The sequence below is a fragment of the Salmo salar genome, chromosome 24 (assembly GCF_965601325.2).
Source record: "Salmo salar chromosome 24, fSalSal1, whole genome shotgun sequence".
Lineage (NCBI taxonomy): Eukaryota > Metazoa > Chordata > Actinopteri > Salmoniformes > Salmonidae > Salmo > Salmo salar.
Window position 1 is genome coordinate 23,012,551 of NC_138314.1, and position 144,179 is coordinate 23,156,729.

General features: G+C 43.3%; 6 protein-coding genes and 1 pseudogene across 9 annotated transcripts; 3 read left to right on the plus strand and 4 right to left on the minus strand.

Annotated features, from left to right (window-relative positions):
• The first annotated feature begins 13,168 nt into the window (after positions 1-13,168).
• Positions 13,169-15,307, plus strand: LOC106585554 (transmembrane protein 230). Its single transcript, XM_014171905.3, has 3 exons — positions 13,169-13,597; positions 13,880-14,002; positions 14,138-15,307. The coding sequence occupies exons 1-3, from the start codon at positions 13,502-13,504 to the stop codon at positions 14,276-14,278; spliced, it is 360 nt and encodes a 119-aa protein (XP_014027380.1). The 5' UTR covers positions 13,169-13,501; the 3' UTR covers positions 14,279-15,307.
• Positions 15,308-15,681: 374 nt separating this feature from the next.
• Positions 15,682-84,550, plus strand: LOC106585552 (uncharacterized). 2 transcript variants are annotated; one of them, XM_014171895.3, is made up of 22 exons: positions 15,684-16,627; positions 31,418-31,513; positions 32,940-33,146; positions 55,372-55,518; positions 56,208-56,359; positions 56,458-56,575; positions 63,033-63,174; positions 69,000-69,145; positions 69,264-69,406; positions 69,512-69,652; positions 69,746-69,862; positions 69,966-70,116; positions 70,232-70,343; positions 70,440-70,615; positions 70,725-70,963; positions 73,296-73,380; positions 74,025-74,195; positions 78,351-78,387; positions 78,666-82,211; positions 82,366-82,535; positions 82,683-82,886; positions 83,190-84,550. In XM_014171895.3, the coding sequence occupies exons 2-21, from the start codon at positions 31,453-31,455 to the stop codon at positions 82,868-82,870; spliced, it is 6,249 nt and encodes a 2,082-aa protein (XP_014027370.2). In that variant the 5' UTR covers positions 15,684-16,627; positions 31,418-31,452; the 3' UTR covers positions 82,871-82,886; positions 83,190-84,550. The 2 variants fall into 2 exon arrangements, 1 of the variants encoding a protein (XP_014027370.2); XR_001323973.3 differs by lacking the exons at positions 82,683-82,886; positions 83,190-84,550 and having other exon boundaries at positions 15,682-16,627; positions 78,666-82,268; positions 82,366-82,473.
• Positions 84,551-84,634: 84 nt separating this feature from the next.
• Positions 84,635-86,824, minus strand: LOC106585553 (coiled-coil domain-containing protein 74A). Of its 2 annotated transcripts, XM_014171904.3 has the most exons (8): positions 86,786-86,824; positions 86,031-86,270; positions 85,894-85,935; positions 85,655-85,751; positions 85,347-85,403; positions 85,120-85,223; positions 84,981-85,037; positions 84,635-84,895 (listed from the first exon to the last, which is right to left on the minus strand). In XM_014171904.3, the coding sequence occupies exons 4-8, from the start codon at positions 85,739-85,741 to the stop codon at positions 84,760-84,762; spliced, it is 441 nt and encodes a 146-aa protein (XP_014027379.1). In that variant the 5' UTR covers positions 85,742-85,751; positions 85,894-85,935; positions 86,031-86,270; positions 86,786-86,824; the 3' UTR covers positions 84,635-84,759. The 2 variants fall into 2 exon arrangements, with proteins under 2 accessions (XP_014027379.1, XP_014027375.1); XM_014171900.3 differs by lacking the exon at positions 86,786-86,824 and having other exon boundaries at positions 85,347-85,539; positions 86,031-86,777.
• Positions 86,825-89,552: 2,728 nt separating this feature from the next.
• Positions 89,553-92,784, minus strand: LOC106585551 (transmembrane protein 127). The gene is made up of 3 exons (XM_014171894.3): positions 91,992-92,784; positions 91,746-91,910; positions 89,553-91,327 (listed from the first exon to the last, which is right to left on the minus strand). The coding sequence occupies exons 1-3, from the start codon at positions 92,233-92,235 to the stop codon at positions 91,017-91,019; spliced, it is 720 nt and encodes a 239-aa protein (XP_014027369.1). The 5' UTR covers positions 92,236-92,784; the 3' UTR covers positions 89,553-91,016.
• Positions 92,785-92,924: 140 nt separating this feature from the next.
• LOC106585549 (putative cytosolic iron-sulfur protein assembly protein ciao1-B) lies at positions 92,925-99,183 on the plus strand. Of its 2 annotated transcripts, none has more exons than XM_014171892.3 (7): positions 92,925-93,322; positions 95,740-95,888; positions 95,998-96,109; positions 96,236-96,324; positions 96,494-96,695; positions 96,800-96,875; positions 98,510-99,183. In XM_014171892.3, the coding sequence occupies exons 1-7, from the start codon at positions 93,184-93,186 to the stop codon at positions 98,742-98,744; spliced, it is 1,002 nt and encodes a 333-aa protein (XP_014027367.3). In that variant the 5' UTR covers positions 92,925-93,183; the 3' UTR covers positions 98,745-99,183. The 2 variants fall into 2 exon arrangements, with proteins under 2 accessions (XP_014027367.3, XP_014027368.3); XM_014171893.3 differs by having other exon boundaries at positions 96,494-96,686.
• LOC106585548 (U5 small nuclear ribonucleoprotein 200 kDa helicase) lies at positions 99,106-115,309 on the minus strand. Its single transcript, XM_014171891.3, has 44 exons — positions 114,914-115,309; positions 114,380-114,543; positions 114,099-114,270; positions 113,733-113,925; positions 113,462-113,616; positions 113,215-113,367; positions 113,020-113,119; positions 112,762-112,898; positions 112,510-112,590; positions 112,158-112,331; positions 111,893-112,030; positions 111,579-111,734; positions 111,269-111,439; positions 110,893-111,086; positions 110,636-110,759; positions 110,320-110,469; positions 109,719-109,829; positions 109,492-109,623; positions 109,156-109,344; positions 108,781-108,978; positions 108,478-108,630; positions 107,316-107,396; positions 107,106-107,189; positions 106,912-107,018; positions 105,850-105,968; positions 105,574-105,728; positions 105,257-105,446; positions 104,951-105,124; positions 104,611-104,771; positions 104,257-104,484; positions 103,930-104,121; positions 103,585-103,763; positions 103,298-103,449; positions 103,085-103,193; positions 102,849-102,957; positions 102,553-102,742; positions 102,252-102,416; positions 101,968-102,089; positions 101,648-101,791; positions 101,306-101,482; positions 101,032-101,192; positions 100,752-100,833; positions 100,553-100,645; positions 99,106-100,365 (listed from the first exon to the last, which is right to left on the minus strand). The coding sequence occupies exons 1-44, from the start codon at positions 114,956-114,958 to the stop codon at positions 100,216-100,218; spliced, it is 6,414 nt and encodes a 2,137-aa protein (XP_014027366.1). The 5' UTR covers positions 114,959-115,309; the 3' UTR covers positions 99,106-100,215.
• Positions 115,310-119,382: 4,073 nt separating this feature from the next.
• Positions 119,383-120,454, minus strand: LOC106585316 (sodium-dependent phosphate transporter 1-A-like; annotated as a pseudogene).
• Positions 120,455-144,179: the final 23,725 nt, after the last annotated feature.

Sequence of the window (144,179 nt, forward strand, 5' to 3'; positions counted from 1 at the left end):
TCAAATCTTATCTGTTTCCCAGATGGCTCCAGATATAAGGGGTTAATGGGCGCTGGGAAATGTATGATATCTAAGTTTTACAGTGAGAGATGACTGTAGTAGGACCCTAAATTACTTTATCAGGGATAGATGTCACTGTCCCTGAAAAGACCATCTGACCATCTCTGGCTTGTCCTATCCTCTATCTCTCTGTCTCTCTGTCTCTCTCGCTCTCTCTCTCTCTCTCTCAATTCAATTCAATTCAATATAAGGGCTTTATTGTCATGGGAAACAAATGTTAACATTGCCAAAGCAAGTTAACTAGATAATAAACAAAAGTGAAATAAACAACACAAATGTACAGTAAACATTACACTCACAAAAGTTCCAAAATAATAAAGACATTACAAATGTCATATTATGTGCAATAGTTAAAGTACAAAAGGGAAAATAAATAAACATAAATATGGGTTGTATTTACAATAGTGTTTGTTCTTCAATGGTTGCCCTTTTCTTGTGGCAACAGATCACAAATCTTGCTGCTGTGATGGCACACTGTCGTATTTCACCCAATAGATATGGGAGTTTATCAAAATTTGGTTTGTTTTCGAATTCTTTGTGTATCTGTGTAATCTGAGGGAAATATGTGTCTTTAATATGGTCATACATTTGTCAGTTTCCACCTCATTTTGTGGGCAGTGGGCACATAGCCTGTCTTCTCTTGAGAGCCTACGGCGGCCTTTCTCAATAGCAAGGCTATGCTCACTGAGTAGGTACATAGTCAAGTTTGGGTCAGTCACAGTGGTCAGGTATTCTGCCACTGTGTACTCTCTGTTTAGGGCCAAATAGCATCCTAGTTTGCTCAGTTTTTTTGGTTAATTCTTTCCAATGTGTCAGGTAATAATCTTTTTTTTCCTTCATGATTTGGTTGGGTCTAATTGTGTTGCTGTCCTGGGGCTCTGTGGGGTCTGTTTGTGTTTGTGAACACAGCCCCAGGACCAGTTTTCTTACGGGACTTTTCTCCAGGTTCACCTCTCTGTAGGTGATGGCTTTGTTATGGAAGGTTTGGGAATCGCTTCCTTTTAGGTGGCTTTAGAATTGAACAGCTCTTTACTGGATTTTGATAATTAGCAGATATCGTCCTAATTCTGCTCTGCATGCATTATTTGGTGTTTTACGTTGTACACTGAGGATATTTTTGCAGAATTCTGCATGCAGAGTCTCAATTTGGTGTTTGTCACATTTTGTGAATTATTGGTTGGTGAGTGGATCCCAGACCTCACAACCATAAAGGGCAATGTGTTCTATATCTGATTCAAGTATTTTTGCCAGATCCTAATTGGTATGTCAAATTTTATAGTCCTTTTGATGGCATAGAAGTCCCTTCTTGCCCTGTCTCTCAGCTCTTTCATAGCTTTCTGGAAGTTACCTGTGGCGCTGATGTTTAGGCCGAGGTATGTATAGTTGTTTGTGTGCTCTAGGACAATGGTGTCTAGATGGAATTAGTATTTGTGGTCCTGCCAACTGGACCTTTTTTGGAACACCATTATTTTTGTCTTACTGAGATTTACTGTCAGGGCCCAGGGCTGACAGAATCTGTGCAGAAGATCTAGGTTCTGCTGTAGGCCCTCCTTGGTTAGGGACAGAAGCACCAGATCATCAGCAAACAGTAGACATTTGACTTCAGATTCTAGTAGGATGAGGCCGGGTGCTGCATACTGTTTGAGTGCCCTCGCCAATTCGTTGATATATATGTTGAAGAGGGTGGGGCTTAAGCTGCATCCCTGTCTCACCCCACAGCCCTGTGGCAAGACATTTGTGTTTTTTTGCCAATTTTAACCGCACACTTTGTGTTCATGGATTTTATAATGTTGTATGTTTTCCCCCCAACACCACTTTCCATCAATTTCTATAGCAGACTCTCATGCCAAATTGAGTTGAAAACTTTTTTTAAATCAACAAAGCATGAGAAGACTTTCCCTTTGGTTTGGTTTGTTTGTTTGTCAATTGTGGTGTGCAGGGTGAATACGTGGTCTGTCGTACGGTAATTTGGTAAAAAGCCAATTTGACATTTGCTCATTACATTGTTTTTACTGAGGAACTGTACGAGTCTGCTGCTTATGATAATGCAGAGGATTTTCCCAAGGTTGCTGTTGACGCATATCCCACGGTAGTTATTGGGGTCAAATCTGTCTCCATTTTTGTGGATTGAGGTGATCAGTCCTTTGCTCCAAATATTGGGGAAGAGGCTAGAGCCAAGGATGATGTTAAAGAGTTTAAGTATAGCCAATCAGAATTTGTAGTCTGTATATTTAATAATTTAATAGAGGATACCATCAACACTCTCTCTCATTCTCATCCATTGTAAACTGTTCATAGCTTGTTTGTTTTCAAACTCATAAAGATTCAACACCAACCCAAGCCTTTAGGACGCTATCATAGCAAAGCTTTGGGAATCCTCTTTCTCCTGGCAGATGAGCAATGAACCGCCTCTCAGTACCTGCTGCTACTGCTTTGGGAAGATTCACTTTCCCCTCCTAACACTTACATAACCATGACAACTCCTAGTTGTTAATCACCACTCAAAATTACTAGCAATGGTAGTTATCTACAGTAAACATATTTCACAATGACAACATTTGGGTTGCACATTTGGGATCATCCAGAGTAAATCTGGTCTGACCCTTCCTTCCTGCACATCTGCCATTTAATTTCACTGATGTGATATTATCATGTGATATTATTGAATGATGGAATACGAACACATGTCAAAAAAAGAGAGATTTATTTGGTTAGAGATGAGAGATTTCTCTAAATGTTAGAACAATAGCGGACTATTACTAATACAGATTGTATCTCTTTCCCTCCCTTTCCACCACCTCTCTCTGTCTGTCTGTGTGTGCATCTTGTCAAGATCCATCTGTAAAAGACCTGTCAGAATGGCAATTATCAGTCTGAGCCTTTCAGACACCAGGGCAGACTGCTGAGTTTTGACAATTCTAAAATCAATTAAATTAGACAGGTAGAGCACGTTACACTTAAAATTTAGGGGCATATCTTGTCTAAACATTCCTACAAATATTGCCATTTACGCTGACACTCACCTTAATGACTTCCCTTAGAGACCCAGCTAGAACATTTGGTTCATTGGAAGTTGTGGGTACAGATGTTTTTGGTTTCACAACGGTTGTGGGAATGAAGTCATACATTTCCTGACCAGTAAAACTGAAATTTTGCCTCTTCTGGGAATGTTTATTTTTAGGTTGCAGGGAGGTTCTGAGAATGTTTTACTCTGGTTCCTTGAACGTTTTCCTGTATTTTCTACTTGTTTTATTTAACCTTTATTTAACTAGGCAAGTCAGTTAAGAACAAATTCTTATTTACAATGACAGCCTTTATTAATTCTCTGAGAATGGAAATTATAGGTTATTTGGAGGTTTTTGAATAACTTCCTTAAATCTTTCCCTGACTGTTTCAATAAGATTTTTAATAACACTGCTAGCTTATTTTGGGTTAACTTTTTGAACTCCAAGCACAGATAGGACACCTGGAAATTAATTTCCTAGGCATTAAACACATTTATTTTAATTGTAACAGCCTCAGTATGATTCAAACCTACAACCTATATGTTTTCTATCAATGGAATTAGTCCACTGTGCCACCAGGATGGAGCTAGCATGCCATATTTTTTTAAAGCATACAAAGCTGTTCATTTTAGCCTATTCAAACAGACTCATTTCAAAGGAGACAAGAACTCATTAAGATCAGGTGTGGCTGATTAGTGGGCATGGGCAACACACCTGAACACACTTAACAAGATAGAACATAGAGAAGGGTGGGATTAAAAGCTCGTGATCTAAAGTTATGACTGAAAACACTATATATAATGTATACCGAATATATTTAAGTACTATCCATCCAGATGTAATGTAAATCAAATAAGTAGATTTTTGCTATGTAACTATTGTGTAAATAAGTACCATGTATGTAAAATGTGTGTAGAATGTGCATGTAACAACAACAACAAAGTTCTAAAAGCAAAGTTCTTTGTGTCTTCCAAAGATGGGGGTGGTGGATTGGCCAATAACATTTTTTATATACAGTAACAGTCAAAAGTTTTGACACACCTACTCATGAATTTTCCTTTATTTTTACTATTTTCTACATTGTAGAATGATAGTGAAGACATCAAAACTATGAAATAACACATATGTAGTAACCAAAAAAGTGTTAAACAAATCAAAATATATGTTATATTTAAGATTCTTCAAAGTAGCCACCCTTTGCCATGATGACAGTTTATAAAATATCCCTAACTTCAGATGAGACCACATAAAAATACTTAACTAATGATTAGTAAATGGTTTATGAGGACCTATTTTAAACATCTTATAAATGATCTTATGAATCATTATTTTGTACTTCAAAAGTTGTTTATGTGTGAATAACTAGATTATGAATAAATGATTTACTATTCTATTATAAATGCTTTATTACAAGGGGTTATTATATACAAAAATATATACAAAAGGATAGAAGATAGTGTTTTGTTAATGCTGTGAACGGCATGTATATGTTTTTAAATAGCTTTCTCAGAATGTTCTGTGAACATTACTAAAGTTTTCTTTTGGTTTTTATGGAAAGTTTTATTAACGTTCTCGGAACAATTTAAGAACATGACTTAGAACCATGAGGAAACGTTATGCTGATGTACTGAAATTCCCACAGAATAACATTATTTATTAACATTCTCTCAACTTTTTGAAAACATTCCCAATGTCAAACCAGTTGGAGAACATTCCTTGAACATTGCCAAAACGGAAACGTTCTGCGGAAACGTTCTGTTTAAGTAATGAAATACCAACAATTTTTGTTTTGTCAAGTTCCTTAAATGTGCTGAGAATGTTCCAAAGCCAAGCTACTATCCTGCACCATTCACATAAAGTTGTGGGAAGTTTGTGTGCAAAATAAACATATGACAACTACGCTCTCACCAAGCTCTAAAAAACATATGGCTGTTAGAACATTATGTGTTAGCTGGGGATGTTGTTATTTTAGATGAAATATATTGCAAGTTCCTTGATGACAACTACTCAAATTTCACATAGAGTTGAAGTCGGAAGTTTACATACACCTTAGCCAAACACATTTAAACTCAGTTTTTCACAATTCCTGACATTTGATCCTAGTAAAAATTCCCTGTTTTAGGTCAGTTAGGATCACCACTTTATTTTAAGAATGTGAAATGTCAGAATAATAGTAGAGAGAATGATTTATTTCAGCTTTTATTTCTTTCATCACATTCCCAGTGGGTCAAAAGTTTACATACACTCAATTAGTATTTGGTAGCATTGCCTTTAAATTGTTTAACTTGGGTCAAACGTTCTTCCACAAGCTTCCCACAATAAGTTGGGTACATTTTGGCCCATTCCTCCTGACAGAGCCTCCTGACATGTTTTTTCAGTTCTGCCCACAACTTTTCTATAGGATTGATATCAAGGCTTTGTGATGGCCACTCCAACACCTTGACTTTGTTGTCCTTAAGCCATTTTGCCACAACTTTGGAAGTATGCTTGGGGTCATTGTTCATTTGGAAGACCCATTTGTGACCAACCTTTAACTTCCTGACTGATGTCTTGAGATGTTGCTTCAATATATCCACATCATTTTCCTACCTCATGATGCCATCTATTTTGTGAAGTGCACCCGCACTCCTGCAGCACAGCACCCCCACAACATGATGCTGCCACCCCCGTGCTTCACGGTTGGGATGGTGTTCTTCGGCTTGCAAGCCTCCCCCTTTCTCCTCCAAACATAACGATGGTCATTATGGCCAAACAGTTCTATTTTTGTTTCATCAGACCAGAGGACATTTCTCCAAAAAGTACGATCTTCGTCACCATGTGCAGTTGCAAACCATAGTCTGGCTTTTTTATGGCGGTTTTGGAGCAGTGGCTTCTTCCTTGCTGAGCGGCCTTTCAGGTTATGCCAATATAGGACTCGTTTTACTGTGGATATACATACTTTTGTACCTGTTTCCTCCAGCATCTTCTCAAGGTCCTTTGCTGCTGTTCTGGGATTGATTTGCACTTTTCTCACCAAAGTACGTTCATCTCTAGGAGACAGAAGGTGACTCCTCCCTGAGCGGTATGACGGCTGCGTGGTCGCATGGTGTTTATACTTGCGTACTATTGTTTTTACAGATGAACATGGTACCTTCAGGCATTTTGGAAATTGCTCCCAAGGATGAACCAGACTTGTGGAGGTCTACAATTTTTTTTCTGAGGTCTTGGCTGATTTCTTTTGATTTTCCCATGATGTCAAGCAAAGAGGCACTGAGTTTGAAGGTAGGCCTTGAAATATATCCACAGGTACACCTCCAATTGACTCAAATTATGTCAATTAGCCTAACAGAAGCTTCTAAAGCCATGACATCATTTTCTGGAATTTTCCAAGCTGTTTAAAGGCACAGTCAACTTAGTGTATGTTAACTTCTGACCCACTGGAAATGTGATACAGGGTGAAAGTGAAATAATCTGTCTGTAAACAATTGTTGGAAAAATTACTTGTGTCATGCACAAAGTAGATGTCCTAACTGATGTGCCAAAACTATAGTTTGTTAACAAGAAATTTGTGGAGTGGTTGAAAAACGAGTTTTAATGACTCCAACCTAAGTGTATGTAAACTTCCGACTTTAACTGTACGTATTTCAAACACAATTATTAATGGGTTGGAGCACACAACCATCTATGGATTTACTGACAAAAAATTATGCCATCCAGTTCCAATAGCAAGAGCCTTTTACAGTGAACCAATCACTTTCGGTAAGATCACCTTTTCTATCCCTTTAAGAGGAATTTAAAAATCATCATGTTCCATGTAGCCTATGTAATGACATCTATGGGGAAGGAAAGGGTCATTATTGTTGTCATACTGTTCTATACCCACCTAAACTTAGCATACGTGTCAGACACACAGAATGCCACATCGATTGTTGTCTGGGGCCCAGCAGTGAATGTAAAGTGACAGCAGACCGGCACAGGGCAATAGTATGACGCTGAAGTGGTCTAATGGTCAAGCCAGCGGTCAAGCCTCTCTCGGAATTGCTGTAATGAAGTCGGCTTTAATTTTTTTAGCTGATGGAACTCTGCCCCCAAACAGGACTCTAATGATGGCCCTGCTGCAGCTCCCTGACTGCTGTGCTATGTCACGCCCTGGGATACGGAGGGATGATACCACACACACACACACACACACACACACACACACACACACACACACACACACACACACACACACACACACACACACACACACACACACACACACACACACACACACACACACACACACACACACACACACACACATCCCCAGGGCTATGTTCATCTGGTATTATGCTATAACTGACAGTTGGGGAATTATGCTCTAGTGGTTATCATCTAAAATGACAACACTCCATGTCTCCTTCGGACAAACTATTTTAGATGTTGACAAACTAACTCTTGAGCAATTTAGAGCTTGGTTTCACACATCTTTATCAAGTTTTATCATGTAACCATATTGATGTGTTTCAGTGTCTTTAGTGTCTCACTAAACACCAGGAGCAATATTTTTCCAATTGAAATTCCCTTGTTCAAATGTTCAAAGTAACATTTTCATCACATCCTTATCAATGAAGTATTCCCAAGGTTACGCTGAACTCTAGCCATATGTTGTGTTATCACAGAGTAATTAGCTAAGCATCTTCAAGATTCAAATACCTTTTCAGACAAGATATTAATGTATTTCATATAAAGCAACACTGATGAGTATAACAGCAGAGCTGGAACAGGTTTCCTCAGATATTGAAATAATATCTCCCCTGTTTTGCTAAAGCACATTTATCCGTAAGATTATTCATAATCTACTGAGCATTTACTCCATGAATGCTGTGCGTGACCCTGACAAAGTGCTCATATCACTGTTTCCCAGCTACCTTGCTGGAGGGCTGTATGGTGAGGTTGCTATCAGACACTCCTGCCTACAGGGGGCTCTCTATTTTGTCTATGCGATGGTCCAATTTTCCCAGGACCAGAGGGGAAATGTGAATAACCCAGCTAGCACATTTGGTTCCTTGGAAGTTGTGGGAATGTCTGTTTTTGCTTTCCCATTGGTTCGGGGAATGAAGCTATAAGTGTCCTGAGCAGTAAAATGTGAAGTTTTTTAAACGTTCTGAGAACGGAAGTGAACATTTTGCCTGTTCTGGGAACGTATATTTTTAGGTTGCAGGGAGGTTCTGAGAACATTTTACTACGGTTTCCTGAAAGTTGTCCTGTGAGGTTTTATTAACATTCTGAGATGGGAAATTACAGGTTATTTTAAGGTAATTAAATAATGTTCTGAGAACATATTTCAATAAGACTTAATAACACTGCTAGCTTAGGTTAACTGTTTAAAACTCCAAGCACAGAGAGGACACATGGTAGGCTTTAATTATGCAAACATTTATTTTTTATTTTGGTACGTCGTCAGTGAGATTTAAACCATGATCTTCTGTTGTCTATCCATGGAATTAGTCCACTGCGCCACCAGGATGGAGCTAGCATGATATTTTTTTTACTCATACAAAGCTGTTCATTTTAGTCTATTCAAACAGACCCCATTTCAAAGGAAACAAGCACTCATTAAGATCAGGTGTGGCCAATTAGTGGGTGCAGCCAACACACCTGAACACACTTAACAAGATAGAGGATAGACAGAGTTTTGGTGACACAGAACAGAATGTATATGTTTTTAATTAAAATTCGTACAACATTATTTAAACACTACTAATGATTTATTGTGGTTTTTATGGAAGGTTTTCTTAATGTTCTAAGAACATGAGGAAACCTTCAGAAAATGTTATGCTGAAATACTGAAATTCCCACAGAAGAACATTGTTTCTTAACGTTCTGAGAACAATTTGAGAACATTTTTTAAAATAGAACTATGAGGAAACCCATAGGAAACGTTATGCTGAAATACTGAAATTCCCACCTCACAATGTTATGTGCTAGCTGGGTATCCTGCACCATTCCCAGAACGTTGTGGGAAGGTTGTGTGCAAAATAACCATAGGACAACCACGCTCTCACCAAGCATTAAAAAACATATGATTCTCAGAACAGTATTTACTAGCTGGGAATAAAGCAATTTTCAGGGAAGGAAGACAATTACCCTCGATCAACTGCAACTACATTAATTATTAATCAGAGGGAAAAAGGTGTGCAGTACTGCTTTATGTGCCATCCAGGTCATTGCTGTGCGTGACCAGAGAGATGACAATCCATTGCAGGGAGAATCAGTCAGACAACCATAGTCACAACCAGATGAACCTTCATACACAATGTCATCACAGCTTTTGTACAAGTTACCTGGTGTGCTTCTGTTTCTAATCTCCCTGAACACACCACACTGTAGAGGGTAAAAATAACATTGATGTCATTCTGCTACCTGATAAGAATCATCAGATAACCTGAATAGACTGTCTGCCTCTGACCTTCTCTGCTTTCTCTTCTCAGACCGCGTATCCACTTTATTGACCTGTGCAGAGTCATCAGGCACAGCTCTTATTGCACGGACACTGGATGGATAATCAAATGGTTTGTAGTCTGTTAAACACTCTCTGAGACAGAGCCATGGTAAACACGAGCAACATCTTCTAAGAAGTGGATGGCCTTTAATTGTTTTTTTGACCCAATATCACCATTAATTGAAAAAGTCAACTTCTTGTATCACAATTCATGAATGTTCTAAAGGGCTATTGATCTAGGGCGATATGTCATTTTATAGACCACAGTGTTCTGGACAAGATTGACCCTGCAGAGTTTTGTTTATTCTGAGGCAATTTGATGAAAACAGACATACAGCATGGGAGTGGATGGTGCAAATGTAATGCACCTCAGTAAGTACGTACACTGAGTGGACAAAACATTAGGAACACCGGCTCTTTCCATGACATAGACTGACCAGGTGAAAGCTATGATCCCTTATTGATGTCACCTGTTAAAACCACTTCAATCAGTGTAGGTGAAGGGGAAGAGACAGGTTAAAGGATTTTTAAGCCTTGAGACATGAATTGTGTGTGTGCCATTCAGAGGGTGAACGGGGTATAGTAGTAGGTTTCCAGGCGCAATGGTTTGAGTGTGTCAAGAACTGCAATGCTGCTGGGTTATTCAGGCTCAACAGTTTCCTGTGTGTATCAAGAATGGTCCACCACCCAAAGGACATCCATCCAACTTGACACAACTGTGAAAAGAATTGGAGTCAACATGGACCAGCATCCCTGTGGAACGTTTACCACACATTGTAGAGTCCATGCCCCGGCGAATTGAGGCTGTTCTGAAGGCAAAAGAGGTTGCAACTCAATATTAGGAAGGTATTCCTAATGTTTGGTACACTCAATGTATGTCTATTAGGACACAGAGATGGAAACAAAGCAGTGAAACACTGTGAAGTATATAAAACAATAAAGACCTTTTTACATCAGCAGATGTCACAAAGTGCTTATACAGAAACCCAGCCTAAAACCCCAAACAGCAAGCAATGTAGATGTAGAAGCACGGCGGCTAGGACAAACTCCCTAGAAAGGCAGGAACCTAAGAAGAAACCTAGAGAGGAACCAGGCTCTGAGGGGTGACCAGTCCTCTTCTGGCTGTGCCGGTGGAGATAAGAATACATGGCAATCAAGGCTAGATTGTTCTTGAAGATGTTCAAATGTTCATAGATGACCAACAGGGACAAATAATAATCACAGTGGTTATAGAGGGTGCAACAGGTCAGCACCTCAGGAGTAAATGTCAGTTTGCCCTCCATAGCCGAGAATTCAGAGGTCGAGACAGCAGGAGAGAGAGAGAGAGAGAGAGAGAGAGGAGAGAGAGAGAGAGAGAGAGAGAGAGAGAGAGAGAGAGAGAGAGAGAGAGAGAGAGAGAGAGAGAGAGAGAGAGAGAGAGAGAGAGAGAGAGTCTAAACAGCAGGTCCGGGATAAGGTAGCAGGTCTGGTGAACAGGTCAGGGTTCCATAGCCGCAGGCAGAACAGCAGAAACTGGATCAGGACCAAGTGGACTTGGGACGGAGACAGCCAGGAGTCGTTAGACTAGGTAGTCCTGATGGGATGGTCCTGAAGGCTATATTTATGCACAGAAATCTATATTTGAGTACAAGCCTCAAGGCAAAGGATGATATATGAGATAACCATATTAGATAATAATTTCAGATAACAATGATTGCCAATTCAATGTGATGTGCTGTCATCCCTGTGGCTCAGTTGGTAGAACATGGTGTTTGCAATGGTGTTTGCAACGCCAGGGTTGTGGGTTCGATTCCCATGGGGGGGCAGTATGGGGGGAAAAAAATAAAATGATGAATTGAAATGTATGCATTCACTACTGTAAGTCGCTCTGGATAAGAGCGTCTGCTAAATGACTAAAATGAAAATTTATGTCTAACATGGATTTTATACCATTTTGTGTTTAGTTACAAAGACTTCTGTGCAACTGTGTAGGGGTGGGAGGTGATCCCTGGATAGTTTTGATTGTTATTTCAACAGACCTTCTTAATCGTATTCGCACAAACAACAGGAAGTGACAGATGCAGTAGCTGGAGGTCTGGAAGCATATCAAGAGTCATGTTAGGTGAACTGTTGCAAAAGCCCTCCCAGTTACCATCTGTTGGTTTGGTTTCTTTTCATATGCTCACAAAAGACACGAGTCAAGACTACGCACTATGCTGTGAACATGCACAGTATAATCATGTACAATCTGACAACTACCTCAAGGTGTAGCCAGGGTATAAGTAGCATAGCTCTAGAAAACCCTTCTCTCTGTATGGTTTTCAGAAGTTAGCTTCGCCCATGGCTGGCTCTGTGTGAACTACAATTCAGACACTGTGTTTTAACATTTAGAAATGTCAATAATCATCACTTGCAAAATGTTTTTTGAAACATATGGCCTTTATCTTTCATATCAGAGAGAAATACATTTTCAAATAAACAAGATACACTTACTGTAGCAGATTTTCACAGAACCATACACGGTGTGTGCCTCCAGTTGACGAACTACACTTACTCCCCAGTTACGCTTACACACAGGTGTTCGGAGCACACTTCTGTCTTCTGTCAGTTTTCCGTAAACAAGCACTGTAACATGGAGATATGGCCATGTGGGAACACTAACCCTAACCCTATAAAAGGTGTGTGTAGTAATTTAACCTTTTCTTTTTATTATTATTTCTCGCTGATATGAAAAATACACTGAGTGTACCAAGAATTAGGAACACCTTCCTAGCATTGAGTTGCACCCCCTTTTGCTGTGGTGGACCATTCTTGATACACAGGAAACTGTTGATCACATCTGCATTGCTTGCTCTCTGGGGTTTTAGCCTCAGTTGTCAGTTTGACAACTGCAGTTGTAAAAAGGGCTCAATAAATACATCATTGATTGATTGAACGGAAAAACCAAGCAGTGTTGCAGTTCTTGACACAAACCAGGCCACCTGACACTTACTACCATACTTTCTTCAAAGACACTTAAATCTTTTGTCTTACCCTCTGAATGGCACACATACACAATCCATTGTCTCAAGGCTTAAAATTCCTTATTTAACCTATCTCCTCCCCTTCCTATTCTACACTGATTGAAGTGGCTTTAACAAGTGACATTAATACCAGATCATAGCTTTCACCTGGATTCACCTGTTCAGTCTGTCATAAGGTGTTCCTTATGTTTTGTACACTCAGTGTACGTTCCTTATGTTTCAAAAAGCATTCTGCAAGCGATGATTGTTTTGAGCAGGTGTCGGGGCTCTTAGCAAAAGTCCCCGGGAAGAAGATACCTTCATCAATAGGCGCTGAAGGTAGCTTCTATGAATGGGCTAAAGTAAACAATGCATGGGAAGAGGATGCAGAAAAAGCTACACTAAATCACTACAAAATCACAAAATACAGAATATAAGAGCGCTAACTATCTAACATCAGTGTCACTATTACAATATGTGGACTAACACGTGATAGATCTATTGATTTTATGAAAAGACAGATACTTTCATGACCGTCTCCTAGCCTACATGTTTTGTGGTCCACTTGAGCTGTACCAACTTGTTTTTCAGATGTGATACGGCATCGCCCCTTAGTGGTAGACTAGCCCACTTCCATTCCAGTTCAGGGACGGTTCAGAGCATTGCGCAGGCGCTGTACAGACTAAACAAGGAAGAGGGCATGAGTGCGGACGTTTTTATTGCAACAAAATGTTATGTTTATGTTCTAACTCCTGATCTGAAAAGGCGGTATCCCTCTTTCTATTTTCATTTGGTTGCAACATAGGCTAATTATAGGGAGTCGAGAGGAGCTGACATACTGATTAACACGTTCGTTACAAGTTGACAACAGTGTATCTGAATAGGCAAGTGTCATCATTGTAGCATTTCTCAATATGAAATGATACAATGTACCGGCTGCCAATGTAACAGAACAATGCAACAGTTTTAGCAAGTAATTTAAAGTAAAGATGAACGCTCGCAGCAGTTTAAGACAAGGAATACTTAACACAAAGGCCAGGTACTCCAAATTAGCCAATGATGATGACGGCTACATTGACCTGCAGGTAAGGGCTTTAGTGTGCTAGAATGGGCCTGGTAGGGTTGGAATAGAATCTATATAGGCTTAGTTTTATTTGAAATGAACTGCCAAGGTAATTATGGGATTATGTAGCCTATAGACATTGTCCAATGTTGTTATTGCACCAAACAACCCTGTATATAGAATCATGTTTTCATATCAGTATTGAAAAAAAGCTTTTGGGATGGTTTGGTGATACAAAAATGTACCATTACATTTATTGAGCTTCTGTGGTATGTTGTTATGAAGTCATGTTTGTCCCCCCCAGTTCCAAAAGAGCCCACCAAAGGTCCCATACAAAGCCATTGCACTGGCCACTGTCCTCTTCTTGATTGGCTCTCTTTTGATCACCATTGGAGCCCTCCTATTGGCAGGATACTTTGAAGTCACAGTGAGTATGAACTTTGAGTCCAGCTGTACATTCTTGTCATGTTTTACAACAGCACAACAAATAGATTTCACATAATTAGCTTTGACACATTCCAATGTGTTCCTTAGGTATATTTTTTTTGTTCATTAGTTTCAGCATGCTGACCGGACTGTGCCTGTTCTCATCATTGGAATCCTGGTTTTCCTTCCTGGATTCTATCACCTGCGGATAGCTTACTATGCATCGAAGGGCTACCGTGGTTACTCCTACGATGATATCCCAGACTTTGATGACTGAGCCACTCCTAACTGAGGCAACTCCTTTGTTATTTTCATATAACACTGTTGAATACAGTAAACAGACTAGGATCAAGGGTAGTCCTAAAGCAGATGTCCTTTTGATGTTTATGTTCATCATGTAATGTCCGTTCACTTTTAGTTTTTGGACTGGATTACCACCATACTTCATTATGAATGACTACTATATTTAGATTGGTTTGTGTTATTGTTTCTAACAAAAAACATGCACATTTGTATTTATTTCATGACATTTTTTGCTTTTTTGCTACATATGCATACATTTTACATATACATTTTACATACATGGCACTTTTATATACAGCAATCACATAACAATAATACATAACCGAACATGAGCTATTTAATCCCACCTCTCAGCCACTCTCATCCCAGCTATCACTGTAGACCACCCTTGATTTTTAGTTGACTGATCAATTGGAAATGTGATTGTAGGAGGCATTTTTTTACCCACATGATTTGCAGTTTGAGGTATAGAGCAAATTTGGTTTATTTATTCCCATAGTTTTGGCCTCGTGTAGGTATACCCACACATATCTATAAAAGGGAAGGACATCATTTCTGATAAAATACATAGCTGTGCTGTAAGGGAGGCATGAGTTTAATGGTATTGTCCAACTGAAAGACCTGATCAGTGTAACCATAAATACATTTACTCTCACTCTGGTTGGTACCCCAACAGAACCATGAGTTTGAGATATTATGGCTGAACTTGAAAGTTGACTCTTTGTTTTTCTGTTGAAATTTCACTTATGCTTTGCTGGAGAGTTCCTGGTAGGAGTATTTTATGTGATTAATGCCAATCCTTTGATCTCCATATGGTGTGCTGCTAGGCCTGTGAGAGTCAAGAAGGAAAAATAGTCGCGCAACAATATAGTGTTTGGTGCAGTTTTCCACTGGCTGAGTTTGAAAGGCATTGTCACTTGCAATGAAGTCCGTAGTGTATCCATATATTGAATGTAAAGGCATTTATGGTTGAGCACCAGCTCCAATAAAGATGTATCATGAACTACTCTCCACTTTTGTGTCAACTCACACCCCTCTGTGGTGTGCCAAAGTTTACTTTGTGGGTAAAAAAAAATAATTATATATATATATATATATTCTACAGACAACCATTGATGTTGTCTGAACAAAAAGTGTAATATCTGTGAGTGTGAGAGCTGTTATTATTGGATATTTTCTGGGTCAATGGTGCTACTGGTAGTGTAGCAAGTCTTCAGAAGTTTTTCCTAAATCAACTGAGTAGGGGGTTGCTACTTGGGCAGGTCTAGGATCAGTTTACCACAACCACTGCAGACCCCAAACAAAGCAAAGCTCACAGACATTACATGTAGTTCTTTGAGGGACAACACTGTTGCATTTGTTCAAAGGAAAACTATCCCACTCCCATATTGATTGGCAAATGTATGGTGAAGGAAATTTATTGTAACTTTTGTGACAAAGTAGCCTATTTTCTCCCAGTAATAACGGCTTTATTAATAATTTAATATACATGGAAAGACACATGGAGGAGAACAAAAGCTTAATGCAAGGACTTTTGGATAACATTTTGATCATTTAAAAAAATGTATAACTGGTGGATATGCAACATTACATTGCCTTTGTCTACGGACGTGTTCCGTTGCATAACATTTGTCTTTTGTAAGGGACCCCGACACGTCCTCTATGAGTTGGACTTTCCCACGAAAAGGCGCTTTTGTCTGAAGCGCTCAAACTGAGTGCATGTGGTAGGGAGGAGAAGAAAGATACGACGAAGGGACGAAACCGCGAGAAACGTAGTAGATGAATAGACGACTGTATTCTGTCTACACACTCCGTCATTGCAGTGGGGAATTTTTGAGCAACGTATAATTTAAATGCGCTTTATGGATTCGGATAGTATTTTTCTACTGCTCCTTTTTACAACACTTTGGGTAACTTTGGACAAAGCAACACGAAGAAGAGCAATATAAAATAATGCTCGGAAACTTTTGAAGGATTCTAAACCAATCTAGGTACTTCTTAGGTTTTTCTCTATCTTTATATGGGATTTAAAAGCTGAGAATTGAATGAGATAGTGCTACAGCTAAATCTACTAGGAGCTTTTCCTACAAGTTCCCTGGTTGTGTTTAACAACGATCATGTGGCGCGCGTGACACAGTCTGCCACGCTTTTATAAACTATGCGACCACCTGCCTTTTTCGAACACCTGCATTTTTAAGGCATCCTTTTAAAACTTTAGAGTAACTAATGAAAGCCCAAATACGTCAACCTGCATGCTGAAAAAAGCAAAGGACCTGATGGACTGATTTGATTCTGGTCAAGTCAGAGAAGTGCCTCAAGCAAGGTAAAGGTACTTTTAAATCGGGCGCAACCTACATGTGAATAACAGCCTCTGTGAGTTTCACACGGGGTCCACTTTTAATGCAAATGTAACTTACAATATACTATTATATTAAATGTTATTATTTCAAAAACACACAATTCCTCATTCTAGTTTTAGTCTAGACAAAAATTATGCCGTTGTAGGCTATACTTTTGTCTCGAATATTCAACCGACCATGGAAACAGTCTGACAAGCAGAATATCTCCTGTAGTGCATTGTGTTGACGTCTGTTCTTATTGATTATTTAGCTCGTGACATGTTTCTTTATCCACTGGAAATTACAGATGGATGATTTCTTAAGCGTGCGTTAGCATTTACTGTAAGTGAACGTTTAGAACCAGGCAGATTATTCATAGCCTTCAACAAATTAAGATTAATTAATGCATTACGTTAATGCATACAGAGAACAATGGTCAATCAATCACAGCAGAATGGTAATTTCTTATAGAGGTTGGGTCCTATCAGTCCACGTGACTGCACATCAGACAATAGAGGCACCTGTTTTTGCCTGATATGGAGACTATGACATAGACACCCATGTAAACAAACCATCTAGTTACTTAATTGAGCTCTAAAGTAACCATTTCAGAAATGTTTTTTTGATATTTGATTTCATTCTTATTCTTTACTTATGTATTGGATGCAAATATAAGCCTGACTGCTACACATGATCTTTTTCTTTATGTTTGAAAACTGATAAATCAGAACAGCATCTGCTACTATTGCAACTGGGGGTCCCATCCCCCAACGTGGATGAAGGCAAAAAAACAACAAAATATGATGTATAATTTCTTACTTCATACTCTGAATGAGTCACCAGTTCAGTCCACACATGGTTATTGAGACTGGTTTCATTCTGAAAGACCATGCATTGTGTCTTTCATTTCTTCTGCTTGACATGGGTATGAGTTTGATACTGGAGATCCTCACTTGGAGCACTGTTGGCACAGTGGTGCTTCATCATGACACAAGGGCATCATTGATGCTAAAAAGTTTAGTTCTCTAACATGGCACTTATGATTTAGTAAAAGTTTCCATTATAACAGAGTGATGAGGGATTGTTATTGCTAATTTTGTAGATTTAAATATTCAGGGATTTGACCTTTGTGACTGAAGTACAACTGTAACGCTCAGTTCATCCATGGGCCTTAGTGATTTACCAGACTGTGTGGTTCAATGTTCTGCATACTTGTTTAGAGAAGGTCTAACTTTCTACACTGTTTTAAAAATGTTGGGTAATGACTTATTTAGCATTGAGGTGTACTAAAGTATATATAATTGACGTTTTTGTTTCTTGCATGGATTTGATACAAAACCGCTTATAGTTTTATTGGGAAAACCTAAAGGAGATTAAAGAGAGGGAGCAAAGAAAGACATTTTCTGCTGAATATGGCATCAATAGCACCATAGTATAGACATATCTATTTCAATCTGCAGTGTTGTTGGCAACTCTGAATATGTTCCTCAGTCTTAGACGGTAAGAGTTGACCTGGTTAGGTACAAATGAACCTCCAGAATCAAATGGGTTCTTTAGCCCTAGCAGACTGACAGTCTTTGATCCAGCTGACAGATGCACTATACCAAACCGCTCCCCTTCCATCCATCACCTGTGAGAGAGCCATCATACATAAAATCCATAATCTATCAATACTGTTGTGTCTACTCCTCAGTAAAGTGTTGTAACCATGTCAGCAAATACTGTACCCTAACCCTCTAGAACATTCTGTTTACAGGAATGCTTGCCATTTTGATCGCATTATAAATAACATGGACGGTTTATCCCATTCAAATGTGTCACGCACTTGCAGTAGAGCTAAGGGAGCAGACAACGAACAGGGCCAAGCCGGATGACATACCAGCAGGTAGGCTGCAGCACAGTTTGAAGAGCCCTACATTAAGAGGTGAAAAGGTGGAAATGTATAGGGAAATAATCCCCCCCAGGCCAGGCCAGTAGTAAGCCCACTGAAAGCAGACCTGAAAAAATAAGGTGAAGTTCAGATCAAAAGGATTTCCATTGAGATCACAGCTTTGCAGCTAGAATCACACCCAGACAATATTGTGCATTTGTACCTCATACTCATGAAAAATCTACCTGACACTATGCATCTGTTTTACTCTCTACTTCCACTCATCTGGCAATACATAACCCTAACCCTAAGGAAATCCTATCGGCATAGCAGCCAAGGCCCATCAGTGATGGTGGTGACAGAGATGGAACTGATAAGCAGCTATATTACTTTCTTAGTAATCCTGGGTAATCCTGCTTGGGCCATGGCCTCAGAACAGGCCAGCTGGGTTTGAGGGGGTAACTTGACAAACTGAGGACCATATCTCAGGTGCAAAGAAAGAACACACCTACTAGTAAATCATAAACAAAGGAAACAATTCATCCACTCCACATCCCACGAGACTAATTCTTAAAAGCAAAAGGTTTAGGCCAACAATCTAAACTTTACTGACCCAATGAGGGAGTACTGAGACCAAACTCTTATTTCAAGATGTAACGGAAAAAGAGACATTGGAGGAAGCATTTCCTACTTCTTAAAAGGTCTGAAGGTTCCACCATTTCCACTCTGATATCAAGTTCGAGTTGAAGTTATTAAACACAACCAGGGAAGTTGTAGGAAAAGCTCCTAGTAGATTTAGCTGTAGTACTAACGCATTGTGTGGAGTGTGTAGACTTTTATTTTGCGCTTCTTCGTGTTGCTGTGTCCAAAGTTACCCAAAGTGCTGTAAAAAGGAACAGTAGAAAAATACTCTCCAAATCCATAAAGCGCATTTAAGTTATACATTGCTCAAAATACCCCAAAATGATGTGTACCCCTCAGTTCCCCACTGCAATGATGGAGTGTGTAGACAGAGTATAGTCATCTATTCATCTACTACGTTCCTCGCGGTTTCGTCCTTTTGTCGTATCTTTCTCCTCCCTACCACATGCACTCAGTTTGAGCGCTCCAGACAAAAGTGCCTTTTCGTGGGAAAGTCCAACTTATAGAGGACGTGTCGGGGTCCCTGACAAAAGACAAATGTTGTGCAACAGAACACGTCCGCTGTTCAAGTTGAAGTTTTATTGTCACATGCACAAGTACAGTGAAATGCTTAATTTAGAATGTGCTATTTTGCCTCTCCAGAAGTGTGTTTCTTATCAAGTCTATAAAACCCTCAGTGGAGAAGTGGATCAGCCTGGCATCAGTTGAGACCCATTAGGTCTATATGTTGTGTACCGACATCCTCCTTTAATTTGACCAGCCCTTTAGAGTGGTTTATCCCACCCTATGACCTCTGGTGGCCAGGCAAAGCCTAATTCAGGCCAAACCATGGGGACATAAAGCTGCTTACAGACACTGAACTGAGGTGAACAGAAAGTGTCTCAAGGCATAGATAGCTGACTGCTGCACCTGAGCTAGAATACTTCACACAAATGACCACGTCGGCTTTGTTAGAAGGTGAGAGACAAAATCAAGGTTCTACCCCAATGTCTTGGTTGAGCCAAAGAAAGCTAAAATAACACTAAAGAACAGGCTAGCAGGGCCAAATAAGAAATGCACCAAGTGTTTGTGCAAGCATATCCAGGACAGTGTGCTGCTGACAGATGCCCTTTAACTTTGAATTCTAATTTGATTACACTATTAAGGTTGGGAGCAGCAGTACTGGATTAGACTAGGTGTTCACAAGGGTGCAGTCTTAGGTAATTTGTCTCATTGAAGACCAGTAAGAGATGCAAATAGTCTTAACAAGGTTACAAATCCTTACACTGTCATTACAAAGTAAAATGTAAGTGTGTATTAGTCTACTGCATTGATTGCCAGACTTATGGGAGCAAAAGCCCAGACTATATTAGTGTCTATGGTTGTGTATCAATTGTGTATCAGCTTACTCAGTTTGGCAGAAAGGCCCAGATCACCCTCAATGGCTTCTTACACATTATTATGTCATTTCTGTGTTCCCCTCAGATACCCCCAGGTTCCCCTCTCCTCAGTTCCCCAGATCCCTGGTTCATCTGCTCCCTGTATTGGCAGAGCTGCAATTGTCTGCTGTTCAGGACTGTGTAAAATGGGCTTAGCTTCCACTCATTCCCAACCCTCTAAACTAAAGCCAGTTTTTAGTGATAGGACCTTAAGTTACTGTTGGGCAATATGGACATAATTCAAAAGTAGACATCTAATCTGATAATTCATAATCATTTACTAGGTGTATTTGTATGAAACCAGCTACTCAAAAAACTAAAAGAAAAACTCTTGTTGAGCAGGTCCCATAATTGCAATGATGTCTGAATATATGCTTTCAGAAAGAACACTGAATCCTCTGTTAGTTACAAATAGAGAGATAATCATTGTAAATGCACCCAATTTTATTTTCCATTGTGAGAGGAAAGGCACTTTGACAGTATGGAAGATGGTGTACTGTGCATCAGCAGATGACTAGCACTGTCATTTTACATACATACTATCAGTGACCTACAGTATGTAACCCCTCATTACTACATACAATGTAGGCAGCGTCTTGAGCTAAACTTGTATGCCTCATTTGTTTGCATTTAAAGGACTTTGTGCCTTGTTCTGTTGCCATGGGAAACAGGTTGTACCTGAAGCCACAGAATAGTGGTGGGGGCTGTCCTATGTCTCTCCTGTCTACACTTGTAGACTTTGACCCCTACAAGCTCTCTCTGCAGGGTCTGTAGTCTGGACACTCCCCTGTCAACGGCTCTCTCACAAGACATGTCAAATGTTGTCAATAAGCAACATTAAATTCAGTAGGCCTAAAAAGTCGGTATTATGAAACAACAACTTGTTTTAAATAGGCTATGTCTAAATACAGTTACAGGCACAATAATTGCTCCCTGTGGGTGTATAATACAGACAAGGCATCTTAGACTATGGAGGGTTTTACACACATCCAAACTTTTCACAGGAGCTGGATAAAGCTCCAATATATGTCCACTCACAGTTATACTGCTCTCAAATGTAATGTTTTATAAACATCATGGGACTGTCTCACAGATCATATTTGCACTTTTCCGGAAATAGCAGACTAAATTGCATTGCATTTGAGCCATGTACTGTACATTCTCACCATAAACCCATGGACAGTACATTTTTATAATATATATATATTTTTTTATCAAGTTAAACGAAAAATAATCAATCAAACAATATTGCTAAATATGATCGGGTCAGAAACATGATATCATGAATTGCTTCTCTCATTCTATGGCACTGTGTGCAGACTGCACACGTACTGTAGGCCTAAATGTCTTTTTGCATAACATGTGCACATCTATACAAAACACTAGGCTCCTGTCAATTGTAGTGCTGTGACGATATCAATATCGTAATATTCTTTCCATGGCAAAAATGTAAACATGAAGTAGACCCACACTCTTTGGTCCTTTAAAAACCTGCTATATATAGATGGGTTCGCTGACAATGTCACAAAAACGATGCGCGTGCTTCAAGAGGCAGAAGGCCGTGTGTTGTGATTCTGGACGGTCAGATAGCTAGCAATGATGACTACCATGTGGGAAATCGTAAGTGGCTCATTTCAGCAAGTTTGATCTTGTTCTTGATACCATGTCTTGAGTTGAGGTGTTTTGACTAACGTCATGTCTTTGCTAATATGGCTCAAATTCACTGTAACGGTGTAACAATGTATTTTAGAGACAACAAGTGCTCATTGTGCAAATTTATTTATGTTATCAATAAACATCGTAGACTAAATATAGTTTACATGTTGTCAACAATCTAAGCCGAGCCTGTCTGTTTTGCACCATTGTTGTACACACGTCAGTTTTGTTGCTAATCAACCAACCCGTCTATAGCATGGAAAATAAATAAATGTGACTCTGGATGACAACATAATGATGTTTGTTTCCAACAAGACAGGCTGTTTTTCTAAAGAAGTTAAATCTGCCCCCCAAGTGGCGCACCGGTCTAAGGCACTGCATCGCAGTGGGGTTCTCGGGTTCGATCCCGGCCTGTGTTGCAGCCGGCCGCGACCGATAGACCCATGAAGCGGCGCACAATTGGCCGAGCATCGTCTGGGTTAGGGGAGGGTTTGGCCGGCTGGGATGTCCTTGTTCCATTGCGCTCTAGCGACTCCTGGGGCAGGCCGGGTGCATGCACACTGACACGGTTGCCAGTTGGACAGTGTTTACTCCAACACAGCAGTGCGGCTTGGCAGGGTCGTGTTTTGGAAGACACATGGTTCTCGACCTTCACCTCTCCCGAGTCCGTACGGGAGTTACAGCGATGACACAAGACTGTAACTACCAATTGGATAACACGAAATTTAAAAAATATATATATAATAATGTGAACAGAAAAAAAATTACAAAATAAGTTAAATCCACGTTGTATTTTTGTTTCCTTGCCACGATACTAACGACTATCGTGATACTGGTATCATCCTGGCCCTAGTCAATTGTATCTATTCCTATGTGCGAGGAAGATTCTCAAAAACATCAGACATTGATACGGCATAATAGGAAGACTGAATAGTTTGTAGTGTGTCTTTGGTAATCGGACGAGGGGCGCTCTTTGAAAATGAGGATGGATAGCCTACTTCAAGGTTAGGCAGCTAGATTCAGCCGCAGGCCAATTTTTGTCCAAGTGGATGGACGGGGGGGGCGAAACATGATTTAAATGATTTGTACACTGCCAATTGACCACAACTAATCCCAAAAAGAGATTATATTTGAAAATTACAATCATTTCATAAGTTGATTACATTGAGACACAATCACCTATGTCTCTTTTTTTATTTGTGAGAATACCTTTTAGCTGAATTCCTGGTGATTTTACAGTATGTTTTGACCAAAAAACGAAAATCCTAAAGACTTTACTCGGCCCAAAAAAATCACTTTAGGGACAGTTTTGGCCCGCGGGCCACCTTTTGCCAACCCCTTGCCGACTTGAACAAGCGAAATTCAGATATGTGAATTGTGAGGGAAAAAACCTCAAAGCAGTCTCAGTAGACCATTTAAAACCCCTTTATTCATAGGGTACTTTTGGCTAATGGTCAGGATAAAAAGACACACCTATGCGATGCTGCTAAACCAGCCTTGATTAAGGGGAGGGTAGGCTATGCTTAGTTTTTAATCAAATTAAACAAAATGGGGGGAAACCTATATATTGTTTATGTTTCTAAAAACAAGATTCACCGGCACAAAAGGCACATCTCTCTTTCCATGGAAACTGTGGGCCATGGCTAGATAGGTCAAGGACACACCTCAAATATTGCCACTCCTCCCATCTCAGCACAGGTAAATTGCCGAACCTGGAGTTAGGGCTGGAGAATACTAGTGCGGCAGTTTTTACGTGATGAAATGGCAAACTAACGTGCGACACTAGAACACCAAATGTGTCACGTGAGTTGAGTTGGCATAGTATGCTGTTGTTAGCTTTCCAAAAATAGCCTCCTTATATTAGTGTAATTAACTTACACTAGTGATAAGCTGGTATTAGTGGCTCTGAATAAAGTGTGTGGGAGAATACAGTGTGTATGTGGGGATGGGGTGGTCATTCCATTATTTTCTAAGAAAGGGAAGGGGATAACTTAAATTGTAGATGATTTTAAGATGTAGGTTGCAACCTTAACACATCACTGGCCAGACAGTGCAGCACAGATTCAGTTTTCCCAGCTTTATTGACCCATTTTATTGTCAGGCTCTAAACATTTTTCTTTCTAGGAAATTGATTATTGAGCAGTCTGGTTACAGTAATATCTGGTTCTTATTCAGTGGGTCGGAGCAATACTGCACAATGTCAGAGATATAAATTAAATTCATGGCACACACATATCCAAGATGGCGTAGCAGTCAGACGTCTTTGTCTTGTCTCGTCGCATGTATATATCTTTTTATATCTTTTTCTTCGCATTCTTTTTAATATTTTTCCTAAACCTCAACTTCAAAATACTCTCCTGCAACTCGCCTCACCCAATGTGGTGTGGATCTGTTTTTTTTCTAAAGTATTTCTATTTACCTCCGAACTGGATTACCTCAACTGAAGCTAACTAGCTACCAGCTATCAGCTATCAGTCGGCTAACCTTTAGCTCGGAAAGCTCTCGCCAGTTCATACAACGCGTTTCAAACCAGAGCATACCGGACCTATTTTTCTCTCCATATCCCCAGATTCCTACTGCAAACTCTGAACCCTTTCATCTGGATCATGGCAGCTAGCTAACCACAACCCGGGTTGACTACTCCTGACTAACGTTCCCATCCCGGAGCAAGCACCAACTAGCCTGGGGCTAGCCCATGCTAGACCCATCTCCCAGCTAGGGCTCCTGGGCTACTCCTGAAGCCCACTCCTCGGCTACAATATCCAGACCCCTTCTACTGACTTTACGGGGCATGGAACCCCGCCGATCCTTCACGACTGGAATACCGGCATAATCTGCCCGAGGATCCCAACAGGCCCCTCAGGCACGACGTCCCCTGAAGGCCCATTCTGCTAACTGCGGCCTGCTAGCTATCTATAGCATATTGGACTGTTAGCTGATCCACCGGCCAGTTTCTTGGACCACTATACCCATTTTGCCAATTGGACTTGGACACCTCTGCTACTTGGAACCCTACTAATTCCACGACTGGTCTATCGATGTCACTGCACGAGGAGGCAAAAAAAAAAGAAGAGACTTTTCCCCCATCACGACGTCCCTCTAAGGCCCTTATGCTAGCTTGCTAGCACCGGCCTGCTAACTGTCTGATTCGCCGTGTCCCAAGCCAGCCCAACCACTCACTGGACCCATACGATCACTTGGCTACGCATGCTTCTCCCTAATATCAATATGCCTTGTCCATTACTGTCCTGGTTAGTGATTACTGTCTTATTTCACGGTAGTGCCTATAGCCCTGCTCAATATGCCCTAACCAACCTAGTTGTTCCACCTCCCACATATGCGATGACATCTCCTGGTTTAAACGTCTCTAGAGACTATATCTCTCTCTTCATTACTCAATGCCTAGGTTTACCTTCAATGTACTCTCTTCCTACCATACCTTTGTCTGTACATTATGCCTTGAATCTATGCTATCGTGCCCAGAAACCTGCTCCCTTTACTCTCTGTTCCCGAACGTGCTAGACGGCCAGTTCTTATAGCCTTTAGCCATACCCTTACCCTACTTCTCCTCTGTTCCTTTGGTGATGTAGAGGTTAATCCAGGACCTGCAGTGCCTAGCTCCACTCCTACTCCCCAGGTGCTCTCATTTGTTGACTTCTGTAACCGTAAAAGCCTTGGTTTCATGCATGTTAACATTAGAAGCCTACTCCCTAAATTTGTTTTATTCACTGCTTTAGCACATTCTGCCAACCAGGATGTCTTAGCCGTGTCTGAATCCTGGCTTAGGAAAACCACCTAAAACCCTGAAACTTCCATCCCTAACTATAACATTTTCCGCCAAGATAGAACTGCCAAAGGGGGCGGTGTTGCAATCTACTGCAGAGATAGCCTGCAGAGTTCTATCTTACTATCCAGGTCTGTACCAAAACAATTCGAGCTTCTACTTCTAAAAATTCACCTTTCCAGAAACAAGTCTCACCGTTGCCGCTTGCTATAGACCACCCTCTGCCCCCAGCTGTGCCCTGGACACCATATGTGAATTGATTGCTCCCCATCTATCTTCAGAGCTCGTGCTGCTAGGTGACCTAAACTGGGACATGCTTAACACCCCGGCCATCCTACAATCTGACGACACAAACGCGTGCTCTACAAATCACATACAACTTGTAAAGTATTTTTCACTGTGTTTTGTATCTTTATGAAGTTTGGAGGCTGAATGAGAGAAAAGGCCATTTCATTATGTAATAACAGAAGTGTTGGTACTGGATGCTCCCTGTATAGTACCTCGGATCATTGAAGCAAAATGAAAGGGCGACACATTGTTCAGGTTTTTCCAGGATGACACTGGATAGGCCTGATCACCGACAACGACGAGACAGCCTATAGGGAGGAGGTCAGAGACCTGGCCAGGTGGTGCCAGAATAACAACCTATCCCTCAACGTAACCAAGACTAAGGAGATGATTGTGGACTACAGGAAAAGGAGCACCGAGCACGCCCCATTCTCATCGACGGGGCTGTAGTGGAGCAGGTTGAGAGCTTCAAATTCCTTGGTGTCGACATCAACAACAAATTAGAATGGTCCAAACACACCAAGACAGTCGTGAAGAGGGCACGAGAAAGCATATTCCTCCTCAGGAAACTAAAAAGATTTGGCATGGGTTCTGAGATCCTCAAAAGGTTCTACAGCTGCAACATCGAGAGCATTCTGACCGGTTGCATCACTGCCTGGTACGGCAATTGCTTGGCCTCCGACCGCAAGGCACTTCAGAGGGTAATGCGTACGGCCCAGTACATCACTGGGGCAAAGCTGCCTGCCATCCAGGACCTCTACACCAGGCGGTGTCAGAGGAAGGCCCTGAAAATTGTCAAAGACCCCAGCCACCCCAGTCATATACTGTTTTCTCTACTACTGCATGGCAAGTGGTACCGGAGTGCCAAGTTTAGGCTTCTCAACAGTTTTTACCCCCAAGCCATAAGACTCCTGAACAGGTAACCAAATGGTTACCCGGACTATTTGCATTGTGTGCCCTCCCTCTGCCCCCCCCCCCCCTCCCACACTACTCTCTGTTTATCTTATATGCATAGTCACTTTAACTATACATTCATGTACCTCAATTGGCCTGACCAACCAGTGCTCCCGCACATTGGCTAGCCGGGCAGTCTGCATTGTGTCCCACCACCCGCCAACACGTCTTTTTACGCTACTGCAACTCTCTGTTCATCATATATGCATAGTCACTTTAACCATACCCACATGTACATACTACCTCAATAAGCCTGACTAACCGGTGTATGTATATAGCCTTGCGACTCTTATTTTCAAATGTCTTTTAACTGTTGTTTTATTTCTTTACTTACCTCACACACACACACACACACACACACACACACACACACACACACACACACACACACACACACACACACATGCCTTTTTTTCGCACTATTGGTTACAGCCTGTAAGTAAGCATTTCACTGTAAGGTCTACACCTGTTGTATTCGGCGCACGTGACAAATAAACTTTGATTTGATTTGAATCTAAGCTTGATGCCCTCAATCTCACACAAATGATCAAAGAACCTACCAGGTACAAATCCGTAAACACGGGCACCCTCATAGATATCATCCTAACTAACTCGCCCTCCAAATACACCTCTGCTGTTTTCAACCAAGATCTCAGCGATCACTGCCTCATTGCCTGCATCCGTAATGGGTCTGCGGTCAAACGACCACCCCTCATCACTGTCAAACGCTCCCTAAAACACTTCTGCAAACAGGCCTTTCTAATTGACTTGGCCGGGGTATCCTGGAATGACATTGACCTCATCCCGTCAGTAGAGGATGCCTGGTTATTCTTTAAAAGTGCCTTCCTGACCATCTTAAATAAGTGTGCTCCATTCAAAATATTTACAACTAGGAATAGATATAGCCCTTGGTTCACCCCAGACCTGTCTGCCCTTGACCAGCACAAAAACATCCTGTGGCGTTCTGCATTAGCATCGAATAGCCCCCGTGATATGCAACTTTTTAGGGAAGTTAGGAACCAATATACACAGGCAGTTAGGAAAGCTAAGGCTAGCTTTTTCAAACAGAAATTTGCATCCTGTAGTACAAACTCAAAAAAGTTCTGGGACACTGTAAAGTCCATGGAGAATAAGAGCACCTCCTCCCAGCTGCCCACTGCACTGAGGCTAGAAAACACTGTCACTACCGATAAATCCACGATAATTGAGAATTTCAATAAGCATTTTTCTACGGCTGGCCATGCTTCCCGCCTGGCTACCCCTACCCCGGTCAACAGCTCTGCGCTCCCCACAGCAACTCGCCCAAACCTCCCCCACTTCTCCTTCATCAAAATCCAGATAGCTGATGTTCTGAAAGAGATGCAAAATCTGGACCCCTACAAATCAGCCGGGCTAGACAATCTGGACCCTCTCTTTCTAAAATTATCTGCCGGAATTATTGCAACCCCTATTACTAACCTGTTCAACCTCTCTTTTGTATCGTCTGAGATTCCCATAGATTGGAAAGCTGCCACGGTCATCCCCTCTTCAAAGGGGGAGACACTCATGACCCAAACTGCTACAGACCTATATCTATTCTACCCGGCCTTTCTAAGGTGTTTGAAAGCCAAGTTAACAAACAGATTACCGACCATTTCGAATCTCACCGTACCTCCTCCACTATGCAATCTGGTTTCCGGGCTGGTCATGGGTGCACCTCAGCCACGCTCAAGGTCCTAAACGATTCCGTAACCGCCATCGATAAGAGACATTACTGTGCAGCCGTATTCATCGACCTGGCTAAGGCTTTCGACTCTGTCAATCACAACATTCTTATTGGCAGACTCAACAGCCTTGGTTTCTCAAATGATTGCCTCGCTTGGTTCACCAACTACTTCTCCGATAGAGTTCAGTATGTCAAATCAGAGGGCCTGTTGTCCGGACCTCTGGCAGTCTCTATGGGGGTGCCACAGGGTTCAATTCTCAGGCCGACTCTCTTCTCTGTATACATCAGTGATGTCGCTCTCGCTGCTGGTGATTCTTTGATCCAACTCTACGCAGACGACACCATTCTGTATACCCCTGGCCCTTCGTTGGACACTGTGTTAACTAACCTCCAGATGAGCTTCAATGCCATACAACACTCCTTCCGTGGCCTACAACTGCTCTTAAATGCAAGTAAAACTAAATGCATGCTCTTCAACCGATCGCTGCCCGCACATGCCCGCCCGTCCAGCATCACTACTCTGGACGGTTCTGACTTAGAATATGTGGACAACTACAAATACCTAGGTGTCTGGTTAGACTGTAAACTCTCCTTCCAGACTCACATTAAGCATCTCCAATCCAAAATTAAATCTAGAATCGGCTTCCTATTTCGCAACGAAGCCTCCTTCACTCATGCTGCCAAACATACCCTCGTAAAACTGACCATCCTACCGATCCTCGACTTCGGCGATGTCATTTACAAAATAGCCTCCAACATTCTACTCAACAAATTGGATGCAGTCTATCACAGTGCCATCTGTTTTGTCTCCAAAGCCCCATATACTACCCACAACTGCAACCTGTATGATCTCGTTGGCTGGCCCTCGCTTCATAATCGCCACCAAACCCACAGGCTCCAGGTCATCTACAAGTCTCTGCTAGGTAAAGCCCCACCTTATCTCAGCTCACTGGTCACCATAGCAGCACCCACCCGTAGCACGCGCTCTAGCAGGTATATCTCACTGGTCACCCCTAAAGCCAATTCTTCCTTTGGCCGCCTCTCCTTCCAGTTCTCTGCTGCCAATGACTGGAATGAACTGCAAAAATCTCTGAAGCTGGAGACTCTTTCCTCCCTCACTAGCTTTAAGCACCAGCTGTCAGAGCAGCTCACAGATCACTGCACCTGTACATAGCTCATCTGTAAATAGCCCATCCAATCTACCTCATCCCCATACTGTATTTTTTTATTTTTTTATTTATCTTGCTCTTTTGCACCCCAGTATCTCAACTTGCACATTCATCTTCTGCACATCCTACCATTCCAGTGTTTAATTGCTATATTGTAATTACTTTTCCACCATGGCCTATTTTTAGCCTTACCTCTCTTATCCTACCTCATTTGCACATGCTGTATATAGATTTTTCTACTGTATTATTGATTGTATGTTTGTTTATTCCATGTGTAACTCTGTGTTGTTGTATGTGTCGAACTGCTTTGCTTTATCTTGGCCAGGTCACAGTTGCAAATGAGAACATGTTCTCAACTAGCCTACCTGGTTAAATAAAGGTGAAATAAATAAATAAAACAGGGTTCTCTTCTCAAAAACTCTGGATGATACCATTTTTTACGTTGAAACTCAAGAGGAGAGATTAATTGAAAGTGCATTGAAGACTGGGGTTGGGATGAAGACTAGACTGGGGTTGGGATGATGACTAGCCCGGGGTTTGATAAGAAGACTAGACTGGGGTTGGGATGATGACTAGACTGGGTTTGGGATGATGAGATCTCTTCTATACCATGTTTCTTGTAGGATGACAATGTCTTTATTTCCAATTTCTTTGATGAAGTCTGGGTTCCTTTTCTTTAGGCCAAAGGCAGATGACATCAGACCTTGTATATTCCAGGATGAGATAGCCAGTAAACAGAGATGTCGCTGGTGTTTTCCTCTTGCACGTGTCACGTGTCTATAGCTTTAAGCCCAGTTAGCATGATACGAGACCTACGGTATGAGCTGAACTAATCAGAGGCAGAAGATAAATCTCTTTGACCGTATCAGTGACAGACACACACACACACACACACACACACACACACACACACACACACACACACACACACACACACACACACACACACACACACACACACACACACACACACACACACACACACACACACACCACAAACAGGGCATGATGTCCACTCAGAGGAAATATTTCCCCTCCCAATGCTAGTTTGAATAAGCATGTTTGCCAAATCCCAACCACAGATCAGACATCACATTTTGCAGTGTGCAAAGATTATTTACGGAATACAGTCAGTTATCAAGAGATCAACAGACTGGAATGCAGTTTAAAGTAGGGATTATGAAATACTTTAGGGTTGATGTTAACTTGGACTATTACCTTGGTCTTGTCTGATGCCAGATGCAGTGGGAAGGTCCTTGTTTGAATGTGTGTGTTTCTGTGTTTTCAGGTTGGGAGATGTGTGAAGGTGTGTGAGGGACGGCCATGGGATTGGAGAGACTGTGGCTTCTGGGTGTCACCACTGTTGTTGCCCTCTGTCTGCTGCGTAAGTATCATACTGTACATCTGGGAAGATTTGCTATGCTCATCACATTTTTCTTGGTTTCTCTCCTTACACCTGCCTTGCTCTCCTAGCTACCCAAGTAATTCACTTCATACATTTGTATTACAATGGTGCAACACTGTAGTTAAGTTATACACCGTAAAAACGTATCATGTAAAATGTACCTCTAGAGAAAACCTCTCATCCAATTCACTATCTTCCTCTCACCGTTTCTGTCTCTCTGCATCCTTTTCTACCCTTAACTACCAATGTATTTTCCTCTGTAGTTTATACCACTCTCTTTAGATTCATTGTTCATATTGTTCACATAGCCCTTGACTTTCATGTACTGGCCAGTGGAATTTTCTGAATGTATTCCCTAGAACATATGATTCACAGCATCATACTGATAAATGACTGACATCTGCCACTATATACACATGGCCTGGATTGGGGAAAGTGATGAGGAGGGGGTCTGGGGGTCTAGACACAAGTGTGTACAAGGGAATGGGGTGAAATCCTACTAAAATATATCTACGGATGCGGATTTAGATCAATCTGGGATTTATACTGGCCCCATCCCAAAGGCACGCTTCTCGGGGGAGGGGAGTTTTGTGGAGTGCAGGCCATGTGTGGACCCCAGGGGGTGGCGGAGTGGGAGGGAGCAGTGAGGGGCCTGCTGCCCTGCCCTCTATCAGGGAGTGTCCCCCTTTGAGATTAGTGCTTAATCACTAGGCCAGACGAGGTACAGAGACAACACAACACTGCCAGGCACCCAGCTGCAGGCACAGGCTCTCAGGCTCTGGCCCAGGTGTCGTTAATGGAATTGAAACATGTTTAAAGAGTTGCAGTCCAGCGGTCTTGTCACCAAATGGAGTGTCATTGTTTTACATGGCCTCTGTATGTCTGTTTTAAACTAAGCATACTCTGGAGATTAACACAGTCATTGGAAATATGCAGGCTGACATCCAATATTTATTGACATTTAAATGTGTTTATGCTATCTACTCTAATCTCTTATCCTTTACTGCTTGTTAGTTTCTCAATGTCCTTCCAGTTTTTTCCATCCTTGCCTTTTGGGTTTAGCCTTGTTTCTCCTGTCTTTGTCCTCCCCTTCCCTCTCATAAAGGAGCCAAGCTGATGCTGGTTGCTAAACAATTTTATCATCGGTTCTCGGCCCTGCAAAAAATAAAGTGAATATTTACTCAATATCTTCCTGGAATGTGTAACCAGAAATTCCACAGAATGCATTTTGGAGAAAACTCAGCATGTATCTGGCTCTGCATGAGACTCAAACTTATGTGGAACAGATCCACATGTGGATGTTGAATGTTGACTATTCAAGCATCAACATGTTTTACTGCCGATTCACCAGTCATGCTCAGCCTACCACCATGGTATTATTGCAACCTGTGTGCTTTCTCCTCAGGTACATCCCAGGGTGTGGAGGCGGTGGTCCGAGCCAGGGTTGGGGGGACTGCAGAGCTAGGTTGCAGTCTTACCCCCCTTTCTACAGGAGTAACCACCCCAAACTTGTTCCCACTGCACGTGGTGGAGTGGGTTCGTCTGGGTTACAATGTTCCCATCCTCATCAAATTCGGAGTGTACGCACCACGTGTGCATCCCAACTACAAGGGTGAGTCCTCTTGTCCCAGATCTATGTCTTATCACTGCTTCTTTCAAATTACACAATGCATAGCAAATACCCTGTGGCAATTGCAGTTACACAACATGGCTGAACATTTGAACCTTTTGGGTCTCACTTTGAGTCCTGGTGCAATTTAATCTTTTGTCCTGTTGGTTTATTGGGAGCCATTTGCCTGCATTCAACACCCCAGTGCAGTCTCTACATTCCTCAGTGTATCGTATGGGAGAAGGACAAAGGAGAGTTTAACCTCAAGACAAGGACCTGAAAAAGATGCATTTCTCTGATTATATCTGAAGAGATTCTGTGCAATAAGGTCACATTGTCTTAAAACAACTTTCAATTACCTTCCTTTGAGCCTTTCTTTCCTCTCACTAGTAGCTGGCTGGGAATGTGCTTTAAGTACAGCTGTTTTGTTTTGAGTGGGGGTGGGGAAGGGGCTACAATGGTATTTATGAATGCTGGGGGGTTTCAGTGGTGAGAATACCCCAAATAGGTAATCCACCCAAACAAGAGCCCTGTAATTACACTGTGTGTCTGGGTGTGTGGTAGGGCCTCCATAGTACCGGGGCAGGGGACTGGGGCAGGGCCTGGGTGAGGACGGAAATATGTTAATGGATCAGTCAGGGGGGTGGGATGACAGACAGGGCTGTGTGTGGGTGTGTGCATATGTATGTGTGTATGTTTGTGTGTTTTTATGTGTGCATGCGTATGTGTGTGAGTGCAAGGGGGGGGGGGTAAAAAAAAAAGTATTGTTGAATTGAGGCAGGCTTGGGTGGGGTGGGGGCTGGTGGTCTGATGACAGTTTTTTATTGGTATTCAGAGGGGTGACCCAGTGAAGAGGTTGCTTTGCTGTAAGGAGAATGAAGGAAGTATATGGAATAATAGAGTTTTCTTGCCTAGAGTACCATAATCCAGTCATTGTCTCTCAGAGAACAAAAGACAAAGGTCTATATCACATCCACCCCTTCCTCTGACGGAGCCCACGCCAGTACTTGTGCCTCCAAAATCCCATATTCTCTCATCTAGGTCACTGAACCTGGCAGGAAGCCTTTCAAGTCCACCTACAGTTGGTTTTCACTTTAAAACAATCAGTAGATGATTTCAGCTATCACACTAAAGATCAAATGGACCCTGGCATGCACTGGACACCGACCAGGCTCTGACAATTCAGGAATGGCCGGAAGAGCACTAACCAACAGATGTCTGGCCGTCTTTCTGACCCACCCATAAACCCCAGTGTTATTGTTTTAAGGCAATCATGTGATGCAGCATAACCCATAATTCATCACTGAGGCTATGGGGGTAAAAACAACAGAAAAGTAACAACAACAATCTAACGGTTTGTTAGAAATCAAAAAGGACTTGGTTTTGATGAGGGATATTCTCCCTCTCTGTGTGTCTGGGGTGTGCTTAACCCCTGTCTGCCTCATATCCTCTCAGCTCTCCTTCTTGAGGCAGATGGCAACATGTGAAGCGTATCAGCACTGCAGATCTAATGTATTCTACCATCAAATTAAAATGTATGGGGGATTTCAGATTGAACCACAGCCCCACCTCACTAGACAGTATGAAACACAACCACTTCCTGATCTTTGTCTCAAGCTGTCTATACTCAGGGACAAACAAGCGCAACACAACTTTTTAGTAATAGGAAGAAATGCCTAACTTTTTTTCATCCTTATTAAGAGCTTATAAGACTGCTCTATCTCTCATGTACAATCTTGCACTGACGCCATCCGCCAGTCTAATAGTGTCTCATGAAAGAATGAGAGGAAGCGTTATCTTGGATGGGGGTATAATAAAGTAATACGTTTAATCTCTAATTGTTCAGATAGGATATCAAGTGTATTTCAGATTACAGTGAGTGCTTGAGGAGTGCTTGCTGTGTCTGTGTCTGTGCCACAGAGTAATGTCCTTCTGTTGACCCCATTAGAAGCCATTCGTTCTGAAACAGACAGATTACTTGTGCAGGCTGCTCTGCAAATCTTTTATTTCTGGAGAGAAACCATTTTGAAGGAGGATGCCCAGTGCCACATCCTTCTTCCTCCATGTCTCTTTTCTAAACATGCCCTGGAGGGCTGAACATCAATCACCTGAGAACAAAGAGGAAGAGACAAATAAATAGTTACTGAAATACTGAAGTCGAGTCAACTCGGCTAGTGAAGTCTGTTGGAGTTGTGCTTTTTGAGGAAATGTGTTAGTCCAGGCTGGCCTGTGAGTCTCCATTCACTGGCCGCGCTGTCAGGGGCACTTACTCTAAAAAGGGCAGATCAAATGTGTCCTCTCCGCTGAAGTAAATGAGTGGAGACGGTGTGGAGGGCACACCCTCCTGGGGGTAGAACGACAGAGGCAAAACCCCAGACTCAGCCCAGCAGGCCCCCATCATTCTGTCTCAGTGTGAGCCGTGAACACTGGGGGAGTCATGGCCTTGTTTCGCCCTCATACAAATACACACATTAAAGAACCTCAATTAATGAGCCTTGTTCCTCCACCATCTTTTAATTGGAATTGACATTTTACGTTGGTCAACAACGCCTTACTAAACATGACCCTATTCGACCAACTCAGCCAGGAGAGAGCCAAACAGAGAGGTGGCAGCTGAGGCTGACCCACATGATCCAGCAGCAATCTGTATTTCTACTAAAACTGGACCAGGGAGACGTTTGCCAAACAGTGACACAATATGAGAAGAATGCAGGCTAGACCCGTGGATTTCATGTTCTCCAGCTCTAAGTTACTCCGTCAGGACAAAGGTTCTGTTACTTCATCTCACAGCGCTGTAGGTGTGTCCCATGGGCCTGGAATCAGAGCAGGGGGAATGAGATCAGGCCCAGTATTGTGCTGCCTGGGAGCTTTTGTGTGAAGTCCTTCTTTAACCTCTAGAGGATACAATCCCGCTAAAGGGATTGGTTGGACAACAACCAGTGAGAGAGCACGGCGCGAAATTCAAAACAAAATAATCTCAAAATTAAAATTCAAGTATTATACGGCGTTTTAAAGATACTCTACTCGTTAATCCAATCACATTGTCCGATTTCAAAAAGGCTTTACGGTGAAAGCAAAACATTAGATTATTTTAGCATAGCACCTTAGCAAAAAAAAAAGCAATTTTCCAAGCACGGATAGCCATCACAAAACCAGATATACAGCTAAAATGAAGCACTAACCTTTGACAATCTTCATCAGATGACACTCCTAGGACATCATGTTAGACAACACATGCATTTTTTGTTCGATCAAGTTTATATTTATATCCAAAAACCCAATTTTTACATTGGCGCGTGACGTTCAGAAAATGTTTTCTCCCCATAACTTCCGGTGAATAGGCACATTTAATTTACAGAAGAACTCATAAACGTTGACAAAATGTATAACAATTATTTTAAGAATTAGAGATAATCTACTCCTTTATGCAACCACTTTGTCAGATTTCAAAATAACTTTACGGAAAAAGCACATTGTTCAATATTCTGAGTACAGAACTTCAATTCTAAGCTATACAGTTAGCCTACAACCACGACGTCGACAAATCTCAAAAAATATGTTTGAAATATTTACTTACCTTTGCTGATCTTTGGCGGAATGCACTCGGATGGGCACCCACTTCCACAAGAAATGTTCATTTGTTCTGCAAAGTCCATCATTTATGTCCAAGTCCGTCCGTTTTGTTGACCCATCCAGAACACTTTACAATGCCATGTGGCGTGGATGCAAATCCATAGACGAAATGTTCAAAGTTCCATTACCGTTTGTAGAAACACGTCAAACGATGTTTACAATCAATCCTTTAGGGTATTTTTTAACATAAAATTGCAATAATTTTACAACCGGGCAATAGGTATTCATCCCAGAAGAAAAATAAAAAACAACGAAGTCATGTGCACGCGCGTCATAAGACACCTGTCCTCAGACTGGCCAGTGATTGACTGAGCCACAATTTTCTGCCCGGTAACAGGTGACGGATAAAACCAGTTCCTAAAGATTGTTGACAGCCAATGGAAGACTTAGGAGGTGCAACGTAAATCCTATGTCACTGTAGTTTTTCAAGGGATTCAAAAGAAAAACTACATTTCTAATTTCTCCCACTTCCTGATTCAATTTTTCTCAGGTTTTTTGCCTGCCATATGAGTTCTGTTATACTCACAGACACCATTCAAACAGTTTTAGAAACTTCAGAGTGTTTTTTATCCAAATCTACTAATAATATGCATATTCTATTTTCTGGGCCAGAGTACTAACCTGTTTAAATTGGGTACGTTTTTCATCCGGCCGTGAAAATACTGCCCCCTAGCCCCAACAGGTTTTAAGGCCCAAGCACTGCCTAGGAGGTTCTACTTTATCCCAGACCTGTCCCAGACTTGGCTTGAGTTTCACACAGGAGAAGAGAGGAGCTTTGGTTGAGCCAGGCCTCTGTTACCTACAGATATAGGATCTTAATCTGTGTTAATCTAAGTTTCTCACAGCAGGAAAATAATCATGCAGCAACAGGAAATGTGCATTTTTGTTTGGATTATAATTAAAAAAAATTAGGGGTTGATGCAGTTTTGGATAGGGAAAATCAAGTCTGAAATGTTAAAGTGGAAAGTTTAAACCTTGAATACACTACAAATTTGCATTTCCTGCAACAATAGGATGATCAAATTAAGATACAACACCTGTACTGTTGGAAGAGTAGTTACAGCAAGAAGAGGGTTATAAGTTAGGTTTAACCACTGAAAGTATCAGAACTCAGGATAAGACCCAGATGCAAACAGCTAGAATCACAGATGTTTACTGACCAAACAGGGGGCAGGCAAAAGACAGGTCAAGGGAAGGCAGAGGTCCGTAATCCAGGGCAGAGTCAGTAAGGTACAGAACGGGATCAGGGCAGGCAGAGGTTCGCAATCGGGTCAGAGTCAGGCAGGTACAGAACGGCAGGCAGGCTCGGGGTCAGGGCAGGCAGAATGTCAGAACTGGGGATATTAGGAAACAGAAACATGAGAAAACAGGAAGACGGGAAAGCATGCTGGTAAAACCTGACAAGACAAGACAAACTGGCAACAGACAAACAGAGAACACAGGTATAAATGCACAGGGGATAATGGGGAAGATGGGCAACACCTGGAAGGGGGTGGAGACAGGTGAAACCCATCAGTGTGTGACAGGACTCCCCCTCCTCTAGGAGCGCCACCTGGCGCCCTGCCCGGGCACATACCTGGTTGACCAGGGTGCCGGCGGTGGAACTCAGCAATGAGGGCTGGGTCCAGGATGTTCTTAGCAGGGACTTAGCACCTTTCCTATGGGCCATAACCCTCCCAGTCAACCAGGTACGGGTATCCCCTGCCGCGAGGTCGAACACTCAAGAGGCGCCTCACCGTGTAAGCTGGATGGCCGTCGATGAGATGGGGGAGAGGGGTAGACCTGGAAAAACAAGATAAAGGACAGTGAGACAGGTTTTATTTTGGACACACGAAACGTAGGATGGATACGGAGAGTGTGGGGCAACAGAAGGCGAACAGCAGAGGGGCTAAGGATTTTAGAGATGGGGAATGGGCCGATAAAACGGGGGGAAAGTTTACGGGACTCCACCCGGAGGGCCAGGTCCCGAATGGAGAGCCATACTCTCTGCCCGAGGCACTAGCAGGGAGCAAGGGTCCGGTGGCGATCCGCTTGTTGCCGATACCTGGATGTGGTCTTCAAAAGAGCGGCCCGGGCTCTCTTCTAGGTACGGTGACAGCGGCGGATGAACATCTGGGCAGAGGGTATGCTGAATTCCTCTTGCTCGGGGAAGAGCGGGGGCTGATATCCCAAGGAACACTCAAAGGGCGAGAGACCAGTGGCCAAGCAGGGAAGGATGTTGCGGGCCTATTCCACCCACACGAGTTGCTGGCTCCAGATGGTGGGGTTGGTGGAGACGAGGCAACGAAGGGCCGTCTCCAGGTCCTGATTGGCTTGTTAGATTGAGGGTTGAAACCAGAGGACAGGCTGGCCGACGACCCAATGAGGGTGCAGAACGCCTTCCAGAACCGGGACGAGAACTGGGGACCCTGATCGGAGACCATGTCGCCCGGAAGTCCATGGATCCAGAGCCAAGGAACCGAGCCGTCTCCTTGGCTCAGGATAACTTGGGAAGGGGAATAATATGGACGGCTTTAGAAAACCTATCCACCACCGTCATGATAGTAGTGTTGCCGTCTGATGGGGGAAAACCGATATATGGGATCAGGGGCGGTGAGGAACAGGGAGTGGTTGAAATAGGCCAGCCAAACCTCTTTTTGGAGCCGGTGGAACCTGCTTGTGCTTGGGCTGCCGTGGGCCTCCTAGATTGGTACCCTCTGAGCCGGCTTGGGGTGTGATTGTATGTACCTATAGTATTTTATACAGAGTGACCGACTGAAAGGGAATGTACAGTTATGAATATAACTACTCGTCCCTGAAGGAGGGGGCGAGGTATAACATATTTTGGTGCCGCGCCGTCAGGGGCTTCGGGCACCTTGAGGAGCGGTATTAAATTGAGTAAATGAATGCGAGCCCCGGTATTATAGCCAGGAAGGCGGGGCTTCCGAGGTCAGGATCTGCATCCGTTGACCCGTTGGTCGTGATTTCAGTTTGCTTCAGGTAAATAGAATTGGTTGTTAACTCCCCATAATATGTTATACCTCAAATCAAATCAAATCACATTTTATTGGTCACATACACATGGTTCGCAGATGTTAATGCGAGTGTTGCGAAATGCTTGTGCTTGTAGTGCAATAATATCTAACAAGTAATCTAACAATTCCACAACAACTACCTAACACACACAAATCTATGTAAAGGGATGGAATAGGAATATTTACATATAAATATATGGATGAGCAATGACCGAGCGGATGGTATAGAATACAGTATATACATATGAGATGAGTAATGCAAGATATGTAAACATTATTAAAGTGGCATTATTAAAGTGACTAGTGATCCATTTATTAAAGTGGCCAATGATTTTGAGTCTGTATATAGGCAGCAGCCACTCTGTGTCAGTGATGGCTGTTAACAGTCTGATTTCCTTGAGATAGAAGCTGTTTTTCAGTCTCTCGGTCCCAGCTTTGACCTGTACTGACCTCGCGTTCTGGATGGTAGCGGGGTGAACAGGCAGTGGCTCGAGTGGTTGTTGTCCTTGATGATCTTTTTGGCCTTCCTGTGACATCGGGTGCTGTATGTGTCCTGGAGGGCATGTAGTTTGCCCCCAGTGATGTGCAGACTGCACCACCCTCTGGAGAGCCTTGCGGTTGTGGGCAGTGCAGTTGCCGTACCAGGCGGTGATACAGCCTGACAGGATGCTCTCAATTGTGTATCTGGTAAAGTTTGTGAAGGTTTTAGATGACAAGCCAAATTTCTTCAGCACCCTGAGGTTGAAGAGGCGCTGTTGCGCCTTCTTCACAACACTGTCTGTGTGGGTGGACCATTTCAGTTTGTCCTTGATGTGTACGCCGAGGAACTTAAAACTTTCCACCCTCTCCACTGCTGTCCCATCGATGTGGATAGGGGGGTGCTCCCTCCTGTTTCCTGAAGTCCACGATCATCTCCTTTGTTTTGTTGACATTGAGTGAGAGGTTGTTTTCCGTCAGGGAACAGTAGTTATATTAATTTCTGTACAATTAAAATGCATATATTTAGCTTTGCTTTTCCTTAGCGTGCTTTTTAGTTGTTCAGTTTTTGGCATTCTTTTGTTTTTTATCGTATGTTTGTTGTGTAGTAAATATTTCAGCTTTTATTTTCATTGTTTTTTCATTGTTTTTTTTTCTTCTGTGAAGCATATTGCGTTGCATTCCTGGCTGTAGAAGCATCATGTGCTGCCATTCATCCTCACCATTCATCCTCACACTCGTAAACCATCTCACATCATCAGAGTGTGCAGCAGAACACTGTATACTGGAAACATTTGGTTTGTTATTTTAACTAAAACATAACCAATCTTTGTTAAACATCAATGCCAAGCTTGTTTTTGCATGGATTCCGCTAAGCGGGTAGCTTTTAACAACTAGGACCGTTATTTCTTGTCCCACAATCCTGCTTAACTAACAGGTTAAAGTCTGATTGAAAGAGCTGCTAACCTAGCTAAGCTGCTAACATTAGCCATCAAGCTAACGAAGTTAGTTCCAGATGAGTTTTCCAATGGAGCCCATCTTTGTCTGGAGAGGTAAATGAACGGTTCCAGCGCTGTAGGAGCTCTATCTACTATGTTTTGTTTTGGGACAAACTGGATCACTCAGAGTTCCAATGCGGCAATTGTTTGCTTGTCGAGGATTATAGGCTTGAGGTGGCTTCCTTGATCATGCAGGTAGCTAGCCTACGTAAGAAACTGGGGAAAATGCAGAGTTGAATGTTTACCTTTTCTACGCCAGTGGCTGGACAGCATTCGTGCATGTTGGATGCATCTCCGTCTTGTTGTTTGTTGTTATCCGACTGGCAGGTGTTGCCCGGAGTTCGTTCGCCAGGGGAGCCATCTCCTGCCTCTCATCCCTCATATGATAGTGGAGTCGAAGCAGCACAGCAAGAGGAGCATGTCAAGCATGGCAATCAAAGATGGTCGCATGTCACGAACCGTGGAAGCCGAAGACAGTGGCCTGCTGCAAGGCAGCCTACACTCCCAACGAGAGGCCAGGAGCAGATACAAACAACGAAAAGTTTCGTCGGCCTGGATCCTGATCTTCCTGCACCTTCGTTGCTGGGGGTACCTGTGTCTGCGGCCGTTGTGCCTACTCCTACTCCTTCCCATACGATTTCGAAGTCGACGTCGGCAACCTTCCGTCCCTACTCTGGATCAAGCAGGACTTCTCCATCTGTCAGAGGCCTAAACCATCCTGTGAAGCGTGGGAGTGTGCGGATTTTCTTGTCCTTTTTCCCACCTGTGATTTTTGTCAGCTCCATGGTAAGAAATGTAACTGTTTCTGGTGCAAAAACAATGTCCTATCCAGGAGCTCCAGTAAATTACATTATTAAACTGCTCCTGAATGTACTACGCCAGGGCATGGACATCAATTCTATCATAGTCCATATGGGTTTTAATGACATTATGAAGGGTAGCTCTGAAAAGTTGAAACTGGATTTCAAAGAGCTGATTGACTCTCTACTAGACACTAATAAAAGACATCATATCTGGCCCTGTGCCATCTCTGAATCATGGCATTGAACGCTTTAGCAGGATTCTGTCTCTTCACAACTGGCTACGTGATTATTGTAGCTCAATGGGTGTAACTTTTGTTGACAATTTCCCAACTTTTTGGAAACAAAACACATTTTATAAGGAGGATGGGATCCACCCAAATCATTTGGGTTCCTGGATCCTTTCACAGCATTATAAGGCTGCGTTGAGACAATTACTTATCAATGACCCAAGCCCAGCTCAGTTAATCCCTATCATTGTATTGCTGAGTCATCATAATTCTTTAGCAAATGTACATTGTACCAGGGGCATTGGTAAACACAATGTAAGTAACATAATTTATGTCCGCATCACAGAGAAGTGCTCAAAATAGCCAACATTAACATATGTCGCTTAAGAAACAAGGTTCATGAAATTAATTACTTGCTAGTAACAGATGACATTCATATTCTATCTCTGAAACTCACTTAGACAATACCTTTGATGATACAGTGGTAGCAATACAAGTTTAGAACATCTACAGAAAAGACAGAAATGCCAGTGGTGGAGGTGTTGCTGTTTATATTCAGAACCACATTCCTGTAAAGATTAGAGAAGATCTCATGTTAAATACTGTTGAAGTAATATGGCTACAGGTTCACCTGCCTCACCTAAAGCCCATTCTTGTGGGAAGCTGCTATAGACCACCAAGTGCTAACAGTCAGTATCTGGATAACATGTGTCAAATGCTTGATAATGTATTGATATCGACAGAGAGGTATATTTTCTGGGTGATTTAACTTCTATGGGCTAGGTGGGACGTTAGCGTCCCACTCTATTCAACAGCCAGTGGAATCGCGTGGCGCGAAATACAAATACCTCAAAATGCAATAATTTCAATATTTCAAACATACGACTATTTACACCATTTGAAAGATAAGACTCTCGTTAATCTAACCACATTGTCCGATTTCAAAAAGGCTTTACAGCGAAAGCAAAACATTAGATTATGTTAGGAGAGTATATAGACACAAATAACCACACAGCCATTTTTCAAGCAAGCATATATGTCACAAAAACCCAAAACACAGCTAAATGCAGCACTAACCTTTGATGATCTTCATCAGATGACACTCCTAGGACATTATGTTATACAATACATGCATGTTTTGTTCAATCAAGTTCATATTTATATAAAAAAACAGCTTTTTACATTAGCATGTGATGTTCAGAACTAGCATTCCCACCAAAAACTTCCGGTGAATTTAGTAAATTACTCATGATAAACGTTGACAAAATACATAACAATTATTTTAAGAATTATAGATACAGAACTCCTTTATGCGTTCGCTGTGTCAGATTTTAAAATAGCTTTTCGGCGAAAGCACATTTTGCAATATTCTGAGTACATAGCTCAGCCATCACGGCTAGCTAATTTGTCACCCGCCAAGTTCGGGGCAACCTAAACTCAGAATTACTATTAGAAAAATTGGATTACCTTTGCTGTTCTTCGTCAGAATGCACTCCCAGGACTGCTACTTCCACAACAAATGTTGTTTTTGTTCCAAATAATCCATAGTTATGTGCAAATACCCCCGTTTTGTTCCTGCGTTCAGGTCACTATCCAAAGTGTAATGCGCGAGCGCATTTCGAGACAAAGAATTTCAAAATGTTCCATTATCGTACTTAGAAGCATGTCAAACGCTGTTTAAAATCAATTTTTATGGTATTTTTCTCGTAAAATAGCGATAATATTCCATCCGGACAATACTGTATTCATTCAAAGAGGAATGTTTTTTTTCCCGGCCGTGAAAATACTGCCCCCTAGCCCAGACAGGTTAAATATTGACTGGCTTTCATCAAGCTGCCCACTCAAGAAAAAGCTTCAAAAAGCTTCAAACTGTAACCAGTGCCTGCAACCTGGTTCAGGTTATCAGTCAACCTACCAGGGTAGTTACAAACAGCACAGGAATGAAATAATCAACATGTATTGATCACATCTTTACTAATGCTGCAGAAATGTGCTAGAAAGCAGTATCCAGATCCATTGGATGTAGTGATCACAATATAGTATCCAAAGGCTGGGCCTAATACAGTGTATAAGAGGTCATACAATACGTTTTGTAGTGATGCCTATGCTGTTGATGTAAAGAATATTTGTTGGTCTGTGGTGTTTAATGAGGAGCAAACAGACGTTGCAATTGACACATTTATGAAATTGTTTTTCCCAGTTACTAATAAGCATGCACAATTAAGAAAATTACTGTAAAAACTGTTAAATCCCCGTGGATTGATGAGGAATTGGAAAATTGTATGGTTAAGAGGGATGAGGCAAAAGGTATGACAAATAATTATGTCAGGCTACTCAACCGATTGAAAATGTACTGCAAATTGAGAAATCATGTGACTAAACTGAATAAAAGAAGAAGAAACTACACTATGAAACAAAGATAAATTACATAAAGAATGATAGTAAAAAGCTTTGGACCACCTTCAAATACATTTTGGGAAAAAGGCAAACTCAGCTCCATCATTCATTGAATCAGATGGCTCATTCATAACAAAACCGACTGATATTTCCATCTACTTTAATGATTTTTTTCATTGGCAAGATTAGCAAATTTAGGCATGACATTTCAGCAACAAACGCTGACACTACACTTCCAAGTATATCAGACCAAATTATGAAAGACAAGAATTGTCATTTTGAATTCCGTAAAGTGAGTGTGTGAAAAAGAGGGGGAAAAATTATTGTTGTCAATCAACAATGACAAGCCACCGGGGTCTGACAACTTGGATGGAAAATTACTGATGATAATAGCAGATGATATTGCCCCTCTCTTTGCCATATCTTCAATTTAAGCCTACTAGAAAGTGTGTTCCCTCAGGCCTGGAGGGAAGCAAAAGTCATTCCGCTACCTAAGAATAGTAAAGCCCCCTTTACTGGCTCAAATAGCCGACCAATCAGCCTGTTACCAACCCTTAGTAAAGTTTTGGAAAAAATGGTTTTGACCAGGTACAATGCTATTTTACAGTAAACAAATTGACAACAGACTTTCAGCATGCTTATAGGGAAGGATATTCAACAAGCACAGCACTTACACAAATTACTGATGATTGGCCGAGAGAAATTGATGATAAAAGATTGTGGGGGCTGTTTTGTTAGACTTCAGTGCGGCTTTTGACATTATCGATCATAGTCTGCAGCTGGAAAAACATATGTGTTATGGCTTTACACCCCCTGCTATATTGTGGATAAAGAGTTACCTGTCTAACAGAACACAGAGGGTGTTCTTTAATGGAAGCCTCTCTTTAATGGAAGCCAACATAATCCAGGTAGAACCAGGAATTCCTCAGGGCAGCTGTCTAGGCCCCTTACTTTTTTCAATATTTACTAATGACATGCCACTGACTGAGTAAAGCCAGTGCGTCTTTGTATGCGGATGACTCAACACCAGCTACTACAGCAACTGAAATGACTGAAACACTTAACAAAGAGCTGCAGTTGGTTTCAATAAGTTAGTCCTAAATATTTCCAAAACTAAAAGCATTGTATTTGGGACAGATCATTCAGTAAACCCTAAACCTCAACTAAATATTATAATAAATAATGTGGAAATTGAACAGGTTGAGGTGACTAAACTGCTTGGAGTAACCCTGGATTGTAAACTGTCATGGTCAAAACATATTGATACAACAGTAGCTAAGATAGGGAGAAATCTGTCCATATTAAAGCGTTACTCTACCTTCTTAATAGCACTATCAACAAGGCAAGTCTTACAGGCTCTAGTTTTGTCGCACCTGGACTACTGTTCAGACGTGTGGTCAGGTGCCACAAAGAGGGACTTACGAAAATTGCAATTGGCTCAGAACAGGGCAGCACAGCTGGCCCTTGGATGTACACAGAGAGCAAACATTAATAATATGCATGTCAATCTCTAGAGGAGAGATTGACTTCATCACAACTTGTATTTGTGAGAGGTATTGACATGTTGAAAGCACCAAGTTGTCTGTTTAAACGACTAGCATACAGCTCAGACACCCATGCATACCCCACAAGATATACCACCAGAAGTCTGTTCACAGTCCCCAAGTTCAAAACAGACTATGGGAGGCGCACAGTACTACATAGAGCCATGACTACATGGAACTCTATTCCACATCAGGTAACTGATGCAAGCAGTAGAATCAGATTTTAAAAACAGATAAAAATGCACCTTACGGAACAGCCGTGACTATGACGCAACACAAACATAGGCACAGAGACATGCATACACACACATGATAACATACGCACAATACACACACATATACCTTGATTTTGTGTTTTAGATATGTGGTAGTGGAGTATGGGCCTGAGGGCACACACTTAGTATCTTGTGAATTCTGTAATGAATGTATTGTAATGTTTTTTAAAAATGTTACAATTGCCTTAATACAAATTCCATGTCTGAAATGTGCTGTATAAATAAAGCTTGATTTCATTTGAACGAATGAGCAGAACAAATGCAGCATCTGTCAATTATTTACCAGTACTGTACATCATGTATGGAATACAAAAGGGCTCATAAACTCACACATGCATGAACACCTGCACATGGTAATTTCTAAGTCATACATTATGTTAGTATATTTCAAATACAGTGTCATTAAAAACAGGTATTGGTACATTGACACTTCCATGCTTTGTCACAGATTTGAATGCAGTAGACCATGGTTGACTTGTTGCTTCTAAATTGCTTGTTTTCTGATTCCGGCATGGAGGGCCATTCTGTAGTTGGCCAAGTTGGCTGGGGCTGAGGTTTGGATGTGTCACTCACTGCTGCAGTGGCTTGACCATGTGAGCGGAACGTGCTTGCTGGTGCAAGGGTTAAAACAGCCGGACAGAGAGAGAGGGACTGAGTTAACTGTAATCTATTGCTTGACAAAGAGCTATTCATAAGAGGGTTAAACTGATTAGGGGAGAGGAGGATTGAAGAGGGACATTTGGGGGGGAAGGGAGGGGTGGGCTGTCAGGGGCTGGGGGCTGGCCCCAGACTTATGATTGTATTCAAATCAAAACACATCCCACAATGCACCTCTGCCCGTCTCCCTTAAACACATACGGAACGGACAAAGAAAAACAAAACGGAGGCCTCTTTAAACAGAATGATCTGTCTTCCTCCATAGGTGCCGCTATTAATTGTAGCATATGAAATTCTGTATATCCCTGTGCATTACAACATGTAATTACGCAGCAGTGGGAACCACCACTGCAACAATCACATGTCCATTCCATTTCCTCCGAACAATAGAACATTATCCCAGAGATTTAACGCTGAGAGGCTGCATGGACCACAATGAACAGCATTTGCCACACAATCACTGCATCGGAAGTGTTGACTTCCATATGTGTGACACCCAGCTTGAATGGAATTATGTGGGTAAAATGAATACGATTTAACACCAGTTTCACTAAAGTAAGCATGGGAGCACACAGTGATTTTAAACACAATGCAGTACATTACAGAGAGCCTCCTTTTATATTAAAACCCCAGGCCATGGTTACATAAAAACTGTTGTCAGAGTACAGGCAAGCCAGTTCTCTGGCAGTGCAGTGAGCGGTGCAGCTCAGAAAGAGCTGAGTGATTTTTAACCTGCCACCCACTGGGGGAGAACCTGACTCTGGCTAATGTGAAGAGGGTGGTGCGTCTTAGAGGGGAACGCTGAACTGAACGGGTGCATTAGAGTTTCCATTATGCACCCTTCACTGCACACCAGCCAGACCTGTCAGAATAGCAGCTCGTTGTAAGGCAGACTGAAGTCGTCATGTGATATCTGGGGGTGGAAAAACAGTGAGGAGAATAGACAGGAAAAAAGAGCAGCTAGTGTTTCTCTGTCTCTGTGCTCCATAGAGACTAGTGTATAGGAGGACCTCAGGATATTGTGTTAATGCAGGCCAAGTGGGAGTAATGAATGTGTCTGCTGGAGTGTTACAGGCTCACTGAGGTCAGTGAGGTCTCACTCATTGGTAGTAGTAGGTGGATTATTGATCCAAATACCTTCTATAACCTCACCATAATCTGTCATTGTATTCCTTGTGGAATGCAGCGATGAGCCGTTTAACAATTTTCATCAATACTTGGTCATCTTTGATGAGTATTCAGATCCCCATTTTTTTCTTTCGAGTTGGGATGGTTTGGAAATTGTCCACACCTTTAATTTGGAACATTATTTTAAATAATGTGGTAGTGACCCATCTGTCCATCTTAACAAAAGCAATCATTTACAGGGCACATATTTATTTTTTTAATCTTATTCTGATTTGGTTTTTATGAATGGAAGCAATTTTGCCTTTTGGGACCATCCATGGCTAGACAAATAATTAAAATAAAACTGCATTTGTCACTATTGTCTGACCTCAGATTCGAATGAAAACATGCTTTTCTCTCTCTGGCTCTCTTTTATCTCTCACACTGGGTGCGTTCGTAAATTCAATCTGGAGTGCCAGAGTGTGCTCAGAGTGCCCCCTGGGCGTTCGTAAATTCAGAGCATTGTAGGATTGTCTGTTCGTAAATTCAGAGCGTTTCACTCTCGGAGCGTTCAGAGCGCACACTGGACGCTCTGGCCGAGGAGTAGGGTTGATCCGAGCATTCTGGCCTCACAACTGCAGTCAAGTACCGAAGCTAACTGGCTAATGTTGGCTAGCTTGCTAGCTACTTCCAGACACAAATGAGAGAACACCTCACTCTGACCATTTTACTTGCCCTAGCAGTGCTGGTTAGGCTGTTTTTATGTTATCCAGAGCATTATCAAGAACTGCTGCTGACAACAATTGAATTACGCTTTTTTTGCCAACGTTTACTGACACCAGCCATATTCAATGGGTGTTGAGCGTTCGTAAATTTGTCAGTTATTCTGCGCTCTGGCACACTCAGACGAGAGTGCTCTGAAATCGGAGTAGGTAGCCAGAGTGAATTTACGAATGCATTTCCTACTGCTGGATCGGTCACAAGCCATTTACTCATTATTTCAATCCAAACATGTTTTCTTCCATGTGTACTTTTTTGAATCACAGGCACAAACCCACCCCCTGTGATTGGCCCTCCCTTCCCAGTGTTTTACCCCCGTCGCTCCCCGTTTCCACAGCAACTGAATTCAAATCCAAACTCCCAGCCCTGGGTATTCTTGGTTTCATCACTATGGTAATCTGAGAGAATTACGAGGGGTGGTGTGGGGGAGTTGCCTTCCCTTTGTAGTGATGGACAGGCAGGAGGGGAGCAAGAAAGTTAAGTGTTTGATAGTCCAACAAAAAATTCCCCAGTGGTGAGCCAGTTGGAACTGCACACTCAAGGTTTTGAAAATCAACTCATATGCTGTGCACGCTCATGCTTGCATGTCAGTATTTAGATTTATTTGGCCATTGGGAATTCCTTGGTTTGTGTTTGATTCTTAATCATTCTTAGAGGTGCTGGTAATCTTAATGAATTTAAAATGTCCCTCAGCATTTTTAGCCACAAAGGGATTAGGTGTGAGAGTGTGTGTGAAGTGTTACACATGAAATACTTTTTCTCCAGTGCACTGGGTGTGGAGTTAATTCCATTGCTGTTTGGGAAAAAGTCTGTATAGGAAATAGGCAGCTCAGGGAGGATCCCTCACTTTGAGATAACAGCCAATGCCTGAAGTCTTTGATACACCTGCACACATTTCCTTTCTCTGAGTGTCCTATCAGCTCTCCTAATAACACTGACCTGGGATCAGAGGTACCTTTTTATGTAAGCACAAACTGAGAGCCACCCAGTAATGATTGGGTCTGTGTTGAAGCAGGTCAGACAATCATTACCTCTGCAAGCATACCTTACTATTAACCAAAACAACAGCCCCTCTCAGGAATGTGGGGTTAATTGTTACTCATTGTAATCCCTTTTTAAACACAGTGTGGTGTTTCACACTGAAGCCTCAAGGCTGTGGGTGCATTTTGCTTAATTAATCACAAGGCTACCTCCGGCCACTGCTGTCTGAAAGGAAAACATCCTGGACAGCTGAATAGTCGCTGTTTTCCTCTGATGTTTTTTGGCATAATTTCAAAGTTGAAGTAAATTCAATAAATCTTTTCTATCATTCAACACCCTGGTGAAATGACCTCAGGAGCTGAAGTACAAGATTCTGTCGTGAAAAGATTCAATGATGAGGATGCTACTCCGTCTCTATTCTCATGCTTATTCAATGAACAGACTAGGGGCTTTTTTTTCTTCAAATAGGGGCTTTTTACACATTGTGTTGTCAATCATAGGATTTAGTGTACAAAGTGTCAGTCTTTATTCTCGATTCTGCAGGCTGTAGAATTGCATTGGTTATCTACTACAATTGCTTACTACAGAGGTTTATAAAGCCTAAGCATTTATCAGACCTCATCATATGAAGGCATTCAGTTGTACAACTGGCTAGGTATCCCCCTTTCCCTTTCCCTATTCCTTGTCAGAGGGTTAACTGGTTTAACTTGTTCCACCTTGAAAAATATGTATATTTCTTGTGTTTAAAAGCCAAGGGCTTCCTCCTCTGCTCATTTATAGCTCCAAACATTATTAACTTACATTTATGAGTAACTCATTGGGTACGTTTGTTTTGTTCTGAGGGGATGCATGAGGTTTCTCTGTGACTGCTCTGTTTATTTTAAAACTGCTTGGCTGTTGCCTGCTAAAAGCATGAGTTTTCTACTGATTTACTATAAACATTCTCCTATCATTTAAAACCCTGCATTTGGGGAAAAAGGAGTTCATTGAGAGACTGAATAAAAGGAGGGGGTGGGGAAAGACGGGTAACTTAGTACCCTGAAAACCAGGCTTCAGTCACCAGGCAACCAAAAGATCACGTTTCAAAGCCCGACAAGGAGTTGTAAGAAGTAGAAAGAAAAAGAGAGGGGCGGGGTGTGAGATAGAGAGACGTGTGTTTGGAAGGAGGTGGGGGGGAGAGAGGACTTCATAAAGTGTCTTCCGCTTTCCACAGTTTCCCTCTCTGCCATATGTTCCTCCATGATAAACAAAAACAGGTGGTACATTTCAAAACAAATCTTCAGATTCCGGTGGAATCTGGTGACATTTTGACATTGATAAGAGCTTCTCTCTTTTGTTGATGTACATTTACATTTACATTTAAGTCATTTAGCAGACGCTCTTATCCAGAGCGACTTACAAATTGGTGCATTCACCTTATGATATCCAGTGGAACAACCACTTTACAATAGTGCATCTAAATCTTTTAGGGGGGGGGGGGTTAGAAGGATTACTTTATCCTATCCCAGGTATTCCTTAAAGAGGTGGGGTTTCAGGTGTCTCCGGAAGGTGGTGATTGACTCCGCTGTCCTGGCGTTGTGAGGGAGCTTGTTCCACCATTGGGGTGCCAGAGCAGCGAACAGTTTTGACTGGGCTGAGCGGGAACTGTGCTTCCTCAGAGGTAGGGGGGCCAGCAGGCCAGAGGTGGATGAACGCAGTGCCCTTGTTTGGGTGTAGGGCCTGATCAGAGCCTGAAGGTATGGAGGTGCCGTTCCCTTCACAGCTCCATAGGCAAGCACCATGGTCTTGTAGCGGATGCGAGCTTCAACTGGAAGCCAGTGGAGAGAGCGGAGGAGCGGGGTGACGTGAGAGAACTTGGGAAGGTTGAACACCAGACGGGCTGCAGCGTTCTGGATGAGTTGTAGGGGTTTAATGGCACAGGCAGGGAACCCAGCCAACAGCGAGTTGCAGTAATCCAGACGGGAGATGACAAGTGCCTGGATTAGGACCTGCGCCGCTTCCTGTGTGAGGCAGGGTCGTACTCTGCGAATGTTGTAGAGCATGAACCTACAGGATCGGGTCACCGCCTTGATGTTAGTGGAGAACGACAGGGTGTTGTCCAGGATCACGCCAAGGTTCTTAGCACTCTGGGAGGAGGACACAAGGGAGTTGTCAACCGTGATGGCGAGATCATGGAACGGGCAGTCCTTCCCCGGGAGGAAGAGCAGCTCCGTCTTGCCGAGGTTCAGCTTGAGGTGGTGATCCGTCATCCACACTGATATGTCTGACAGACATGCAGAGATGCGATTCGCCGCCTGGTTATCAGAAGGGGGAAAGGAGAAGATTAATTGTGTGTCGTCTGCATAGCAATGATAGGAGAGACCATGTGAGGATATGACAGAGCCAAGTGACTTGGTGTATAGCGAGAATAGGAGAGGGCCTAGAACAGAGCCCTGGGGGACACCAGTGGTGAGAGCGCGTGGTGCGGAGACAGATTCTCGCCACGCCACCTGGTAGGAGCGACCTGTCAGGTAGGACGCAATCCAAGCGTGGGCCGCGCCGGAGATGCCCAACTCGGAGAGGGTGGAGAGGAGGATCTGATGGTTCACAGTATCAAAGGCAGCAGATAGGTCTAGAAGGATGAGAGCAGAGGAGAGAGAGTTAGCTTTAGCAGTGCGGAGAGCCTCCGTGACACAGAGAAGAGCAGTCTCAGTTGAATGCCCAGTCTTGAAACCTGACTGATTAGGATCAAGAAGGTCATTCTGAGAGAGATAGCAGGAGAGCTGGCCAAGGACGGCACATTCAAGAGTTTTGGAGAGAAAAGAAAGAAGGGATACTGGTCTGTAGTTGTTGACATCGGAGGGATCGAGTGTAGGTTTTTTCAGAAGGGGTGCAACTCTCGCTCTCTTGAAGACGGAAGGGACGTAGCCAGCGGTCAAGGATGAGTTGATGAGCGAGGTGAGGTAGGGGAGAAGGTCTCCGGAAATGGAGTGGGCAGGTTGTTGGGCGGCCGGCCGTCACAAGACGCGAGATTTCATCTGGAGAGAGAGGGGAGAAAGAGGTCAAAGCACAGGGTAGGGCAGTGTGAGCAGGACCAGCGGTGTCGTTTGACTTAGCAAACGAGGATCGGATATCGTCAACCTTCTTTTCAAAATGGTTGACGAAGTCATCCTCAGAGAGGGAGGAGGGGGGGGGGAAGGGGAGGAGGATTCAGGAGGGAGGAGAAGGTAGCAAAGAGCTTCCTAGGGTTAGAGGCAGATGCTTGGAATTTAGAGTGGTAGAAAGTGGCTTTAGCAGCAGAGACAGAAGACGAGAATGTAGAGAGGAGGGAGTGAAAGGATGCCAGGTCCGCAGGGAGGCGAGTTTTCCTCCATTTCCGCTCGGCTGCCCGGAGCACTGTTCTGTGAGCTCGTAGTGAGTCGTCGAGCCACGGAGCAGGAGGGGAGGACCGAGCCGGCCTGGAGGATAGGGGACAGAGAAAATCAAAGGATGCAGAAAGGGAGGAGAGGAGGGTTGAGGAGGCAGAATCAGGAGATAGGTTGGAGAAGGTTTGAGCAGAGGGAAGAGATGATAGGATGGAAGAGGAGAGAGTAGCGGGAGAGAGAGAGCGAAGGTTGGGACGGCGCAATACCATCCGAGTAGGGGCAGAGTGAGAAGTGTTGGATGAGAGCGAGAGGGAAAAGGATACAAGGTAGTGGTCGGAGATTTGGAGGGGAGTTGCAATGAGATTAGTGGAAGAACAGCATCTAGTAAAGATGAGGTCAAGCGTATTGCCTGCCTTGTGAGTAGGGGGGGAAGGTGAGAGGGTGAGGTCAAAAGAGGAGAGGAGTGGAAAGAAGGAGGCAGAGAGGAATGAGTCAAAGGTAGACGTGGGGAGGTTAAAGTCACCCAGAACTGTGAGAGGTGAGCTATCATCAGGAAAGGAACTTATCAAGGCGTCAAGCTCATTGATGAACTCTCCAAGGCAACCTGGAAGCCGATAAATGATAAGGATGTTAAGCTTGAAAGGGCTGGTAACTGTGACAGCATGGAATTCAAATGAGGAGATAGACAGATGGGTCAGGGGAGAAAGAGAGAATGTCCACTTGGGAGAGATGAGGATTCCAGTGCCACCACCCCGCTGGCTCGATGCTCTAGGGGTATGCGAGAACACGTGGGCAGACGAGGAGAGAGCAGTAGGAGTAGCAGTGTTATCTGTGGTAATCCATGTTTCCGTCAGCGCCAGGAAGTCTAGGGACTGGAGGGTAGCATAGGCTGAGATGAACTCAGCCTTGTTGGCCGCAGACCGGCAGTTCCAGAGGCTGCCGGAGACCTGGAACTCCACGTGGGTCGTGCGCGCTGGGACCACCAGGTTAGAGTGGCAGCGGCCACGCGGTGTGAAGCGTTTGTATGGCCTGTGCAGAGGGGAAAGAACAGGGATAAACAGACACATAGTTGACAAGCTACAGAAGTGTTGTTTCTTGTATTATTGTCTCTTGTGTCTTTAGAGAACTGTTTCACTTTGATATCCTTTTTCTTCTGTCCTGATTTTCTCTTTCTTTTCTTCTGTTAACTAGATATTCTTTGTTGTTCTTCATTAGCTAGCTAGCTTCTTCCAAAAGAGTCCCTAGCAACTGCTTAGCAACTGGTAAACAATTCAGCTAGCTAAGATAACTACAATTTTATGAAAAATAGTTATTTTTCAAAAGCCTATCTTCTTTGTTTGTTGCTTGTTTTTTCTCCTATTCAGTCTTGCAGTTTTCTTTTGCTTTTTTCCGATGTACTTCACTCTAAAAACCATGTAAATGTCAATATTTGTAGGAGCTCATTTTTCAGCTGCTGCTGCTCAAATTGGAGTTCCGGAATTTGTTGGTATTGGATGTGTTGGTATTGGTACCAAACTGCCTTTACCCTTTTTTATCTATTCTCTTCATCACTCTCCATATTGTACACAACGAGAAGTCTAAATATAGTAAATCTTTCTCAACTAGAATCTTGCTCTGCTTGTCACAATTGAATCATGTGTTTGTACTTCCCTAACCCAAGGTCTCTGGCTTCTCTTTAAATTACATTCTCTGTTTGCCATTTATGTCATTCCATATATTCCATTAAGCAGACCGAAAAGCCCTGAGTCCTAAACCCTTTGGGGAATTTAAGTAATGTATAATTGATTATTTGATACTAACTCACAGCAAACTTTATGGGACAGTATAGTTGATGTCCTGAAAACCCATGAGGTTTGACTTTGCCTGTGGCCTTTTGTGACACTGGATGCCTGTGTCCACTGCTTGGTAAGCCCACTGCCTGCATGTGCTGACTCTGCTAGTCTGGTTGTATGTTCTGACCCTGGGGGCTCTCTGTCTCTCTCTGTGCCCAGGCCGTGTGTCTCTGACCCGGGGGGCCTCGCTGCTGGTGGAGGGGCTGAGCCTGGAGGACGAGGGCTGGTTCGAGTGTCGCATCCTGCTCCTAGACTGCACCACAGACGAGTTCCGCAACGGCACCTGGACCTTCCTCTCCATCACAGGTGCAGCTCAGTGGATCTCTGTGGCAGTCAGAGGAACTGGACCTACAGGACATGTCATCCTCTAACTGCCCACAACCATCAGTGTTTTCCCTTTAGAATATCCTCAACATCCTCAGCATGTCCCTCTCCTGTTTATCTTCATATGGAGTCTTTTTTTCAGTGTATGAGTTGTTGTTGCATAATGCTCAGTGTTTTACACAGTGCTCACGACACGTCTCGTCTCGCCACAGGGGACGTAGACACAGTGCACGTGACCTCACCAGGATAGTGGAGGCTAAAGGGAAAACAATGTTTTGTGTTCAAGTGTTTCTCTTGTCCTGCATCCTTCTCTCCTCCTACTGTCACTCTCTCCTCCTCTCCTTTTCCTATTCTGTTTTCCCATTCACACACATATCAAAACACATGCCACTCCAATTTACTATCTACCTCTCATCCTCTCTTTCTTTCCATTTGTCCATCTTGTCTTATTTTCTTCCTCCCTTATGCATCAAATAGGATATCATCAGGGCAAGTATTGTGTTACATCCATGTAACGTACCTGGTTACTCAACATGTTTGGGTGATCAGTGGCCACGACTAGCTTACAGATATAGCAGTAACATAATTCATAGTTTCCCATTAGTAGTTAATTAACTAACTAGAGAATTGTGTTACATTTGTTTAAAGATCATCTAATTTTCACCCTGCAGCCCCACCTGTATTTATCAAGACTCCGCCTACCTTTGTGGAAGTCCTGCTAGGGGACTCCCTGACCCTCAGCTGTGGTGCCCATGGTAACCCTCGACCAACTGTTATCTGGCATAAAGATGAGGCCCCAATTGAGAATGGTGAAAAGATGGTGGTATGTAGAAAAGCTTCTGTTTGCTGTTGTTGGATGAAGATGTTGGTCATGATTCAAAGCATCTGCAATCTCTTTCTCTCTCCCTCCCTCTCTCACAGGTGCTCAATGGCACCTTATATTTGGCTCCCATCACCAGAGAGACATCAGGAATGTATAAATGTCATGTGTCCAACTCGGAGGGGAATCTGACCCATACTACCCAGCTGCAGGTCAAAGGTCAGTCTGACTATCTTCTAACCATCTGGGAGAGGCAGGCAGGTCCTCTGCGGACTTCTCATAAGCCCAATCAGCTCAGTTCGCTCACCTTAAGGGTCTCCAATGTATTAACCCCTAAAGGTTCATACATTAGTCCTTAAAACCTTAGGTCTGGTCAAGAAGACAAACCATTTAGTTTACTAACCATTTAGTTTACGGAGTGGCTGCGGATACATATTTTCTGGACCCCCTCTTCCCGTCAGCTAAAGGTCCTGAAGCTTCTGCGCATGTATGGGATTCCCTACTTTACTCATAGTCTCTGCTCTACTCATAGAGAACAGGCTACTCTGACGAATGGTGGTCGTTTAATAAAGTTAGATCAAAGCTGAATCAATGTTCCTAACATTAGGAACACCAGGATTCAGTACCCCTGTCTTTCTCACCACTGTATGTCTCTCATTGGAGAGGAGCCTGGAGAAAGGGAGAAAGAGCCTACACTGACCACACAAAGATTTCTGTCTCCACCTAGTGTGCTTGTCTTCTGCCTACACATATTTTTGCTACATAATTTCTGTAACCAAGATCTCAGGGTATTAGCAAATACATACACTGAGTGTACAAAACATTAGGAATACCTTCCTAACATTGAGTTGCACCCCCTTTTGCCCTCAGAACTGTAAATGAGAATGTGTTCTCAGTCAACTTACCTGGTAAAATAACGGATAAATAAATAAAAGAACATCCTCAATTCATATATATATATATATACATATATAATAATTATACGAATATATATATTCATTATGATTTAGATATATATATTTGGCCATTTAGGAATGTGTTATTCAATGTGTTTCTATGGGCTATAGTGGTTAAGGCCAAATTCAATATTTTAACAAATAATTTATACATATTTAGTTTGATACCTAAAGGTGTCCTAAAATTCAAAATCACATAGCTAAATTATCCATGGTAGGACCTTCTTAAAAAATTCCATATGTCAGCTTACAATTTTTCACCTGTAAAACTTGACCACAAAAATGTGTGCGTAAATTAGAGGTAAAGAAACACGTGCACAGAACGTGATTTGGAAAACTTCAGCTCTTGGCCACGTTCAGTAGCCAAATGTTGTTGAACATTGCAGATAGGAATGCCATGAATAGAGCCTATGTGATTCCTTGTTCAACATGTCAGAGAGGCATGTTTGTTCTACAACACATATTTCTCTCTGAACGTTCCAAAACGTTGCGTCCTGCTGAATGCGTCCCTGGGGAAAAGGGTTCCAGGGGGCTGGGATAGGGCGGTTACCTATGGATCCGCAGCCTCTGCCTTTAGTTTAACAGAAAGCCAACTTAAAGCACATATGTTTTCTGGGAAAATAGTCTGTGTAGCCATTTGATTAGCTGTTGAGGAGTCTAATGGCATGAGGGTAGAAGCTATTTATGAGCCTCTTGGACCTAGACATGGCTCTTCGATACCGCTTGCCGTGCGGTAGCAGAAAGAACAGTGGCTGGAGTCTTTGACAATTTTTAGGGTCTTCCTCTGACACCGCCAGGTCTGGAGGTTCTGGATGGCAGGAAGCTTGGCCCCGGTGATGTACTGGGCCGTACGCACTACCCTCTGTAGTGCCTTGCGGTCGGAGGCGGAGCAGTTGCCATACCAGGCAGTGATGCTCTCGATGGTGCAGCTGTAAAACCTTTTGAGGATCTGAGGACCCATGCCAAATCTTTTCAGTCTCCTGAGGGGGAATAGGTTTTGTTGTGTCTTCTTCTCGACTATCTTGGTGTGCTTGGACCATATTAGTTTGTTGGTGATGTGGACACCAAGGAAGTTGAAGCTCTCAACCTGCTCCACTATAGCTCCATCGATGAGAATGGGGGCGTGCTCGGTCCTCCTTTTCCTGTAGTCCACAATCATCTCCTTTGTCTTGATCACTTTGATGGAGAGGTTGTTGTCCTTGCACCACATGGTCAGGTCTCTGACTTCAGGTCTACCACTGTTGTGTCATCAGCAAACTTAATGATGGTGTTGGAGTCGTGCCTAGCCGTGCAGTCATGAGTGAACAGGGAGAACAGGAGGGGACTGAGCACGCACCACTGAGGGGCTCCCGTGTTGAGAATCAGCGTGGCGGATGTGTTGTTACCTACCCTTACCACCTGGGGGGCGGCCCGTCAGGAAGTCCAGGATCCAGATGCAGAGGGAGGTGTTTAGTCCCAGGGTCCTTAGCTTAGTGATGAGCTTTGAGGGCATTATGGTGTTGAACACTGAGCTGTAGTCAATGAATAGCATTCTCACATAGGTGTTCCTTTTGTCCAGGTGTGAAAGGGAAGTGTGGAGTGCAATAGAGATTGCATCATCTGTGGATCTGTTGGTGCGGTATGCAAATTGGAGTGGGTCCAGGGTTTCTGGGATAATGGTGTTGATGTGAGCCATGACCAGCCTTTCAAAGCATTTCATGGCTACAGACGTGAGTGCTACGGGTCAGTAGTCATTTAGGCAGGTTACCTTAGTGCTCTTGGGCACAGGGACTATGGTGGTCTGATTGAAACATGTTGGTATTACAGACTCAGAGAGGGAGAGGTTGAAAATGTCAATGAAAACACTCTCCAGTTGGTAATCCGTCTGGTCCTGTTGCCTTGTGAATGTTCACCTGTTTAAAGGTCTTACTCACATCGGCTGCGGAGAGTGTGATCACACAGTCGTCCGGAACAGCTGATGCTCTCATGCATGTTTCAGTGTTACTTGCCTGGAAGCGAGCATAGAAGTTATTTAGCTCGTCTGGTAGGCTCGTATTACCGGGCAGCTCTCGGCCGTGCTTGCCTTTGTAGTCTGTAATAGTTTGCAGGCCCTGCCACATCCGACGAGTGTCGGAGCCGGTGTAGTACGATTCGATCTTAGTTCTGTATTGACACTTTGCCTTTTTGATGGTTCATCGGAGGGCATAGGGAGATTTCTTATAAGCTTCCTGGTTAGAGTCCTACTCCTTGAAAGCGGCAGCTCTACCTTTTAGCTCATTGTGAATGTTGCCTGTAATCCATGGCTTCTGGTTGGGGTATGTACACACAGTCACTACTGTGGGGACGACGTCCTCGATTCACTTATTGATAAAGCCAGTGACTGATGTGGTTTACTCCTCAATGCCATCGGAACTACAGTCCTGTAGTTTAGTATCTGCTTCATCTGACCACTTTTTTTATAGACCAAGTCACTGGTACTTCCTGCTTAAATTTTTGCTTGTAAGCAGGAATCAGGAGGATAGAATTGTGGTCAGATTTGCCAAATGGAGGGCGAGGGAGAGCTTTGTATGTGTCTCTGTGTGTCACGTCCTGACCCTAGTAAGATGTCATTTTCTATAGTAGAGTAGGTCAGGGCGTGACAGGGGGTGTTTTGTGTTTTTCTATGTTTTCTATTTCTATGTTTGTGTTCTAGGTTTTCTATTTCTATGTTGTTGTTTTTTGGGGTTGATCTCCAATTGGAGGCAGCTGGTCCTCGTTGCCTCTGATTGGAGATCATATTTAAGTAGGGGTTTTTCTTCCTGGGTTTTTGTGGGTAGTTGTTTTCTGTTTAGTGTATGTCACCTGACGGAACTGTTGTCGGTCGTTTTGTTGTTTTGTTAAAGTGTATTCATTAAAAAAGTTAATATGAGCACTATACACGCTGCGCCTTGGGCTCCTTTAGACTACCCTCGTTACAGAACTACCCACCATGATTGGATCAAGCGGCGTGCCCGGGCTGAAATGGACACCTGGTCACATAGTGAGTGGACGGAGAGGAGAAATTGGACCTGGGGCCAGGTAATCGAGAGATACCGGAGCCTACCTGGGAAGAACGAGAGGCAGCCCCCCCAAAAAAATGTTTTGGGGGGGGCACACGGGTAGTTTGGCTGGGCCAGGGGTGAGGCCTGAGTCAACTCCCTGTGCTTTTTGTGGTGAGCATGTGCCTGCCTCTCGCACTCTCTCTCCAGTGCGCCTCCATAGCACAGTACGTCCTGTGCCTGCTCCTCGTGCTCTCCCTCCAGTGCGCCTCCAGATTCCAGTACGTCCTGTGCCTGTTCTTCGCACTCTCCCTCCAGTGGGCATCCATAACCCAGTACGGCCGGTGCCTGCTTTGAGCACTCGATCCTCAGTGAGTCTCCCCAGTCCGGTGAGACCGGTTCCTGCTCCACGTACAAAGCCTCCAGTGATAATCGATAGTCCGACACCTGTAGAGATGATCCATGGCACTAAGCCTCTAGTGATGATCCATGGCCCGGAGCCTGTAGGGATATTCCATGGCACGAAGCCTGAAGAGGTAATCCATTCCCCGGAACCTGAAGAAATAATCCTTGGCATAATGCCTGGAGGGATTATAAATGGTCCGGAGCCTGTAGGGATAAACCATGGCACGAAGCCTGTAGGAATAATCCATGGCCCGACACCTGTAGAGATAATCCATGGTAAGAAGCCTCCAGTGATGATCCTTGGTGCGGAACCTGTAGAGATGATCCATGGCATGGAGCCAGCAGCAACGGTCACTAGTCCGGAACCTAGTATGACGCCTCCCAGTCCGGAACCTCCGGCGACGTTTCTCCGTCTGGAGCCTCCAGCGACGCTCCTCAGTCCGGAGCCTCCAGCGACGCTCCTCAGTCCGGAGCCTCCAGCGACGCTCCTCAGTCCAGAGCCTCCAGCGACGCTCCCCAGGAGGCTCCGCTCCCCAGTCCGGAGCCTCCAGCGACGCTCCCCAGTCCGGAGCCTCCAGCGACGCACCCCAGTCCGGAGCCTCCAGCGACAGTCCGCAATTATCACCCTCCCTACCCTCACTTTTGTTTTGTGGTTTTTTGTTGTTGGTTTGTTGCATTCGGAGTCTGCACCTTTTGGGGGGGGGGGGGGGGGTACTGTCACGTCCTGACCCTAGTAAGATGTAATTTTCTATAGTAGAGTAGGTCAGGGCGTGACAGGGGGTGTTTTGTGTTTTTCTATGTTTTCTATTTCTATGTTTGTGTTCTAGGTTTTCTATTTCTATGTTGTTGTTTTTTGGGGTTGATCTCCAATTGGAGGCAGCTGGTCCTCGTTGCCTCTGATTGGAGATCATATTTAAGTAGGGGTTTTTCTTCCTGGGTTTTTGTGGGTAGTTGTTTTCTGTTTAGTGTATGTCACCTGACGGAACTGTTGTCGGTCGTTTTGTTGTTTTGTTAAAGTGTATTCATTAAAAAAGTAAATATGAGCACTATACACGCTGTGCCTTGGTCTCCTTTAGACGACCCTCGTTACACTGTGCGTGGAGTGAAGGTGGTCTAATATTTTCCCCTCTGGTTGCTCAATTAACATGCTGATAGAAATTAGTTAAAACTGATTTAAGTTTCCCTGTATTAAAGTCCCCGGCCACTAGGAGTGCAGCCTCTGGATGAGCGTTTTCCTGTTTGCTTATGGCGGTATACAGCTCATTGAGGTGTAGGTATGTAGACAGCTATGAAAAATACAGATGAAAACTCTCTTGGTAGATAGTATGGTCTAAAGCTTATCATGAGATACTCTACCTCAGGCGAGCAAAACCTCGAGACTTCCTTAGATATCGTGCACCAGCTGTTGTTTACATAAATGCACAGGTCCCCGCCCCATGTCTTACCAGAGGCTGCTTTTCTGTCCTGCCGATAGAGTGTATAACCCGCCAGCTGTATGTTCTTAATGTCGTCGTTCAGCCACGACTCGGTGAAACATAAGATATTACAGTTTTAATGTCCCGTTGGCAGAATAAACGTGCTTTCAGTTCGTCCCCTTTATTTTCCAGCGATTGAACGTTAACTAGCAGGACGGAAGGCATGGGAAGATTAGCCACTCGTTGCCTGATCCTCACAAGGCACCCTGATCTCTTTCCGCGAAATCTGCGTTTTCTTCTCCAGCAAATAACGGGGATCTGGGCCTGGTCGGGTGTCTGTATTTAATCCCCCCGTCCGACTCATTGAAGAAGAACTCTTCGTCCAGTTTGAGTTGAGCAATCGCAGTTCTGATGTCCAGAAGCTCTTTTCGGTCATAAGAGACGGTAGCAGCAACATTATGTACAAAAGAAGTTACGAACAACGCGAATAAACAAACAAAATAGCATGGTTGGTTAAGAGCCGATAAGACGACAGCCTTCCCCCCCCCCCCCCCGTCACCATTTTACTATCAGGGCCTGTATCCCCAAAAGCATCTCAGAGTAGGAGTGCTGATCTAGGATCTGTCAATATAATCTTATTCATTATAATCTAAAAGGCTAAACTGATCCTAGATCAGCAATTTTACTCTGAGATGCTTTGTGGATACAGGCCCAGAGCTACTGTGACACTTCCATCTAGTGGTGTATGGTCTATAAATGCACTGTTCTTGTCACATCAAATCCTCAGCTGTTATTTGTGTCCGCATACCTGTATCATTAAGGTTTATCAGTATGACTCACTTGTTTTACAACCAGAGAAAAGCACATGTATGCAGTAACTTAAATTCTCCCAACTTCAAAATAGGTCCTCCACTCATCATCATCGCCCCAGAGGACACCACCCTCAACATATCCCAGGATGCAGTTCTGCAGTGCCAAGCTGAGGCCTATCCCTCCAACCTCACCTATGAGTGGTGGAAACAGGGACAGAATGTCTACCATATAGAGTGAGTTGACTTTGACACATTGTAAACACACAAACTACAGTACAAACACAAACTTCAACACAAACACACACAGAAACACAAACTACAGTAGAAACACAAACACACACAGAAACACAAACTACAGTAGAAACACAAACACACACAGAAACACAAACTACAGTAGAAACACAAACTACAACACAAACGCACAGAAACACAAAGTACAGTAGAAACACAAACTACAGAAGCTACTGGGATCAGTGGCGGTCAGTGCAGTTTAAGATGACGAAGGACAATCTTTTTTATTTTCAAAAGCATGGCCTTATTTCTATTACAGCATATTGGATAACTGTCATTCATATTCCATTCACACAGTTCAATGTGACAGCGATAGGTTTAGGCTACTACAATACATTATACTCAAATTTTCCCTATATCCATCATGAGGTTGCTTCAACCTCGCCTATAAATGAAAGTTTACAATGTAGGTGCACACAGGTTAAGACATTTTTTTTAGGTGACAGACACATGGACAGTGACACATTCAATAATGCATTGCACACTCTTGCCTGCATCTTGCTGATCTAGGGTGTAATCATTAGTCCAACAGTTGCAAACAAGAGTTTCTATTGGACAAATTCAGGTATGCTTATCCCCGTTTCATTCCGTTTGCTTCCGTTTAAGAAACGTTATTCAAGAGAATCGGCGGAATGAATACACACCTGATCACGTGTAAACACAGTTCACTTTCACAGCAGCCATGTTGTATTCCTTCTCGCATCTATGCGCTCTCCTCCTCTCACCTTTTCCATTCGCTTGTGGACTTCAATGCACAACACATCAGCTGTATGTGACCAGGCAAAAAAAAACTTTCCAAGCCAAACCATATCATAACCGCTACACACAGCCTACATTGTTGTTACCATATAAGCTAAAGCAACATCATCATCAACATAGCTAATAGAACTAATGCGTTAGTAAACCCTTTACAGTCATGCAGTAATGTTACAGTGTATAGTCAGTAAGCAATTTAGCACTTACAACTCAGTTTTTCACAATTCCTGACATTTGATCCTAGTAAAAATTCCCTGTCTTAGGTCAGTTAGGATCACCACTTTATTTTAAGAATGTGAAATGTCAGAATAATAGTAAAGAGAATGATTTAAATGAGTGTAACTGAGTCAGGTTTGTAGGCCTCCTTGCTCGCACACACTTTTTCAGTTCTGCGCACACATTTTATATAGGATTGAGGTCAGGGCTTTGTGATGGCCACTCCAATACCTTGACTTTGTTGTCCTTAACTTCTTGGGGCTATGTGGGACGCTAGCGTGCCACCCGTGGTGCACCCTATCAACAGCAGGTGCATTTCAAGAGCGGCAAATTTGAAACCAAATAAATGTCAAAATTCAAATTTTTCAAACATACAACTATCTTACACCCTTTGAAAGATAAACATCTCCTTAATCTAACCACATTGTCCGATTTCAAAAAGGTTTTACGGCGAAAGCATAAAGTTAGATTATGTTAGAAGAGTACATTGACAATAGCTGTGTGTAATGTTTTGTCAATTCAAAGACAGGGTCACCAAAACCATAAAACCAGCTAAAATGATGCACTAACCTTTTACAATCTCCATCAGATGACACTCCTAGGACATTATGTTAGACAATGCATGCATTTTTAGTTCTATCAAGTTCATATTTATATACAAAAACAGCATTTTACTATGGCATTGATGTTGAGGAAATCATTTCCCTCCAATAACCGGCAGTCAAGTCAGCACCACAAATTAAATAATTAAAATTAGAAAACATTGGTAAAATATTATATTGTCATTTAAAGAATTATAGATTTACATCTCTTGAACGCAATCAACTTGCCAGATTTAAAAATAACCTTACTGGGAAATCACACTTTGCAATAATCTGAGCACTGCGCCCAGAAAAATATGCTTTGCTATACAGACAAACGGCCATGTTGGAGAGATCTAAAATCGAAAATACTATGTAAATAATCCATTACCTTTGATTCTCTTCATCAGATGTCACTTCCCGGAATCCCAGGTCCATAATGAATGTAGTTTTGTTCAAAAAAGCTCATCATTTATATCCAAAAAGATCCGTGTTGTTAGCACATGATCTAAGCCAGCCGGACTTCTCGTCATGAACGAGGGGAAAAAATATATTTACGTTCGTTCAAACATGTCAAACGTTGTATAGCATAAATCATTAGTGCCTTTTTTAACCAGAACATGAATAATATTCAAGGTGGACGAATGCATTCTCTTTTATAACGTATTGGAACGAGGGTACCCAACATGAACTCGTGCGCCAGAGTCTAATCGGCCATCACCGTTCCATGGCTCTTGTTCGGTCAGATCTCACAGTAAAAGACTCAAAACACTTTGTAAAGGCTGGTGACATCTAGTGGAAGCAATAGGAAGTGCCAAAACATTAATCAACCCCTGTGTGTTTCAATGGCATAGGCTTAAAGGTAATTCAACACATCAGGTATCCACTTCCTGTCAGAAAATGTCTCAGGGTTTTGCCTGCCAAATGAGTTCTGTTATACTCACAGACACCATTCAAACAGTTTTAGAAACTTTAGGGTGTTTTCTATCCATATATAATAAGTATATGCATATTCTAGTTACTGGGTAGGATTAGTAACCAGATTAAATCGGGTACGTTTTTTTATCCAGCCGTGAAAATACTGCCCCCTAGCCCCAACAGGTTAAGCCATTTTGCCACAACTTTGGAAGTATGCTTGGGGTCATTGTCCATTTGGAAGACCTATTGGCGACCAAGCTTTAACTTCCTGACTGATGTCTTGAGATGTTGCTTCAATATATCCACATAATTTTCCTACCTCATGATGCCATCTATTTTGTGAAGTGCACCAGTCCCTCCTGCAGCAAAGCACCCCCACAACATGATGCTGCCACCCCCATGCTTCATGGTTGGGATGGTGTTCTTTGGCTTGCAAGCCTCCCCCTTTTTCCTCCAAACATAACGATGGTCATTATGGCCAAGCAGTTCTATTTTTGTTTCATCAGACCAGAGGACATTTCTACAAAAAGTACGATCTTTGTCCCCATGTGCAGTTGCAAACCGTAGTCTGTTTTTTTTACGGCGGTTTTGGAGCAGTGGCTTCTTCCTTACTGAGCGGCCTTTCAGGTTATGTCAATATAGGACTCGTTTTACTGTGGATATAGATACTTTTGTACCTGGTTCCTCCAGCATCTTCACACGGTCCTTTGCTGTTGTTCTGGGATTGATTTGCACTTTTCGCACCAAAGTACGTTCATCTCTAGGAGACAGAACACGTCTCCTTCCTGAGCGGTATGACGGCTGCGTGGTCCCATGGTGTTTATACTTGCGTACTATTGTTTGTACAGATGAACGTGGTACCTTCAGGCGTTTGGAAATTGCTCCCAAGGATGAACCAGACTTGTTGAGGTCTACAATTTTTTGTAGACCTCAACAAGTCAACTTAGTGTATGTAAACTTCTGACCCGCTGGAATTGTGAATTATAAGTGAAATAATCTGTCTGTAAACAATTGTTGGAAAAATTACTTGTGTCATGCACAAAGTAGATGTCCTTACCGACTTGCCAAAACTATAGTTTGTTATCAATAAATTTGTGGAGTGGTTGAAAGACAAGTTTTAATGACCTAAGTGTATGTAAACTTCCGACTTCAACTGTAGCTGCATTTGCTAGCTAAGTAAGTGAAACTGAAAGTTAAAAAAAAGAAATCTGTCTCTCTATCTCTTTCTTGCTTCTTCAATTTCGAATAAATTAATTTGTTCAAAACTGTTCAACTATTGTCTTTCTCTCTCTTTGAGTCAACTAATCACCACATTTTATGCACTGCAGTGCTAGCTAGCTGTAGCTAATGTTTTCTGTACTAGATTAATTCTCTGATCCTTTGATTGGGTGCACAATATGTCAGTTCATGCTGCAAGAACTCTGATAGGTTGGAGGACGTCCTCCGCAATATATAATTACTGTGTAAGTCTATGGAATGGGGTGAGAACCATGAGCCTCGTAGGTTTTGTATTGAAGTCAATGTACCCAGAGGAGGACAGAAGCTAGCTGTCCTCCGACTACACCATGGTGGTCGCTACTGTAACGATGTGCGCTGAGAGTCGGGAAGCAAGTTCAGGGAGTGAGTGTTGTAATAAATAAACACAACATAATACAAAACACGAACAATGCACAGCCATGAAACTGAAACAGAAACAATGATGCCTGGGGAAGGAACCAAGGAGAGTGACATATATAGGGCAGGTAATCAAGGAGGTGATGGAGTCCAGGTGAGTGTCATATTGCGCTAATGCGCTTAGCGATGGTGACAGGTGTGCGCCTTATCGAGCAGCCTGGTGACCTAGAGGCCAGAGAGGGAGCGCACGTGACAGTACCCCCTCCCTGACAAGTGGCTCCAGCCGCAGGACGCCGACCAAGCTGACGATCCCGGGATCAGGAGCGGACCAGTCACCTCTGCTAAGGCGCGGGAACCTGTCGATCCAGCTGAGGTGCAGGAGCATGGCGACCTAGAGCGTCGGAGAGAGAGCATACGTGACAGTACTCCCTCCCCGGCGCATTCGGCTCCAGCCTCAGGACGCCAACCACAGGGACGATCCCGGGGATCAGGTTGTGAACCGGTCGTCTCCGCTGAGGCGCAGAAATCTGACGAACTGGCTGAGGAGTGAGAGCCTGATTCCTCGGTCCTGACACCCGGACCCGACATCACCTCAAAAACAAAAAAACTCCCTGATGCTTCCCTTTGGTGAGGTGTCATTCTGTATTGTGTTCGTGTCGTGTTCTTGGTTTTGTTGTTTTATTAAAACGTTTCACCTGCACTTCCTTCCGACTCACCGCCTCGTCATTACAGCTACCCTACAGAGTGCTGTTGAGGCTACTGTAGACTTTCATTGCAAAACAGTGTATTTTAATAAAGTATTTAATGACATTTGAATATATTTAGTATAGTTTTATCTGAAAAGGATGGTCCTCCCCTTCCTTCTCTGAGGAGCCTCCATTGACTGGGATATGTGAGAAGCATACTGTCTTATGATGTGTATCTATGTTTCCAAGCCCATTTCCAAGCCCATCGTTTTCCTCTACAATACAAGTTCATTCGATTGTTAGTGAGACAATTATATACCAGTAGTAGCATTTTGACCACAGGTAATTCTTAGACAATGGAGCATATTGCAACTAAGAAGACACTCAAGCCTCCCGGGTGGCGCCTCCCGGGTGGCCCAGCCTCCCGGGTGGCCCAGCCTCCCGGGTGGGCTCGAACCCAGAGATTCTGGGTTCGAGCCCAGGCTCTGTCGCAGCCGGCCGCGACCGGGAGGTCAATGGGGCGACGCACAATTGCCCCAGCGTAGTCCGGGCTAGGGAGGGTTTGGCCGGCAGGGATATCCTTGTCTCATTGCGCACTAGCGACTCCTGTGGCGGGCCGGGCGCAGTGCACGCTGACCAGGTCGTTTCCTCCGACACATTGGTGCGGCGGGCTTCTGGGTTGGATGTGCATTGTGTCAAGAAGCAGTGCGGCTAGGTTGGGTTGTCTATAAAGGATGGCTCTCGACCTTCGCCTCTCCCGAGTTCGTACGGGAGTTGCAGTGATGAGACAAGACTATAACTACTACCAATTGGATACCACGAAATTGGGGAGAAAAAAGGGGTAAAAAATATAGATATATATATCTATCTATATATATATATCTATATATCTATATATCTATATATATATATATATATATATATATATATATATATATATATATATATATATATAAACACTAAAGGCCAGGTTGTGATGTGTGTGTTTTGTTCTCAGCTATCTCAAGACCCGTGTGAAGATCTTAGTGGACGGCACACTCCTCATCCCTAGTCTTGTCCCAGAGGACACTGGGATTTACACCTGTATACCAACCAATGGGCTGATGACCCCACCCTCTGCCTCAGCACACCTCAAAGTCAAATGTAAGAATTGTGGTTCACTATGGCTACTTTATGCATGTCTTGATTTCCTGGCCTGTGTGTTATAGTCCATCTCTGGGAGAGTGACTTACTGTATATATATTTCCTTTGTCTCTCTTAGACCCTGCCCGGGTGGGCCGGATGCCCAGGGAAACGTATCTACCTACGGGCATGAGGGGAGTCATCTTCTGCCCAGTCCAGGCGGAGCCCCCCATGCTCTTTGTCAACTGGACCAAAGATGGGAACAATTTAAACCTTGACAATGTAGGTATTCACACTGGGAAACATGAATCCTAATACATAGAATATATGTCATTGATCTCTGTTGTATTTCATGTTTGTTTTCTCCTTCTGTCTATGTCTGCTCAGGTCCCTGGCTGGAAGGTGAACTCTGAGGGCTCAGTGTTTATAGCCACAGCCAATGACGATGCAGTGGGCATGTACACCTGTACTGCCTATAACAGCTATGGAACCATGGGTCAGTCTGAACCCACTAAGGTTATCCTGCAGGTAAGGCTGGTCTCCAGGCCTCTGTTCCCTGGTCATAGAAAACCCTGCTGCCTGTGGGTCTGGATGGACTTAAAACTGTCTTTCCCTCTGCAGGATCCGCCCTCATTTTCTGTGTCCCCTCGTGCTGAGTACCTGCAGGAGGTGGGCCGGGAGCTAGTCATCCCCTGTGAGGCAGATGGAGACCCCTCTCCCAATATCACCTGGAGCAAGGTGAGGTGTCCCTAATAGACACAGCTGATGGAACCCCAGAGAGCATAGCCCTCTCTCTCTGTCTGTTTACGCGCATCTCTGTTGTTGCTCTCTCAACTCATAGGTTGGTCCTACTCCTCGCTCCACATACACTGTGCTGTCCAACGGCTCCCTCCTCCTGAAGCCTCTCAGGAAAGACCACCAGGGGGGTTGGGAGTGCCTTGCCACCAACCGTGTGGCCACTGTCAACACTGGCACTGTGGTCTTGGTTCTGGGTGAGTTGACCTCTGCATGGAGTAACATGGCAAGACATGCCATTCTGTAGTACATTGGTAAACAGGGTATACCGTTCCACTGGGGTATGCCAAATTTCCCTCATCTTCCCCCCAGGCACCAGCCCTCATGCTGCCTCATTCGTGTCAGTAAGCACTGGGATGAACCTGGCCAATGTGTCCTGGGAACCTGGATTTGATGGAGGATACACTCAGAAGTTTACTATCTGGTTAGTAACTAATCTCAATGTTTATCAGAATGACACAGGCCATTCTCTTCTTTGTCATGGTTCTTAAATCTCTGAGTCCCTCCCTCTTGGCCCCAGGGTTAAGCAGGCTTCCAGAGGGAAACATGAGTGGGCATCTCTCCCAGTGCCCACGTCCAAGTCCCACCTGTTGGTGACAGGGCTGCTGGCTGGCACCAGCTACCAGTTCAGTGTCCTGCCTCAGAACAAACTGGGCTCTGGACCCTTCAGTGAAATCACCTCTGTCAGAACGCAGGGTCAGTACAAGTTTTAACTGACAAAGCACTCTTTCATTTGTCTGTATTGGACACTGATCAATTTTTTTTGTATGTACAAGTCTGATCTTATCCTGTCTCTCCTCCACAGCCCTACCAACAGATCCACCGACAGTGATCACCACTCTACCAACTATCGACCCTCCCTCGTTCCTGTCAGCTAATCAGACGGTGCTTGGGATTGTTCTACAGTGGTATGCTCCTGAGTCTCAGGCCACACCCCTCACTGGGTATGTCCTCCAGGCTCGGAGAAACAAAGGCCAATGGGTCATTCTCAACAGCGCTGTGAAGGCCAACCAGAGTGAACTACTGGTACAAGGATTACTGAGGGTGAGAGGCAATTATAATTTTGGACCTTGGCAGAATGAATGAAGACACTAACTATTAGATAAATGAGGTGTAATAAAAAGTACTTTAAAGTACATTAACTGTAATCTGAAGACGATGACTTCCAAGCTTTAATGTGTTTTCAGATACAGTGCCTTGCAACAGTATTCACCCCCTTGGCGTTTTTCCTATTTTGTTTCATTACAACTTGTAATGTAAATAGATTTTTATTTGGATTTCATGTAATGGACATACACAAAATAGTCCAAATTGGTCAAGTGAAATGAAAAAAATAACTTGTTAAAAAAAAAAAAAAAATCAAAAACAGAAAAGTGCTTTGTGCATATGTATTCACCCCCTTTACTATGAAGCCCATAAATATGATCTGGTGCAACCAATTACCTTCAGAAGTCACATACCGTAATTTCCGGACTATTAAGCGCACCTGAATATAAGCCGCACCCACTGAATTTTTAAACAATTATTATTTTGAACATAAATAAGCCGCACATGTCTATAAGCAGCAGGTGCCTACCGGTACATTGAAACAAATGAACTTTACACAGGCTTTAACGAAACACGGCTTGTAACAAAAATAAATAGGCTTTAACGAAACACGGCTTGTAACAAAAATAAATAGGCTTTAACGAAGCACGGCTTGTAACAAAAATAAATAGGCTTTAACGAAACACGTCTTGTAACAAAAATAAATAGGCTTTAACGAAACACGGCTTGTAAGAAAAAATACAAAATTAGCAGTAAACAGTAGCCTACCAAGAAAGTCATTGGTCACTATCTTCCTCCTCCTGTGCACTGAAACCATCTCCTTCGGTGTCGGAGTTGAATAGCATCAGAATTGTCGCTCTCGTCACTTTCATCCGGAGGCAAATCCCCCGCTGAGCCCTCTTCAACACGCAGCAGTCCAGCCTTTCGAAACCCGTTGATGATAGTGGATTTTTTGACAATGCTCCATATATTAGCCGCGTCATTGTTTAAGCCGCGAAGTTCAAAGCGTGGGAAAAAGTTGCGGCTTATAGTCCGGAATTTACGGTAATTAGTTAGCAATCTAAGTGTTGCGTGATCTGTCACATGATCTCAGTATATATACACTTGTTCTGAAAGGCCCCAGAGTCTACAACACCACTAAGCATGGGGCACCACCAAGCAAGCGGCACTATGAAGACCAAGGAGCTCTCCAAACAGGTCGGGGACAAAGTTGTGGAGAAGTACAGATCAGGGTTAGGTAATAAAAAATATCCGAAACTTTGAACATCCCACGGAGCACCATTAAATCCATTATTAAAAAATTGAAAGAATATGGCACCACAATAAACCTGCCAAGAGAGGGCCGTCCAGCAAAACTCACGGACCAGGCAAGGAGGGCATTAATCAGAGATGCAACAAAGAGATCAAAGATAACCCTGAAGGTGCTGCAAAGCTCCACAGCGGAGATTGGAGTATCTGTCCATAGGACCACTTTAAGCTGTACACACCACAGAGCTGGGCTTTACGGAAGAGTGGCCGGAAAAAAACTATTGCTTAAAGAAAAAAATAAGCAAACACATTTGGTGTGGGAGACTCCCCAAACATATGGAAGAAGGTACTCTGGTCAGATGAGACTAAAATTGAGCTTTTTGGCCATCAAGGAAAATGCTCTGTCTGGCGCAAACCCAACACCTCTCATCACCCTGAGAATATCAGGGTGATGTTTTTCGTCGGCAGGGACTGGGAAACTGGTCAGAATTGAAGGAATGATGGATGGTGCTAAATACAGGGAATTTCTTGAGGGAAACCTGTTTCAGTCTTCCAGAGATTTGAGACTGGGGCGGAGGTTCACCTTCCTGCAGGACAATGACCCTAGGCATACTGCTAAAGCAACACTCTAATGGTTTAAGGGGAAATGTTTAAATGTCTTGGAATTGCCTAGTCAAAGCCCAGGTCTCAATCCAATTGAGAATCTGTGGTATGACTTAAAGATTGCTGTACACCAGCGGAACCCATCCAACTTGAAGGAGCTAGAGCAGTTTTGCCTTGAAGAATGGGCAAAAATCCCAGTGGCTAGATGTGCCAGGAGGAGACTTTCAGCTGTAATTGCTACAAAAGGTGGCTCTACAAAGTATTGACTTGGGGGGGGGGGGGGTTAATAGGTATGCATGCCCAAGTTTTGTAAATCAAATGATACAAACCCCCCAAAGATCCATTTTAATTCCAGGTTGTAATGTAACAAAATAGGAAAAATACCAAGGAAGTGAATACTTTCGAAGCCCCTGTATGTTGCCCAGAATTGTGTTTATTGAACACATGTCCTTCTCCCCTCTCCCCTGTCCCCTCTCAGGACTGCATTTATGATCTGAGATTGGTGTCTCGCAGTAACAAGCTACTGAGTGAGCCCAGTGAGTCTGTCAATGTGAACACCACAGGTTAGTATCATTACTGTACAGCCAGCTCTGATCAACTGTATGATAGAAACATTGGTTATGTTATAAAGCTAAGACTATCATGACACAAGGCGAGACCCAGATGCAGACACAGGAGGCAGATGGTTGGAGTCTTACAATATTTATTAATCCAATAGGGTAAGGCAAGAGAATGGTCATGGACAGGCAAAAGGGTCAAAACCAGTTCAGAGTCCAAAAGGTACCAAAAGGCAGGCAGAATCAAGGTCAGGACAGGCAGGATGATCAGGCAGGGGTCAAAATCGGGTGGACGATCAAAAAGAGAATAGCACAAGGAGAACGGGAAAAACGAACTGGTTGACTTGACTAACATACAAGACGAACTGGCACAGAGAGACAGGAAACACAGGGATAAATACACTGGGGAAAATAAGCGACACCTGGAGGGGGTGGAGACAATCACAGGAACAGGTGAAACAGATCACGGCGTGGCAAAGACTAAACAGCCCTAAACATTATGTAACAGTTATATCAACTGTGCTTGGTGGTAGTCATGACTCTTGACAGTTGTCATTATGTTGATACATGTTGATTGTTAGCCAAAAGCATGGCTGTCTCTATGGTGTTGTTAGTGCATTACTAACACACTGTGCCTGGTGTGGTTGCAGGCATGGAGATGTACCCTGTCTGGCCAGGCTTCCTGGAGTTTGTCCCTGAGCCGTTATTGGCTGGGTTGTTGGGTGGAGTGTGCTTCCTGTTCCTGGCAATCATCCTCTCCTTGGTGACAGCCTGTGTTATGAGTCACAGAAGAGCCCATCGGCGCAGGAAGAGGAGAGATGGTAAAGACGGCTTTATCCTAACATTTCCCTGATACTAAAAGAGAAAGAATTTCAAGCTTTCTATCCATTGAAGTGTTTTATTAGAGGTTATCTTTAAATGGGCAATCTGCAGTTGAAACAATAACAAAGGAATGGAAAGCTGAAAGATGGGCCTGGAGAAATGTTACCACTCATAGAAATAGCTATTGATGCAATGTACTGACCATCCAAGATATCAAAATTATAGTTTTAAGCATATTGTCAGGGTTTGTTTACATTTCCAACATTAACAAACATTGTAGTAAAACAAGCATTTATTTTGGATTCTGATTGAGTACATACATGTACAGTACCAGTCAAAAGTTTGGACACACCTACTCATTCAAGGTTTTTCTTTATTTTTAAAATTTTCTACATTATAGAATAATAGTGAAGACATCAAACGTATGAAATAACACATGGAATCATGTAGAAACCCAAAAAATGTTAAACAAATCAAAATATATTTTAAATTTAGATTCTTCAAAGTAGCCACCCTTTGTCTTGATGGCAGCTTTACACACACTTGGCATTCTCTCAACCAGCTTCACCTGGAATGCTTTTCCAACAGTCTTGATTGAGTTCCCACATATGCTGAGCACTTGTTGCCTGCTTTTCCTTCACTCTGCGGTCCAACTCATCCAAAACCATCTCAATTGGGTTGAGGTCGGGTGATTGTGGAGGCCAGGTGATCTGATGAGGCATTTCATCACTCTCCTTCTTGGTCAAATAGCCCTTATACAGCCTGGAGGTGTGTTGGGTCATTGTCCTGTTGAACTACAAATGATAGTCCCACTAAGCGCAAACCAGAAAGGATGGCGTATTGCTGCAGAATGCAGTGGTAGCCATGCTGGTTAAGTGTGCCTTGAATTCTAAATAAATCACAGACAGTGTCACCAGCAAAGCACCCCCACACCATCACACATCCTCCATGCTTCACGGTGGTGTCGTGTCTTTGGCATCATTAAACTGAAGACGTTTATGAAATACCTCTCTGTAATTATTATTACGCGATTGAACTGATTAATCGTGTAACTGTAATTAACTAGGAGGTCAGGGCACCAAGGAAAATATTCAGATTACAAAGTTATAATTTTCCTAATATAACTTTCAGATATCATAATATCTGATCTCTGAGTCTTCTGATTAATGATGTGTTATTTACCTTGGTCAGTCTCATTCCAAACGTCCTAAATTGTTGGTTATGTGCACGAACCCAGTCTTCACTATGAGTCATCCATACATCAATTGTCTTAAAATCATTTATTTACTAATCTAAGTAATTCACAGAAATGCATAACAAACAGTAGGTATCGTTACAAGAAATGATAGAGGAATGTGCCCTAGAGGGCTAAACCGGCATGGCGGCTTGTTAGACAAAAGGGGAGTGTGGGTCAGCTGAGAAAGCACTACAGAGTTGATAAATATTAACAATTGAAATGCTAACCCTTTGCACATGAACGCTCACTCATTCGGGAACAATTGCAATCAATATATATATTTACGCTCAGTGTGTCGTCGGGATCTTTGTTGGAGAGTTGGGTTCTGTTGGAGTTTTCCTCTCTCTCTCTCTCTCCCTCTCTCTCTCTCTCTCCCTCTCTCTCTCCCTCTCTCTCTCCCTCTCGGTTAGAATGGATATTTCAAAGTGACATTCATTAATGTCGTTATAGGACGGATGTTTCGTCGGTCTTCGCGTTCAATGATACCGAATTCCTAGCTGCAGATTAGTAATTAATATCAAAGACTTGTTATTATTCTGTCGGTATCAATAGTCTAAGCGTTTAACCACGTGGTATGGTTAAAGTTCAGAACGAGGAATGCATGGTCAAACCTTGGCCCTCTCTTCTCGAGGTAAGCTTGTCTGCGGATAGAAACCCTGGGTGGGGTTTATATTCGGAAGGACAGAAAAAGGCTGTCTCATGATGCCAGGTCCCGTCTGTTCATGGGGGCGTGTCGATGACTTGGTAAAACTTTAAACAGAAAATACATTTCTCTCACATTAACCTCTATGGGCTATGTGGGACGCAAGCGTCCCACCCCTGGTACACCCAATCAACAACAGGTGAAATATCAAGACCGCCAAATTTGAAAACAATTAAATGTCATAATTCAAATTTCTCAAACATACAACTATCTTACACCCTTTGAAAGATAAACATCTCCTTAATCTAACCACGTTGTCCGATTTCAAAAAGGCTTTACGGCAAAAGCATAAAGTTAGATTATGTTAGGAGAGTACATTGACAATAGCTGTGTGTAATGTTTTGTCAATTCAAAGACAGGCGTCACCAGAAGCAGAAAACCAGCTAAAATGATGCACTAACCTTTGACAATCTCCATCAGATGACACTCCTAGGACATTATGTTAGACAATGCATGCATTTTTAGTTCTATCAAGTTCATATTTATATCCAAAAACAGCGTTTTACTATGGCATTGATGTTGAGGAAATCGTTTCCCTCCAATAACCGGCAGTCAAGTCAGCACCACAAATTAAATAATTAAAATTAGAAAACATTGGTAAAATATTATATTGTCATTTAAAGAATTATAGATTTACATCTCTTGAACGCAATCAACTTGCCAGATTTAAAAATAACCTTACTGGGAAATCACACTTTGCAATAATCTGAGCACTGCGCCCAGAAAAATACGCGTTGCGATACAGACTAGCCGCCATGTTGGGGAGATCTAAAATCGAAAATACTATGTAAATAATCCATTACCTTTGATTCTCTTCATCAGATGTCACTTCCAGGTATCACAGGTCCATAACGAATGTAGTTTTGTTCAAAAAAGCTCATCATTTATGTCCAAAAATCTCCGTCTTGTTAGCACATGATCTAAGCCCGCCGGACTTCACTTCATGAACGAGGGGAAAAAAATATATTTACGTTCGTTCAAACATGTCAAACGTTGTATAGCATAAATCATTAGGGCCTTTTTTAACCAGAACATGAATAATATTCAAGGTGGACGAATGCATTCTCTTTTATAACGTATTGGAACGAGGGTACCCAACATGAACTCGCGCGCCAGAGTCTAATCGGCCATCACCGTTTCATGGCTCTTGTTCGGTCAGATCTCACAGTAAAAGACTCAAAACACTTTGTAAAGGCTGGTGACATCTAGTGGAAGCAATAGGAAGTGCCAAAACATTAATCAACCCCTGTGTGTTTCAATGGCATAGGCTTAAAGGTAATTCAACACATCAGGTATCCACTTCCTGTCAGAAAATGTCTCAGGGTTTTGCCTGCCAAATGAGTTCTGTTATACTCACAGACACCATTCAAACAGTTTTAGAAACTTTAGGGTGTTTTCTATCCATATATAATAAGTATATGCATATTCTAGTTACTGGGTAGGATTAGTAACCAGATTAAATCGGGTATGTTTTTTTATCCAGCCGTGAAAATACTGCCCCCTAGCCCCAACAGGTTAAAGTAATGATGGAGTGTCGTTTCTCTTTACTTATTTTAGCTGTTCTTGCCATAATATGGACTTGGCCTTTTATCAAATAGGGCTGTCGTCTGTATACCTTGTCACAACACAACTGATTGGCTCAAAACGCATTAAGGAAAGAAATTCCACAAATTAACTTTAAATAAGGCACACCTGTTAATTGAAATGTATTCCAGTTGACTACCTCATGAAGCTGGTTGAAAGAATGCAAAGGGTGTGCAAAGCTCTCATCAAGGCAAAGGGTGGCTACTTTGAAGAATCTCAAATATAACATATATTTAGATTTTTGTAACACTCTTTTGATTACTACATGATTCCATATGTGTTATTTCATAGTTTTGATGTCTTCACTATTATTCTTCAATGTGGAAAATAATAAAAATAACCCTTTTTATGAGTAGGTGTGTCCAAACTTTTGACTGGTACTGTGTATAAGTTATATTCTTCAAGAATCAATGAGTGTATATATAATTAATTTATGTCCAAAAACAGATTTGGCAACTAAAGTATTTTCAAAGCCTATTAAGCTGGATTTCCAAAGCCTTGATAACTGGACCAGCTCTCAGTAACTTTCATTAGGTTCCTTTTCATGTTATGCATGTTAATCTATTTCAGTTGACAGCATTTTTGTTTATTTTATATGTGCCATTGTTTGGCCTTTTCTCCCTCCTCCAGATCTCCCCTCTGCCTTCCAGAAGAGCCCTTCTCCAGAGTAAGTACCCATCCATACCAGCATATTTCCCTCATTGCATTGGCTGTTTTTTAACCAACCCATTTTCCATTCTTATGTGCCCTTTTTTGAGAATCATTGCATATTAATGTGTATTTATCTGCTACTCATGACAATAAGCATAGCAATTTGTAGCCACTGAATGCATCCTTACATATTGTTCTTTTAAGCTTGAGTCATTAATGTAATAATGCAATAACCTATCTTAATCTGTTCAACTGAACTCATCACTTCTCATATGACTCTTCTCTCTTCCTCAGAGCTCGCTCGCCTTCTGACAGCCCTGACAGCGTTCTGAAGATAAAGCTGTGTCCTCCTCTGTCTTTCTTCCCCAACTCCTCATCTTCCCAGTCTGACCGTTCCTCCTTTGATAAAGGCAGCCGTGGAGAGTACCAGGACCAGCGTAGTCAGCTCCTGTCCAGCTCCTCTCCCCCACCCCACTACACCATCTTTGAGAGCCACCTGGGGGGTAATGCCCCCTCCCCCTCTGCTCTGGAGTCCATCTCAAGAGGCCCAGATGGACGATTCATTGTCCAGCCCTTGCTAGAGGGATCTACTCTTTCCAACATGAAGAAAAACGTGAAAACAGTCTTCCTACAAACCCAAACCAATGGGGGAGATAGTGGCACAGGGAGCAACCAGACATCTTTCAAAGACTCTCCAAAGTCCAGCAGTTTGAGCTCTGCGAGGGGAGAGAGAAAGGACTCCTCCCTTACAGTGGAGGTTATAGACCTCAGCAAGCCCCCTGCTTCCCCGGGTAGAGTGAGGACCATGGCCAGGAACTTCTCCCGTCACGGCTGCTTCTACTCTGATGATGAGCAGGGCATCTCAGAGGCTCTGCTGGAGAGAGACAGCTTCTACTCCGACAGCAGTGAGAAGAGAGCCTGTGACTCCCTGAAAAAATACCGTGCTGGGCACCCAGAGGACATCTTCCCCAGCCTGGGCAGGAGAGCCAGACAGCTGGAGAGGGACAGGCATCACCAAGCAGGCTACCATCCCATGGGGGGAGAGAGCCAGCTGACCAATGCCAGCACACTGGTCTCACAGATTGATACAAGTGAACAAGAGCGGGATAACCTCAGTAAGTGTCTGCAGTTGGCCAAAGAGAGGGAGGAGATGGAGAGGGAGCTGGAGAACTATACCGCCAGCCAGAGGGTAAGGGAGCGGGAGAAAGAGGAAAGGCAGCCTGAAAAGGCAGAAAGCCCTAACAGGGAACTGGATAGTTCAGGGGCTGAGGATCCTATATGGAAGCCACAAGACATAACCTTACGTCCCAAAGCCCACCGGGCTTCCGGGGAGACCCATCAGCTGTCGGACTATAGGAGGGCCTGCTACTTTGGGAACACGAGCAGCCCAATGGACCGACTCCCTTCCTCCTACATCCAATGGGACATCAGCCCAGTCACCTCTATCAACAGCCTTATCCCAGTGCAGAGCCCCTTAGAGAGCACCACACCAAGGTTCCAACATCCTCACCAATGTCACATTGGGTCGGCCATGAAGGACTCACTACCTGAAGACTGCTCATGCTCCCCAGCCACTCAATGCACCACTCTATCTCTGCTCTCCCCTACATCAGAAAGCCCACCTATTGGTCGAGGAACAGCCAGAAGCAGAGCCAGGTCGAGGAATCCTGACAGAACTGTAGAAAGAGAGCAGGACACGTATCGTAGAAGCTCTATGGTTGAGGAAGGCTTGAGGGAAAATGGGCAACCGGGGGGAGGTGCCTTAAAACCAAGATCGTCCTTTGCTTATGGTACACAGCATCTGGAGCCAGCAGCTGAAAGTGTCAGATCTGTTTCAGCAGATCGAGTAAGGGCCACAAGTCCTGTTCAGCCTTACCCAGGAACTGCATCATATAGTCTGTCTGAGAAAACAGAGACAATAGATGACCTTAGGGAGAGAGTAAATCAGAGTCCGTCTAGTTATTCTACTTTGCCCTATGAGCTCCACAAAGCAGGGGCCAAAGGCAAAGTGAGAGATGATAAGATTGGAGATGACCCTCGGAGTTCACTGTTATACCCTGAGCAGGAGAGAGAGTGTGTCAGGACACGCTCCAGAAGGAGTGATAGGGCGCTTTTTAGTGACAGCCCCAGTCGCATTTCCCGCTTAACTCTTCTGGAAGAGTGTGATAGTGACCAGTCCCAGTTCTCTGTTGCCAGAGTCTCAGAGTCTTTCAAGAACAAGCAGACAAACCAGGCTCCCAAAATGTCCCCACTGCAGACAAGTGCAATTCTGGAGTATTTGAGCCTCCCAGGTTTCATTGAGATGAGTGTGGATGACTCTGGGGATGAATCTGAACTCACAGTCACTACTTGCCAAAGCGTAGAGCCACAAACAGAGACTTCTCTGGAAGGTAAGCCAGACGTGGTTCCAAAAAACTGGGCAGTTCATGTGCAGAAGAACCTTGAGACAAGTTCATGCCCAAAAAAAGTTTCTTTTTTAGAAAACAGACACTCTGTTGGTCCAGCAGGAACTTCAGAAGCAGTTGAGAAGCCAGCCTATAGATACTCTCTGCAAGTGGAAGCAAGAGATTTAAGCCACAAAGCTGAGATTCCAGACTGGTCAAAAAAACAATCACCTGGTTCAGAACTCACAGGGAGTTATCATCACAACCATGAGCAGTCACAACCACTGATTAGTCAAAAGACCACAGCCTCAGAGAGACAACTATCGAGAATGGGTTTAAGTCCAGTCCAGACGTTGGTTAGTGCAGATAAAAGCATGGCAGACGTTGTGTCAAAACACCCTGACACTTTTGCCGTTAAACCAGAGTCAGCTTCAGAACAAGCCCAAAGACTTCATTCTCAGGGCAACAGGACTAATAAAATAGCCTCTAAGATCCATCAACCCCATGCACCATTCATGAAGAAATCTCTGAGCATCGGCCCCTGCAGAACACTCTCAGGCATGGGACAGCCTCGTCCATTTCTGAAGAAGTCCATCAGCTTAGGGTCACAGAAATGGGAGCATTTTGAAAGCCCAAGGACTTATGTCTCAGAGAAATGTTACTGGGATAAGTTCCCAAACCCAGACGTCCAGGTCAAGTCCTATAGTTTAGGACGCACCCCTGCATCCTCCTTCTCCAGGCCAGGCCCCTTGTGGCAAGAAGGTGTCCCTTTTAGACGGCCGAGTGTAAGCAGCTTGGAAAGGGCTAGGTATGCTGAAAGATCCTTGGAGAGGCCTCGGTATTACAGATCCCAAGCCAGTTCTTCCTATACCTACCTCAGCTCCTCCATGTACCCACCAAGTCAACCCCCTGGCTCTGCTAGACGAGACCTATCTGATCCGCGTAGACAGGCCAGTGCTTATCCTGATGCATCCAGGTTGCCTATCACATATCAGGATGCCCTGAGGTCTGTACAGCACATATATGTCCCTATGGATTTCTCAATACCCCAGTACCCACCCAGACCAGACAAGTACCCACCCAGACCAGGCATGGGGGGGGACTACCCCAGACCGATAGAGTCCAAGAGGGGCCCACCGAGGCCCAACCTGCCCCGGATGTATAGCTGGCCCTCACCCTACCATGGTGGCCCTTTCCCACCCAGAGATGTAGACAGTCATAGACAAGCAGAGAGAGGGATGGGTAAGGGAGCGGGGGCTGAGGTGGAGATGAGAGATAACAGGGAAGGAGGGAGGGCCAGTTATGCCAGCCAGAGCAGTGGGAGAGGTAGCGTTGGCCTCCTCCGCCAGTCCCTCTCTATCACTCCCACCCTTCTCAGCTCCCCAGAGACAACCGAGGAAAGTGAGACACAGAGACATAGAGCCGAGATGGATCTACTTGAGCGGAGAAAGAAAAGGTGAAACTACCGCACCAGTCCAACATCACACAGAGATTTCTTCACAGCCCAAAAAATGTAGGATGTTGCAAATATGTCATTGATATACTGTTAAACTATTGTTATTGTCCTGTGTATGTCTGACTGACCACTTGTTTTGTGTGTCTGTCAATAGAAGGAACACATCAGTTGATGAGAGTTATGAGTGGGATTCCACTGATGTCTGTGTGGACTCGGAAGTCCTGGAGGCCATGAAGCCACAGGCAGGGGTAGGACAGGGCAGGGGGGAGGGCAGGCATGATCGACCACGTTCTGCGGCTGGCCTCCAGGACCACCACAGGAATGGTAAGAGAATAGTATGTTATTATTCACCACACTGAATGTATCATATCATGTGTGAATTCATTTGTGCCTTTTGTTGTGGTTGTGGTAATGTGAGTTGTACCCATGACTCTCCCATTCCATGCTGTTCCTCTCCCTCCCGGCCCTCAGGCCCGCCTCCCTCAGTCAGTTCACCAGTTTCCAACCCACCTCGCTGCCAATACAGTCGCTCCCTAAGTGAGGCGCGCTTCAACGCACTCCGCCTGGAGTACCAGGAGTACAGGCGCGCTCAGGAAACCTCCTGCACCAGTGATCCCTGCCTCCCCCCTGACACAGACTCCAACTCAGCGCTCCTCTAACCACCTGCCCACCTTGGTCCGTTCCTCTCTGCCTGCTACTGCTACCCTCTCACCTTCTCTTTGACCTCTCACTGCCTACCTTTGTCCCTGACAGTTTTCATCCCTCTCTGTTGTGAAATTGTACATTCACTTTTTCCTTTAATTTTAAAACGCTGTCTTTTTAAGCAATGCACAATTTCACAACAGATGGATGAAAATTGTCAGGTACAAAGACAGGCAGTACTAGCTAATGGAATGATAATCTTGCAGTATTTTGATGCATTGTTTGTCCTGGGAATGTATTTAACAGTGTGCTGTATTCTATCATTTTGTGTTTCAGATATTTCAAAGAAAGCAAGCAAATAGTTTCTCAGATGCGCAGAATACAGCACTGTGGTCCTCGATAAATGCTGGATATCTTTATTGAAGCTTCATGATACCTAATTTTTATATGTACAAAATCCATATCCTCAACAGTTCAACTGGATCTTCTGTGGACAGAACAATGTCAAAAGTATAACCAACTGACAGACCGGATATGCTGCTTGATCATATGGCGCACATCGTACACACCAATTGCCACAGATATTGATACTTGTGTATCAATATCTGAGATGCTGGATATTTATATTTCTTGTGTTTTGTGTAATCAACACAAACACTATTTTGCATTTTCCCCAAGGAAAATGGATTGTGCTTTGAGTGAGCGAGCCTTCATCTTTGTATTGCATTGTTACAGTGGGTAGCTCATCATTACCTGGGTAGAAAACCTTTTTTTTTTTATTAATTACAATCTTGTCACAGGTGAATCTCCCTCATTTATGTGTTTGTAATCATCCTCAGTTTTCTCGGCAGAGTATTTCAGACTAACAGGAAAGTGTTGAGTGATTGCGTGTAAGAGTTAACAGTGTAAATGTGTTCATGTACTGTAGCCCTAGACAATTAAACCTTATATATTTGGTACCATTAAAAACTCAACATCCTAATCCTCTATCATATGAAAAAGAATTCATGCTGACATTTCTTGACATAAATTTAAAAATATCTTATGTTGTTCATGACAGGGAAAGGTTGTGTATCATCTTTGCTTTACCTTTGTCAAAAATAAGGTAGTTCACCGTTCACAAATATGGTTAAACATATTCCCAAATTAAGCATATATTAAATTATTGGAGATCAAGTATAACAATATGGTTTGAGATTAAGTACTGTATATATTTTAATCATCTACACTTTTATTTTTTATCTTTTGTACTACAAGCATAATTAGCATTATTGTATATTTATTAACATGGGTTTTGATATGCAACAATGTTTACATGCAAATTCACATCATTGATGTGAAAACCACACTGTGAATATACTCAATTAAGATTAATTATATGTTGGAATAAGAAGTCTCCATTTATTGTTGTACATTTTATGCACAAAATTGTGTCCTGACTTCTGTTATGTAATGACAAAACTGTACTTTATACTGGAACTGTTTTACAGTAACCAAAAAAGGAAAATAAAAAAGGAATCGAAGCCTGTACTATACTTAAGGAGCGGCTGTAAATCTGTACATTTGGAGCACATCTGCATTTTTGAAAAACATTTTTTTGTTTTTTTCCCAACTGGGTTTAAATATCTGCACATTTGGTTGTTCTTATTGTCATTTTTATATGTTTGTATTGAATAAATGGTTTTATTCTGAATGCACCAGAATGTAACATTATTATTTCACATTGAAGTATTGAACAGGGTCCTGAACTATCCAGTTTACACTCATGTTCATTTTATTGGTCACAGTTAGTGAGATGGAACTCAAGAGTGTATCATTCTCAGACTTTACACCTTTACTTTATTCACAGACAACACACTCGGTTCAAAACTGAGGGATGCATAATTTGTGATGATAATGCTGTGTCCTACTGCACCACTCTTCTCAGACGGGATCTCAGCACAGCTTGTGCCTTCTTCTGCCTCTCTGCTATTCTGGAGTTTAGGCTCTGTTTGATGGCTGGCAAGATTACTCTTTCTCTCATGCCAATCGGGGCTGGGGGCCTTCAGAAGGCAAAAATAATATGCTTATTTTAAGTAATAGCATGGAGCACATTCAATAACACTATAAATAGCATGACTGACTTACAGTTTTTTTGGCAGCGACTTGAGAGGTAGTTTTGGAAACATTCCAATGTCTTTGTCTCTGAAATAAATAATTCAATATGAAAACTATTTTAGGGATGAGTTTTTCAAAACATTTTGATAAATTGTGTAGGCTATTTCACCTGTCTGCATCAGAGAGGTAGGCCTTGGTCAGTGTGTAAGCCTCCTGGGACATTTTCTTGTTGTTGACTATTATGTCTTTGAGGATGGCCTTCACACGTAGCAGCTGAAACACAAGTTGAGAGAAGAGAGTTTTAACATTCTAAGATTAAACGTGACATGGTGTTCTTACATTCTGACATGGAATGAGAGCAGAACATGATACAGTAGGGTCCTCTCTGTAGCCTACCTCCTGGGACTGCAAGTTGTTGTTTTTACAGAGCTGTCTGATGATGACCTCACACTCCTGTAGGGTGGGGGCACAGGGGGAGTGAGATGGACCACCATCAATCCGCAGGGGAAGCAAGGATGTGATCAACCCCTTTTTTGATTTTGCATTTAAATCTGATCTTAAAAGATTAGATGTGCTTGCTGTATCCACTCTGCATGCGAGTGTGCAGGAAAATAAAGAAAATGTTCAATCAACACTTCCACCAAAGTGTTTTATTATTAATGATATGTAAGAAAGATATTATAGGTGTTAAGTGTGATGATTACCTTAGATTTGCTGATGGAGATGGCAGACCATGCAGAGGATGGCTGGTCTGCTCTATGTAGCTGGGCTGTTGTGTTTGAGATCTGCATCTTGGAGATACTAAACCACAAGGGGAAAAGGGTGGGGTGTATAATAATACATTTCAATAGGGAGGGACACTTACAATTTGTTCCCTAATAGCATGATGGTGTGGGAGGAAAAGAACTACAGAAGAAAATATCAGGCATAGGCCTACTCATACCTTCAGATTGTTGTGGCTCCATTATCAACTGATAGTGCAGTTCTGCAAATTGAATAAATCAATTATTAGGGGTGTTACAACACTATTTAATAATACAGTAGCATACTAGGATACTCATGATGCATTTAACTTTATACCTTTATTTTCACGTTTTAATTCTTCGATTTCCTCATGCAGTTTCCTCAGTGTTTCTCTGTGCTGTTTTTGTAGGAATAAAACATCCTTCTTCAATGATGCAACTCGTCTAATGTCAAAATCCATGGCGCATCGAAAAGTTAAACTTTCTGAGTCCATCATTTGTGGAGGATTGGGTGGCCAGTCACGGGGTAATTTTCGGGGACATCCGACATGGGACCAGTGGGGCAGGTTCCGGACTGCTATTTTTTGACACGATAGTAGAAAATACAACACGCCTGACTATTAGCTAACGTACCACTTGACACTACATATGAATCTGGCTATCAATGCTTGCCATTTTAAAATGGTAAAATCAGTGCTTGACTTGGGCAGGAGCTCACCGGAATGTAGTGAACTACCGGTACCTAAACTGGTCTACTGCATGAGTTAGTGCACTTCTTATAGAATATTAGCTTAAAAGTATTGCAGAGTTCGTTCACCTAAATATAAAAGTACCCGCCCAAATTAAACAAGTACAAGCACCTATTTCGGTCCAAGCCCACCACTGGGTAAAATTAGGCTGCATATCTCTTAGCAGCATGGTAGCCTAGGTTTATAGCACCAAGAGCCACACATGGCAGAGGACCACGATCATGAAAAAATACGTAACTTTTTAGATAGGCCAATAGGTCCTGATTAGGCTGTTCATGCTGACATTTCTCTTATCATTAACATTTCAGCTTCAAAAGACTGGACTCTGCACTGCTCGACTTACTTCCTGACGTCTCAATTTTGCCTCCCTTCAACAAAACAGTTGTTACCATAGCAACCGACAGTCAGCATAGATCCTGTTAAATTACTAGAGTGGTTATGTCATAATCCCTCAAAGTTCTAGAATGGAGTTAAAATGACAGTCATATTGTTAATGAGAACTCCAAACCAGTCTAATTGGAATAAATGGCAGTAGAGGCATAACCTTGATTTTATTTATGCACGAACATAAAAGTAAGTCATGATATCAGAAATGGTGTAATATAATTATTGTCAACCCAAAATATTGTCATTTAATTATAAATACAGTTTAAATGGGTTTATACACATTTTCTGTATAAATCTCCTATAAAATATTTGTAAACAGACCATAAATGTCTGCATTTTTGTTTTCTTGGAAAACTGTGTACGCTATTATATGATACAATGGGTGCGTTCGTAAATTCGCTCTGACTCTCTTCTGAGTGTTCCAGAGCGCAGAATAACGATTCATTTACGAACGCTTAACACCCGTTGAATTTGGCCAGTGTCAGTAAACATCGGCAAAAAAAGCTTCATTAAATTGTTGCCAGCAGCACAGTAACAGTCACCAACGCTCTGGATACCATGAAAACAGCCTAACCAGCTCTGCTAGGGCAAGTAAAATGGTTAGAGTGAGGTGTTCTCTCATTTATGTCTAGAAGTAGCTAACAAGCTAGCTAGCTTTAGCCAGTTAGCTTGGGTGCTTGACTGCAGTTGTGAGGTCAGAACGCTCGGATCAACCCTACTCCTCGGCCAGAGCTTCCAGGTTGCGCTCTAAACACTCCGAGAGCAAAACGCTCCGAGAGTGAAATACTCTGAATTTACAAACGGACAATCTGACAACGCTCTCAATTTACGAACGCCCAGAGCGCACTCTGAGTGCTCCAGAGTAAATTTACGAACGCACCAAATATCAGTACTTGTTGCATCTACAACTTGTCCAAGTCCTATCAACTGATTTCAGCCAGTCTATTGCTGTGACCTCATTGTTTGAATGGAATGCTGGCATATTGGCAGTTAATGTGAAAGAATGTATCGAATCATTCGTCTAAAACTGTCTGGATAGCTAGCTAACAAACATACAGTGCAGATACATTCTTCAAATTCATTATTTTACACAATATCTTATCACAGCACAGACAAACCATGGTTGATCAACTCCCTGACCTTTATCCCATCGTAAGGTTCATGTCCATTCTAGTATTCTAATTCCTAATTATATTGTAGACCACACATGGCTCAAGACATCCACACATGATTGCATAAATATTGTGTGCAGCCTACATTTCAATAGCAGTGGAGGCTGCTAAGGGGAGAATGGCTCATAATAATGGCTGGAATGGAGTAAATGGAATGGTATCAAAAACACGGTTTTCATACCATTCCATTCACTCCATTCCATACATTCTACTCCATCCCAGCTATTATTATGAGCCATTCTCCCCTCAGCAGCCTCCACTGTACTAGTTTATTTCCAAAACACGATATAGACCAATTTTTCACTTGTTTTTTTCATCAGAAATAAATGCTTATGGGTAGCTAGCTACCTTTATGTGTCTGTAAAATATTACTCTTCTCAGATTTTAAATTCATAGATTTTAGACATTATTGGGCAGTGGTAAACTACATGTAGTTCAACTAGTAATTTAATTACATTTTGCAGTAGCTTGGTGGTAGTTGGAACTAGATTCAAATTTTGGTAGTGTTTTCAGTAGTTAATTAGGCTACTTTTTTTTGCCATGTAGAGGTATAGCCAACTATTGGAACTACACACTACCCTTTTTTGCCCTCCCAAAATATAGGTGCACTGTAGGTAAGAATTTCCTTTCTTCAGACCTGCCTAATTCTCACGTGAAACACTTTTTGTGAGCTTAATTCTCACTTTGTGTTTAAAGCTGCAATATGTAACTTTTTTTGCGACCCGAGCAAATTCACTTTGAAATGTGAGTTGTAGATATCACTCTCATTGAAAGCAAGTCTAAGAAGCGTTAGATCTGTTCTATGTGCGCTATTTCAACACTACACTATGCTTGTTTTGTAACAAAAACTGAAATTAGGCAAACTATTTGAATTTTAGCAACCAGGAAATGGCATAGCAATTTCTGCATATTGCATCTTTAACAGGCAAAATCACATTTTGTTAACATCGGACTACAGAGTGATCAGTTCTTGCAATTTGTACTCTATGACATTTCAGATATAGATACATTTTTTACCAAATAACTATTGCTTAAGAGTAGCTTTAGTGTAGCTTAACTTCTTCCTGTATGAAGTAGTTTCCCCAACACTGATTTTAGATGTGTATTAAAAATTGGTTTTGTCACAAAACACTATAGCTTAGATCCATTGTTTAGCTGGAATGGAATGTTCTTATCTTGTATATTTTACATACAGATCTCATATTACTGTATTATTCAATTGCATAGTTCTTTATTAAAACATTTGACTGTAAAACCTTGCAGCGCTTCTTTCCTTCTCTGAGAGTGAGGCGGACATATATCATTTTGCCAAAAAATATGATTGTCTCTCTGAAATGAAACCATTTACTGATATGTATTTGTTTGAAAACTGTCATTTAACAATTCCATGCCATGATTATATGGGGGAAAATATACACCACTCTCTTTCATAAGTTCTTTAAACCAAAAAAATGCTAATTTGCCAACATTTCTGAAACTGCATATATAGCGTTTAGGAATGAATCTCTTCATTTCTAGTTCTAAGATTGAATGCAATTAGTTAAAACAAAATTTGACATTTAATTTTATTTAGAATACGACCAGCTTTATGTATAAACTGTCCACAATATTTTACTTAACATTTCTACACACTTATGAAAGTAAAGCAGAAAGGCTAAAATAAAAGAAACAATATCAAAATAAACAAAAGAGCAACAAATCACTTGTACAACTAGATTATTAATCACATGAAAAAAAAAGGCTGAATCCTAACACAAGTTGAGATTACTTGTGTGAAGTATTCCATCCCAAAAGATTTCAATAAGATTCTCACAATCCTGAGGATCAGGGGGAAGAACTCATGCACAGACAACACACATAACTCAAGTTAAGTAATCACAAAGTACAAATAAAAGTTGTCATTCAGTTGGATACATTTGAGTGAAATGATTTAATTTATGAAATGACCAATGCATTGTGGACAGAGGATGAGTCTACATCTACAATGGCATGCTACCCTTTTTGCCAATTGTTAAAAAGAGAAAATAATGTTCCTCTATTTGTCCAACATAAGAAAAATGTGAATAACGTACATTGCAAAACCATGAGAAACTTCACATTTCTCATGGCTTTCCATGAATTACTTTCATAACAATTTGGGCCTCAATCACTGGCCATGTTTATGTAAAATAACTTTTTTTTTTACTACTACTGTGACGAACCAATCTTACTTAATATGGAAAACCTATTGACTTCCAAGTTCAGAACTGCACAACTGTTAAGACTAAATAAAATGCAAAACAGTGCCTTGCATTCACATAAAAAAAGTTACCACACCAGGGACAGACAGTTAATAAATAATGGTCCATTTCAATTGAGAAATAAATGTCTATAATTCAGTGTATGTTTAACCTTGGTGCCTTTCAGGTTTAACTGATAAAATGTCCAATTGTAATCACATGGCAGGCAAGTCACCAAGTTCACTCAAATGATCGATGTTCAGCGATCATTTAACACTTCAAACCAATGCCCAATACTACTGCCACACTGTGGAAAGCCCAAACTTCCGAACTTGACCTTTGTCGAGCCATGACTTAAAACACTGTCATACACTAAGTTGAGTCTCACGCCATATCTGATCATTCAATAAACCAGTTGTAGACCCAAACCGTACAACAGTTCTTAAAATAACGACCCATATATTACCAGTTTCTCTTGCTTTACATGTAAGGGTCAAGTCCTTAATGCCATATACATGCAAATTCCTAAAAGCGTAGCTTCAGTGGTGAAAATACGAATCAAGTATTGAATCTCTGCCACCGTAAAAGGAAGCTTTCATGCACTCAAGCACCCACAATCAAGAAATAAGTGTGTCCATTTATGTTGATGTTGATTATAGAAAGCAGAGTATTTGCAGAGAATATCCATTAGGTACAGTTTTTGGATCACATATCTGTAGGTGTTTGAGACAAGGCCAATAGACATGCTCATAGAGAAGCAAGGATGTAAGAGAAAGAAGTGGCCGGGCTGGCTACATTAAGGCGTGTATGCAGGAGGCGGCTGGAACTGGTTGGCAATGTCATAATCGGCAGGATATGTTTCACTGCTCTCCTCCATCTCTGAGAGAAGCTCTAGAGCCTGCTCCTCCTCCTCTGTGGGGTAGTGGCGCAGCAGGTTGGCAGCTGTGGCCAGAATGGAGGCTCCGCCAGCCCCCGCCACCAGGTAGAAGCTAATGGCAAACGTGACGTAGATGAGTGATCCGTGGTACTTCTTGTGCTGCTGCTGTAGCGACAAGATGAGCTCTGAGGCCCAGTAGCAGAACCCGATTACTGTGGCACACTGCAGCACTAAAACCATAAAAAGAAAGAGCAGGCAGGGGGAAAAAAGGAAAGGGATTATTTGATTTCCATTGTTTCTACTAGGGCCAGTATTGTGATACTCATTAGTATTGTGGCAAGGAAACAAAACAATTTATTTTTTAACTTATTTAGCAAAACAGCCCAAATGTTGGAAACAAACATCAATATGTCATCCAGAGTCACACATATTTATTTTCCAAGCTATAGCACACAATATTTACATACAGCAGGTTTTTAAAGGACCAAAGAGTTTGGTCTGCTTTGTGTTTTCATTTTTTTCCATGAGAAAAATATTGCCATACTGGTATCGTACCAGCCCTAGTTTATACTTTGCCTTGAAATCGTTGTCACACTTTAGCTGAATAGCTCATTTTCTCTCTTGTCCAGGGCCCAAACCCATTCATACCTGTGAGAATGTGGGCAAATGCATATCTGCGGGTGATCTTGAGGGCAGGGTGCTTGGGCCCAAAGACATCCAAAAGGAAAGCTATCAGGCTGCATAGGATGCCCAGGAAGCAGAAGGCAGCAATGACCCTTAGCAGCAAGATGGTCTGGGAGTTCACACAATAATCTGAAGAAGAAGTTGGTGATAGTTAACACAAACCACAGGTAGTATGTGCTTTGAGCCACTGTTGGCAAAATCATTACTTACCCTCCAGGAGTTTTGGGTCAATGTATCCCAGGACATCAGCCACTCCAAGCTCCTGCTTGGGACACGTCCCTCCATGAACTCGGACCCAAGCTGGTTCGGCCAAGGCCGTACATAGAGCCGTGATGGACAGTGCTCCGGGGAGGGCAGATGCCAAGCTTCGCTCTGGCTGCTTGGGCAATGCGGTACCCCCTCTCCTTCGCCGGCTTCCGGGGACAGTGGTACCCGGCGGTGCATACATTGTCATCCAATTCCCACTTGGTCGTCAACCAGGAGTCAGTGCCTGATTTATAGCTATGCTAAGTCAGTCTTCAAATGACAGACAGCTTTTGTTTTGACAAAGCGCCCTTCTGTCTGTGAAATGATCAGCCAACTTAACTAAAACCGATAACGTTAGTGTAGGTCAACTGGTAACAATGTGTCAAATAAATAGGTTAAAGTATTTTCACAATGCGTAATCTCTTAGCTAAATTACTCAACAACAAAACAAATTGACCAATAATTTTCAGTCTAGCTAGCTACAAAGCGCAGACCTCGACGTAGGCCTGTTAGCAGCAGAAGCTAGCTAGCAGTCTAAAATCCTAGTTGATTTACTTCAAAAAAATAGTAACGTGAACTGACACCCATAATATATCAAATCTGAAGACATGATACTCACAATCTGTTCAAGCAATCTAAAACGCCCAAAGGAGGACTTATACTAACGATATTACGCAAAAAACAAAAGGCAGCCAAGTAGCTAGCTATCTTCCTGTAAAATTGTTTCCTTGTTCATAATCACTTCTTCTTTTTAGATTTAACGTTACACCAAGTACATTTGTTGCTATTACCACCACCTACTGAGATATTATGCAGCTACACTTTAGCCATTTGGTACAACGTGTCCAAAAACATGCAATGATCGTCATGTACTGATGGCGGCGGTAATGAGCCGAATGGACATTCGATTGGCAGCATTTATCTACGGAGAGGAAGAGAAAGTAAGACGTTAGGTTGGAGTATTTTCGGTAAAACTTTAGTTGCGAAATTTATTTACAAATACCATATAAAAAACCTCGTATTTGAAGTGGATATTAGTTGTCTTCCTTGTTTATGTGTGTATGACGTTTGCATAGCTACGACTAGCTTGCTGTTTTGGTAGCAGCATTATCAGTTGCCAATAACAAGTCATTAGCTAGATAGCAGCGTGCTAGCAATGAACGACACTTTGGCCCTTCTACAGAAATTCAATGCGCATCCAGATTCCCGCTGTTGGTATGTTGCATGGAACCCCAAAGGCACATTGCTGGCATCATGCGGTGGTGACCGAACCATTCGGATATGGGGAAGGGAAGGTAAATATGACAAATCCGCTGTGAAATGAACCTTATCAGCAGCATGTGCCCGCGGAAACAAACAAACAAACAAAAGATTAGAAGGGGGCGTTCCTGCATGTGGGCATTTCTGCATTTGCAGGCACCTCTTTATATTTATATTGGTTTTTAAAGATCCACATTGCAGAAATCGCTCCGCCATTTCCTGGTTGCTACAATTCTGATTGTTAGCCTAATTTAAGTTTGTGACAAAACAAGCAGTCATTGTGTAGAGTCATTGTACCATCTAAACCTTTGAAATGTTTTACATAGCCACATATATTGTATTTTCAACTGTTTGAAGCTGGTCTACAAAACCAAAAGTAAAAGATGCTAAAGTGAAACTTAAGCACGGGAAACTCAAGCACATGTAACAGATCTACCGCTTCTTAGACTTGATTTCAATGAGAATGAAAGATCTATATTTCTATGTGAATTTGGTCTGGTCGCTCAAAAAGTTACATATTCTAGTTTTAAGTTAGGGACAGGCGGGAAGTCAATGCCCTCCAGTACAGTAGGTGGCATTAATGCACAATAATGTTGGATGCCAACCACTGCTAAACCATCATAAGTAGGATCGTTGGCGACAACGTTATCTAGCTAGCCGTACGCCAGTGGATAGTCTGCTAGTTTAGCCATCTAGTCCTTAGGAAGACTCCGGTACACAGCAGACGGGAGTGTCACCGTGTGCTAGTTAGGTATCAAGCTAGCTAGTACACTAACCTCCAGTCTGCCCTATTCATTTATTTCAATTGAGTGATTTCCTTATATGAACTGTAACTGGGTAAAGTCTTTGACATTGTTGCATGTTGCGTTTATAATTTTGTTAGGCGTAGCTTGCTGTGCACACTGTGTCGCTAACTAGCAAACTACACTGAACAAAAATATAAATGTAACAATTTCAAATATTTTACAGAGTTACAGTTCATATAAAGAAATTAGTCAATTGAAATAGCTTCACTAGGCCCTAATCTATGGATTTCACATGACTGGGAATACAGATACCCTAAAAAAAAGGCAAGGGCATGGATCAGAAAACCAGTCAGTATCTTGTGTGAGCACCATTTGTCTCATGTAGCGCTACACATCACCTTCACATAGAGTTGATCAGGCTTTTAGTGGCCTGTGGAATGTTGTCCCACTCCTCTTCAATGGCGTCGCGGAGTTTCTGGATATTGGTGGGAACTGGAACATGATGTCGAACCAGAGCATCCCAAACATGCTCAATGGATGACATGTCTGGTGAGTATGCAGGCCATGGAAGAACTGGGACATTTTCAGCTTCCAGGAATTGTGTACAGATCCTTGCGACATGGAGCCGTGCATTATTATGTTAAAACATGAGGTGATGGCGGCGGATGAATGGCACGACAATGGACCTCACAATTTCATCACGGTATCTTTGTGCATTCAAATTTCCATTGATAAAATGCAATTGTGTTTGTTGTACGTACCTTATACCTTCCTATACCATAACCCCACTGCCACCAAGGGGCACTCTGTTAACAACGTTGACATCAGCAAACCGTTCGCCCACACGATGCTATATATCTGCCATCTGCCCGGTACAGTTGAAACCAGGATTTATCTGTGAAGAGCACACTTCTCCAGCGTGCCAGTGGCCATCAAAAATGAGCATTTGCCCACTGAAGTCGCTTATGATGCCGAACTGCAGTCAGGTCAAGACCATGGTGAGGACGACAAGCGTGCAGATGAGCTTCACTGACACAGTTTCTCAGGGAAGCTGGGTGAAGAAGCTGTATGTGGAGGTCCTGGGCCTGCGTGGTTACACTTGGTTTGCAAGTGTTGGTCGTACTGCCAAATTCTCTAAAATGACGTTGGAGGCGGCTTATGGTAGATACATGAACATTACATTCTCTGGAAATCGTTCTGGTGGACATTCCTGCAGTCAGCATGCCAATTGCATGCTCTCTCAAAACTTGAGACATTTGTGGTGTTGTGTGACAAAACGGCACATTTTAGAGTGACCTGTTTTTGTGCCCAGCACAAGATGCACCTGTGTAATGATCATGATGTTTATACAGCTTCTTGATATGCCACACCTGTCAGGTGGATGGATTATCTTGGCAGAGGAGAAATAATCAGTAACAGGGATGTAAACATTTGTGCACAAAATATGAGAGAAATACACTTTTTGTGCTTATGGAACATTTCTGGGATCTTTTATTTCAGCTCATGAAACATGGGACCAACACTTTTTTTTACGTTGCGTTTATATTGTTCAGTGTAGTTAGCACACGATGTCACCGGTGTTTCATGCAGGAACCAATGGGATGCTCGGGGGGATGCAGGAATGCCCACATGCCGGACCGCCCCAAATTGCAGGTTGCAGTAGCACACTACTGGGAAAAATGACCCCTATTTGATTATCTGTGTAGGTGACTCTTGGGAATGCAAGACCGTGCTCCAGGATGGACACCAGAGAACTGTCAGAAAGGTGGCATGGTCCCCATGTGGGAACTACCTGGCCTCAGCCAGCTTTGATGCCACAACCTGCATCTGGAAAAAGAAGAATGATGATTTTGAGGTGAGGGGACTGGTCACTGTGAACAGCTTACTACTGTATATACATTTATGGTGATGATGGTAAGATATGGCCCTAGTTGAGAGCATCACACTGTCTCTGTTTCTTTCAGTGCTTGACTGTGTTGGAAGGACATGAGAATGAGGTCAAATGTGTGGCCTGGGCCCCATCCGGTAACTTGCTGGCTACATGTAGTAGAGACAAGAGCGTCTGGATCTGGGAAGGTTAGTGCTGCATCAATATAGAAATACAAACAAATTTTATTCCTATCACGAGAAACAAGTATTAACATTCAACTGTTTCTCTGTATGTAGTTTTGAATAGTCTCTCACCATCTCTTTCCTTCTCAGTGGATGAGGAGAATGAGTATGAGTGTGTGAGTGTGGTAAACTCTCATACACAGGATGTCAAGCATGTTGTCTGGCACCCAACACAGGAGGTACTGCCTATTTCATATGCTGTTTCACTCCTTGTACTAATAGCAATGTTATATAATCTCATGACACCCCATTGTTATTGCAAGGCTTCTCTGGACTAATCGTTTCAGTATTCTGTACTCTGCATTCACTGTCTCCCCCCACTAAAGCTAAGTGATGTTCTCTACGCAGCTCCTCGCTTCATGTAGCTACGACAACAATGTGTGTGTCTATAAAGAAGAGGATGATGACTGGGAGTGCAGGGCGACCCTGGAAGGACACACCTCCACTGTCTGGGGTTTGACCTTTGACCCAAGTGGCCAGAGACTGGCCTCCTGCAGTGATGACTGTACTGTGAAGATCTGGAAAGAATGTCAGCCTGAAGGTGGGCAGGGTGAGAAAGATACACACAATGCTCCATAGATGTATAGATGTTGTGGGGAAAAGGAAGGTAAGGAAAAACAACAGATTTTTTTTTTACATTTGTTTTTTTTACAGAAGGCACCGACGCGGCTTGGAAATGTGTTTGTACCCTTTCAGGGTTTCATGGACGGACAGTGTATGATATTGCATGGTGAGAGGCCTCCTCTTTATAGAAATATACACTAACGTTCAAAAGTTTGGGGTCACTTAGAAATGTTTGTTTTTGAAAGAAAAGCTAATTTTATGGCCATTAAAATAACATCAAATTGATCAGAAATACAGTGTAGACATTGTTAATGTTGTAAATGACTATTGTAGCTGGAAATGGCAGATTTATCTACATAGGCGTACAGAGGCCCGTTATCAGCAACCATCACTCCTGTGTTCCAATGGCACATTTTGATAGCTAATCCAAGTTTGTTTTAAATAGCTAATTGATCATTAGAAAACCCTATTTCAAATATGTTAGCACAGCTGAAAGCTGTTGTCCTGATTTAAAGAAGAAATAAAACTGGCCTTCTTTAGACTAGTTGAGTATCTGGACCATCAGCATTTGTGGGTTCGATTACAGGCTCAAAATGGCCAGAAACAAATAACTTTCTTCTGAAACTCTTCAGTCTATTCTTGTTCTGAGAAATGAAGGCTATTCTATGTGAGAAACTGCAAAGAAACTGAAGATCTTGTACAACGTTGTGTACTACTCCCTTCACAGAACAGAGCAAACTGGCCCAAACAAGAATAGAAAGAGTGGGAGGCCCCGGTGCACAACTGAGAAAGAGGACCAGTACATTAGTGTCTAGTTTGAGAAACAGACGCCTCACAAGTCCTCAACTGGCAGCTTCATTAAATAGTACCTGCAAAACACCAGTCTCAATGTAAACAGTGAAGATGCGACTCCGGGATGCTGGCCTTCTAGGCAGTTGCAAAGAAAAAGCCATATTTCAGACTGGCCAATAAAAATACAAAATTAAGATGGGCAAAAGAACAGACACTGGACAGAGGAAGATTGGAAAAAAGTGTTATGGACAGACGAATCTAAGTTTGAGGTGTTCGGATCACAAAGAACATTAATGAGACGCAGAACTTGACGCCATCTGTCAAGCATGGTGGAGGCAATGTGATGGTCTGGGAGTGCTTTGGTGGTGGTAAAGTGGGAGATTTGTACAGGGTAAAATGGATCTTGAAGAAGGAAGGCTATCACTCCATTTTGCAACGCCATGCCATACCCTGTGGACGGTGCTTAATTGGAGCCAATTTCCTCCTACAACAGGACAATGACCCAAAGCACAGCTCCAAACTATGCAAGAACTATTTAGGGAAGAAGCAGTCAGCTGGTATTTTGTCTATAATGGATTGGCCAGCACAGTCACCGGATCTCAACCCTATTGAGCTGTTGTGGGAGCAGCTTGACCGTATGGTACGTAAGAAGTGCCCATCAAGCCAGTTCAACTTGTGGGAGGTGCTTCAGGAAGCATAGGGTGAAATCTCTTCAGATTACCTCAACAAATTGACAACTAGATTGCCAAAGGTCTGCAAGGCTGTAATTGATGCAAATGGAGGATTCTTTGAACGACACAATTAATATTTCAATTAAAAATCATTATTTATAACCTTGTCAACGTCTTGACTATATTTCCTACTCAATTTGCAACTCATGTTTTCATGGAAAACAAGGACATTTCTAAGTGGCCCCAAACTTTTGGAAGGTAGGTTATATTTTAACCACTTTACATATTTAAAAATGCAGCCAGATTCACCAAGTCAGTACTCTTTGGTTGTTTTCAGGTGTCCACTGACGGGTGCCCTGGCGACTGCATGTGGGGATGACGGAGTACGTGTGTTTAAGGAGGATGAGACGGCTGACCCAGACCAGCCTGCTTTCTCCCTGTCTGCCCATGTACCCAAGGCCCACACCCAGGATGTCAACTGTATCGCCTGGCACCCGAAGGAGGCTGGGCTCCTTGTCTCCTGCAGTGACAATGGGGAGATAGCAGTCTGGAACTACCAGTCTGGGGTCTGAGAACATGGCCAGTTAGGACTACCAGATCCAGTGCTGAATTTACCTTGTACTGTCGAGGGTGCCAACAGCACTGAAATTGTCATGTATGATGTCTATTATTAATCCCTCTTGCAATAACCTGTTTTAATGAGGTTAGAGTGGTCATGATACTGATAAGATTCCTGCCTGTGCACTTGTTTTGTGGTTCAAAAATGAATGTGGGCCCTAAATGTCATAATTATGTATTTGATTAACAATACAATTTACACATTCCAATGGTGTTTTGTAATATCAAGAAAATACAATTGTCATAGCTATTTAACCAAGGGATTCAGCACACTTATGTCTAGATGTTAAATGTTTCCAGAAACCACTCTTCTAGTAAGCTTTTGATGGAAAATGTCTTCACTTTCACCTTTAATTATTCATAAAGATGGTCTTCAGATTATATTAATTTACAGTCATAGTCTGGATAATTTTTTATTGGAAAAGCCATGACAGCACAAAGGTATTTCACAAACAAAACAGGCTGATCACTCTTAATAGCAGACAAGGTTGGGAGTAACTTAATTTTTTTACTAATCAGTTGTTTCCAGGGAAAAAAATACATTGACATTCAAATTAGTCTTGAAAGGCGCAAGTCAGAGGCCACTATGATTACACACCAAATGCGTCTGACGGATCCTTTGTCTTCTGACAAAGGGAAAGTAATCAGATTGCCTTACTGAGTTTGACAATTGACAGGTAGATTATTTACAAAGTACCCAACCATGATTGCAGAGTTGTGAAACAGTTAAATTGAGTCAATCTTTGATATACTATGACTTGTTGACTTCTAATTAGGTACTATATACACACATTACTATCCTCGACTGGAGCACATTTAAACAATTGTACAAAAAGGTCTGACAATTACCTCAAGCACAATAGAATAAAACAGTCCAAAGAGAGATTGACTCAATGCCTCTACACTGAACAAAAATAAACGCAACATGTAGGTCCCATGTGCTGAAATAAAAGATCACAGTAATGTCCCATATGCACAAAAAGCTTCTCACACATTTTGTCCTTTGTTTACATCCCTTTTAGTGAGTGTTTATCTTTTGCCAAGATAATCCATCTGCGTGGCATATTAAAGAGCATGATCATAATACATTGTGTGGGTGAGCGGTTTTGTGATGTAAAGTACCCCATGGTGGCGGTGGGGTTATGGTATGAGCAGGCATAAGCTACGGACAATGAACATTGGCAATTTGAATGCACAATAATACTGCAACGAGATCCTGAGGCCCATTTTTTGGATGGTATCTGTATTGCCAGTCATGTGAAATCCATAGATTAGGGCCTAATTAATTTATTTCAATTGACTGATTTCTTCATATGAACTGTAAAATTGTTGCGTTTATATTTTTGTTCAGTATAAAACAAAACAAACAACCTCTACTGATCCCAGCTTGAATTGAGAAATGACTTGTCATCTGTTGATGCCTGATCAGTCTGAATCACTGTCTCCATCGCTGTCTGCCTCCTTCACATCCACGCTGAACTTATACTCCTGATCACAGCCCATGTAGGCATCACTCATGAAGTACAGTGTGTAGTTGTGAACGCCCAGCACTGGTGCAACAAAGTCCAGCTTCACCTGCAATGGGAGAAAAGGGCACAGAGTGAGGCCAAGCAATGCTGACACAGGGTATTCACCTTTAAGATTACTTTTGGGCATTCAGACGCTAGATCAATTACATGCTAGCCTACATGTCTGACTGTCAAAATATGCAGATGCTTGCATGTATTGGCTCTTTATGGTCCAGTTAGGGTTATAAACAGACCTTAGCCTTCTGCTGCAGGGTCAGCCTCTTAATGGAGATCAGGCTGTTGGACTTGGGGTCTCCGATCACCACCCACCAGCCCTCCTCACGTTTCTGAAACAACACAGTCAAAGGTTAAACATGGTCATTGTTGAGTTTGTGCTTTTTGAATGAATCACTAGAGGAGTTCTGACAAACTGGTGGTGATGATGATCCATACCTGGGGGAAGAGTGGGGCAATAACAGGCCCAGTCACCTCTTCTTCTCGCTCCAACTGGACCAGAACCAGCACTGGACCTCCACTGTAAACACAAAGCTATGATCAGACACCTTCACTTACTCTGCTTCTCAATGGTCAATAGATGTACTGGGCAGTAGTAGTAGCAAAGACCTTATAATTAACAACCTCCGAAGCAAACAAACATTTTCCTGTGGTACTGATCTCTCTATATTCAGTCAACCTATTTCCCCACAATCTCTAACACCCCCATTTAAATCACCTCTTGATGTTCTCCTTCTCTGCCACCTCGTAGGACAGTTCAATGTTAGGGTAGCGGTTACAGAAGCGAGCCACGTCAGCTATCTGGGTGTCTGAGAGCTGCAGCAGCCCACTACGATCCTCATCCTCCATCTCCATGATGTCAAAGATACTCTCCACACCCTGAGAAATACGAGGGATCAGCTTCAAGATCCACACCAAAGCAAGATGGCCATGATCCCTTGGATGGAAGTGTTACAAATGAATAGAGTAACAGGCAGTAGTGGATGTGTTACCTTGTCCATGCAGCGTTTGATGTGCTCAGAGGTGAAGTAGGGCAGCTGTTTGAGGTAGGAGTCCTTGGACCACATGGCCTGGGTGACCATCTGAGCCAGCTCCATAGCAGCCAGCGCAGGGCTCAGCCAGCCATTACTGGACAGCACATCTACACAGGCCTGGATCAGACGCACAGCCTGGACAGGACACACAACCGTACACATAGATTTTAAAGCACTAGCACACTTCAAATCTGACCCTCTACTTTCCGAACACTAGGTCATACTAGAGTCTTTCTGCTCTACAGAGTCCATTTACCACACCTTAGACTGCACCAAAGCATCTATTCATTTCTCATTCACCTTGCTGAGGATCTCCTCTGTGTCTGACTGGAGCTCAGCGCTCAACTGCATCCTGGATAAGTGAGCCTGCAGCAGCAGGTTGGTCTTCACATGGGGGTCGTTGAACTTGGGGTTGTTCAGTTTGTGGGGCACCTTCTGGGCCAGCTGAAAACACAACATACACAACTTAATTAAAGATCATTTCATAGAATGCTTCCAGATTAGTATTTGTGAGCAATGAATTCACACTTTCCATTACTTCCAGTTCTACATGGCTATTTGGGTGGGGTAAGTCTGCAAAAGTGCATATTATGATTATTGACGTGCATTAGTGTGTTTACCTGTCTGAGCAGGTTGTCCTCATGGTGTCTGATGGGGATGTTCTTGTACTCAGCAGCATTGGAAATGATCTCAATCAATCCACGGATCTTGGTCTTGGCGTTCAGGGACATACTGAACAACTCTGATAAAAACACAAAATATCAGTAACTGAAGTTATATACTGTATAATGTATGTATTCTATTTTAACATTTGCTTAGTCTGTGGAGTGGTTCACAGCATAGGTGATGTGACTGATAAAGCCATATTTAGTGACAATGGGATGTTGGTTGTGGTAGTTCTCACCGATAGTGGTGTAGTTGATATAGTAGTAGGCAGCGATCATGCCCAAGTTAAGAGGTGCCACGTCCATCTCATCCTCGATGCTGATGCACTTGGACTGCTCCAGGTCATGCAGGGTGTTCTCCACCAGCTCTGACAGGTGGTCGGACAGATGACGGTGAGACATGCCTGGAAGGGAGAGATGGAGAGCAGCACATTAACATAAGACTCCTAGACAAAAACACTACAGGTATGGAAAAATACTACATGTCTAGAATTTCAACAGTGGAGAGCAGTGCCAGTGCTGTAGGTGTGCCTGTCTCACCTTGCAGGTTGTAGTAGTTGGGGTTCTGGGTCATGCGGCGGTACAGGAAGGTCCAGGTCAGGTAGTCCACTGCGTCCTGTTTGTTCTCCACTGTCTTGGTGACGATCTCAGCATTGAAGTGGTCGTGCATGCAGTGGTCCAGGTGAGATTCCACCGGCAGGGGCTCATACAGGAACTTCTTGAAGAAATCCTACATTTGAGAAAAATAGATTAGGTGCTAAAATTACAGAATGATGGAGTGACAGAAAAAGTGACTGAGTGAAAATGGAGAGAAAAAGAGGATATTGCTGACGTACCTTTTTGGAACCCTGACACATGATGACACAGCGTCCCTCATCGTCCTGCAGGGGCCGGTTGGCCTTGCCCACCATCTGGAGCACATCGTAGATAGGGTAGTCCACATAGCTGGGGACACAGAGGACATGGTCACTAACACACTTAAACTGAGGCAGGAGGGGGGTCTGAGTGATATAGACTAGGAAATGTAGTCATTACAACAACCAAAAATATATATAATAAATAAGTTACTTACGCATGTATTTTGCCATTGTAGTACTGGGTGTCCATGATAACAACCAGGTGAGCAGATATGTTTGTGCCCCAGCAGAGGGAGCGTGAGGCCACTACAACCTGGACTGCACCTGCAGACAGAGGACCAGACACAGTGTGTCATTTAACAATCACCCGCTATACTTTCTCTAACTATGTACTATATCAGCAGGTCTAAGGGAGTGGCCAGTCGTACCCGAGTTGAAGAGCTGCTCCACGATCCTGCGTTCTGTAGTGGACAGGCCCTCGTGCAGGTAGCCCACCCCATTGGCCAGCGTCTCCTTCAGGGTGCCGTCTGTCACCTTCTCCAGGAAGGGAGCCAGGTCCTTCTCAGTGCAGTGCAGGAACCTACAGGGAGACAGGGACATCTGTTACTGCTCTGATACCTCATGTTATAACATCTACCAACACTGTATACATAAAGAGTTTTAACTCCTTGCACCACTCAGAAAGATTAAAGTGTGTAAAGGTTATGGGTCTGACCTCTGAGGGACCACATCAGCAGCACAGAAGGTGAGGATGTCGATGGCGGTGAGGCGGGTCTGTCGGCGGGACGGGACGAACACCACAGCCGGTTTAGAGGGGGAGTGCTTCATGATGGCGTGGTATACTGGCTTGGCCATGGACAGCAAGCGAGTCTGGGTGTGACTCACATTGAAGCCCTGAGAGAGGAGAGAGGCATTACAATTAAGTTAAATTGAGCAGATATGATATTATCCAGACAGATAATAATATATTTTATATACAAAACCTTATTGGTGTTTTATTTGGATAAGGGCAGGTTGATGATGTAACAGGTTGAGAGGACATTACAGTCATGGTACAGACCTGGATGTGCAGCTCCAGAGGGACAGGCCTGACGTTGGGGTGGAAGTTAAAGGTTGCGGTGGTGCTGCATCCCAGCCAGTGGGCCACGTCTTTGGCGTTGGACAGGGAGGAGCTGAGGGCCACGATGCGGATGGGACGCTCAATCTGAGACGAGATGTACCTCATCCTGGAGCAGATCACCTCCAACACAGGCTTCAAGCAAGACGGTGAGTATGAATATCAATATATTTTACTTCACATGTCAAAAAAGCATTGTATAGTTGCTATCTAATCAAAGCACTAGGCATGTGGATATATAGGTTTTATCAGTTTGGATCATGGCCTTACCCCGTTCTCTCCTCCAATGAGGTGAGTCTCGTCCACGATGAAGAGGCTGACGTTCTGGACGTTCTTCCTCTGCTTCCAGCGGCGCGACAGGATGTCCCATTTGTCCGGGGTGCTGACAATGATGTCACCCTTCCCCAGCAGCTTCAGGTCAGTGCTAGTCTCTCCTGTCAGCAACACCACCTTCTTATTCAGAGCATCCTGGAACTTCTGGTGCCAGTCAACAAACACCTGGACACACACGAGTGATGTTAAACGGGGTGGAAGGAATGGGTAATATAAGTGCGAATAATCAGAAGTCAGACGAAAACAACATTATGTTAAAGTTGAAAACACCCCATCTTGATAACCCTGTACCTGTTCAGCCAGGGCCTCCATGGGTGTGATGTAGACACAACGTCCCTCTGCGTTGTGCAGCAGCATCCTCAGGATGGCAAACTCAGCACAGATGGTCTTCCCACTGCCGGTGGGGGCTCCCACAAACACGTTGTCATCACTGTTGTACACAGCGTTGAACACTGGACAAAACAGAGAATACCACACGTTATTTTACTCACAATGTAAGCACCAAAGGTATAGAGGCATGTGCCTGATCGAAGTCATTGAATGGGCCACATTGGTCTGAGAGGTCAGATGGGTGCAGTGAGAAACTGTTAGCCCAAATGGTGACACTTCAGAGTCTCAGAGTGTGTCTTACCCTGTGTCTGGATGGGGTTGAAGAAGGGAAACTTGTTCTGATAGAGGGTCTCGAAGGCGGCATTACGCAGGGCGGTCACAGGCAGGGGCTGCAAGTCCAGCAGCTCAGTAGGAGGGGGGTACTTCTCTGGCAGGATCAGGTGGCGGAAAGACACTGGCAGCTGGGTCTCACAGGCTGAGAGGGAGAGATGTGCAGAGAGAGAGAGAAACATTTTCAATGGACATCCTCCAAAACTTTAGATTTGCTTATACAGTTTGAATCGACTAAGTTACTAATAAGAGCTAGCCAGAGGAGTGTCGCACTCACACAGCCAGCGGTCCGAGGCCACGCGGATGAAGTACTGTGGGGGCAGGGGCTCGAACACGGGCACAAAGAAGGTGACCAGGTGCTCGTCCTGGGCATACTTGGCCTTGAGCAGGAAGTACTCGTGGTGTAGGATGACCTCACTGTCTACATCCTCCACCAGGATCCAGAAGGCCTCTGACGAGCCATGCACCTGTATGGGCCACCGAGAAGGTGTGTATGAATGTGTCGGTGTGTTACAGTAAGAAAAACCCAATTTAATCTGAGCCATATAACAGCTATAAACTAACAGCCTGAGGGTAGTGTACAGATCTACTGACCTTGTCATCCCACTGGAAGTCCGGTGTGATGGTGAGCTCCACCTTCAGTGTGGAACGGGTGATGGGCTGCAGGTGAACGGCCAGGTCCAGTTTGGGGAACTGGTGCACGTACTTATGGATGGTCTTCCCCATCTTGGGCATGCGGATCAACTCACCTGAGGGACAGAAACACTTTCAATGACAACTTCAACAACCGGGGATGAATCAATGAGCATGTAGTATTAGTGGGTCCAGATCGAGGTGGGGCATTTGGGGTGCAATGCAGAGCAAACTCACCAATCTCATTGTGGTTGAGGTCATAGAGGCGCTCGAAGGGGAAGTTCTTCTTCTCAATCTTCTTGATGACTTCCTCTGGGAGCTTCCTGAACTGACGCAGAGGAGACATGGACTGCCACCTGTGTAGGAGAGGGACACATTCAGACAGAGAAGACCAGAGGAACATCACATTTCATTCTAGCCTCGTCATGTACACTGAACAAAAATATAAACACAACATGTAAAGTGTTGGTCCCATGTTAAAATAAAATATCCCCAAAATGATCCATACGCACAAAATTTTGTGCACAATTTTTTTAAATCTCTTTTAGTGAGCATTTCTCCTTTGCCAAGATAATCAATCTACCTGACAGGTGTGGCATATCAAAAAGCTAATTAAACAGCTAGATCAGTACACAGAGGCACATTGTGCTGGGGACAATAAAAGGCCACTAAAACGTGCAGTTATGTCACACAGCACAATGCCGTAGATGTCTCAAGTTTTGAGGGGAAGTGCAATTGGCATGCTGACTGCAGGAATGTCCACCAGAGCTGTTGCCAGATCATTGTATGTTAATTTCTCTACCATAAGCCGCCTCCAATGTTGTTTTAGAGAATTTGGCAGTATGTCTAAACGGCCTCACAACCGCACACCACGTGTAACCACACCAGCCCAGGACCTCCACATTCAGCTTCTTCACCTGCGGGATTGTCTGAGACCAGCTACCTAGACAGCTGATGAAACTGAGGAGTATTTCTGTCTGTAATAAAGCCCTTCTGTGGGGAAAAAGTAATTCTGATTGGCAAGGCCTGGTTCCCCAGTGGTTGTGCCCTGGCTTCCAAGTGGATGGGCCTATGCCCTCCCAGGCCCACCCATGGCTGCGCCCCTGCCCAGTCATAAGAAATCCATAGATTAGGGCCTAACTAATTAATTTCAATTGACTGATTTCCTTATATGTACTGTAACTCAGTTAAATCGTTGAAATTGTTGCATTTATATTTTTGTTAACTATAATTCACTAGGACTGGTGACTAAGGTGTTCATCAGTGAAAACTAGGAATAAACAGCAATGGTTAACTTACATCCTCTTGTCAATCATCTTGCAGAGGTTCATGGTTTTGTCTGTGAGCTGGGCCCATCCCCTGCTCAGGACGATCTCAAAGATGGCTCGCATCAGTCTTCCAGCACTCTGAGGAAGGATATAGTGAACAGTCAGATGCTGGTAAAATACTTAAAACATCTCTCAAATCAAACAAACAAATGGACATAACCTTACCTGCGTCACGTAGACCATGTCAGCCATCAGAGCAAAGCCCTCCAGTTTGAGCTGAGAGATGTAAGCCTGGAGCAGCACGTTGATCTGTAATAAGAACACACACCTCAGAACTGGCTCATAGCAACAGGGCTCTAGCAATACATACTGCAGTGGTGTTCCATATCATTGATCAGTGTAGTGTCAACATTGACACATGTAGTAGTAGTAAACCTTGGCGCTGGGCTCCTCAATGCTCTCCTTCACTGGAATGGGAACTCTCTCCAGCAGCTTTTGCAGTTCCAGCTTCTCTTCCTGAAATAAGACCCCACGTGAGCATTCATGGATCTGTAGCATTTTACTGTACATCAGTTGCTGGTTTGGTATAGACCTGGCCCAAAAGCATTCAGTAACATGTGTGGCCTTTTGTAATTAAATATAGTATTCCAGAGTAGGGATGGGCATTTTAAATGATTTCATTTTTTCCCCCCTGGCTATTCAGATAGTCGAAATACAATAAAAAAAAAAAAATTACGTTTTCAAACTTCAATGGAGACAGCCGGTGTGCTGCCCTCTGCTTGTTTCAGCAGAAGGGTGTGTGTAGGAGTGAGAGAGAAAGTAGCCAAACTTGTTGCTGCCATAGGTTATCCATCTTACCATCTGATAGTGCCTGTCTTGGCTGCATCAAATCATTGTAAAGAAGCTAGCTGGCTACAGGCCAGTTAAAGACTCTAGCTAGCTACCTGGCTAACTTAACTGGCTACTGTAGCTAGCTAGCTTCTTTACAACGATTTGATGCAGGCAAGACAGGCACTATCAGATGGTATGATAGAAAAACGTGTTGCTGCCGTTATCTAGCTAGCTAACGTAGCACGGATAACTTATTGAGTATTTCTTGCATGCGCTTCCTGTCCTTGTCTACAACAACTCCATTCATATGAAACAACAGCCTACCTCTTGGTTGATTATTTTAGCCTACTCCTTCTCATTTAGCCAACTGAATTCTGTTATTTTAATTCCCTTTTGTATTGATTAGAAATCTCCCACTTCACTTGCTACACATGGAGCCTCTGACTGCAGCAGCGCTTTGATTGACTGACAATAACAACAAGCTACTCGTGTGAAATGAGTGTAGGCTGCCGGTGAATCTTTTTATATGGGGCGCACTCATACAAACTGTCATTAAAAATAAAATAAATATGTAATGGTTTATCCTTGTAGGCTATGTAACAACGTCACATAGATAATCGTATTTCATTTTAGTCAAAGCCTTCATTGTTAAAGTAGGCCGATATTTATTCTCTCAAAAGTTAATACTCTCCCAAGTAAGCGAATAGTAACGCCCATTTGGATATTTGAATAACCGTGCCCATCCCTATTCTAGAGTGCTGCATACCTCTCTGACAGTGATGTTCCTGAACTCAGAGGAGAGGGAGAAGACACGGAAAAGCTCGATCTCACTGAGGGTGGGCTTCAGCAGCTGGTTGTACGTCTGGATGGAGTCATGGGTGATGTAGAAGTGGCTGGCGATGCGACCCAGATCCGTCACCTTCAGGGAAGGATGAGAAAAGTCATCTATTATGAATATCAATAGCATAATCTTTGTTTTCACCATCTTAGAATCTTGAAGAGGCCTCAATAGGTCAGTGTCACTGCATTGATCCCACTGGACAGAGTGCATATGTAGAGCAGTGTGTACCTGGAAAGCACCGGTCCGCTTGTCGTACTTGACCAGGCTGTTCTTGTCCAGCACATTGGCTGCAGTGTGGATCAGGTCCATCCTGCGGCGCTCCAGCAGGGGGTCAGAGCTGCGGTCGTCATGGGAGACTCCGTACAGGGTGGGGTTACGGAGCATGCGCACGTACAGGTAGGTGTAGCCCAGCCAGTTCACTGCGTCCTGATGAGGAGACAAGGGAGGAGTAAGACCTCTACAGCAGCAAGGGTTTGAATGTTAGCACTAATGGTTCTAGTTGATCAGTCTCTCCACAGGTAGTTTCAGTAGCAAACCACAGCATGTCTGTATTGTTATTAGTGGTGAGTTGTGTGCGGTGTTGTAAATCCAGTTTACGCTCACCTTAGCATTCTGCACGTTGCCCAGCACTATCTCAGCGTTGAGCATGTCTGGCAACTTGGAAACCATCTGGCTCTCGATGGGCAGCTGCTGGTTGAGCAGAGATAGGTAGTACTGCAGCTCCCCATGGGATGTGATCAGAATGCCCTCTCCCTTGGTGTCGTACTGAGGACGCCCAGCTCGACCAAGCATCTGAACACAGCACAGAACATAGGTGTCATTCAAACTCACAAAGCTAACAGAGTTTGAGCATTATCTAGCTCATAAAATACTCTGCTACAGTGAAGTCTAGCCCTGTGTATGTACCTCACTAGTCTAATCCAGCCAATGCAGACTAACCTGTAGAATGTCTAGGGCTCCCAGCTCTGTCCATCTGCCTTTTTCTGGGCTATACACCTGGGTGCCTTTGATGATGACAGTATGTGCAGGCAGATTCACACCCCAGGCCAATGTGGCTGTGGACACCAGCACCTGAAACAGACAGAGCCCTTTCAGTGAGACAGGTCCGGTGACATTGTAACAATAGCTCTGACTGTATTAAAGGAAAGAGGTTAGTAGAGACTAACCTGGATGTGGCGATCAGCAAAGAGATCTTCCACCAAGGTACGGTCCACTCTGGTCATACCAGCATGATGGATGGCAAAGCCGTAGGGCAGCAAGTCCTTCAGCTCAAGGTTCTGGGGGATGAAAAAAAATGTATGTAATGTTCCTTTTTTTTTTAAAGGTGCAATATGCAGAAATCGCTTCGCCATTTCCTGGTTGCTAAAATGATAATAGTTAAATTAATTTCAGTTTGTGACAAATCTAAACCGCTGTGAAATATATTTTCAATAATCAAAAATATTGTATGTTCAGCTGGTGTTCAAAACCAAAAGTAAAAGATGTAAAAACGAAACTTAACGGGAAGCATAGAAATAGCGCACATAAAACAGATCTACCGCCGCTTAGACTTGCTTCCAATGAGAATGACAGATCTATAACTCACAATTCTATGTGAATTAGTTTTTGTCGCCCAAAAAGTTAGATATTGCAGCTTTAATAATCAGATTATTGTACGATTTGTTTTTTTACTCACAGATTTGGGACAGATGTGTGTAGAATTCTGGACATGGAGAGATTCTACAGGCTTTGTTAGCTAAAATTAGTCCCCAGGTCAGATGAACTCACCTTACACTGTTCTGCCTCAGTCCTGAGGACCTCAGTTGAGGCTGACCCCTCCCTCAGGAACAGCCCCAGGGTGTCTTTCTCCAGACACATGTCCCTGATAGCCCGGGCCGTCTTCCCCGTCTCCTTCCTGGAGTGGACAAACACCAGCACCTGACAAACACAAGATGGCACACAAATACTAGATTGTGTGGAACTTTCTGTCTGTTGATATTTGTCATCTGATAGACATTAGGATTTTCCAGGATCTCATGTTTTGTGTTGGCGGCAATGCAGAGTCAGATGATGGCTGAAGAACACTAGGCTGAGCAGGCCTCACCTGGTTCTTCCCAGCATGCTCCATGATCTTCTCATAGACAATTTCATTCATGATCTGGAAGCGCTTGATAGCCTTCTTCTCAGTGATGCCCACATACGTCTGTTCCAGGGGCACTGGACGGAAACTGGAAGACAGAAAAGACTATCAGTCAGATTTGTGCTTCCAATCCAACCTCTCACAAAACCTGTTCATCTATAGTAGGATGATAAGTGAGAGTGTGTGGAGAGATTGACCCTCCTTCCTGAGCCCTGGATGACCTGTTGTCGAAGTAGAAGAGTCCCTTGGCGGGGTCTACTCGCAGGCAGGTGGCCACGTCCTCGTAGTTGGGCAGGGTGGCACTGAGACCCAGCAGACGCACGTCCTCCTGGGTCAGCTCCACGTTGCGGATGGTCCTGGCCACCAGAGACTCCAGGACTGGCCCACGGTCGTCATGCAGCAGATGGATCTCATCCTGGCCACCAGACACACTCAGTTACATACAGCTCTTACACCCAATGAGTTTATAACTACAGTTTTAAAAATCATGTCAAATAACGTAAATGCTTGGGAAATAGTAATGGGATGTTTGACTAAAGGGCCTTGCATAAAGTCCATAAGAGGACCATTTAAGTTTGAGAGAGTGTCTGTACTTACAATGATGATGAGGCGCACTAGCTGGGTGTAGGTGCGCTCGCCTCCTTTGCGTGTGATGATGTCCCATTTCTCTGGGGTGCAGACGATGACCTGGGTGGCATTGATCTCCTCTTTACACAGCTGGTGGTCTCCTGTCAGCTCAGACACTGTGATGCCATAACTGGCCAGACGCTGGGAGGGAGGGAGGGAGGGAGACATGCAAAACACAATCACAGAATTCCTTATTATACAAACATAGCTCTCCTGGCAATTCAAGTGCATGACAGCATATAACACTGAGTTGGGACCCCATAAAAATAACAAGTCTCACCTTACTAAAGCTTCCCACCATCTCCTGTACCAGCGAGCGCATAGGAGCCACATAGATGATCTTGAAGTCGTCCAAGTTGATGGTTCCGTCCAGGTTGATGTGCTTGCCGATCTCTCTTAGCATAGCCATGAGGGCCACGTTGGTCTTACCTGCTCCCTGGAGGCACCCAGGGGAATAAACAGAGGAAGAAAATACATTGGGATAAGTTATAAAACAAAACAGAGTTCAACAATGGCACTTTTGAACATATGCAACATGACAGAGTGCTGAGCAGAGAGCAGTGTATTATAGTTGACCGTGGTTTATTTACTAACCGTAGGAGCACACACCAGCAGGTTCTCATCGGACTCCATAGCAGTCTTGAACAGCTTGCTCTGAATGCGGTTCAGGGTTTTGAACCCTTCGAAACCTGCCTGGGCATACTTGGGCAGCTTCTCAATGGTCACCAGCACCTAATAATACAGATGATCAATTGAGGCTTGGGTGACAGTTCTTGAAAATAAGACCATTCACTTGCTAGAAGCGACAGTACTGACTACATCAACAACAAAAAATATGAATACATAGGCGCACACACACCTCATCATCAGCGAAAGGCTTGGGTTTGAGTGCAGGAACGTGCACCTCCTCGTAGCCTTTGCGCTGCTTGCGAAAGGAGCCATCGGGCAGCTGGCACCTCTTGTTGGCCATGAAGTGGCTTCCCTGGGTGAAGGCCAGGTCCTCCAGGTCCAGCAACTGTTTAGGGGTCATGGACTGAGAGGGGGGGGTAAATGGTTGAAGTTAGGATTTATTTAGCATCAATGTATTCATATTGAATGTATGTCATTGCTACATGTGTGTAATGTTTATAGTTTATGTGAAAATCGTCTGTGGATTACAGTGGCTATAGACAGGCTATAGTCATGCGTGCATTATTCATGGTCCTCCTCACCTCTCCATGGTCAATGTCCATAGACTCCAAGTCATTGTCCACGCGAGACTTCCTTACTCTCTCCCTGCGAGATCGCTCTTCCTGAAGACATGAACACCAGCCATTGTTTGAGACCAAAGGAACCAACATTAAATGCTTAGGTGATCATTTATCCTTCTATGTATTTCAGTCTGTTCCAATACGTCTACAGTACACAGTGTAGAAACAATGATTTATCCAGTGATTAATACAACAATTAAGATGGTTTCTTACCCTAATAATATCCTCCTTCTCAGTCTCCTGCAGCTGATAAAGAACTTTGGACAAGTCTGGATCGGTCTCCATCTTTCCTATGATCTTCTCCTTCTCTGCTTCGCTCTGAGCACTTGCCAACATGGTACAGTACTGGACTGTGAGGGAGCAGAGAAATTTATTATGAGTGACCTCTCAATTTTGGCAATGCATGCTGTTATAGTCCCCCTCTAAATGTTAACTTAATGTACATTAGTTGTGGAAATGATAGGTACTCACTCATGCGACGATGCTGACGAAGGATTTTGATGAAGTCAAAGGTGTTGAATCCCAACAGTAAGACCAGCTGGTTCTCACATTCTCGGTCATCACTGGCCGTCTGTGGAATACAGAGACAGGGAGTCAGTCAGAGACCAAGGCAACCACATAGACAAAGGCAGAGATACTGAAACAAATACACACACAAACACATACCTTGAGGATCTCCAGAACCTCATCTGCTTTCTTCTGAGAGATTATGGCATCGTCATAGAAACGGCTGAGCTGACGTTGGAGCCAGAAGGCATCGATGTCACGAGGGTGCAGCTCCTTCTTCTTGGCTGTCATCACATCACCTGTCACACCAAGCTACAGGATACATGTTTAATTAGTGCAAAGGTTAAAAGAAACATTGTAGTTTAGTATAAACACAGACGTGTGTTATGTGAATGAGGGGTCTTACATTGGCTGTCAGAGTGCAGCCCAAGTCTGCTTCCTCTCCTTCACTCTCTTCGTCTGAGCCGTCATCTCGCACCTCCCCAAACTGGTCCTCATCACCCTCCTCCTCATCAGATTCAAACTGGACATTCACTCCGTATGTTTCGTCAATGTTGTCATCTGTGTGTTGAAACATTGGTTCACTTTAATGCATAATAGTAGCCAGAAATGAATGCATGATCCAGTTGAGTGAATATAATGTAAACATTCCTTCATCATTGTGTTCATTTCCTTACCCATGTTCTGGAGCTCTTTGTCACCCCCGTAGTCACTGATCTTCTTGCCCAGGTTGACCAACACGTGGTAGCGTGTGTCATCTGCAGGCCCTAGTAACTGCTCCACTTCCCGCCGTCTCTCCTTGTCCCTCATCTTGTCATTCTTCAGCACAGCCAGCACCTCGTCAGCCGCTCCACACAGGATATCTCTCGGCTGCAGAGATACAGAAATACAGCACAGGCATAATCAAGTCATTGATTTGAATAGAACATTGTTCATTCCACCATTATATATGGTCTGCATAGTGTTCTTCATTCTTTTCAAAGCAATGACCCCTTGAGACAGACGCATAATTGCACAAGTGTCTTAACAGTTGTTTCTCTGACCTGATCTCCAAGCGCAGCCTGGATGAAGCTGAGAAGGACCTCATAGGTCTCCCTGGTCTCCTTGGTCTTTGGCTTGTACACGATGCCCACCATCTCATCAATGCCCTCTGACAGGAGGGTGAAGCCCTTCATCTTGTTCATGTCATGCCTGTCCTCATCTCTCTTCCTCCTCCTGCACAGTTCAAAAGACAAAGGTGGAGGGAATAGTCATACATGGGTCAGTCAAGAAGTGTTTCAGACATGCACCAGAAAAAAAGACTTTAAGAGGCAGTTGTACTTACTTTGCCCGTCTCTCCTCCAGCATTGAAGGTTTGGTCCTCTGGGACTTGTCACCCATCTTGGTTCCCACCAACTTCCCCACCAGGGACAGCACCTCTCCTGTGGGCTCATCACGCCTTGTGCGGTCAATGAGCGAACGGTCCGCTTGCAAGACCAAGTTGGAGTTCTAGTATTGGACAATAGACAAAGTTAAGAGGAAGGGTAAAGCAATGTCAACTTGCCTTCACCATGCTGGCTAGTTACACACTTACTGAAGCACAAAAATAAAAAACTTGAGAAATTCGTGTGTCAACATTAGGACAAACTGGCTAGCTAACAGACTAACGTTAGCTGGCTAACTTCTCGCTAACTACCTAGTTAGTAACCAATAGAAAGTACAATACTGTGTCCAGCCACATTAGCATACCGGTAACACGTTAGATAACTACCGAACTACTGCAAACTACTTAGACACAAGAAAACAATACAGCATGAGTGAAATCATCTCGAAGTAACGTTAGTTAGCTAACGTCAGCTTAGTTCAATGTCATACTTACCGCTTTGTACTCATACTGCAAGCTACGTGCAGTAACATCCGCCATGATTGCTTGAATGAAAGTTTAAGCACTTTTGTGGTTCAAAAGTTACAATTTACAGTGTCACTGGATGAACGATGAATAGCTAATGTTAGCTAGCTGAACGTTAGCTAGCGAGTTTCTAGAGCAGCCAGCTAAGATGGGGATGCTATACTAAGGTTGGCTACCGTTAGCTCCACAGCCAATGTTGGTGTGTTTGGATCAAGAAATTGAGGTAAGCGAAAATCCTTTGTATCAATATATACACTTAGCGATATGTGATGTACTTGTTGTTAGTAAAAGCGTTAGCCATACGTTTCTGCGAACACGCTCGCTCCAATAACAAGCGGCGCTTCAGTTACTACTTCCGCTTCCGTCCGTGTCGTAGGTCAAATTCGAGATTATATTTTTTGTACAGTTACCTCTATCAACTCGATGAAGCAGTACCGCTCTGGCCAATTTAATTAAATATGGGGTTTTCTAGAATCTAAACTAATAGTGAGAGTATAGCATCCCCATCCATATGTTAGTGCTGGGTCAGGTGTCCCTGGTTCAAAACCCCCGCTCAGACTGTTCCTCATTAACCACCACTGACTATTGTTAGCCCAGCTGGGCTTTGGTGACAATTATATAATGACAAGAGGTCATATAGGTTTGTGAATACTGCCCAACAAAGGCATAGCTAATAATTGGGCTGCTGTGCCATTCTTTAAAAAAAAAAATAGTTAGGAAATTGCCTGCTGTTGCTCCATTCCCTTTGTGTTTGTACATACTGCAATATACTGTAACTGTAGTGTATAGCCTGATCGCTAATCTCTATTGCATAGCCTAGTAATCTGTGTGGCACTTTGGTGATAAAAAAAACTACAATTAAAATGGTGGATAGTATTTTAATATGTATGTTAGTGTGTATCATCTCCTGGATCTTTTCCCTTCCTAAATACCTCCTGTACTGCGATCACCTCAGGCCCACCCAGTGTCAAATTATCTGGACACACACACTAGGCTACGTATACAGTAGATGTAAAATACTGTACTATCCACTGGTATCCACCATTTCATTATTATCCTATCATTTGTTATCACCCAGGTGCCACACATAAACACATTATGTTTCTATGATTGATTATGTTAATGAAAGACTAGAATAATCAAGATTTTATGAGGATTACAATGTCTCTGTATTATATGTGCCTATGTAAACCATGATGGAGGGTATTCATCTATTATTTCTTCAAACTACATATCAAGTTACAAGTTACATATCAAGTCCTTGCCCAGCAACATTTCCTCATCTCCCACCCCTTCTAATGTGACTATCCCGATGCTTCTCCCTCTTTTTCCCCTGCCCCGGTACAAAGTTTCTCCCTGCAGGCAGTCACTGAGTCCGAGGTCCTTTCTGGGGAGGCTCCCATTGCTTGGAAGGCAGCCACGGTTCATCCTGTATTTAAAGGTGGAGATCAAGCTGATCCTACTGTAACTGTTATAGGCATATTTCTATTTTGCCCTGTTTATCAAAAGTGTTGGAAAAACCTGTCAATATTCAACTGACTGGCTTTCTTGATGTCTATAGTATTCTCTCATGTATGCAATCTGGTTTCCGCTCAGGTTATGGATGTGTCACTGCAACCTTGAAGGTCCTCAATGATGTCACCATTGCCCTTGATTCTAAGCAATGTTGTGCTGCTGTTTTTATTGACTTGGCCAAATCTTTTGATACGGTAGACCATTCCATTCTTGCGGGCCTAGTTTGCTAACTACCTCTCCCAAAGAGTGCAGCGTATAAAGCCAGAAAATGTACTGTCTCAGCCACTGCCTGTTGCCAAAGGAGTCCCCCAAGGCTCGATCCTAGGCCCCACGCTCTTCTCAATTTACATCAACAGCATAGCTCAGGCAGTAGGAAGCTCTCTCATCCATTTATATGCAGATTATACAGTCTTATACTCAGCTGACCCCTCCCTGGATTTTGTGTTAAATGCTCTACAACAAAGCTTTCTTAGTGTCCAACAAGCTTTCTCTGCCCTTAACCTTGTTCTGAACACCTCCAAAACAAAGGTAATGTGGTTTGGTAAGGAGAATGCCCCTCTCCCCACAGGTGTGATTACTACCTCTGAGGGTTTAGAGCTTGAGGTAGTCACCTCATACAAGTACTTGAGAGTATGGCTAGACAGTACACTGTCCTTCTCTCAGCACATATCAAAGCTGCAGGCTAAAGTTAAATTAAGACTTGGTTTCCTCTATCGTAATCGCTCCTCTTTCACCCCAGCTGCCAAACTAACCCTGATTCAGATGACCATCCTTCCCATGTAAGATTACGGAGACATAATTTATAGATCGGCAGGCAAGGGTGCTCTCGAGCGGCTAGATGTTCTTTACCATTCGGCCATCAGATTTGCCACCAAGGCTCCTTATATGACGCGTCACAGCACTCTATACTCCTCTGTAAACTGGTCATCTCTGTATACCCCTCGCAAGACACACTGGTTGATGCTTATTTATAAAACCCTCTTAGGCCTCACTTCCCCCTATCTGAGATATCTACTGCAGCCCTCATCCTCCACATACAACACTTGTTCTGCCAATCACATTCTGTTAAAGGTTCCATAAGCACACACATCCCTAGGTCACTCCTCTTTTCAGTTCGCTGCAGCTAGCGACTGGAACGAGTTGCAACAAACACTCAAACTGGACAGTTTTTCTCAATCTCTTCATTCAAAGACTCAATCATGGACACTCTTACTGACAGTTGTGGCTGCTTTGTGTGATGTATTATTGTCTCTACCTTCTTGCCCTGTGCTGTTGTCTGTTCCCATTAATGTTTGTACCATGTTGTGTTGCTACCATGTTGTTATGTTGTGTTGCTACCATGCTGTGTTGTCATGTGTTGCTGCCTTGCTATGTTGTTGTCTTAGGTCTATCTTTATGTAGTGTTGTGTTGTCTCTTGTCGTGATGTGTGTTTTGTCCTATGTTTATATTTGATTATTTTTTAATCCCAGACCCCGTCACCGCAGGAGGCCTTTTGCCTTTTGGTAGGCCGTCATTGTAAATAAGAATTTTGATCCAAATCAGTCAGGTTTCAAGACTGGTCATTCAACTGAGACTGCTCTTCTCTGTGTCACGGAGGCTCTCCGCACTGCTAAAGCTAACTCTCTCTCCTCTGCTCTCATCCTCCTAGACCTATCTGCTGCCTTTGATACGGTGAACCATCAGATCCTCCTCTCCACCCACTCCGAGTTGGGCATCTCCGGCGCGTCCCACGCTTGGATTGCGTCCTACCTGACAGGTCGCTCCTACCAGGTGGCGTGGCGAGAATCTGTCTCCGCACCACGTGCTCTCACCACTGGTGTCCCCCAGGGCTCTGTTCTAGGCCCTCTCCTATTCTCGCTATACACCAAGTCACTTGGCTCTGTCATATCCTCACATGGTCTCTCCTATCATTGCTATGCAGACGACACACAATTAATCTTCTCCTTTCCCCCTTCTGATAACCAGGTGGCGAATCGCATCTCTGCATGTCTGGCAGACATATCAGTGTGGATGACGGATCACCACCTCAAGCTGAACCTTGGCAAGACGGAGCTGCTCTTCCTCCCGGGGAAGGACTGCCCGTTCCATGATCTCGCCATCACGGTTGACAACTCCATTGTGTCCTACTCCCAGAGTGCTAAGAACCTTGGCGTGACCCTGGACAACACCCTGTCGTTCTCTACTAACATCAAGGCGGTGACCCGATCCTGTAGGTTCATGCTCTACAACATTCGCAGAGTATGACCCTGCCTCACACAGGAAGCGGCGCAGGTCCTAATCCAGGCACTTGTCATCTCCCATCTGGATTACTGCAACTCGCTGTTGGCGAGATGGGGACGGTTACAAACCAGGCGATGAAGATATTCCTGAACAGATGCCAGTCAACAGCCTTCCTTGAGCGCAGCCATCCAACAGCAACCACAGAGCCCACCTGAGTGCACACAACAAAAACAAGTTTACTCAACACTATCCACAGGTTCACACTGGTTTCTACTAGCTCACACTGGTCAATTAATGAATGAATTGTTACGTATTTAAGTGTCATGCGATTCCTCCGTTATGGTATTATAAGTCAAATTTTCCAAATTATTCAATAACAGTGGTATAGCGCTCTAGACAGTTTTTTGTTGTTAGGCTCAAAATTGACCCGACTCATCTATACAGTTAAACTTGAATTACCTTGCAGTGAGTTGTGCTGACAGGGAGACCAATATTAGAGGCTACTACCACTGTGAGCGCTGAGGACAGTTCAATGCTGAATCCACTGGAAGGAGCAAATAAGATTCGCAAGAATTATATACTGTATAATAAGATACAAGAGAACATTGAATGATATTCATACTGAATAGACTTTGCGAGTTTGAACAATGTGATATTTTGTTGTATTGGCCCACAGACTTACGTATGTAAAACACAGATCGTTTCAGTGCATGGTATACCTGGAGGGGGTGATTGGGGTGAGGTCCTTGCCAATGGTCTGGATCACTTTGTGTCCCCACACCCAGAGCCCAGCAGTGATGCCCACTCCTCTATACAAAAGCAGCCAGATGGGTGTGGGGGCATTGGACACCACAGAGCCACTCTCATACACCAGCCACAGGGCCACCAATTGCATTACTGAGAGAGAATAAAAAAGGAGAGCATACTTACTTCACTTAATCAGCCTATAATAATAAGCAGACAGTAATTATTTATCTTTATAAACTAGGTAGTTCGAGCCCTGAATACTGATTGGCTGACAGTCGTGGTATATCAGACCGTATACCATGGTTATGACAAAACATTTATTTTTACCAATTATGTTGGTTACCAGTTTGTAATAGCAATAAGGCACCTCAGTGGTTTGTGGTATATGGCCAATATACAGTACCACGGCTAAGGGCTGTATACAGGCACTCTGTGTTTCGTTGTGCTTATGTACAGCCCTTAGCCATGGTATATTGGCCATATACCACACCCCCTCGAGAATTATTGCTTAAATATTCCCTGTCCTAGCATACCTGACATCGTTGCCTCCATGGGCGAAGGAGCTGAAACAAGCAGTGAGGATCTGTATGAACCGGAAGAGATGTGTGACCTCTGGCCGGTCCACCTCCAGCTCATCCTCCTCTAGAAGTATGTCCTTGCCTGCCTCCATTGTCAGCCCCACAGCCTCTGCCTCCTCCTTAACCACTGTACCACCATCTGCCTCTGCCAAGCGGTAGCTGTTGTAGCTGTCCAGCTGTGATCTCCTGAGCTGATCTGCTAGCTCCCCCCCTTGTATCTGCGGTCCCCATGGATGCCATAGATGGTCAGGGTGTAGGAGGTGTAGCTGTTGTTTCGCCGTATGGGTCGTCCATCGTCGTCATCAATGCAGTCTCCCACCTTGGCCAGGTGAAGCTTGTGTAGCAGGTCTTTGTAGAGCCCTGAGTCCTTTTGTACAGTGTGGGCTTGGCCACTATGTGGGTCTGTGATAGTCATGGGGCCCATTCTGTCATTAATACCTAACAGGGATAACCAGCAACAATACATTCAGTTCAAACAATAAAGATGAGTGGTAAAATAGTATTAAGCTTAATCATTTTGTCACTAGGGGATCTCACTATTGCTGATGTCCAAGTCTTTGGTGTCCATGTTGCTGTCCAGATCAGCCTCCTCTGAGCCTCCAATGTTAAAGGCCACCCTTTGCTTATCGGCTGGTGGTGTCTGGGGAATGGAGTCACAAGGTTTTATTGTGGAGGGATGCTCCTGTGGGGCAAGATTGGAGGGGGTCTTCTCCATCAGTGGAGTTTCACAGCGACTGGAGGCCACTTCACCTGATGGACAAACAGCAGCAAGGCAGCAATCAGCATTATTTCTACATCAATCGATTCCCTTTCAAAGTTGGAAGTTGTATAACAGCAATGAGATTTACGCTTCATCTTCTTCTTGAGCCGTGGACAGACGATGAACCACACAACCAAGGCTGTGATGAGGGCGCAGCCCAGTGAGATGAGCAGTGTTACCCATCATGGCATTTGGTCGAACCCCAGCACTGTGTACAGGACAAGGGCACAGGGGACAGAAGGGTGAGGCGTAGAAGGCGCTCTCACTAAAGCATGTACCCTTCACATAATTCAAGGTCATCCTTTGACACAGCACCTGGTATGGGAATTGCAACATTTGCCACTGTACAATATTACAGTCAAAGCAACCACATCAAACACATTCTGTTCAAATGTTTCAGTTAAAATGTGTAGTTGGGTTATATGCCTTTCCTAAAACTAGAAATGCATACAATTCAGTAATTTAGTAGAAACTGTCCGTTTCATTTACCATACACAAATGTCAAGTACACTAGTGAGTGTACTATTGCTTGTGCCTTCAAAGTCCTTTTAGATAATCACTAGGATGGTACAAACTAAATGACCCCTCTTGCTGTCTCTAATTCGTTGTTTCTCGGTCCCTTCCTACTTCATGACCACATGAGATAGGAGACATGTGGTAGAATTTCTTGAGAACTTTTTCACTTCCAACTAAGCTATTTGTGTACATACTCAGATATGAGCAGTATCAGAAAGAGGATATGCAGCAACAAATAATGTGAGTCAGACAGGTGCTGAAGAGGAACTTATCAGGGTCACTTTCAACTAGGATGGTGCATTACTAAACTCAGCAAATAAAGAAACGTCAACTGCGTTTATTTTCAGCAAACTTAACATGTGTATATATTTGTATGAACATAACAAGATTCAACAACTGAGACATAAACTGAACAAGTTCCACAGACATGTGACTAACAGAAATGGAATAATGTGTCCCTGAACAAAGGGGGGGGGGGGGTCAAAATCAAAAGTAACAGTTAGTATCTAGTGGCCACCAGCTGCATTAAGTACTGCAGTGCATCTCCTCCTCATGGACTGCACCAGATTTTCCAGTTCTTGCTGTGAGATGTTACCCCACTCTTCCACCAAGGCACCTGCAAGTTCCCGGACATTTCTGGGGGGAATGGCCCTCACCCTCTGATCCAACAGGTCCCAGAAGTGCTCAATGGGATTGAGATCCGGGTTCTTCGCTGGCCATGGCAGAACACTGACATTCCTGTCTTCCAGGAAATCACACACAGAACGGCAGTATGGCTAGTGGCATTGTCATGCTGGAGGTTCATGTCAGGATTAGCCTGCAGGAAGGGTACCACATGAGGAAGGAGGATGTCTTCCCTGTAACGCACAGCGTTGAGATTGGCTGCAATGACAACAAGCTCAGTCCGATGATGCTGTGACACACCACCCCAGACTATGACGGACCCTCCACCTCCAAATCGATCCTGCTCCATGGTACAGGCCTCTGTAATGCTCATTCCTTCGACGATAATCGCAAAATTGAACATCACCCCTGGTGAGACAAAACCGCGACTCGTCAGTGAAGAGCACTTTTTGCCAGTCCTGTCTGGTCCTGTGACGGTGGGTTTGTGTCCATAGGCGACGTTGTTGCCGGTGATGTCTGGTGAGGACCTGCTTTACAACAGGCCTACAAGCCCTCAGTCCAGCCTCTCTCAGCCTATTGCGGACAGTCTGAGCACTGATGGAGGGATTGTGCGTTCCTGGTGTAACTCGGGCAGTTGTTGTTGCCATCCTGTACCTGTCCCACAGGTGTGATGTTCGGATGTACCGATCCTGTGCAGGTTCTCATTTACAACTGCGACCTGGCCAAGATAAAGGAAAGCAGTGCGACACAAACAACAACACAGAGTTACACATGGAATAAACAAACATACAGTCAATAATACAATAGAGAAAGTCTATATATAGTGTGTGCAAATGAGGTAGGATAAGGGGGTGAGGCAAATAGGCCATAGTGGCAAAATTATTACAGTATGGCAAATTAAACACTGGGGTGATAGATGTGCAGAAGATGAGTGTGCAAGTAGCGGTACTGGGGTGCAAAGGAGCAAAATAAATAAAATAAATAACAATATGGTGATGAGCTAGTTGGATGGGCTATTTACAAATTGAATATGTACAGGTGCAGTGATCTGTGAGCTGCTCTGACAGCTGGTGCTTAAAGCTAGTGAGAGAGATATGAGTCTCTTTGAAAGACAAGGTCCTGAAAAAGGGATGTTTCTTTTTTTGCTAAGTTTAAGTACCAACCTATTGTTTCAACTTATTAACATGTTTTTATACTATAGCGGTTACTAATGCACATTTTCTCAATACTTACCTATTTAATCCAGTAGCCAATAAAATGTTACAGATCAAAACGAGTCAATCAAATTTGACAGATGTGAGAGACAGGGAGCAAAACACAATTTACAGCAATAATACAAATATACAGGATAGCAAATACTGTAATGCAGTGACAATAACTCTCCTACTGCCATAGATACAATGAGGGGCTCCCAAGAGAACATTTCATATCTTCTAAATGAAGCCTTACAAGATTGTGTGGTTTTGATTATGTGTGTCTGTTGGCATGAGTGATATTATCAGCATCAGTTGTGTTACTTTGAATGTCTGAGAAACTGAACACGTGAGTAAGGGTAAGTGTATAATTATGTTGGCAAGCATGAAAACGAGTGTGGTAAATATGTGAGCAATATCATACACAGTAGCCTATATTGTTGGATGTGCCTGTGTGCAATAAAATAAAATTGTATCCCACAGCATAGTATAAGACATGTAATTTCAGAGGTTCTGACAGCAGAATGTTTTCTTAAAAAAAAGGCAGGTAGTTAAATACGCTGAATGACAAAACATTGGACTGAAATATTAACACATTTCATCATAGCAGACTCCTTTATGCCTCCAGTGACACTTTTTAATAAGGCATCAAGGGTGCTCCAGAGGGTTTCAATGGTCCCTGCATTAGTGCTGTGAGAGAGTGTTTTGGGAGGATGAAGTGATTGGGGTGTATGTGTGCATAGTGACTGAGAGTGTGTACTCACGGGGGGCTCCAGTGAACATGATCGAGAAGAGGTTGATGGCCATGGTGATAGCATAGAAGACAGGGAGAGCTCTCAGGCCGTTGGGAACAGGATCCTCCTGAGGAAGATAGGTGGGGTGAGATCTGGCTCGGAGCACATGGCTAAGGATCACTTATTAAATGTCACTATTTCATAGATTCCTCAGATATTCCCCATTGTGTGCTGAAACAGTCATTTCATCCTTCTACATTCTCTCGTCAGGAGAAAGTTGAAACACTAAAAACAATGTTACAGGTTTACCCCTCTAACCTTATTCAGGATGAACCTGCGAACAAAATAGAAGAGAATTGCAGAACTTATTTCAGTTGTTGTGTATATTACATTTGTTTTATTTGATTACTTTATTATTTAATCCCAAGTCATCTCATCTCTATAAAGCTGCTGCCTATGCTCTCTGACAAAATCACTATATTAGTCGTTCTTCAAAGAAAATAAGTCATACATTTATGACTGCTGAATACCAATGATCAATCACTTAGATCATGTATTTTCAGGTAGAGATACCTCGCAAAGCAACTGCTATCTATTCCTCTCGATTGTCTCTTTTCTCTCTCTGTCTTTCTGTTCCACACTAACCTAATGTAGCAGGCATAAAATAATCTTACAGGCCGGAAAAGTAGGTGCGCAATGGATTATGGTCATTGTAGTTAATGACCACGCTTTCTGTGCTAAATTATGTATAATATTAAAACTAAACTTTAGCACGGGAAGCATAGAAATAGCGCATATAGAACAGATCTACTGCTTCTTAGACTTGCTTTCAATGAGAATGACAGCTCTATAACTCACATTTCTATGTGAATTTAGTCGTGTCGCCCAAAAAGTTACATATTGCAGCTTTAAGGTTCTGTAAAGAACCCGAAATTGGTTCAAAATAGAACCCTGTATGGAACTCAGTGGTTCTACATGGAAGCAATTTTGGTTCAGTGATGACGAACCCCCGGGTTTCTGATCAAAGAACCCTACAAAAGGGTTCTATATAGAACCTTAAGGGGTCCCATATATGAAGCAAGCAATAACAGCCTTTTTGGTTCAATGCAGAACCTTTTTTGCTAAGAGTGTAATGTACTGATGGACAGAGAAAGTCTCAGTCCCTTCCCCGATTTCATTGTGGGGGACAATTATCACAAATGTAGATTTCAAGCACTTCAAGAGTAGTGTTACTGATGCCTTCTCAGTGCCGGATTACAGTTGTGTCCCCAACCTTTGTTTTTTTTAATTGCAAAATGTGTAGAATTGCAAGGAATTAGCCTTAAAACAGCAAAGTACTCTCTTAGCCTTGTGACAAAATGTGTAGAAATAGAATTATAAAACTGGACATGTTTCTGTCATAAAAACAGAATTGGGGGTGGGGGTCTGGGGCAGTAGTCCGGTTCTGGGCCGTGGTCTTATGAAATACTAGGCAACTAGACAATACAGCAGTTCTGTGTCTTGCATAACTAGCAATGAATATCTGACTGGTTAGGTTACTTCATATGTGCTTTATACTAAAACCAGTTATTTAATTAAAACATAAGTGGACCATAAAATCATAGTAGAGTATGCCTTTCATTTTTCCAATTCTGAAAACCACAAGGACTCAACAAAATAGTTTATCCTTAGAAGAAAAAAGATTGCAAACAATTTCTGAAAATGTAAATAAGAGTTGCTACAAAATATCAGAGCAGGATAAGGAAAATCAAGTGGTTACATTGCCTACATGTAATAGTTACAGCAGTTTGACACTAAATTATCTAGATCAGTGGTTCTCAACCCTTTTCGATTACTGTACCACCAACTGAATTTTGCTCTGCCCGGAGTACCTCGTGTGATTTTACCAGTAAGCCTATGGTCTCATTAGTCAAGTACCCTCTGTGGATGGGCCAAGTACCCCCAGAGGTCCTCGTCGGAACCACTGATCTAGATGACATAGACTTATTCAGATGTTTATAATAATGGGCCAACAATAAAAAAGTGGAAGGCGTCACGCGCAACTCAGGTTCGTGTACGACAGTGAGGAAACAGTCTGAAAGTGATTAACGAACGAGGGCCATGGTGAGTGGAGAGCACTAAGTATTTTATAAGCCTACTCACCAATAAAGGACCTCTGCTCCCGTTGCAATAAGTAGCCCTGAAATTGAAGACTGTGCGTAGCCTGTGTGCCTAAGCAAGCATCCACGGTATAACTTGTCCACTTAATCTACAGTCATTGGAGGAGAGTTCTATATCAAGCGGTGCGGCCAGAGTTGTTTGGTTAAATTGCTTGTGGGCTTACATACTTGTTCGGCAATGGGTGGGGAGTATAACGGCTCATGCGCACGCACTCTCAGTTCTAATCATAAAACTGCAGCTGCCAGAGACAAGGCTTAATATTTAGCCTGTTTACAGAAAACCTTAAAGGCCAAGTGCAGTCAAAAACCTGTTTTATATACACTGCTCAAAAAATAAAGGGAACACTTAAACAACACAATGTAACTCCAAGTCAATCACACTTCTGTGAAATCAAACTGTCCACTTAGGAAGCAACACTGATTGACAATACATTTCACATGCTGTTGTGCAAATGGAATAGACAACAGGTGGAAATTATAGGCAATTAGCAAGACACCCCCAATAAAGGAGTGGTTCTGCAGGTGGGGACCACAGACCACTTCTCAGTTCCTATGCTTCCTGGCTGATGTTTTGGTCACTTTTGAATGCTGGCGGTGCTTTCACTCTAGTGGTAGCATGAGGCGGAGTCTACAACCCACACAAGTGGCTCAGGTAGTGCAGCTCATCAAGGATGGCACATCAATGCGAGCTGTGGCAAGAAGGTTTGCTGTGTCTGTCAGTGGTGTCCAGAGCATGGAGGCGCTACCAGGAGACAGGCCAGTACATCAGGAGACGTGGAGGAGGCCGTAGGAGGGCAACAACCCAGCAGCAGGACCGCTACCTCCACCTTTGTGCAAGGAGGAGCAGGAGAAGCACTGCCAGAGCCCTGCAAATGACCTCAAGCAGGCCACAAATGTGCATGTGTCTGCTCAAACAGTCAGAAACAGACTCCATGAGGGTGGTATGAGGGCCCGACGTCCACAGGTGGGGGTTGTGCTTACAGCCCAACACCGTGCAGGACGTTTGGCATTTGCCAGAGAACACCAGGATTGGCAAATTTGCCACTGGCGCCCTGTGCCCTTCACAGCTGAAATCAGGTTCACACTGAGCACGTGACAGACGTGACAGAGTCTGGAGATGCTGTGGAGAACGTTCTGCTGCCTGCAACATCCTCCAGCATGACCGGTTTGGCGGTGGGTCAGTCATGGTGTGGGGTGGCATTTCTTTGGGGGGCCGCACAGCCCTCCATGTGCTCGCCAGAGGTAGCCTGACTGCCATTAGGTACCGAGATGAGATCCTCAGACCCCTTGTGAGACCATATGCTGGTGCGGTTGGCCCTGGGTTCCTCCTAAAGCAAGACAATGCTAGACCTCATGTGGCTGGAGTGTGTCAGCAGTTCCTGCAAGAGGAAGGCATTGATGCTATGGACTGGCCCGCCCATTCCCCAGACCTGAATCCAATTGAGCACATCTGGGATATCATGTCTCGCTCCATCCACCAACGCCACGTTGCATGACAGACTGTCCAAGAATTGGCGGATGCTTTAGTCCAGGTCTGGGAGGAGAACCCTCAGGAGACCATCCGCCACCTCATCAGGAGCATGCCCAGGCGTTGTAGGGAGGTCATACAGGCACGTGGAGGCCACACACACTACTGAGCCTCATTTTGACTTGTTTTAAGGACATTACATCAAAGTTGGATCAGCCTGTAGTGTGGTTTTCCACTTTAATTTTGAGTGTGACTCCAAATCCAGACCTCCATGGGTTGATAAATTGGATTTCCATTGATTATTTTTGTGTGATTTTGTTGTCAGCACATTTAACTATGTAAAGAAAAAAGTATTTAATAAGATTATTTATTTCATTAAGATCTAGGATGTGTTGTTTTAGTGTTCCCTTTATTTTTTTGAGCAGTATATATTTCCACACTAGGAGGTTGGAATCATTTGAAGAGGCAAGGGAGGAGGATGGTCCAAGTGATCTGCATAACAAACCAATACCAATTGGCATACCTTTGTATGCCTCCTCCTCTGTATACCTGCAGACACAGACACAAAAAAGTTCAGTCATCTGCACCCAATACAGCTAGCCTTCAACATATTCTTATAGCCTAAATATTCTTATGTCTTTGTTGATTGATATCCATTGAATTGTGTCCATTTATTGTTTTAGAAAGATTTGCACAAATATGAAGAAATAGATAAGCCAATATAAATTTAGATCATACAAGGGACAAGCCTTACCTTAAATTGAGAACCTCCACCAGCTAAGGAGGTTCCTCGATAAACCCCACCTCCTATGGGATTCTTGGAAGAGCCTTTTAGGGGCAATTTTCAGTGCCAAGAACCCTAAGGTTCTTCTGAGAACTTTGACGCTCTTAGAAGAACCCTTGTTGAACCCCTAATTGTTATAATGTAGGTAGCCGATAATATAGTATTCCTGCACTTCAACATTACACGGTCAAACTTTTCAGTGTCTATGTTAGTGATCAACCTCCAATTTATTATTAATCTTCTTTTCTGTGAAATTCACATAGGAAGTTTGCAGGCACAAGGAAGTCAGCAGAATTTGCCCAGGTTTGAAATGCAACATTGCCCTTAAAAACTGCTGATGACTTTCCTTTAAACATCAGTTATTATTTGGTACTCTGTGGTGTTGTAAGTTGTGGTAGTTGAAATGCACGTAATCTAAACCTTTTAGTCGGCATTTATGTGATCCACTTGCCCATTGGATGGAACTTTTTGACCCCTGAAAAGCATTTGGAGGTGGGCCAGGAAGACAGCTGATGATTCTCTAACTGAATTTCCGATAACCTTGTCATTTTTCTATTTATACTGCTTGTCAATTTTCAATTAAAGTGATAAACACATTGCGAATACACTGAAGACACAAGAATGTGAACAAGTGTGTGACAGTTTTGGGAAGCTTGGTCATCTTTTGTGTGAAAAACATGTAGGGATGTATTTAGCCCCATTTACACAATACACCATCAAACACAGGAGATTATAGTGGGAAGATTACAAGAGATTACATTTGTACAGGTTTTCTAAGTCATACATTTAATTGCTGAGGCTAATAATATTATCAATGGAATTTGTGTGAGTTAATGCAGTAATGGCGAACTGTTAAACATACTACCGTAATTTCCGGACCATTAAGCGCACCTGAATATAAGCCGCACCCACTGAATTAAAAAAATAAATATATTTTGAACATAAATAAGCCGCACATGTCTATAAGCCGCAGGTGCCTACCGGTACATTGAAACAAATGAACTTTACACAGGCTTTAACGAAACACGGCTTGTAACAAAAATAAATAGGCTTTAACGAAACACGGCTTGTAACAAAAATAAATAGGCTTTAACGAAACACGGCTTGTAACAAAAAATAAAAAATTAGCAGTAAGCTTTAGTTGTCTTTTTGCACTGAGTCAATTCCTCACGCTGCTGTTTCCAACGTCTTATCATCGACTCATTAAGACCAAGCTCCCGTGCAGCAGCTCTATTTCCTTTTCCAACAGCCAGATCAATCGCCTTCAACTTGAAAGCTGCATCATATGCATTTCTCTGTGTCTTTGCCATGATGAGGGTGACAAAATGACTACCATAATCAGAATGATGGGAAGTTTGAGAGCGCTCGATTTAATCTAAACAGTAAACAAAAAAGTTGTTTGACCTTAACCCGTTCGGCAATTTCATTGGTCTAATGAAAGCTTCATGCCGCCAAAAAACTGAGCACGTCACAGAATGTGTTTAAAAAAAAAAAAAAAAATTGAAAGCGGGAAAAATCCATATATTAGCCGCGTCATTGTTTAAGCCGCGAGGTTCAAAGCTGGGAAAAAAGTTCCGGCTTATAGTTAGGAATTTACGGTATGTATGACCTTGTGGCTAGTTAAAGGATTCATGTCACTGCACTTTTCAAATAAGTGGACACTCGATCCAGCAATGACTCCTGGGACTCTGTAAAGGTCTATGTAGCATTCCATTTCATCTGTGATCCAATATTTTTGTATTTATTTTTATTTCACCTTTATTTAACCAGGTAGGCAAGTTGAGAACAAGTTCTCATTTACAACTGCGATCTGGCCAAGATAAAGCAAAGCAGTTCGACACATATAACAACACAGAGTTACACATGGAGTAAAACAAACATACAGTCAATAATACAGTAGAAAAATAAATCTATATACAATGTGAGCAAATGAGGTGAGACAAGGGAGGTAAAGGCAAAAAAGGCCATGGTGGCAAAGTAAATACAATATAGCAAGTAAAACACTGGAATGGTAGATTTGTAGTGGAAGAAAGTGCAAAGTAGAAATAGAAAATGGGGTGCAAAGGAGCAAAATAAATACAGTAGGGGAAGAGGTGGTAGTTTGGGCTAAATTATAGATGGGCTATGTACAGGTGCAGTGATCTGTGAGCTGCTCTGACAGTTGGTGCTTAAAGCTAGTGAGGGAGATAAGTGTTTCCAGTTTCAGAGATTTTTGTAGTTCGTTGTAGTCATTGGCAGCAGAGAACTGGAAGGAGAGACGGCCAAAGGAGGAATTGGCTTTGGGGGTGACGAGAGACATACCTGCTGGAGCGCGTGCTACAGGTGGGTGCTGCTATGGTGACCAGTGAGCTGAGATAAGGGGGGACTTAGCAGGGTCTTGTAGATGACCTGGAGCCAGTGGGTTTGGCGACGAGTATGAAGCGAGGGCCAGCCAACGAGAGCAAACAGGTCACAGTGGTGGGTAGTATATGGGGCTTTAGTGACAAAACGGATGGCAATATATATATCATGTGTTTTTTATATTACTCTTTGGCAGAAGACAAAGCTCTAACTTTCAGCATGTTTGTTTCTGCTATGTTGTGTGATGCATGTTTCTCCTCAACCATAACCACAACTATTTTGTTGTGTATACGTTGTGCTGGCTTAAGGCTCAAATCAAATTTGAGAATGTCCTACATTTTTCAGCCAACTTACTGTATAATCAAATACAGTAATGCATCTTTAATTAGTACTTCCCAATGAATAATTAGATGAATGTACATTTGTATGGCTTTAGTCAAGATTTAATTTGAGCCTTTAATACGACCCTCATGTTTTTTTATATTACTCTTTGGCTGAAGACAAAGCTCTAACTTTCAGCATGTTTATTTCTGCTATGTTGTGTGATGCATGTTTCTCCTCAACCACAACTATTTTGTTGTGTATACTGTATATGTTGTGCTGGCTTAGCAACATCCTCTAAACATATGCTAAAATAGTACACTAAAAGTACCTAAAAGAAAGATGTGCGTTTTAGAGTCAGTGAAAAGATCTGAATGATATTCTACATTTTGTCCAGTCTCTCTGCTTGTAGTGTCACATTCGTCTGAAGAAGGAGACCAAGGCACAGCGGGAGTATCGTTCCACATCTTTTATTTGAATGTGAAACTTAGCGAGACAAAGAATAAACTAATAACAAACCGTGACGACAGCGGTGCAACATGCACTAACTCAAAATAATCTCCCACAAACACAGGTGGGAAAAACAACAACTTAAATATGATCCCCAATTAGAGACAACGATGACCAGCTGCCTCTAATTGGGAATCATACAAAAACCCCAGCATAGAAAAAAGAAACTAGAACACAACATAGAAATAAATAAACTAGATAAACACCCCAGTCACGCCCTGACCTACTCTACCATAGAAAATAAGAGCTCTCTATGGTCAGGACGTGACAGGTAGGCTTTCCGCATGTGTAAGACTTGTTTCAGTCTGTTTTCTTTTTGTAATTTGAGAAACTTCAGCATCACATAATGTTGTCTCTGTTATTCGTTACAACACAAAATTCTTCATATGGGAAAATGTGGGGTAAAACAGGAAGTGTGTCATTTGAAGCGTCTCACCCACACATATCCGCAGTTATTTATCTGGCTGTACAACTGCCTCATTACACTAGCTGGCACGGCATCCTCCAGATGTAAAAAATCAACAAAACAAAACACTTTTGTAAATCATTTCGAAACCAATGTTTTAATGTTTTATTGAATTAGCACATTAGTTCTTCATTCAGAACAAGTACTATAACGGTTGAGAATGTCCTACATTTTTCAGACAACTTACTGTATAATCAAATAATTACAGTAATGCATCTTTAATTAGTACTTCCAAATGAATAATTAGATGAATGTACATTTGTATGGCTTTAGTCAAGTTAGTGACATTGTTGTTTTCCATTGAGGTGTGAGAAATAACTTTGTGATAAGGGTAACTTTGTGTGAGAGAACCAAACCCCCAACATATTAAGCCTTTCTTTTCCCAGGCTGGGGCTTTACACCGACTATACAGGATGTACAGCAGAGCATTTTCCCACAGTAATAATTAGTTGTGCGTGGTTTCTCATAGCGTGCTTTCTCATTTCTGTTTTGTATGATCATACATACACACAATTTGAAGTATGTACAGTACTGCCAACCATTATTGGTTGAATAGAATGGATCTTTCACAATGAACTGGACAAGCTGATGTTGAAATACTATACAAACTACCTCCTCTAAAACACCGTTAGATCTTGTTCTTCATAACTAAGAAATACTTGTGGGAGAGATTGTGATGGAAACATTGCATTTGAGAATTCATTCATCATTTGCACACACTGCATATAGATTTTTTATATTGTGTTATTGACTGTACGTTTGTTTATTCCATGTATGTTGTTGTTTGTGTCGCACTGCTATGCTTTATCTTGGCCAGGGGCCTGTTGCACAAAAGTAGAATTAAGACATCCGGGATAAATGACTCAGCTGAGCTCAATGAAGCCAAAACATGTGCGTCCAGGCTTAATTGGTTGCACAAAGACCAAGCCAGGATGAGCAGACACGGATTCATTAAGCCAGGTGAAACCAATCCTGGATAGGTGCGCGCTCACGGCTCACTCAAATAGACCCCGCCACAGATCACAGATTAACTGATTTACCATGGCAACTAGAGCCGCGTACTTTTCCCCGTCGGAAGCACAAATCCTCATGGAGGCATACGAGGAGGTAAAATATATAATTAAGAAGAAAGGCAACACCGCCACAGTGATAAAGCAAAGAGAAAAAGCGTGGCAAAGTATTGCAGACCGCCTGAATGCGTAAGTAGTGCACAATTACACAGTCACCGCTCCGCTGAAACATCACAATTACAATTCAAATATTTAATTCACATCTCCAAAAATGCAGTTGTACTGTAATTATGAAACGGTTAAATTTTTAATTGAAATGCACTGCAGATATGAGTGAAATTGTGTAAAGTAACTCCATCACACTGTATAAAGCTATGATAGATTTTTTGATATTTTTACTGAAAACAAGACAAAAATACCAAGTAATTTTTTGCAGTGTGACTCCATTAAATGTGTGTGTGTGTGTGTGTGTGTGTGTGTGTGTGTGTGTGTGTGTGTGTGTGTAGATTAAACATGAACGGGCCAAAACGGACATGGCAGCAGGTCAAAATCAAATACAAGAACATTCTGCAGAATGGTATGGTCCCTGACTAATATTTAACAAAGCACAAGCATATATTGTACCCAGAAGGTGCCTGCTCACACATTGTCTGTACTGTTTTAGCAGTGAAAAAGAATACCCACAGACAAGGCACGGGTGGTGGGTCACCAAAGGCTGACCTTACCCCAGCAGAGGACATGGCCTTGGAGCTAAATAAAGGCAGGCCCGTCTTAGAGGGGATCCCTGGGGGGAAAGAGACGAGCATAGGTTCCTCCCAAGATGCCACCCGCTTCATTCAAGGTATGTCCTTCCATCTCTACATGGGATACAACCACATTCATATTGAATCAATTTGGACTGTCTGACTTTGGTTTACCTATTGCCTTGCAGTGTCTGGCAGCACTGTGTTCCTGTTAGAGCCACCAGCACAAGCACCAGACGATGCTGATCCAGTGAGTACTCCATCAAAGGCATACTGTAGGCCTGGCATGTCTTGTCTACTAGCTTCAATATGAATCCGATTAAATGTGATAGGGTGAAGGCCCCAGTGCAGCAGCAACAGCACATGATGGAGACGATGATGAGGAGGAGACCATCTCTCTGGATTCCAGAAGGCATGAGGTATCATGTTAAGACTGTGAAAGTACTATTTACTCTACAATGGTGAGGAGTCCTCATCAAAATCAAAAAATCTAATTTCTTTTACAGGACCCAGATGCTATACAGTGGGAAAACCAGCCTGGCAACATAGTGCGTATTAATAAAAGGACACCACATCCTGCCAAATTCCAGCTGCGCTAATTGTATTGTGTTCACAGAGCTCACAAGCTATCAGAAAGTTGTATGGCAACCACCTCCGGCGCCAAATAGAACTGGCAGACATAGACATTCAGTACAAGAAGAAAAAGATGGAAAATCTTGCACTGGAGTCCGAAATAAAAAAGAGGACAATTAGGAAACTGGACCTTGAAATAAAAAAACTTGAGAGGGAGGTGAGATATGCCTTCAATGTACACTGTATGCTAACTGTAACACAAATGTATTAATCATTATTTTTCTTTCCTCCCCCAGCTCCAAGAAGATGACACAGCTCAAAATAAAAATTAGGTATATTCTCGTAAAGTCAAGTGAGCCATGACATATGAGCTCTTATTGTGAGCACACAGGACGGTGGCATCTTTCTAAGGTTTTTTTTATTTTCCCAGCAATCAGTACAACCAAGTCATCGTTATAAGGCATCGCCCTCTTTTGCCCACCCCCCCAGCACCAGGTGTGGCCACTAGCCTATATGAAGGCCCAAAATTGTGTGTTCCTTTCTGCTCTGACAATGGCATGCCCATTCGTGCGAGATGTGGTGGATGAAGAAGCACTTGTGCTGAGGAGAGCCTTCAGGCGAGAAAGGGTCTTCAGGGACCGGTTGGACCCACTGGCCTTCCCTGATGACCATCTATATGAAAGATACAGGTTTTCTGCAGATGGCATCAGGTATCTATGCAGACTACTGGGTCCCAGGATTAAGCACCGCACTGCACGGAGCCATGCACTGAGTGTGGAGCAAATGGTTTGTGTGGCCTTGCGCTTTTTTTCTAGTGGAGCCTTCCTGTACTCAGTGGGGGATGCAGAACAGCTGAACAAGGCCACAATTTGCCACACAATAAGGAGTGTGTGTCTGGCTATCAAAGCATTAGCAGATGTCTTCATCTCCTTCCCTGGCCACAGAAGACTCTGTGACATCAAAGAGGAGTTCTATAGGATTGCAGGTAAGAGGATCTACAAATTACAGGACAACTGTTAACACATAGTAGGATACTCATTACTTTGTGTGACAGGTTTCCCCAATGTCATTGGTGCAGTGGACTGCACACACATAAGGATAAAAGCCCCCTCAGGTGCCCATGAGGCCGATTTTGTGAATAGGAAATCCTTTCACAGCATTAATGTTCAGGTGAACATAACTTTTTGATATTGTCCATTGACGAACACTCTGCATTGCCAGTGATGTGCATTGATTGGTGTAATATTCCTCATCTTATGATTTCAGATGGTCTGCAATGCTGACTGTGTGATCAGCAATGTTGTGGCAAAATGGCCTGGCTCAGTCCATGACTCCAGAATCTTTCGGGCCTCTGAAATCTATCAGTGCCTATCACAAGGTAAGCCACACAACCCCTATTCATAACCATCATGGCTGTGTCAAGAATATCACTGTGTTTATGAGGTAGTAATGATGAGATTTTGTGTTGACAGGTGAATTCTCTGGTGTGCTGCTGGGAGACAGGGGGTATGGCTGCCAGCCTTTTCTCCTGACACCTTTCACAGACCCCCAGGAAGCACAGCAGGCCTACAACCATGCCCATGCCAGGGCCAGAGTTGAAATGACCTTTGGCCTCCTGAAGGCACGCTTTCACTGCCTTCACAAATTAAGGGTCAGCCCTGTTAGGGCATGTGATATTACTGTGGCTTGTGCTGTCCTCCACAATGTGGCCTGCCTGAGGAAGGAGAGGGCCCCCAGAGTGCCACCAGCCATGGACTGGGACAATCCGGCAATCTTCCCTGATGACGACAGTGGTCGGCTGCTGAGGGACCAATATGTGTTGAATTATTTTAGTTAGTATGTGTGCTTTCAATTTTGGTTAAATATGTCCTGCGGTGGCAGAGGAATTGGGTTTTTTTTGGGTTCGTTTTTTTACGAATTTGGCCTCTTATGATGTTTGTGCGGTATACTGTGTGTAATACAAGGCTGCAGGGAGGCTACTGCATCCATTCATTTGTCTGTTCAGTTGATGTGTATGGATTTGTCCTGCATTTATTTTAGTGTGCAGACATGCAGGGTGTGTTATATACAGACCTTTGAATGTGTATGTATCATTTTGTATAATATGCTTGGATTCTGTGCTTTCCATCTTGTAGTCACTGTGACTTCAGTTTTGAAAGGAGCTGATGGTTTACCTGCTTTGTTTTGTCCTTATTCAATAAAGGAACATAATGTTACACATTGTGTTTTTATATTCATATGGAATGTGTATTTGTTTATATGACAGAGTACTAGGGCCACACTGAAGAAAAAGGATAAAGTCATAAATTTATGAGGCTGGTTCTTTCTGCAGAAAAGCTACATATTGTTTTTACAGTTTTGATACTTATGACAATGTGATACTTAATATTCTGGCACATCAGCATGTCTTTGTTTATGAAACCATACTGAAGTACAATTTCACGAAATGCCCCACATCTGTCATTTTAACAACTGTCCTCCTTTAAAACAACCGGTTACAATATTATTACTTGTGTTTTTTTCCCCTCTGTGGCCCTAATATTCTATCATTTTATATATAGCCTTATAGTCTATGGGAAACTGTAAATTATCTAATGATAGCAACATAATCTAAAAATGATTTTTTATCCAAAATCATTGAAATTAATGATCACAAACGTTTAAATAATGACAGTGGGTCTAGTTATGTGATAACAATGTATAGTGAGCAGTGAAATAACTATTGGTTTCCATTTGTGGTGACTGCTGACTGACATTAGGGATGAGATTAAATAGATCCTGGAATTTAGCCTGGTCTGGAGCAGGCTAGCTCCACAGAATAAATCTCCATGGTAATTTATACCATAACATATCCTCCTGCCCCCTATCCATCTTTAGTGCAACCGGATTACGGATCAATTGAGCCAGGATCACCAAGATATCCTGGCTTAATCCCTTATCCTAGTTTTGTGCAACAGGCCCCAGGTCGCAGTTGTTCTCAACTGGCCTACCTGGTTAAATAGAGGTGAAATAATGTATTTATTTTTTAATTCAGAGAAGCCTACATAATGCAGATGTTGTTACAAGAAAGGTCTCGATATAACGATTGTATAAACAGAAAAAAGTACATTTCAAAAGAAAATGTCAAATATTTGTATTGTCATTATGCTTTCCTAATTCCTTCCATAGTTGTATTGTGCATATGATGTTGAATAATGCCTTATAAACTTTACATTTTACACTAATTGATTCTTATTGTCTATCTTCTTGCAAATGGGATAGTGCTTGCTTTAGAAACAAAGGAATTGGCCTTTCATGTTTTCAATTACAAGGGATTAGACGCCAAATGGTTTACTAAACATTTCCTGAAGTAGCAAGGTCATGTGTCAAGTATTCCTTGATGCTTAATACTGTTACTAAACATTCTCTTCAGTAGCAAGGTCATGTGTCAAGTATTCCTTGATGCTTAATACTGTTACTAAACATTCTCTTCAGTAGCAAGGTCATGTGTCAAGTATTTGTTGATGCTTAATAGTGCTGCGTAAGTTCAAATAATAAAGATAGTGAGAAGTCTGGATAGGGGATGTTAGGAGATATACTGCAAGAGGTTAACAGCTAGTTTGATTAGCTTTAATGGTTTGCATTTAGTTGTTATGAGAGCATGCTAAGACTGTATGGAAAGCACTTGTTTCAGATATTGCTACACAAATTCCCTTCAAGTCCTCTAGATGGCATTCATGTCTCCCTACGGGGGTCAGCTCCCACTAAGCCCAAACAAAGCTCTTCTCTGTCCTGGCACCCAAATGGTGGAAGGAGAGTTCCTGGCCCTCTTCCTGAAAAACTTCAGAAACCCTACCTCTTTACAGAGTACCATAAAGGCCTAGTGCAGTCAAAATTCTGTTTTCTATACTGAAAAAAAATACAAACGTAACATGTAAAGTCTTGGTCCCATGTTTCATGAGCTGAAATAAAAGATCCCAGAAATGTTTGCATCCCTATTAGTGAGAATTTCTCCTTTACCAAGATAATCCGTCCACCTGACAGGTGTGGCATATCAAGAAGCTGATTAAACAGCATGATCACTACACAGGTGCACCTTGTGCTGGGGACAATACATGACCACTCTAAAATGTGCAGTTTTGTCACACAACATAATGCCACAGATGTTCTCAAGTTTTAAGGGAGCGTGCAATTGGCATGCTGACTGTAGGGATGTCCACATGAGCTGTAGCCAGAGAATTGAATGTTCATTTCTCAACCATAAGCCACCTCCAAGGTCATTTTAGAGAATTTGGCAGTACATCCAACTGGCCTCACAACCGCAGACCATGTGTAACCACGCCAGCCCAGGCCAGCCCTGTCTGAAACCATCTCAGGGAAGCTCATCTGTTTTACATTGTGAACAGAGTGCCGTATGGTGACGGTATTTTTTATTTTTGAGTATTTAACCTTTATTTAACTAGGCAAGTCAGTTAAGAACAAATTCTTATTTACAATGACGGCTTAATCCGGCCAAACCTGGACGACACTGGGCCAATTGTGCTCTGTCCTATGGGTCTCCCAATCACAGCTAGATGTGATACAGCCTGGATTCAAACCAGGGACTGAGGTGACGCCTCTTGCACTGAGATGCAGTGCCTTAGACCGCTGCACCACTTGGGAGCTCAGGCATAAGGGCAGGCGTAAGCTACAGACAACAAACACAATTGCATTTTATCGATGGTATTTGAATGCACAGAGATACCGTGACGAGATCCTGAGGCTCATTGTCTTGCTATTCATCCGCCGCCGTCACCTCATGGTGCAGCATGATAATGCACGGTCCCATGTCGCAAGGATCTGTACACAATTCCTGAAAGCTGAAATTGTCCCAGTTCTTCCATGGCCTGCATACTCACCATACATGTTACACACTGAGCATGTTTGTGATGTTCTGGATCGACGTGTATGACAGAGTTCCCGTTCCCGCCAATATCCAGCAACTTTCGCACAGCCATTGAAGATCAGTGGGACAACATTCCACAGACCACAATCAACAGCCTGATCAACTCTATGCGAAGGAGATGTGTTGCGCTGCATGAGGAAAACGGTGGTCACACCCAGTGGCGATTTTAGCATGTAAATCTTGGTGGGGCAAACTCCCCTCAAATTTTTCTTAGATGCATGCCAGCAAAGCCACTACACTACACAACACAACACTAAACAATACATTAATTGCACTAAACGGCGAAAAGCGGTGCCCACAAACTGTTAGGCCTACATAAACCTGTCCCAACAGCAGAGCTTTCTATCAAGCAAAATGTAGTGAATCCTTACCACCGCTACACCTGGCTATCAGCGGAGCCTTTAAAAAAAAAAAAAATTGATTTTTTATTTCACCTTTATTTAACCAGGTATGCTAGTTGAGAACAAGTTCTCACTTACAACTGCGACCTGGCCAAGATAAAGCAAAGCAGTGCAACAGAAACAACAACACAGAGTTACATGGAAAAAACAAGCTTACAGTCAACACAATAGAAAAAATAGAAAGTCTATATACAGTGTGTGCAAATGGCATGAGGAGGTATGGCAATACATAGGCCATAGTAGCAAAGGAATTACAATTTAGCAGATTAACACTGGAGTGATAGATGAGCAGATGATGATGAGCAGATGATGGTGTGTAAGTACTGGTGTGCAAAAGAGCAGCAAAGTAAATAAAAACAATATGGGGATGAGGTAGGTAGATTGGGTGGGCTATTTACAGATGGACTATGTACAGCTGCAGCGGTCTGTTAGCTGCCAGATAGGTGATGTTTAAAGTTAGTGAGGGAAATGTAAGTCTCCAGCTTCAGCGATTTTTGCAATTCGTTCCAGTCACTGGCAGCAGAGAACTGGAAGGAAAGGCGGCCAAAGGAGGTGTTGGCTTTGGGGATGACCAGTGAGATATACCTGGAGCACGTGCTACGGGTGGGTGTTGTTATCGTGATCAGTGAGCTGAGATAAGGCGGAGCTTTACCTAGCATAGACTTGTAGATGACCTGGAGCCAGTGGGTCTGGCGACGAATATGTAGCGAGGGCCAGCTGACTAGAGCATACAGGTTGCAGTGGTGGGTGGTATGTGCTATAAGGTGCTTTGGTAAGTAGTTTGAGTAATTATCGAGGTGAGCTAGCCAGCCGCGAGGCGGCGCCAGACTTAGTCAACACACCTAGTCATCATTAACCCACTGCTAGCTAGCCAACCGTTACCGACTAGCAGCGCTGTAGATACTAATACTTTACAACGGAACGATTTGACTAGTGCAGTGTTAGCTAGCTAGCTACTTAGTTGTCTTTGTCATAGCTTGATAATTGTGTAGTCTAGTAATTACCGAGGTTAGCTAGCCAGCCATCGAGGTTAGTTAGCCAGCTATTTCCGTCCCCCGCGACGCCATTTTTCCTAACCCAGCCAACTATTACCGACGAGCAGCATTGTAGAAACTAAATACATTACAAGGAACGTCTTGATTAGTGTTATGTTAGCTAGCTAGCTACAAAGTTGCTTTGTATCATGACAAGGTGTAGTACTGAAACTATCGAGGTTACCTAGCCAGCTACACGTTCAAAGTCAACAACGCAGCCACTGCTAGCTAGCCTACTCCACCAGCCAGCAGTACTGTATCATTTTAGTCAATAAGATTTTTGCAACGTAAGCTTAACTTTCTGAACATTCGAGACGTGTAGTCCACTTGTCATTCCAATCTCCTTTGCATTAGCGTAGCCTCTTCTGTAGCTTGTCTACTATGTGTCTGTCTATCCCTGTTCTCTCCCCTCTGCACAGGCCATACAAACGCTCCACACCGCGTGGCCGCTGCCACTCTAACCTGGTGGTCCCAGCTCGCACGACCCACGTGGAGTTCCAGGTCTCCGGCAGCCTCTGGAACTGCCGGTCTGCGGCCAACAAGGCTGAGTTCATCTCAGCCTATGCTACCCTCCAGTCCCTAGACTTCCTGGCGCTGACGGAAACATGGATTACCACAGATAACACTGCTACTCCTACTGCTCTCTCCTCGTCTGACTACGTGTTCTCGCATACCCCTAGAGCATCGAGCCAGCGGGGTGGTGGCACTGGAATCCTCATCTCTCCCAAGTGGACATTCTCTCTTTCTCCCCTGACCCATCTGTCTATCTCCTCATTTGAATTCCATGCTGTCACAGTTACCAGCCCTTTCAAGCTTAACATCCTTATCATTTATCGCCCTCCAGGTTCCCTTGGAGAGTTCATCAATGAGCTTGACGCCTTGATAAGTTCCTTTCATGAGGATGGCTCACCTCTCACAGTTCTGGGTGACCACGTCTACCTTTGACTCATTCCTCTCTGCCTCCTTCTTTCCACTCCTCTCCTCTTTCGACCTCACCCTCTCACCTTCCCTCCATACTCACAAGGCAGGCAATACGCTTGACCTCATCTTTACTAGATACTGTTCTTCCACTAATCTCATTGCAACTCCCCTCCAAGTCTCTGACCACTACCTTGTATCCTTTTCCCTCTCGCTCTCATCCAACACTTCTCACTCTGCCCCTACTCGGATGGTATTGCGCCGTCCCAACCTTCGCTCTCTCTCTCTCGCTACTCTCTCCTCTTCCATCCTATCATCTCTTCCCTCTGCTCAAACCTTCTCCAACCTATCTCCTGATTCTGCCTCCTCAACCCTCCTCTCCTCCCTCTCTGCATCCTTTGATTTCCTTTGTCCCCTATCCTCCAGGCCGGCTCGGTCCTCCCCTCCTGCTCCGTGGCTCGACGACTCACTGCGAGCTCACAGAACAGGGCTCCGGGCAGCCGAGCGGAAATGGAGGAAAACTCGCCTCCCTGCGGACCTGGCATCCTTTCACTCCCTCCTCTCTACATTTTCCTCTTCTGTCTCTGCTGCTAAATCCACTTTCTACCACTCTAAACTCCAAGCATCTGCCTCTAACCCTAGGAAGCTCTTTGCTACCTTCTCCTCCCTCCTGAATCCTCCTCCCCCTCCCCCCCCTCCTCCCTCTCTGCGGATGACTTCGTCAACCATTTTGAAAAGAAGGTTGACGACATCCGATCCTCGTTTGCTAAGTCAAACGACACCGCTGGTCCTGCTCACACTGCCCTACCCTGTGCTTTGACCTCTTTCTCCCCTCTCTCTCCAGATGAAATCTCGCGTCTTGTGACGGCCGGCCGCCCAACAACCTGCCCACTTGACCCTATCCCCTCCTCTCTTCTCCAGACCATTTCCGGAGACCTTCTCCCCTACCTCACCTCGCTCATCAACTCATCCTTGACCGCTGGCTACGTCCCTTCCGTCTTCAAGAGAGCGAGAGTTGCACCCCTTCTGAAAAAACCTACACTCGATCCCTCCGATGTCAACAACTACAGACCAGTATCCCTTCTCTCCTTTCTCTCCAAAACTCTTGAACGTGCCGTCCTTGGCCAGCTCTCTTGCTATCTCTCTCAGAATGACCTTCTTGATCCTAATCAGTCAGGTTTCAAGACTGGGCATTCAACTGAGACTGCTCTTCTCTGTGTCACGGAGGCTCTCCGCACTGCTAAAGCTAACTCTCTCTCCTCTGCTCTCATCCTTCTAGACCTATCTGCTGCCTTTGATACCGTGAACCATCAGATCCTCCTCTCCACCCTCTCCGAGCTGGGCATCTCCGGCGCGGCCCACGCTTGGATTGCGTCCTACCTGACAGGTCGCTCCTACCAGGTGGCGTGGCGAGAATCTGTCTCCGCACCACGTGCTCTCACCACTGGTGTCCCCCAGGGCTCTGTTCTAGGCCCACTCCTATTGTCGCTATACACCAAGTCACTTGGCTCTGTCATACCCTCACATGGTCTCTCATATCATTGCTATGCAGATGACACACAATTAATCTTCTCCTTTCCCCCTTCTGACAACCAGGTGGCGAATCGCATCTCTGCATGTCTGGCAGACATATCAGTGTGGATGACGGATCACCACCTCAAGCTGAACCTCGGCAAGACGGAGCTGCTCTTCCTCCCGGGGAAGGACTGCCCATTCCATGATCTCGCCATCACGGTTGACAACTCCCTTGTGTCCTCCTCCCAGAGTGCTAAGAGCCTCGGCGTGACCCTGGACAACACCCTGTCGTTCTCCACTAACATCAAGGCGGTGACCCGATCCTGTAGGTTCATGCTCTACAACATTCGCAGAGTACGACCCTGCCTCACACAGGAAGCGGCGCAGGTCCTAATCCAGGCACTTGTCATCTCCCGTCTGGATTACTGCAACTCATTGTTGGCTGGGCTCCCTGCCTGTGCCATTAAACCCCTACAACTCATCCAGAACGCCGCAGCCCGTCTGGTGTTCAACCTTCCCAAGTTCTCTCACGGCACCCCGCTCCTCCGCTCTCTCCACTGGCTTCCAGTCGAAGCTCGCATCCGCTACAAGACCATGGTGCTTGCCTACGGAGCTGTGAGGGGAACGGCACCTCCGTACCTTCAGGCTCTGATCAGGCCCTACACCCAAACAAGGGCACTGCGTTCATCCACCTCTGGCCTGCTCGCCTCCCTACCTCTGAGGAAGCACAGTTCCCGCTCAGCCCAGTCAAAACTGTTCGCTGCTCTGGCACCCCAATGGTGGAACAAGCTCCCTCACGACGCCAAGACAGCGGAGTCAATCACCACCTTCCGGAGACACCTGAAACCCCACCTCTTTAAGGAATACCTGGGATAGGATAAAGTAATCCTTCTAACCCCCCCTTAAAAGATTTAGATGCACTATTGTAAAGTGGTTGTTCCACTGGATATTATAAGGTGAATGCACCAATTTGTAAGTCGCTCTGGATAAGAGCGTCTGCTAAATGTCTTAAATGTTAAATGTAAATGTAAAACGGATGGCACTGTGATAGACTGCATCCAATTTGCTGAGTAGAGTATTGGAAGCTATTTTGTAGATGACATCGCCGAAGTCGAGGATAGGTAGGACAGTCAGTTTTACTAGTGTAAGTTTGGCGGCGTGAGTGAAGGAGGCTTTGTTGCG

Bases quoted from the DNA above. Each gene is read 5' to 3' on its own strand.
- LOC106585554 (XM_014171905.3), top strand. From the start codon at position 13,502: ATGAACGCTCGCAGCAGTTTAAGACAAGGAATACTTAACACAAAGGCC. The intron at 13,598-13,879 runs GTAAGGGCTTTA...TGTCCCCCCCAG, and splicing joins ACGGCTACATTGACCTGCAG to TTCCAAAAGAGCCCACCAAA. The intron at 14,003-14,137 runs GTGAGTATGAAC...CATTAGTTTCAG, and splicing joins CAGGATACTTTGAAGTCACA to CATGCTGACCGGACTGTGCC.
- LOC106585552 (XM_014171895.3), top strand. From the start codon at position 31,453: ATGGGATTGGAGAGACTGTGGCTTCTGGGTGTCACCACTGTTGTTGCC. The intron at 74,196-78,350 runs GTAAAGACGGCT...TCCCTCCTCCAG, and splicing joins GCGCAGGAAGAGGAGAGATG to ATCTCCCCTCTGCCTTCCAG. The intron at 78,388-78,665 runs GTAAGTACCCAT...TCTCTTCCTCAG, and splicing joins CAGAAGAGCCCTTCTCCAGA to AGCTCGCTCGCCTTCTGACA.
- LOC106585553 (XM_014171900.3), bottom strand. From the start codon at position 86,190: ATGATGGACTCAGAAAGTTTAACTTTTCGATGCGCCATGGATTTTGAC. The intron at 85,752-85,893 runs GTATGAGTAGGC...CTTGTGGTTTAG, and splicing joins GGAGCCACAACAATCTGAAG to TATCTCCAAGATGCAGATCT. The intron at 85,540-85,654 runs GTAATCATCACA...ACTCGCATGCAG, and splicing joins TCTCCATCAGCAAATCTAAG to AGTGGATACAGCAAGCACAT.
- LOC106585551 (XM_014171894.3), bottom strand. From the start codon at position 92,235: ATGACAATGTATGCACCGCCGGGTACCACTGTCCCCGGAAGCCGGCGA. The intron at 91,911-91,991 runs GTAAGTAATGAT...CTTCTTCTTCAG, and splicing joins TGACCCAAAACTCCTGGAGG to ATTATTGTGTGAACTCCCAG. The intron at 91,328-91,745 runs GTATGAATGGGT...TTATGGTTTTAG, and splicing joins ATTTGCCCACATTCTCACAG to TGCTGCAGTGTGCCACAGTA.
- LOC106585549 (XM_014171892.3), top strand. From the start codon at position 93,184: ATGAACGACACTTTGGCCCTTCTACAGAAATTCAATGCGCATCCAGAT. The intron at 95,889-95,997 runs GTGAGGGGACTG...TGTTTCTTTCAG, and splicing joins AGAAGAATGATGATTTTGAG to TGCTTGACTGTGTTGGAAGG. The intron at 96,696-96,799 runs GTGAGAAAGATA...TTTTTTTTACAG, and splicing joins TCAGCCTGAAGGTGGGCAGG to AAGGCACCGACGCGGCTTGG.
- LOC106585548 (XM_014171891.3), bottom strand. From the start codon at position 114,958: ATGGCGGATGTTACTGCACGTAGCTTGCAGTATGAGTACAAAGCG. The intron at 102,417-102,552 runs GTGAGACAGGCA...TCTCCCTTCCAG, and splicing joins CAACTACTACAACCTGCAAG to GCATGTCTCACCGTCATCTG. The intron at 100,366-100,552 runs GTCTGTTTATAA...CTCCCATTGCAG, and splicing joins CCCTGCAGCAGAAGGCTAAG to GTGAAGCTGGACTTTGTTGC.